The sequence below is a fragment of the Buteo buteo genome, chromosome 23, assembly GCF_964188355.1.
Source record: "Buteo buteo chromosome 23, bButBut1.hap1.1, whole genome shotgun sequence".
NCBI classification, from domain to species: Eukaryota; Metazoa; Chordata; class Aves; order Accipitriformes; family Accipitridae; genus Buteo; species Buteo buteo.
In genome coordinates, this window is record NC_134193.1 from 6,419,237 (window position 1) to 6,529,559 (window position 110,323).

Below are 110,323 nucleotides of genomic sequence, written 5' to 3' on the forward strand. Positions count from 1 at the left end.
GCAGAGGATGCATCTGTCTGGCTGCTTTTCTAATTGAAGTGTCAGACCAACAAGCCAAATAATCCTCTTGAAGAGGAGACTGGACTAGCATTTGATAAATAAACAGCTTGTCAGTTCTGCACACAAGTATCTGCTTTCATTAGACGTGTGGTGAACTCAAAGTAAAAAACAAAGGATGCTGTACAAACAGGCAGGAAAAGGAGACAGTTGAACTGGTTTTCCCCAAAGACTGCATCAAAATTGATGTTTGTGTGAACTTTATGTGTCTGGTTTGCAATTTAGAGGAAGCTGAGTTACATTTCTGTCACGATCCAGACTGGACAGACCAGGGAGTCGTGTTTAATTAAAAATCCCCTTGGGCTAAATTAAGGTGAAACGACACCAAATGATCAGTTAAAGATTTTATTCATGACAGAAGCAAACTGAACTGGGTGGGGCATGGTAGTAGTTGGCAGGGTTTCTCACAACAGGAATTGGCATAACTACTTCTGTAAACCGTGTAACCCAGGGTAACCATATACATCAATTCAGGGAATAAGGAGATGCCTCCCGTTGAGTCACGAGGTTCAGAGCAGACCCCCTTGCTTTCTAGACTCCTCCTCAGAGAAGGGCCTAGGGGCAGCTGGATCCACTCTTAGTCTCAGACTCGGTCAATGGTTTATGGCTCGAAATGGATGAGGTGTAGGGATTGTGGAAAAGGAAAAGGAAAGAGAGAAGAAGACAGAGAGAGAAAAAGGAAGAGAGAAAGATTTCACTGGTCCTGGGTCCAGCGTTGGTTCAGTCAGCCAAGGGGTCCAGTTCCGGTGGGCTTGCCCGCCCAGGGCTTCAGTTTGTGACCTTTTATCATCCTTGCCCCTCTTGCAGGCAGGCACCCGAACTCATCAGGCTAATGACCGGTTTGTGAGCCTTTGGGCTTGGGGGTTGTTGGTGGAGTAACTTCTTCCCTGCAGATGCGGCCATTGTTTGATCTTTGTATCAGAACAGCTTATCAGAACAGGGAGCTGCACGGCCCTGTCCAGCATGCCCTCCCCCTCCTGTTGCTGATGTCTGAGCTGATGGGCTTTTTATCTTGGTTCCTTGCTGTGCAGGGTTTGTCTTTAAGCAGAACTTGCCCCACCACAATGTTTGAGACATTAACTCTTCCAGTCTCTCACAATCTCACTCAACATATTTGAATTTAACACGAGGAAAAAGTTATGACTATGAAAAAACATTAGAGAAATTTTTAGTCTAGCTTATAAATGAAAAAGGCAAAGATCTACCTTGCCATTAACAGAGGCCAATTCAAAGGGAGCTTGAAAGGCTTGACAAGAATTGCCCAAATCTGAAGGAACCCAAATTTCCCAGAAGCCCAGCTGGCATTCTCTTGCAATAAAAACTGTACAGTAAATATTGCTTGGAAATGGTGATCCTGCTGTGGCAAGAATTGTACCGCAGAGAAAACAAGTGACTTGGATCTGCTCCCATCCAATTGAACAAAGTATCTGCAGGGCACTGAGGCTACTGGATTGATTGGTAAATTTTAAATCACTTTTCAGAGACTAGCTTCATTTGCTTTTAAAAAATGGAGTTAGTCCTAACACTGTGTCTTTGATATATTCTAGATTAGAAGCCAGTTTCTGTCTAAATGTGTGATTTCAATGTACTGCCCAGAACATCACCAGTCTGCTGTGAAATAGTAAAAACTTATACACAGAGATTTTACCTGGCTGGCCTGGCACAGATAATGTCTAGAACGTCAGATGCAATATTTCCAATTCAGTCAGGTGCCAAACCTCATTCATTAGGATATCCAGGTGGGAAGGGAGGGAAAGGAGGAGAAAAAGCTTTTGACCGGATGGAGTGGTGACTTCTGGTGAACCCATTGGTGATTAGACATTCGCCAAACTCTTGTATGGGGACATACAGGCATGTAAGAATCACTGCAAGTAGCTTCAGGTGAAGTTCTGCTATTTGTATGGCATGGCAGGACAGGAAGAGCCATGAGCTTTGCCCCTTCTTTGGGTCAGAATACATCCATCCCATTAAATATATTCAGATGTGGGGATATTTCCACTTCAGCTTGAATAGATGATGTAAGTTTGGGATCAATTTGGGTTACTTTCATTAGGGTAGAAAATCAACTTTATGGGTTAGCTGAATTTGCAGGACAGCACTTGTATTAATTCTAAATTAATACAGAATTGTGCACCGATTGTTTCTCTAAACACACCAAGTTCCTCTTCAAATTTTACAAGCTGGCCGCTGGAAAGATCTGTGTCCAAGACAACTTCTTTCTTTTCACTTTTTTTTTTTTTTTTTTTTTTTCCTGGCTTCCAGCCTCCAGTGAATAGCATTGCTGATGAATTTGGAACTAGAAAATTTATTCTGTCTAGGTCATCTTCTTTGGTCTCCTGAAGTGATAGTTATTTCAGTGTCTTGTAGCATTCACTACATATCAAGGTGCCACGCTTAGATCACTGGTCGGCCCGGACCAGGGAAAGAGACAGATAACACACACAGTGTGAGCGCCAACTTCCGGCTTTTATTGCGCAGTTAATTCCTTTTATACTAACAAGGGGAGGTGGGGTTACAGGTACATCACAAGGCTGCGACTAACCCTCTAACTTTCCGTGACAACGCGAGATCTTCCGAACGCCGACCCCTACAGTGTCTCTGAGCAGTGAATGATCTACATCATCAGTATTGTAAAAAGCAAATCCCCCAATAGCATAAAGTTATTTCTTGCTTTTATTTCAATTATACAATACCTTATACAATTGTAACAATCATAGTTTATAATCTCAGATCATCCTCAGAAGACAGGAAGACTCAAAATTAACTTTTGAAGTGAAAAATCAGCTGTATGGCTTCTGGAGCTTTAAAGAAAATGAACTCAGTAAAGATTATAGGTCTTGTAGAAAAATTGAAAGAGATTCACAAGCACCAGCTGTGGTATAAGCAAATCCCGTTCATGGTCAAGAAGTATACATGCGAGATGATACAGGCTCCCTTCTGGGCTGAAATGACAAGGTCTTTCTGCAGACAATCTCCTGAAGCAGTTCAGGGGTTAGATCGGTGCAGGTCCTTCTCAGAGAGGTGATATGGATAGACTGTGACTGGTCATGGTGCCTCTGCCTGGCTTCACCTGCCAGAGCTATTCCAGAAAGTCTCTATCCTCAAGTGTCCCCATACCACATCTCTCCATGTAAGCACATCACTGCTTTCATGTATACAATCATGGCAGGTTGCAAAGTCAGTCTTATGTTATAAAGAAATAATAATTTTTAAAGATTATAATTTCTCAGGTGTATCAGGAATCATACAGATCAGAAGATGGTCTAAACCTCTGTGGCAATGTGCCTTGAGCTATACCAGGCAAGAGGGAGGGAAGAGAGGAGTGTTTATTCATAATTTAAAAAAAAATATTACCACAAAGGTTACTTCTTTCATTTTCCAACCCCTCGGCAGGTTGCTTGTATTGCTTTGGGAGTCAGTAAGTCAGAGAAGGGAACTTTCCATTCTGATGCTGCTCATGGTCATTCTAACAAAATAATAGAATAGTTTAAGTTGAACACCTAACCCTTCCTCAAAGCACAGCCAACATCAAAGGCAGGCCAGGTTGTTCAGAGCTTTAGTAAGTTAAGTCTGGAATATTTCCTAGGAAAGAGATCCCATGATGTTTCTGGGCCCCCATACCTGTGCTTAGCCACCTATGTAGTAAAATATTTTTCTTCTATTCAGCCAGAATTTCCTTTGCTACAACTTGTGCCTCCTGCCCTTTCACTGCACCTCCAAGAAGAGTCTGGCTCTGTCTTCCCTACTGACCCTCAGTTAGGTGGCTGAAGACAGCCCTTAGGTCCCCCTTACCTTCTCTCCTCAAGGCTAAGCAAACCCAGGTTTCTCAGTCTCCCCTCATACATCATGTGCTCCAGCCCTGAACAATCTTTGTGGCTCTCCACTGGACTCTTGCCAGTTGGTTGATGTCTTTTTTTGTACAGGAGGGTGGGGAAGACATGCAAAAGTGGATGCAGTGCTCCAGATGAGCCCTCACAAATGTGATTGTAGTGGGTTGACCATGGCTGGCTGCCAGATGCCCACTGAGCTGCTCTCTCACTCCCCCCTCCTCAACAGCACAGGGAGAGAAAAGAAGATGAAAAAGCTCATTCGTTGAGCTAAAGACAGGGAGATCACTTACTAATTAATATCATGGGCAAAACACTTGACTTCAGGAAAATTAATTTAGTTTATTGCAAATTAAAATAGATTTGGATGGTGAGAAACAAATACAAGAATTAAAACACCATCTTCCCTTCACCCACCCTTTTTTCCCAGGCTTAACTTCACTTCTTCATCCCCAGGTCCTCTACCTACCCTCTGCTCTGAGCAGCGCAGAGGTGATGGGGAATGGTGGGTTGTGGTCAGTCTGTAACAGCTCCTCTCTGCCATTCCTTCCTCCTCACGCTTCTCTCCTGCTCCAGTGTGGGTCCTCCACAAGCTGTGGTTTCTTCAGGAAGCATCCACCTGCTCCCACGTCCTCCACCCCTGCAGCCCTCCTGCTACCACAATCTGGATGCCTACAGTAGTGCCAGGGGAAATTTTGCCTTCTGATTCACAAATCCAGACAGTTTTGACTCATTCTATTGCTCAGGGTGGAGGGAAGTAATGGCAGATTATGGTCACAGAGCAAGAGGACAGAATACAAGAGGGTCTTTCAGTCCATTCCCAAAGAATTTCAAAATCAGTAACAAGAACCTCTAAAGTAGTTTTTTAACATCTTCACTGATAATACGACATCAAGTACCATGTTTGGCAATGCTAGTGATTGTTAGCTTTTTGTCTGGGAGCCGGTGAAGCAGCTGAAGCATTGGGAAGATGGGATTTGGGCTGACATGAAACAGGTTGTATTTCATGCCACTGAGAGCTTTAGTCGGTACCTGAGAGTTTTCTTAAAATCTGACTAAACGCAAAAGCCTAGCTCTGAGGTCCTAAATTAGAGGTCAGCCTCCATCTCACCCAAGGTTTCTGCTGACCATTAACTCTAATGACCATTAAGATTAACTGTGACTGAGTTAATCTTGAAATGGGTGTCTAAAATAGATCAGAGCAACAAAACTTGAAAACAGTCCATTTTTCTAGACTGGCTATACAGGACAATTAGCAAATATGGACACCTACACTGCAGGTATCTGGAGAGGGATCAGATGAGTCACTCCTGTTTTTTTTCATACTAGCCATACAAGCTAAGTCCTCATCAAAGAGAGAATGAGGCTGTCAACATAGATGAAAGAAAATAGCTTTAGCAAGCTGTTCCTCCATACATGGAGAGGAGTCCAACATGTGCTTAAAGTTTCATGTCCCTTTGACAATTTATGGTTGTTAAATCAAAATTTTAACAGATTATTTTGAAAGTTTTCCCCTCCATGAAATACAAAGACTGACACTGCAAATCTTGGAGTCTGTATGAACTGATTTATAAGGACTTCTAGTCCTTCTAGTCGAAGGTGTCCCTGCCCATGGCAGGGGGGGTGGAACTAGACGATCTTTAAGGTCCCTTCCACCCCAAGCCATTCTATGATTCTATGATTCTATGACTTGTCATATAAAGTAATTTATGTGGCAGGATACTTCTAGGGAATTGAAGGGGAGATAGATGATAGACAAGAAAGGATGAGAGAGAAAAGTAAGTGCTGTGGGTAAGGAGAGGTGGAAAGGGGTGAAGGGATTGGTGGGTGGATGAAGGACTGAGAGCTAACCCAGTGTGGAAGTTTATTTGGATGAGATAATTAGATAAGCCAGGGTCTCATGTTGGAGAAAATGAAGCAGAAGTGAAAAGGCAGACAACATCTAGGAAGGCTGTGAGTGTAGGGGATGGATGTCAGTGAAAGTGTGAAGACTCACTAGCAGAAGGAGGCTAGAAAATTGCCGTAAGTAGAGGTCAGTGAGGTAGCAGGCTGAAGAAGTCAGTTGAAGGGTTGCAGAGAAAGTATAGGTAGAGAAAGGTGACTGATGTCTTGTGGACTTTGGGATCATGGTAAAGAGGGATGAACTAGGGGGAGAAAGGAAGACTCTGGGTGTGATGGGGTGATTTCACAGGGAAAGAGAGAAGAGGGGGCACTGAGATCCAATGAAAACTGGAAAGTCACATTTGCCATGAGTGTGTATAATTCCTCCTTTGTAATGCTCTCCCAGATTTTAATGATTTGCATGTCAGGGATTTCCTGAGGCTGTTGTAGTTTGTTTGTTCAGGGATGCCTAATAGAGGTCTTGCCCAAATGCTTGTCTAGTCTCCCCTCAAACTATTTCTGGAGGGGGTGACATGTGGAGCTTATTCAATGGCAGAGGCAATAACTGAGGATGTCTGTTAATGGGATGGCTTGGAAGAAGCAGGTTCAGTATGAGTTAGAAGCCATTAGTTCAAGGCAATTAAAGAATATCAGAGCTAGCAGCAAGGAGATGTAAGCACAGAGGAACAAGCAGAGTTGCTTCCAGAGTGGTAACTGGGAATAAGAGATCCATGCAAAGCAAAGCGATTCCCAGTGAGAAAAGAGCACCATCTGTCAACTGGGTGGAGACGACAGATGGAGCATGTGAGAAGGCTGAGGGAAGGTGGGCCATTAGAGCCACAGAGTCCTATGCACAGTGCCACCCGTGGCAGGATGCATAAATGGCACGGAATTAGTACCGCTTTGAAAGCTTTGCTGCCACCATCGTGTCTGAAGAGGCAAGATGAGCTGCACGAGAAAGCCTAACTGGATGCTGTCCTGGGGGCAGCTACTTTGATGATCTTCCTGTGCCAAAGAAATTGGGGGGAAAAACACACTGGAGCCTGGACAACTCAGTTCTGCCTTCATGTGACTGTTCGCTCAACTCCTGCTCAGATTTTGGCTAACACAGCTCGTGCTAAGGCCTGATGTATGCTGGGAGCAGTGCCATTAGGTCAAAGCGAGAGTGCCGTGTAGGCAGGCCAGGTGGCCAGAAAGAGCTAAAGGGCCATTATGCAGCCATTATCACCTGCGGATTGCTGTCTCCTGCAGCCATCATATTTTGTCTGGCAGTTTCCTCAGAATCTGCTCACTCATGGAAGCAGTAAGGACCAAACCTCCAAGCTGGAATATCAGCTTGCCCCAAAAGGTTTTGAAGTGGATCCAACACTAGCTGGACTGCTGAGGCTTTCATGCTTCCCAGTTTGATACAGGGGATGTCTACGCTGTGATGGAGGAGGAAGGATGAGTGCTCTCACTGTTGGCTATGTAACTGATTACTTTTTTTCGGCCCTTTAAGTGCATGAATTAAGAGTTACGGGTTATGAAGTATGAAATCTTATGACTCGAGTGGTGAATAAGTGAATTCACAACATACAGTAGTCTGGGCAAAGGGGACTGAGCCCTCTTTGTTGTGTTTGTTTGTTGTATTTCTTAATAATACATGAAATAAATGTTTAAATCACAGAGTACGTTGTCCTGTAAATTTGAGAGACCCCAAAGGACTGTGACACTTCAGAAAATGTGTTGGAGCCCAGCTCAATATGGAGGGTGAGACAGTAAGAGCATTTGTGCCCACAGCATGAGAGCTTATGTTCAGTTCTGTTCAGCATCTTCATTCATGATCTGGATGATGGGGCAGAGTGTACCTCAGCAAGTTTGCAGATGATGGAAAACTGCGACGGGTGGCTGATACACCAGAGGGTTGTGCCGGGATCCAGAGGGACCTCAATAGGCTGGAGAAATAGGCTGATGGAGACCTCATAAAGTTCAACAAGGAAAAGAGCAAAGTCCTGCAGCTGGGGACCACCCCCCTTGCACCAGTATGTACTGGGGGCCACCCACCTGGAAAGCAGCCTGGCAAAAAAGGACTTGAGGGTCCTAGTGAGCACCAGGTTGACCATGAGCCAGCAACGTGCCCTTGCTGCACAGAAGGCGAGTGGTATCCTGGGCTGCATTAGGTAAAGTATTACCATCAGGTTGAAGGAGGTGATCCTTTCCCTCAGCTCAGCACTGGTGAGGCCATACCTGGAGTGCTGGGTCCAGTTCTGGGCTCTACGCTACAAGAGAGAAACACCGGAGAAAGTTGAATGAAGAGCAATGAAGATGATGAAGGAACTGGAGCAGCTCTTATATGAGGAAAGACTGAGAGAGCTGAGGCTGTTTAGCCTGGAGAACAGAAAGCTCAGGGGAATCTTATTAATGTACATAAATACCTGAAGGGAGCGTGCAATAAGGACAGTGCCAGGCTCTTGTCAGCGGTGTCCAGTGCCAGGACAAGAGGCAGCGGGCACAGACTGAAACACAGGAAGTTCCCTCTGAACACAAGGGAACACTTCTTCACTGTGAAAGTGATAGAGCACTGGCACAGGTTGCCCAGGGAGGTTGTGGAGTCTCCGTCCTTAGAGTTATTAAAATAAAGTCTGGACATGGTCCTGGGAAACAGGCTCTAGGTGGCCCTGCTTGAGCAGGGGGGTTGGACCTGATGACCTCCAGAGGTCCCTTCCCACCTCAGCCATTCCGCAATTCTGTGTTTGTGCAACTTGACAGCAGAAAATGGCAATGGTCTCACTCGCTGGCTTTGGTCAGAAGAGTCGTGCTGGGAGCAACAGCGATCTGGACAGTGCGCATGTGCATTGGAGGGCTCCGAAGAAGGGGACATGGGTTGAAGACGGGTCCCAGGAGGTGATATCCAGTGCCGGCTACCGGGGCTGAAAAGCGCCTTGGCCAAATGTGCGAGGATGGGTGTGGTGCCTGGGGTGTCTGTGGGGACGAGGAGGGGATCTCTGTGGGGAAGGGCCCAGAGCAGTGTCGCCTCTTGTCCAGGCTGGGCCCCAGCGCTGGGGCCGTCCCTGACCTGGCCTGGCGGCTCAGCCCCACCCATTGCCGGGGCCCAACAGGGTGACGGTGGGGGGAGGCCAGGCCCGGGGCTGCCCCCTCCCCCCATCGGGGCCACCGCTGGCGACGAAACCGGCCATTTCCAGCCTCGAAACCGGCCATTTCCAGCTCAAACCCGGCCGAGCAGGAAGCAGTCCCTCACTGCCTCCAGTTACTTCCGGCACCCGCCGGAAGCTTCGCCGCCACTCACTCGCTGCGCCATTTGCGGCCGCCCGGCGGCGCCGCGCTCCACTTCCTCCCTCTCCCGGAAGTAGCCGGGACGGAAGTGGCCGCCGATTGGTGGCGGAGGGCTACGGGCGGCGGGGCCGCGCGGAGGAGAGGCTGGGTGGGGAGGTGGGGCCAGCGGAAGTGACACGCCGCCCGCGCCCCGCCCTGCCCCCCCCCAAGCCCGCCGCCGCCGTTGTCCGCCGCCGGTCGGTGCCGCGCTCGCGCCCCCCGCGGCGGGGGCGGCCCAGTCCCTCTCCTCTCTCCCGCCGCCGCGCCATGTCCAGCCGCCCGCTGGGGGTCCCGCGGAGCCGAGAGGAGCGGCCGGGCAGCGCCACGCAGTTGTGAGTACCGGGCCCCGGGCGGAGCGGAGCGGCGCGGGCCGGCGCTCGCCCCCTCCCGGCGTCGGGCTGAGGTAGGCGGGCAGCGCCTCGGCGGACGGGGCCGCCGCCCCGGCGCCGCTGTTCTCCCGGACAGCTCGGGAGCGCCCGGCACGGCCGAGCAGGGAGAGACCCGCCAGGTACGGTCCCGCCGTCCTCGCTCCCGCCCTCGGCGGGGCCCCGCCGGTGCGCCTCGGGGCCCAGCGGGGTGCGAAGCGGCGGCGTTGGAGGGGCCCGGCTCCGGCATCCGCCCGCTTCCCGCAGCGGGGAGGCGGCGAGGCGTCGCGGGTGTTGGGGCGTTGGCCGGGGGGAGCGTCGCCTTTCCCGGCGGCGAAGGGCGAGAGGCCGAAGAGGAGGACGGGGGCGTTGGGGCGGCTGGGCGGGGGAAGCGGGCGGAGGGTGTTCCTCCTGCTGCCGCGCCGGCGTCCCTCCCAGCTCTTCACGCCTCCGCCCCGGCACGCGGTGCGCTCGCCCGGCTCTCTTGGCACGACGTCACTCGCTCCTTCGTTGTCAGGGCTTTGCGTTTGCGTGAGGCTGGTGAAGTCCCGGCGCGATTAGGCTTGTGCCGGAGGCAGCCCGGAAATTGGGAAGAGGAAGCGGGATGTGAGATGCAGGGATTTTAACTTTTTGCAGTAGTAGAACGGCTTTAAACCAATCTCTTAATTCAACTGCAACATAAACACGCAACCGTAGACCTGATGTGAGCTGGATGATGCTGATTCTAATCATGCCGAGGAAATTTTCTAGGCTGCCCAAGACTCCGTGTTTACATTCCTGCTTTAAACTGGCAGGAGCTCAGCAGGGGCCGACTGCTTGAGTCGTGGTTTGGCTCCCAATGCGTTTTGTTTGTCTCTTTGGAATTGTGCAATCGCTGCATCTGTTCGGTGAAGAGTTTTGGGTTAGCTCGTTAGAGCCACGGGGTTGCTGTGGCCGTGGGAAGTAGCTTTGGCGCTGTTGATGTTCTCTGCAATTCTGCCAAAGGTTTTATGGCTGAAGGAGGACCTGGTCATTGTTTGGTAGAGCTGTGGTTTATAATAAAGCACAGGGGCTGTTTCCCGGCAGTTAGCGCATCCTAGAATAATTATCCGTACTCCAAGGAGTATTCCCCAGTGGGCAAAGGAGTTTCTGTACAAATTCATTGTCAAACAGAAAACGTTTCTTCTGCCATTGTTGAAACCTTCTGGGTTACAATAAAACTCCAAGCTGTTAGGAATGACTTGGACCTAAATTCTGGACAGGGTTTCTAGCTTCGTCTGCAGACTCAACATAAATTTCCAGATTTCCTTCAGGTAATAATAATAAAATATATAACAAAATAATCACAAAACATATTTTATTACAATATTCAGCAATATCTGGATGGGATAAAGCTGTATAAAATAAATATAGACTACAGTCAATTAATTTTGATTAGTCCCTAGGTGTATGCTTCCAATTTATAATAAATGTTATGTTGCTGCTTCCTGGATTCAGCTTAACCCATTAAAATAAATTAAGTTGGTTCTCTGAAGTTTGTAGCGGCTTGTAGTCCCTGTTTGATTTATTCATATTCATAGAAGATGAAAGTTGTCTCTGAAGTAATAGCTGGGAGTAAAGGCAGACTAAAAAGTAGCTTGCTTCTAGCGAAAGGGAATGTTTCTTCTGACAACTTTGAAGTGTTAAGTGAAGTTTAAGCCAGTCCTTCTGTCTTTTTTATCTCCACTGATATATTTTGTAGATGGCATGATCATGATTTCTGTTGCAGTAATGTGTTGGGATGCCCTGATGGTTGGAATGGATTTGGCGAATGGTTTTATTTACTGAAAATATTCTGAGGGTATTTTTGTTAATGCAAAAATTAGAGACGGAAGATGAATTTTTAAATACTCAGTATTTTGTTCTTTGAGCCTGCTGCTTTGTAAGAGTGATAAGCAGTATGGGATGACAACTTTAGACAATAAGATTGGTGTGCGTGATCATATAAGTGAAGAAAACAGGAATTCTGTTTCAACTGAGGGAAATGTAGGCTATTCTTTTTATTTTTCTAGCTTGTTAGAAATAAATTCTGTTTCTTTCTGTTATCTCTGCTTTCATAGCTTGCTTAGTGCCATTTCCATTGTTAACTAGGAAGCTTTCAATATTGCCATGCAGACTGTTTACCTAAAGAAATAACGACCTCTTTCTGTCAAGAAAAATGTCATCTAGTTCCCTCTGTGAATGTCACAGTTTTGTTGTGTTTTTTTTTGTTTTGTTTGTTTTTTTAAAGAAAGCTGGCTACCTGAATTTGAATGTTTCTGTGGTGTCATTAGGTAAGATTTTTATCAGTCTACCACTTTTTTTTTTTTTCTTCTTCCATGAGTTTTTTTTGCTCAAGTTCTGTTCAGGGATCTGTCTTATATTCAGGCCTTGGGCCATGCTAAAAGCATCATAACAATAGAAGTATTTCTAAGTGTTAATATATGAGATTTGAGGAGGTTTATATTTGTGGGGGAGGGAAGTGAAGGAGGATGAAGAGCAGAAAGAAAACTCTACTTCAGTAGTTATGGGAAAAATCCCCAAGTACAAATTGGCATGATTTACAGAATTTCTTTTACTATTTTTTAGGAAAAGAAGTTAGCCTGTTCTTAAACTAAATTAATCTGACAGTCTTAATGGTGGATACTGAAGGAAAGATTTTTCACTCTACTTAAGGAATTCTTAAAACATATTGTTCAAAGAAACAGTGGCCTTGCAGAGTGAAATAAAATAGCTTCTAGCTCTCCTCTTCATCACTCAATAATGTATTAAAAAGCTGAAAATGCTTTATTTTATTTCAGTAACATGAAATGTCAGTCCTTGTTATTTCTTTGTATCACCTGGAAAAGTCTTTGTTGATGTGAGATATATATGGTGAGGCATTTTCAACTTACAATGTGAAGTGAAATAGCAAAAGCATCTAAAAATTTTGACAATGGCATCTCTACTTGGAGTACTGTGTCCAGCTCTGGAGCCCTCAGCATAAGAAAGACATGGTTCTGTTGGAGTGGGTCCAGAGGAGAGCCACAAAAATGATCAGAGGACTGGAACACCTCTCCTATGAGGAAAAGCTGAGAGAGTTGGGGTTGTTCAGCCTGGAGAAGAGAATACTCCGGGGACACCTTACCGCAGCCTTTCAGTACTTGAAGGGGGCTTATAAGAAAGATGGGGACAGACTTTTTTAGCAGGGCCTGTAGTGATAGGACAAGGGGTAATGGTTTTAAACTAAGAGAGGGTAGATTCAAACTAGATATAAGGGAAGAATTTTTTTACAATGTGGGTGTTGAAACACTGAAACAGGTTGCCCAGAGCAGTGGTCGATGCCCCATCCCTGGAAATATTCAAGGTCAGGTTGGACGGGGCTCTGAGCAGCCTGATCTAGTTGAATATGTCCTTGCTTATGGCGGGGGGGTTGGACTAGATGAGCTTTAAAGGTTCCTTCCAACCCAAAGTAGTCTATGATTCTGTGATCTTTCCTTCTTCTTTCATAGGTTTTTGAGTACATATGTGTGAATACAACTTCTCAATATCATCTGAACACTTCCTTTCCTTTTTTCTTGTCTATCTATTTAGCTTTTTGTAATTCTGCAATCCTGTAAGTACCTGCTATTTGTTTCAAGTAAAAGAATGTTATTTTCCAGGAAACTGTAATCTTGCGGTTTCTTGCTCTTTTTGCATAAAGTGCGAAGATAAAAAGCTGCGGTTGTCTTCTGTAATCATGAAAAGCAGAATGATCTGGAGTTCAGACAAACTGGATTTTTTAAAGGAGATTTCTTCCTCAGCCTTCTTAAAAGATCCTGTTTGTAGCACAGTGTCAAAACATTTTTTTTTAAGTCCATTGAAAGGGATGTCAACAGTGACTCAAGGTAGAAACAAGAAAAATGGAGGTGAGCACTGGAAACCGGCATTACTGCTGAAGGAAATATGCAAATGCATCCTCTATCTCATCTCATCTCTCTCTTTCTCTCCCTGTTTTTCTTGCTTACTCTCTCTCTGATCTGCTCCCCCTCATCTTGCCCAAAAGTTAGAGGTATCCCCTTGCTTTGACAGGTGGAGGACCGTGCCTCTTTGGAGGTTTCTTCTGCCCTTTGATGCCTTTTTGCAGTGCTAGTTAGTTTGAGTGGAGGTAAGTGCCTGTTTGCTCTGTAAAAGCTGTAGTGGTTCAGCAGTTCCATGTCTGTGGAACTTGCTGAAAATTTTCTTCTGTATTTGCCTTCGAAGCATGTAACAGATACAGATGTAAAAAGCTGTCCAGGAGCTCAGTGCTGGTCTTCCTAATTCTGCATTATCAGTAGAGCTAGGAGATTTAAAGTGGCTCCAAAAGTGAGTCTTTTCTGCTTTAATTAAGTTTAAACATACAAATATTTCTAGTTGCTCTTTGTTTAAGCAAAAATATTTCTGTAAGATCATTACCCTTCAGTGCTAGTCCTTCTCAACTACCATTTCTAATTCCAAAACATCCATCTCCACTTTACGACTAAAACCTTTGATGGGAGCTTCCACTAGGAACTATGTGGCATATTGCCCATGTTTTCATTTTCAGTATGTTATTTTTAAAACAAAAATGTTGCAAACCTTCTTGCCCACTGCACTGATAAATGACGTAAATGTCTGCTTTTTCACACAGTATGCCATAGAAATGAGGCATTGTACCAAAATATTGGATGTAGGAGTTAATTCTAAGGTTGCAGCAAGGAAAGCTCTGCGTGTCTAAAGCCTTTATGTTTTAGACAGACAATAGCATGGTTATTTATGTCGACTACCAAGGGGAATGTGACCCCTCAGACTAGCAGGAACTCTCCAACTCTGTGAGTGAAGAGCATTCTTGTGACTTCTCACTTGATGGGAAAAGGCAATGTCTTGACTGACTTCTTGAGCAGATACAACGGTGGGACGCATGAATGATATCTCTAGTCACTGTTCCAAGCTCAGTTGGAAGCCCAAACTGTAACGCTTCACTGCCAGAAAAAATGCCAGTGTTTCAAAACTACTTGACAGTAAACAGAACACAATACTGATGTCATCTGGACTGGGACTGGGAAATAATCTCACGTCCATGTTCTCAATGCATTTATTGATGTAGAAAGTCAATGGGACAAAGCTAGAACGCTCTTGGTGACGGAGTTGGCAGCTTTGGCTTTTAATCATTCTGGATCTGATGTCAAGACCATGAAACCTACTTCCAGTTCATTTGGTCTCTTCTTTACTAGTGAGGGAAGCTCTGTTTTGATCATGTATGTCTCAACATGCCATGTTGCTTCTGCAGTGCTTTGGGCATTAGATTATTATTCTGAAAGTCCAAGAGTTCTTTGGGGAAGATGCCTGCATTCGGGCAAACTCACTTGAAGTGGGAAAGATTCTCTGTCTTGCAATGGACTTGAAAAATCTTGGCATTTGAAGGAGTCACAACTAACTTTTGGTTTGACAAGGTTCTGTCTGTTTGCTGTTTTGAGTTCCTATCTTCACCTGCAAAAAATTTATATTTACTCTGCGGTTTTCACTGGTGCTGTTTCTGTGTATTCCTCCTTGTTTTTGAAGCCTTTTCCTTCGTAGGCTTAGACTTCTGTTCTCATAAATGTATGTACCTTGATAGCATTTGAGTTTGGGTTTTTTTCATCTCTTTGAAGATGACCACCTTTGTAGTCTATATCTGCCTAAAGAATGAGCGGGCAGGTGAGATGCAAGCATAGGAGTTGGTCACCCTACATCCTATTCCACAAAGTAAATGTGTTCTGCATCTTAATTTCTTTTTTGTATGTATGTGTCTGAAGTAAGTTCTGCTTCCATCTTGCCATGCAACTAATCTGCCTGTATTTTCCTGAAGCTTTCCTGAAATTCATGCTTCATAGCACTAAGGAGGGATATTAATAGTAACAGGGAGATGGGAAAGCAAAAAATATGGCTTCTTTGTGAAATTTGGAGAAAATGTTTTTCTTTTTTAGAATGAAAGGCCCTGTAAGTAGAAGAGGAGGATAATGTAAGGTGTTTTCTTGGGTCTTTTAACTTATTTTTATCTGAAAAGGATGCCATTTCTTGCTACTCTGTAATGTAAAAGTTGGACATTATTTTCAGATAGTCTGTGGTATTCTGAAATGCTAACCCCAAATGTACACTGAGTAGATCAGTATGATTTTTGCCAGTGAAGCTCCTGAAGATTAGATCTGGCATTTTTCAGTAGTTAATCTGCTTCTAAGGTGTAGCAGTGCTGGGTATACAATTCACTGATGCACATTAATTAAAATATCTATGCTGTGTTCACTTATGCTATCTTTCGTTTTTCTTTTTCTTTTATCTTTTCTTTGTTAAGCATTGCAGGCTGTATGTACCGAGTAGTTCAGACGACGGGACCAGATGGAAAAAACCTTCTGAAATTACTTCCAATTTCTAAATCTTCTGGAAGCTTTGTGCCAATAGTTCAGTCTTCAGCCATGCCAAATAAGTCTAAAGCGAATATTTCTAGTCCAGTCCATCTTACTTTTAAGACACAGCTTGCCAATACTACTGCACCTTCATCTGTTAAGATACCTGTTTTTCAGTCTCCTAATCCTGGAAAGATTATTCTTACAAGGACATTAGACAATCAGGAAAGTGTTAGGGCAGGTTCTGAAAGAGAAAGCTTAATTCCAAAATCAGCTGCTAACATCCAGAGCAGTTGTGTTTCAGTTGATAGACTGTCTTTGCAGAACATTGCTGTAACAAGTTCATCTAACCAGAGTAACACTGCATACATGTTGGTAAACACAAAAAGTCTTCCAGTTACTGTGAAGTCTCCAGTACTGCCCTCTGGCCACCACCTCCAGATACCAGCTGATGCAGAAGTGAAATCTGTCCCAGCTTCTTTTTTACCACCTGCAATACAGCAAAAAATACTTGCAGCTGCAGCAACAAATGTGTCTGGAGGAGCTGACAGTACAAAAATCCCAACTGTTATATATGTGTCACCAGTGAACACAGTGAAAACAGTACTTCCCAAGCGTTTGCAAGCCATTTGCCCAAAACCTGCCACAGAAGTTTCAAAAACATTAATAATGACAGCTACACAAAAGGGAAATAGTTCTCCTGAGACAGTAACATCTGATGGTCAGCAGTGTCAGCAAACGCCAATGAAATGGATTGTGCAAGAAAGTCCACAGTCATCAGCGCCTTGCCTTATTCCTGTAAAGTCATCTAATAATATGGCTTCCAAGATCTTGAAAACTTTGTCAGACATGAAGAATGTAGAAGCTAACTCTGCAAATATTTTACCACTCTGTTCTAGTGGTCCTGGTGGAAGCCAAACAAAAATCACACCTATTAAAGATAATGCTCTGGTCATGTACAATGGGAAAGTCTATTTGTTGACCAAAAGAGGCTCTGATGTTCTGTCAGCCCAAGCTGACAAACAAGCATCTTCTTCTTCTGATGCTTCACTTAAAAAGCAGACATCCAAGCTAATTGATTCTACTGCAGTCACTAAAATAACCAATAAAGTAGTGAATCTTGTATTGTCAAAAAGCAAAGGAATGGTGCTGTCTCAGAAAGATCCAAAACCATGTACAAACTCAAAAATTTCTTCACCAGCTGGCTTAAGAAATGATTTAAAATCTGCACCTGCAGCTCTGGTGACACCAAGTGCTAATCAGCAGGATTCCACTGTAAACCAGAGAAAGAGTTTGCCCTTCACCGAGAGCATTTCAAGTGGAGTGACCCCTATTACAGCAGTAGGGACACAGGAAAATGTATGCCAAAATGGCAAAGAAAAGATTGATTCCCCCAAAGCAGCAAGTGCTGTTTTACCTCAGTCTAAGCAAGAGTGTGCTTTCAGTGAAGACTGGCAAAAGGTAACTCTCTCCAATAAACATGCCCATCTCCATCTCTGCTAAACTGTTATATGGTCCTGGTTCTATTTGACTAAAATGGCTATTAATAAGTTCACAGATTTTTTGTAACTAGGTATCCTGTCACTGGAAATGCTGGTCTAAAGTGTGGTTCTAATCAATAAATGATCTTTTTTTTTTTTCCAATAAAATTGCACTATGCAAGTGAGAAAATGCATAAAGAAAGGAAAGGGCCAGGCAGAAGATGACTTTTTATTTCCTCACAAGATAAATTGATGGTAACAACTGAAACTATAGGAAAGTTGTTCATTGAGCTCTGGCAGCTATCTGCTTTCTAATGTTATTGATGCCACATTCTCACAGCACAGCCATTGACTGTGTTGTAGGTGTGATGTAAGGTAGAAACATTTGCAGCTACACAAGAGGAAAACAAGGTAGAAGAGCAGGGTTTGTCATCCAGAGACAAACTGGTGTTGCACTAAGTCAGCTTCAGTATCCACTAGCTCAGACAGCCAAAGGCAGGAGCTGTGTTTCCTTCCTTTCATGCCATGGTGGGGAGGGATCCACCTCCTTTGACTCATGGTTTCATGTCAGGCAGAAGAAACTCTTGAGACCTTTAATGGCATTCCCTCTTCAGGCTGGACCTACATATTCTTTTAAGATCATAACGTCAAAAATATGTAAAAAAGTCTTCAGCCTCAAATCCTATGAACTCTACCCATGAAGGTTTGTAGGTCAAGTTTTCAGTTGCTCAAGAGGCCAGAATGAATTTGCCTCCAGATAAAAAAAAAATCATTCTGAAGCTAGTTTATGCTTGCTTGTGTTGATGAGGCAGATGAGAAATGTCAGCTAAGCATGTTTGTGCAAATTTTAGACATTTAATCATTGCAACAGACTGTAGGCTCTCTTTTTTGATTGTTTCTCACCTGAAAAAATGGTTAAAATAGACTTTTTTTTCTTCAGTTCTCTGTGATGCTGAGTGTTAGCATTCTTATTTGCTTTAACCTCTGTGAAAAATAGCATTATCAAATGTTTGCTGCTTTTAGTCTGTAAATTTGCAAGCCCATGGATTGCCAGACATACTGATGTGAGATTCAACTTGAAGAATCAGAAACAGTTCAGGTTCCAATGCAGTTGGATACAAGAGATGGCTAATAGTTCTTTATTAGTATTATCAGCCACAATGCAAATATGAAATGCATTCGGCAGTCTGAAAGTGACACTGTAAAGACACTGTCTGATCTTCTGTCATCTTCCTTTGTTACTTTAAAGTTTTAGAATAGGTGATTCCCTTGTTTCTTTTACTTCTGTGGTTTACTAGTTGGACTGTGCATTTTCTGGATGTTCCACAAGGTTCTTGGGTTTTAAATAGCCAATAAGAAAGTTAGATCTATCATAATATGTATATAATTTCTCAAAATTGGCTTACCTGTGTTAAATGTAACTCTCGGAGAATGGCAGACAAAACAAATGTTCACCTGTCTTTCTAGTAACTAGATTTTAGTTTATATGTATGGAGAGAGAAAGAGAGAGAGAGTGAGAGAGTGTGATTGATGGCTCTCTCACTGTTTCTATATTTCAGATCCAGTGTGAAAAGATGGATTCACCAGGAAAGGTTATTAAAATCAAACACCAAGAGAAGCCACGTTGGAAACAATACTTGGAATTAAGGAAAAAATTTGGTCTCTCTAAGGAGGAGAGAGTGTACCTTAAAAGAATACCATTAAGGACCCCCTATGAGAAACCAGAAGAAAGGTTTTTTTCCAGTAACGGCTTGAAAAGGAAAAATGACTCCTGCAGTTCTTCATCGTTAGATGTGGAAATAACAAGTCAACGTCAGGAATGTGTTAAAGAAGAAAAGGTATCTTGAAATTTTTCAGTGCTAAAACATGTACTGCAACACATTCAGAAAGCAGCATATGTATAGTCAATACAGAGCTGCGTGTTTATTTGGACCCTCCCACCTCTGGATTCACCAGAGCAAGTCAGTAATTGTTATGGTCCCTGTGAGAATTGTTCCTACAACTTGTTTGTGTACCACAACAGAGTTGTGTGATTTCAGTACGACTTGAGTACCATCTAAGAGTTTTTGTCCTCTTTTCTGGGTTCCACTGGAGGAAATTTGAAGAACAAATGCTTTGAAGAAGACTGGACCCTCTAGTGGTGGCTGAACAGTCAAAGGGATAGTCTTCATTGGAATAAAAACCATACCTCTGTATCCTGATTTATATTTAGCCTTATGCAACAATTATGTTTATCCAGTAGTGCAATGGATGTAAGCAGAATAATAGAAGAATAATTTTTTGTGAGGCTTTACCCTTGAGTTTGAAATCAGTCAAGTGCCATTATTTCAAGGCACTTCAATCACTCACATGACTAGGTGTGGCTGACTTCCAAAGAAGGGTACCCACTTAGTCATGTGTGGTTTTATTAAAATAAATTTACCTGTGTACCTGTCTAATCTTTAGAGTTAGAGATGTCTTTATAAACTTAGTCCTTTGTCATTGGCTAGGAACTTGTTTGGGTGCTTCTGGAAATGTTCCCTCGACATAAGGATTTCCATCTTAATGCATTAAAATCATTTTATCCATCCAAAGTAGTTCTGTGCAGCCATAGTGTTCTAAGTTTTCTTTTGTATGATTCTACTCTACCCAGTCAAAGGCTTTCTCAGGTTTTAGTAATTCTGTGTTAAGAGCCCTGCTTTGAGCAGATCTGCTGGGTGCTCTTAGTAAAGTACATTAACATTTAAATAACAAAACAGCTGACAGGAATGCACTCTTGTAATGGACATTATTGCTAATGTTTAAGCTTTTTGGAAATGTAAGCATGAATTCTTCTTCTATGTTTTGAATTTTCCCATCAAGCTAGATAGAAAGTTTTTGTCTTACATTACAGTTAAAGAACTCAAGCAACCACAGGAGGTGATAGGTATGCAGAGGAAAGGCAGAAGTGCACTGTTGACTAAAAAAGGAATTTAGTGGTCTGGAATTGTTAATTGGGAATCTTTGTTAGAAAAATATTGAATATGGAAGTATGTTTGCTCAAATTGCTAAAAGAAACATCTTCCATATAGTAATTCTAAGAAGCTTGCAACAAATAACTTGTAATTTGCGCTTAGTGAACTATGATGTTATAATGTAGAATGATGCTCAATTTAACAGAAGTATATTTTGTATGTTTCTTGACTGTACAGATAATTGTGGATTTGGAAGAGGATTTGACTAAGAAAAGAAAAATAAAATCCTCACCACTGTCAGACAGTGGAAAGAGAAGGAAAACTTCAGTCAAATCAACCACAAGTCCAAGTTCAGAAAATACCAGCTCAAGTGTCAGTGTACTTAACAGAAGTGTTTCACCCCCACCAGTCTTACCGCAGCAAAGTATTTCCACAGACTTTGTTACATCGTCTCTAGGGAGGGACTCTGAGCAAGACCCATACTCTCAATATACTGACATTACAGACTTTAGTATTCCAGTTTTAGTGTCTTGTGAAGGTGATACTTCAGTTCTTGAAGGTTCTTTCCGAGATGATGCTTTCCCTTTGACTCCCCCAGACTTGGATGAAACAATACGGGATGAAAAAATAAAACGACTTAAACAGCTCTTAAGAGAACGGGAAGCGGCACTTGAAGAGATGCGTAGAAAAATGCAGCAAAGCTGAAATACTGAAGCTGGTGATCTGGACCATATTCATCTTCATTTCAGTGACTTCAAGAAGAAATTCCTTGTTTAAACAAATGTGAATATTTCTGGTAGATGGAAGATCTTAATGAGGTTTACAGTATGTGTGTATTTAGAAGAGTATAGGTTTCTTGTTAAATACCGGAAATAAAAGACTTGGACCATCAAACTCTGCTTCTGGGACATTATATGTATCAAAGAATGCAGATAGGCATTTTTATTAGTCTGTTCTTTATATTTTGAATTGAGGGGTTTCTGTATTAGTCCTAGCAAATAAACTTTCCCACTTTGGAATTCCATGGCCTAGCTCTTAGAAACTGAATGTAAATTGCAAACCCAAATTGTAGATATTTTTTTGTTTTCCTAATGTGCATGACAACTTTTGTGAATTCCTGAGAACTGTCAATTGTCATAAAAGGTCAATGGTCAGTGTTTAATAAATGCTATTTAAGTGATCTTGGAGTTAGACTTTAGGCAGTAATAATGCAGATATTTATACAAAACCTCTTACAGATGTGAAGACGGAAGCAGTAGAAACCCCTGCTGACAGTTATCTAGTTATGTGTCTCTTACTGTTATTATTGTAAGCCTTTATAAGGCCTTTTGCCAGCTGTGCAATGAAGTTCGGTTGTGAGGTTATTTTTTGTGGGGGGAGGTGCATTTTTTTTTTAAACAGAATTATGTTGAATAATAACTTGTTGAAGCAAAAAAGGCATATTTCTTTATCCGGGAGTGGTATCTTCAATAATTCTTGATGAGTATCTTTTACATTAATTTGTTCAGTCTTTATTTGAACGTGTCTCTTGCTACCTTAATTTGATGGTACCTTAGTTCTGCATTGTAGGAGAGAATGTGCACTCAAACTGTCTTTACCATCATAATTTTTATAGATCTTTGTAGTATATTTTCCCAGCATATTCTGTCATGTGTTGTATGGGTGCCTTTCACTACCCTCTGTTGTCCATGTCATTGAATCTTGTAAGGCCCTTCTGCAGTTCTTCAGTCCTTATTGTTACAGCCATGAATAACTTTTGCGAACAGAATTTGTCATTGTTCTTTTTCTTGTCCATTTATGGTTATATTCAACATCACTGATCCCTGTAGAACTCCATTGCTGATTTCTGTTCATGAGAGACTGTTTGCAACTATTCTTATTTTCTGTATTTTAATCAAATTATCATCAGTAAGGTTTTTCTCTATTATCACATGGATGCCTAGTGTATGTATAGAGTTTTGGTGAAGGATGTTGCTTTGGAGATAGATCTTTGGAGAGCCTAGTAGACTGTATCAGCCCTATGTTCATAATTAATACGCAATTTGATAGCGTGAAAATCTCAAGTGGATTAGAGATACAGGCTTTTTCTTCCAAGGGAAGAAAAAGATGGTCCCTGCTCTGAATAGCTTGAGATAGACCAAATGTAGGAGAAGATGATACACCAAAAACGCAATGGTGGGCGAAGAAGAAAGTTTATAATGGACCTAAACTCTTTAATGGTTGAGATTGCTGTATAAGAGGCAAGTGCCCATGATAGAGCAGGCAAGTAAGGATGATATTATCATGGGCATCCATGGGTTCGCTGTGTGTGGAGTGAGTGTTTTGGGGCAGAAATCCCATAGTTTAGCATAGGACAACAGACACCTAATGAAGGGCTGATGCACAGTGGAGAGAATGATGTGCATGAATTGGGCCTCATGACCTACGTTATCATGCAGCCCAAGTATCGCAGAGCTAGGAGCATATGCAAGACAGCTGGGTGCCTGAGAAAAGGACTGTTGGTTGGACCAGTGACCTGCATCCTGTAGCCTGACAGGCCAAGTTGCTTATGGAGCAGGTGTGCACAGATGTTGTGTGTTCTTTATTGGTAAATGTGCAAAGCAAAGAGGCTAATTTATGGGAGATGATTTTTTTGAGCAGCCGATGATGTCAGTGAACAGGATGTCTGCAGTCTTATCTGTGCTTGTTCCAGAAAGCATGGAAGAAGTGTAAATTTAGCCAAGCCTGCCTGTCAAATATAAGCAGTAGTGAGGAGGCAATCATTTTGTGTGAAAAGTGGGAATATTCCACACATGTATGTGGGTGTGACGGTTTGACCTTGGCCATCTATCAAACACCTACCCAGATGCTCACTCCTTCCCCTCTCCTGCAGGATGGGGAGAAAATAGAAGACAAGCAAGACTTGTGGATTGAGATAAAGACAGTTAAGCAAAAGCTGCATGCAGGCAAAGCAAAATAAGGAATCTAATCACCATGTCCTATCAGCAGGCAGATGTTTAGCCATTTCCTGGGTCTCAGTGTGTATAGTGTTTACTTGAGAAGACAAATGCTGCAACCATAAATGTCCCTGCATCCTTCTCCTTTTGTTAAGCTTTTATTTGCTGAGAATGACATCATATGGTATGGAATTCACCTTGATCAGTTTGGGGCAACTGTCCTGGCTATGTCCATTCCCAACTTGTCCATCCCCAGCCTGCTTGCTGGGAGGGATGCAGAGAGAAAAAGAGAAAGCCTTGATGTTGTGCAAGCACTGTTCAGCAATAGCCAAAACACTGGTGTGTTATCAACATTGTCTCCCTCACAAATCCAAAACAGCATCACATGGGCTGCTATGAAGAAAATTAGCGCCATTCCATGCTGTCCCAATATGACGGGACAGCAAACAGAAAGGGGATAAAAGCAGCCTTGTGTTTTGTATCTAGTGCTGCAGTCGCCTGTTGTGATACTTTTCCAACAGATGTCACTCACCTATCCTGTCTTCTGACGGAAGTCTTTCCTCTGTTTTCCAACAATCTCCAAAGAAATTAATGAAGCTGAGTTCACTTACCCTCTCCTTTTGCTGGGAGGATTCCAGATTTGACATTCTGAGACACACCACCTTCTTTCTTCCAGAACCTCTTTTACCCTAGCAAAGTGGTCCATTAGCCTGAGTTTTCTCTAGAGGCAATGATGAGATACTGAACATTCGGAGAAGAATCCTCACTGCAAGGTTTTGAAGAAATGTGATGAGTAGGATTTGGTGGAAAAAAGGGAATGGACTATTTCCTTGCGATCTAGTAATGGAAGACACTTGGTGCAATTCAGAAAGACAAAGCCAAGCCATCTATGGAAGGAAAAGAAATGCCTTTCTTGGAACAACATCAACGCAAAGTTGAAAGGATCACAGAGCCAAGAGAGGCCCCTTGGTGTGCTGATGTGGGAAGGCTGCGCCAACAGCAGGAGCAAAGGGACTTCCAACAGCCAAGGACCTTGTGGGTTGTTGGAACTGCTCCTCATCCAGACACATCATCTGTAGCACAGATTCTGTTTTTCTGCACTGTTCATCCTTGAACTCCTATGATCTGTTAAGAGTTTGTCTGTGACAGAAAAACTAGAGTCCTGGGAATGCTGGCTGTGGCCCCAGGAGTGGAAGTTACTGGCAGCCATCCCTATGTGCAGCCTGGGCTGGCAGAAGGCATTGCAGTTACGCACCATGCTTGCTGTGTTAAGTACATAGCAATATGAAAACCATGGATTTAGGCTATGAGTTAAAACATATTACTTTCAAGCAGATATTCAGGAAGAATCAGCGTCAGGCCTTTTAGGAACTTCTGGATCCAAAGAGGAAAAGTGGCAGTGAGTGCTGGACAAAACAGTCTGGGAAGCAAAGTGATACTGGGCCAGTTGCTAACATCAGCCTAACCTGGTGACTGGGAGTATCTGGCCAGAACTATCCATGTGCAAAGATGTTACTTTTCAGCTAGAGGACAACCCACCACAGCACCAGCATTTCTGTATGCGAACATGAATCTTCACAGAGGTCTGTCCCAGCCATTTATAGAATTGTAGAATCATTTAGATTGGAAAAAACCCTTAAGATCATTGAGTTCAACCGTAAAGTTAACAGTGCTGAGTCCACCACTAAACCATGTCCCTAAGCACCATGTCTACATGTCTTTTAAATACCTCCAGGGATGGTGTCTCAACCATATGTAGCCTGAGAGGCCACCTGGAAGCTAGGTACCCTAGAGCCCATCAGGTCATTTCTTCCTGGCAAGCCAGCAGTCAGCTGCTGGGGTGGAGGTGTGCAGAAATACTAGAAAATTAGTTAAAGTGCAGATACTTGTTACCAGGGATGTGCAGGTTCAGCTGTGAAACTGTTTTGGACAGTGTGGAACCGACCCTGGACTTGCTACAGTGTGTGATCTGAGTGAATAAATTGTGACAGATTTCTAGTGGCACACTTTGCAGTGGGAGCATATACCAAGGCTGAATTTGGCAGAGCCCTAGCTGTCCTCCTCTTGTGGATCTGGGAGGCACAGAGCAGTGCAGTCCGAAGACGGCTTCTGGCAAATGGAGAGGGAGATGGCACTGCTTTCAAAAGCAGGACATAAAAGCATAAGTAGTCAGTGCTGGATTAGTCTGAAGATCCATCCAGCTCATCATTGTCTCTCCAGCAGAGATCAACATGGGGAAAGAAATCAGACTGGAGACCAATAGTGGATGCCTAGAAAAGAGTACAAAGACATAATGATCACAAAAATGACCACAAAAATGATCAGAGGGCTGGAACACCTCTCCTATGAGGAAAAGCTGAGAGAGTTGGGGTTGTTCAGCCTGGAGAAGAGAATACTCCGGGGACACCTTACCGCAGCCTTTCAATACTTGAAGGGGGCTTATAAGAAAGATGGGGACAGACTTTTTTAGCAGGGCCTGTAGTGATAGGACAAGGGGTAATGGTTTTAAACTAAGAGAGGGTAGATTCAAACTAGATATAAGGGAAGAATTTTTTTACAATGTGGGTGTCGAAACACTGAAACAGGTTGCCCAGAGCAGTGGTCGATGCCTCATCCCTGGAAATATTCAAGGTCAGGTTGGACAGGGCTCTGAGCAACCTGATCTAGTTGAATATGTCCTTGCTTATGGCGGGGGGGTTGGACTAGATGAGCTTTAAAGGTTCCTTCCAACCCAAACTAGTCTATGATACTGTGATTCTATGATGCTATGATTCTATGATCATATGCAACACTTCACTGGTACTTCTCATTTTCCAGCTCTTAAACAGATGTGGTATCTTTATGTTTAATACCCCTTGATTTTTTTTTCTTTGCGTGTTATATTTTTCTGTTAACTTTTTGAAGTCAGTTTAACCAGGCCTCAAGTCACTACGTCCAAGTAAAAAATGATTTTGTAGACTTTTTTAATCTGCAGTCTTTCTTTTCCTAGACTGGGAAATTCTGTGTAGGTGTCCTCTGAAGAGAAACTATCTCAAACGTTTGACCATTTTTGTTACCCTTCTCCATAGCTTTCTGGATCCACCATAATCTTTTTCAGATGGATGGAACATCATCATCATCCAATGATGAAAATGTCATTGCATCATGGAGTTACAGTGTCTTTTGTTTTTGTTTTGCTCTCTATACCTCCCTGATAATTTCTTATATTCCAGGGCTCTTTACTATTGAGCTGGTATTTTGTGGACTGATCTACTAAATTTGCTGTTCTCTTTGAACATAACAGCTCATTCAGAGCTCATTATTGCGTATGGAAACACAAGGGTTTTCATTCATGTACACTGAATTTCATAATTTGTTTTATTGCTCAGTTATTTGGTGTAATGAGAACCTTCTGAAGCATTTTTCAATGTTCTTGAGAGCTGTGCCACTGGCAGACTTTGACATCTTGCTTTTCACCCACTTTTCTAAATAAGTTGTGAATATTGAAGAGTACAAGCTCCAACAGGAGTATCTGGGACTTCTTCCTTTCATTGAGAAACTGACTGTTGAGTCAGCCTTTGTTTCTTCTCTTTAAACCAGCTTTTCATACAGCTGAGGACAGTCCCTCTTTTGCGATAGCGGCCTAGTTTCTGGAGAACTATGGTGAAGGAGGTCCAGGTAGATGATTGAGCATTGATCCCTGTTTGCAGGGACACCAATTCCTTTCGTAAGCGCTACTGGATTTGTGAGGTAGGTCTTGTCTTAACTGAACCTGCAGAGACTTTTCTTTGGTTGTAGAGAATTGTAATAGGACAGAGAAGACCAGTCTGGAGAGAATTGTAATAGGACAGAGAAGACCAGTCTGGAGAGAGGATGAACAGCCATGGGAGCAGCAGAAGAAACAAGGGGCAGGAGAAATGTCAGAATGGCAGCATTTGATGGCACCGGGATTAGCAGGTCATCAAAATCCCAGCACATCTATTTGTAGCTACTGAGGACCTCCAGCTCAGGAAACTAATGTCAGTCTAAAAAAAGGCAACAGATTAAAATGAAAACTCAGGCCTTTAAGAGATGATGGTGGGAAGACAAAGTAGGATTCACAAGACACCTAGATAAGAAGGGGAAGGATAGTAAGTAAATCCAGATGGTTCATGCAAGTGAGGAAGGATGGACAGCCAAAAGATCAATCTGTCAGCTCCTAAAGGGCATGAAAAGGTACTTTCAAAGCCAATAAGTAGTTGCCAAAACCAGAACCACCCAGGAGATGTGAGGAAAATGTGGAAGCTGGTGTCATCCTCCATGTCACAGCAAGCAACACTGTCCAGACCACATGGACACCTACCTTGGTACCTGCCTGTGGTTATGAGAGGGAGAGAGGGTTTTAATTTAAAACAGTAAGATCTCCCATTGAAATTCACTACATTGTTGTTGCAATGGCACAACATTTTCCTACACAGTCTAGCATTGCTATTCCATCATTCCATTTTTATTATTTCTACTTATTTTATTGGTATGGACAAGAAAGTGCTGCTCTTACGGCTCCATAGACATCCCTGGGAACACTTTAAAAAGTTGGTGTTGTATTTGCCACTCTCCTGTCCTCTAGTGCTAAAGCAGTTCTCAGTGAGAACTTATTTCAGCTGTTTCATCTTTTATTCCTTCAGGGTTCTTGTTTGAACATGAGAGTATAATCCCGTTCATTCATAAACTCATTACTGTTCATCAGTTTGTTTTGAAACGTCTCACCAACATCTCAGTTTCAGACAGATCTGTCAGTTCCCTGTGATGAAAAGATGCAAACCTTTCTGGGCTCTTCTGTGGTGGCCATGGATACCAATATCTTAATTTTTTTCTGATAGACTTTTCTTTGAGGACTCATTCTATAACTTGATCTCAAAAACCTGGCAGACTTTCTCCTGATGTTTGAAAACATATTTGTTGTCCCTTAAGTTACCTGCTTATTTGGATGCAAGTTCAATTTATGCAAGGCTTTTTTTTCCTACATCTAACAGCTGCCTTAACCCAGTTCAGCCATGCTGGCTGTCCCCCTCCTTCCCCAAGTCTAGCTGGCATGCATTTGCTCTCTAACAGTCTCCAGTGACTTGCATACATTTTGCCCTTTGGGCTAATCCCTTTAATTCTCTCTCTTTTTTTTTTTTTTTTTTTTAATTGATGATGGCCTGACTTGCTAATAATTTTTCTGTAAATAATAATAAAAAACCCCCAAACCATAACGACCATGTTTCAGTGCATAAAGGATGAGTCAGCTGGAACAGTTTCCTTCTGTAACACTACAAGCACCTATCTAGTTCCTGCCCCATCTTCTTGGAAGATGACGCTTAGTCCTTGCCGTGTTCTCTGTTGGCTTTTTTCTTTGCAGCTTTACTGCATCTTTCTTTCACATTCTTCTCTACCACCAAAGTTGCCGCCCACCCCAAGTTGGCAGCCTCCCATTTTGCTTTGGGTGGAAATATATGATATTTTTGTACTCCACCTCTCCCACCTGATGAGTGGTGTTTAAGCTTAACGCAATCTGACAACCCTGAGCTGTCCAGGTGGTAGGGCGAGGATTCCCAGCTGGTATTGGCTCTGTTGGACACAGGGGAAGCTTCCAGCAGCTTCTTACAGAAGCCACCCCTGTAGCCCCCCCTGCTACCAAAACCTTGCTACACAAAGCCAATACATTTCACTCCTCGCCTCTGTGCATCACATTTTTAAGAACTATCATTAAAATCTACATTCATCACACAAAATCTTCACTCACATTAACAAAAAAGAATTCCCTGCTTGTCATGCAGCTCTTAACTCTAGCTGTGTTCAGTCCATGTTTTGCCGGTTACCTCTCTCAGTTACTATCCTTATCTCAAACTCCTCACATTTCCTGCATTCCCCACCAAAAAGAGTGTGGTGGGTTGACCCTGGCTGGATGCCGGGTGCCCACCAAAGCCGTTCTATCACTCCCCCTCCTCAGCTGGACAGGGGAGAGAAAATATAACAAAGAGCTTATGGGTTGAGATAAGGACAGGAGAGATCACTCACCAATTACCGTCATGGGCAAAACAGACTCAGCTTGGGGAAAATTAACTCAATTTGTTACAAATCAACAAGAGTAGGGTAATGAGAAATAAACCCAAATCTCAGAACACCTTCCCTCCACCCCTCCCTTCTTCCCGAGCACAGCTTCACTCCTGGATTCTCTACCAACCCCCCCAGCGGCGCAGGGGGACGGGGAATGGGGTTTACGGTCAGTTCATCACACATTATTTTCTGCCGCTTCATCATCCTCAGGGGCAGGACTCATCACACTCTTCCCCTGCTCCAGCGTGGGGTCCCTCCCACGGGTGACAGTCCTCCACGAACTTCTCCAACATGGGTCCTTCGCACGGGCTGCAGTTCTTCACGAACTGCTCCAGCATGGGTCCTTTCTATGGCGTGCAGTCCTTCAGGAGCACACTGCTGCAGGGTGGGTCCCCCATGGGGTCACAAGTCCTGCCAGAAAACCTGCTCCACAGGCTCCTCTCTCCACAGATCTGTAGGTCCTGCCAGGAGCCTGCTCCAGCACGGGGATCCCACGGGGTCACAGCCTCCTTTGGGAACCCACCTGCTCCAGCGTGGGGTCCTCCACGGGCTGCAGGTGGAGATCTGCTCCACCGTGGACCTCCCTGGACTGCAGGGGAACACCCTGCCTCACCAGGGTCTTCCCCATGGGCTGCAGGGGAATCTCTGCTCCGGTGCCTGGAGCACCTCCTCCCCCTCCTTCTTCACTGACTTTGGTGTCTGCAGGGTTGTTTCTCTTACATGTTCTCACTCCTCTCTCCAGCTGCCATTTCTCTGTCCCAGCAACTTTTTCCTTCTTAAAAATGTTATCACAGAGGCATTACCACTATCGCTGATTGGCTTGGCCTTGGCTGGCGGCGGGTCTGTTTTAGAGCTGGCTGGTATTGGCTCTGTCGGACACAGGGGAAGCTTCCAGCAGCTTCTTACAGAAGCCACCCCCGCTTCTGCACCGTGTAACCCCCCCGCTACCAAAACCTTGCCACACAAAGCCAATACACAGCTTTACCACATCTTTCTTCCACATTCTTCTCTACCACCAAAGTTGCCGCCTGCCCCAAGTTGGCAGCCTCCCATTTCACTTTGGGTGGAAATATATGATATTTTTGTACTCCACCTCTCCCACCTGATGAGTGGTGTTTAAGCTTAATGCAATCTGACAACCCTGAGCTGTCCAGGTGGTAGGGCGAGGATTCACCAAGAATTTGAGTGGCCGCTGGATGTTGCCATTCTAACAGGCTTTTCTCCTTTTTTAATAGATGTCTTATATTAGCATTCCTGTCAGTCTTAGCAAGAGGGCTGCGACTCCTTGGCATGCCTCATCTCCAGTGCTGCTGACAGATGCCTCCATCCTTGCTGTCCTTGCAGCACTCTGTGGGTCTCATTTCAGGAGTAATGCTATAAAGCCACCTTGCACAACCAAGCAGGTGAGAAAGTCAGCCCTCTTTTCAGTTACGGTCTCACAAGAAGACACTGGTGTCATTTAGGTCACAGTTTGTCTAGACCAAGCCTGTAGGTTTACTGCAGTCAGCCAGGAGTAGAGGAAGAACAAGTTTACAGGAACTGGCAAGGACAACAAGTATGAATGCAGCCACTCCTTAATGAGGAAATGGTGGTGAACTCAATGGGAATTGACTGGAACATCTCACCTTGTCAGGGAGCAGCAGGAGTGGGGTTACTCCTCAAGGAAGGTGAGTTCGGGGTCACTTGGGCACAGGCAGTGCCTTCACCAACCAGGGAGCTGGGCCAGGTAGGCAGAGCAGGGTGGTGATAAGAGGGTCCATGGACAGCCCCAGGCAAGCTGAGATGATGAACAAGGTTCTGGGTCTGTCCAAGGTGTTCAGTCAGAAGCAGCAGGAGATGGGACTAGAGACCGGACTGAGTGCACATTTGAGGTCCATGGAGGAGAGGAGGTTGGAGGAAAGTTACCTACTATCTAGGTCTGAGGTCTGTCCACAAAATAAAGCCAGGAGCAGAACTGAAGGCATGTCTACCTACAACATAGCTCAGGCCAGGAGTGGGTGCTCAAGCCTGGGCCATGGGCAAAGAGTGTGTGAGGAGGTCCCAGGTGAGGCTGGTCAGGACAATTAAAGTACTTCATGCCCTCAGGGGCCTGTAAGTCCTGTAGCAGTGAGGGAAGCAAGTCTTTGGGTTGGCTACTTGAGTCTTCAGACTTTCCTCAGCCAGTGCAGTCTGACAGTGCCCAACTTCCTGCAGGGGGACTGGCTGTCAGAAGTCTTCAGTAGGAGAGGTGGGACCCAGCCCAGCCCTCAGGAACACTCTTCTGTGTTGGTGGGACTGCAGGGGAGGGGGAGAAAGAGTCAGAGATGCAGTAGGGGCATGTAACTCTGGAGCAGTCTGTCAGGAGTATGGAGCGGTTCCTGGGTGCTGCTCATCCCTGTCTCTTTAGAAAAGAGTGAGAGAGGAGGAAGGAAGTTATCCTAGCATTGAGGAGGTTGTTAAACTGCAAAGAGTTTGGTGCTCTTAGGCTGAACTTCTGTGGATCTGCAAATCGGCAAGAAGCTCAACAAGTGGTGCTGAGCGGGTGGTGGAGCATTAGGGTGGTTTGGGGGGGCTGTGGGTTTTTAACTGCAAACTCGGATGTGCTGTTTTAGGTAGAGCTCAGACTCCTGGTAGCCCACCTGTTGGTCTGTCTTGGCTGGCTTGCTACAGTGCTGTTATCAGAAATTTGGGGCTTTCTGGAGTAGGGATTGCTCCCAGGGGCAGCCTGTCTAATGCTCATTGTCAGGAACAACCTGTCTGTGCTTGATAGTGATCCATGGGAGAGAGAGATGAAGGGAAGGTGGTGCCAGGCACCAGGGGAAGGAGAGAAAAGCCTTGTGAGCAGGCAGGGTCCTACTAGAGCCTTCCTGAGAAGCTGCATGAATGACTGAATGACTGAATGAGATTTTTGTTTCCCCCCCTTTTGTACCAGGAAGAGGGCGCTGTCAGCAGAGATCAGGGCTCTGCAAACCCAAGGCACTATGTCACCGTCATGGCAATCTCCTGGTTAAGCCTTTTGCCTAATGAGGCTTAAATGAGGCATAGAAAAGGGGTTTCTGCTAGCTGAAACATCATGTTTTCTAGGTTGTAGCAGTTAACCAGAAACTGGGGTTTGCGTATTGCCTCATTGGAGAGTGTGTAGCCAAGTGTGTGACTCTCTAGGGAGGCCCTGAACTTTAGGGATTTATCAGCAGCTAAAATATAATACTTGGGGAAATCTTCCCCAAGCTGTAGAGCCCTTGGGGTCTCTGTGACTCCATGTTAATCATATCTACTTGTCCTTGTACTCCACTGGCTTCAGTAATTTGGCAGTTTGTTGGTTCCAAAGCTTGTTTTCACCATGTGGATGGTCTGAACTCTGGGCTGAACCAGGCTGCAAACAAAGCACAACTGCGATGGAGACATTCTATTTTAATCTGGGAGAAAGAAGTTTCCCAGGGTAGCTGCTGGGATTTCCAGGAGGCCTCCAGCTTAAATTCCTCTCCTGGTCCTTTACCTGCCCCTCCAGAGAAGGGAAGATGCCAGCATAAGCCCTTTTGGTGTGGGAGGAAACACATGCTAGAGCTGATGTAGCTGTAGACTTGAGCAATAATTTAGGAAGGAAGCTGAGCTATTCCTGCTAAATAGGGCCCAAAGGCAGCTGTTGGTAATGTATTCTGTAGATCTGTGTGTATCAAATATCCCTTTACTTTGGTTGAACTAGAGTAAATGCATATTTTTAAGGCTTCTGGCTTGGTCTGGACGTGACTCCTGTGTGGGGGAGGTTGTACCTATGAAAACACTCAGTATGAACACCCTGGCACACATCTGGGGTGTCTAGCACTGAAAGCCTTGTGGAGCTCAACCTCTGGAGCATCCTGACAAGCTGCAAGGTCAGGTTAAGGGCTGGCCACACCATATGACTGCTTTTGGAAGCAGCAAGAGGAATGAGCAGCTGGCGCTTGGGTTGGAGACTGTCTCAGGGGACAACGAGGGACATCAAGGCTACAAGGACATGTGTCATGCTCTATGCTTGTTTAAGAGTCAGTGCTTCCCCCTTGAGCGAGCAGGACATGGGCTGTAGAGTCTGACTCTTCCTAGGCTTGTGCAGTAGGGACACTCTGCACATGGACTCTTGGATGAACCTGTCCATCAGCTCAAGCAACTGCTGGAGGTGGGAAAGGAAGGAAGGAAGAAATTTAGAGCATTTTCCTTGCAGGTTGCTCAAAGGATGAAGTGGCTTTGGGGTCCTTCCACTCTAGCATAGTGTGCAGGCCACGGGTCAGCCCCAGCTGCCCTGACGAGGGAGCTGCAGGTGCGGAAGGACGAGGCTGGGGCCTGGCTCGAGGCTGGGGGCTCCTTGCATCCAAAAAGACTTGGCCTGAGGAACACTGGAGAGGGCAAGGGAATGAGGGAAGTAAAACTGGGTGTGGTGGAAGAGATGAGGAGACACAACTCTTTAATAACCTTCATTTAATTCTTTCATGACATTGGCATATGAAGAAATGTTACAGGCTTGTTTACAATACTGATAACATTTGCATTGCTCTGTGGGTTAACAGCAAAGCCCTTTGTGTCAAGTACAATATGATTACTTCATACCTTTTTTATATAAAATAAATGCTTAGAAATATCAACCATTATTGCTATTAAATTCCTGAGTTATGCTGAGAACATGTTCTCTTCACCTTCATTAGATGCTCCCCGCTATCAGCAGTGCCTGCTCATCAGTCACAAAGCTCTGCGGTGTGTTATAAAGGGTTTGTCCCTGCAAACTGACAACTGCACGCAGGGAAATTTTCTATGTAGGAAAAAGGAAAGAAAATTTAAGTTAGCAGGCTTGTCACTTGCTCAGCATGGGCAATTTCAGTAGTCAGATGAAACACCAAAATGCAGATTGGCTTCACAACTATAAGCCTGACTCCCAAGCTGTTCTCCTGCATTGACTCTGTTGTTTGCCTTGCAATCCTAGGGCAAACATCCCCTGTGATTGTGACAGATCTCGCAAGCGAAGCTGGTTAAAGCTAGTCTCATGCTGGAGTCTGTGTGTTAACACAGTAGGCATAGACCCTACTGAAGAAGAGAGGATTGCTTAGGGTTGTTCATGCTACAGGTCTTCCAGCCTTGATGACTGATAATACAAGGCAGCCCATCTTGCATCCTGTAGGGCTATTTAGAGCTTGGAGAAGCAGAGCACTTAATTGTAACTTCATTTTACCTGAAAGTCACGGATATAGGTGAGGAAAAAGCTGAGAAAGGAGAATGCTAACGACCACTCTGAGACGGTACTGATGATGTGAGCTGTGTAGCCCTGTGTAATAGCGAGAGGGGGGGGGGGAAAAATCAGTGTGAGAAGCTCTTCTTGAACCTGCAATGGCACAAAGATGGCTTGTGTGTATGACATCCCACATCCAAAACTATTCCCTTTGGAGAGCAAAATTTCTTAGCCTGTCTGGAGTCTGTAAGAATGAAGTGCTGAACTCAGCAGAAGAGTGAGAATGACCAGGAAAGCACCTGCTCCACACAACTGGGATGACCCCCGCTGGGAATGTAATATCAACCTGCAAAACCTGAAGGCTTAATGGACAGCTTGGCATGACTAACAGCAAAACCCCTTTACAAAAGTAAGGTTCAAGGCCCTCCTTTGGATGTAAGCAGACTTCTGAGAAGCGCCTTATGCTTTATTTAAAGGGAGGGGTGGGAAAAGCCCTCAAAACCAGCCTGCATAATATTGCCTCCAATAAGTGCCACACCTCCAGCAGTGCCTGGAGAGGATGAGGATGGCCAGGGAGACAGGCAGAGCTATTAAGAACTACATGCCCTTTCTCTGTCCTGCTTGGGATCCTTCACTGCCCAGCACTTAGCACTTCGATGGCAGCTCTATCACTTGTATCCTTGGGCCTTTTTCTCCTCCTGACACCCACCTGGCAGCAGTCAGGAACTCTGCTTTGCTGCAACCAGCTGGCATGTGAGGTTCATTATTTACAGTTACTGTGTAACAGTGACCAGGAGTTGCTGATTGGCACAGACCAGACAGGCTGGTAGCTTGACATCTCATTGAGGCATTTCAATTACTGCCCACCAGTGAGATTAATTTAAAATAACGCTTGAAGCTGCAACTGTTTTGCTCAGAACAGTACTTTAGCAAGTAGCTGCATACTGGCTCAACTGGTAAAGCTCACTTGTCCTCTCCCATCCCAAGTATGTGCACATAACCACGGTAAGTGCCCAGATGCATTTGTCACTGCAAATAATGTAGCTGTTTTTTGTTCTCTGCTTATTTTCTTCACTCAATCACTTACTTTTTCCTGTGGGTCCCAGTGCAACTTCTGCACTAGATTTGTTCCATACAGGCCACTGTATAAAACAACTGAGGAAATGAACACTGCAAAGAAATATGTTAAGGAAGATTCAAGACCAAGAACAAGCAACTTCAAAATTTCAGATTCGGCTCTGCATTGTGTCAGGCTGAGGCTGTAAGGAGATCTCTGTGTGTTTTCCCCAAGGTCTCCTCAGCATAATGAACGGTAATGGTGACATGGACTGCTTCACATCATTCCCTTCAACTTGTAGGTTGTTCCAACTGTCTAATTACTGTCACATGAAAAGGCTAATTCTAATCTAAATCGATTATCTTTGTTCTCTGTATGCTGCATGTTGTCATACCTCCTTGATCAAATACAGGGTCCTTATGAAAGCATTTATACTATGATCAAATGTGAATACTTACTTTCCATTTTGAATTTCTTTTTCGTGGCATCTTCCAGGCTAGTAGTGTCTAGACCTCTTTCTCCGATTGCTTTTCAACTACACAACCACCTTGAATTCTTGATATGTGGGTTACAGATTGGAATACTATACCACTTGCAGCAGAGATGGTTGGTAGCTTTTCTGTTTCCCTCTTAGTTCACTCAAGGTTTGATAACTGCTTTGGTACAGTGGCCAAGGAAAAACCCACATGACAATGATCAAATGAGGGATCAGAGACCTGGGCTCTTTCTAGAGTGATTGAGATGTCACTTTTTCAACATCTTACAGAGGGAAGGTATGCTACATCAGTGCTACTGCCTTTATAAATGAAACTTGGAGCATTAAGTTACAGAGGATCTGATTTTCATAGGATTAAGATATTAACTTCTTCAATCATTAATGAGATTAAACATCAAGAGCCTCCTGATGTGGAAGATTAGTTTTGGTGGTGAACAAGGCTGAACTTACTGGCACAAATATGTCTTTGAAAATCCAGACTTCCAAAGCTCATTAAAAAATTGATGTGAGCGGTCCAGGGAGCTCTGGTTACTGATCTGAATGCAAGATACCCAGTTCTCTGCTAATTAAAATGTACAGCTTTAGTAGCTGTTAGTTACCTGCCTGAGTTATTACTGCATTGGAAAGAACTTAATCATCGTGATACCAAAATAACTGGCTTCCATCCTCCCTTTGTTACAAAGCAGGTAATTAACTGTGTTGGCAATTCTGCTGTTTCACTCCAGCAGAGGATCAGGAGTATTTTGATAGAATCATAGAATAATTTAGGTTGGAAAAGACCCTTAAGATCATCGAGTCCAACCGTAAACCCAGCACTGCCAAGTCCACCACTAAACCATGTCCCTAAGCACCACATCTACGTGTCTTTTAAATACCTCCAGGGATGGTGACTCAACCCCTTCCCTGGGCAGCCTGTTCCAATGCTCGACAACCCTTTTGGTGAAGGAATTTTAACTAATATCCAATCTAAACCTCCCCTGGCACAACTTGAGCCTGTTTCCTCTCGTCCTATCGCTTGTTACTTGGGAGAAAAGGCTGACACTTACCTCATTACAATGAGAGCGATAAGGTCTCCCCTCAGCCTCCTTTTCTCCAGGCTAAACAAACTGAGTTCCTTCAGCTGCTCCTCATAAGACTCGTTCTCTAGACCCTTCACCAGCTTTGTTGCCCTTCTCTGGACACGCTCCAGCACCTCAATGTCTTTCCTGTAGTGAGGGGCCCAAAACTGAACACAGTATTCAAAGTGCGGCCTCACCAGTGCCAAGTACAGGGGGATGATCACTTCCCTAGTCCTGCTGGCCACACTATTTCTGATAAAAAAGGCATGTTTCCTTTTGCCTTCCAGTACTAGTTACAACCATTTCACCTATGGCCACAGACTTCTCCCTGTTACCATCTTTCCCTTATTACATTATGAGCTGTTAATTTAGAAAATACTCTTGACAATTTCCCTTTTCTTCCCCTTCCATACATATGTGTGTATGTATCATTGTTTCTACAGCTTTCTACAGCTTTCTACAGCTTTACTTCCCTCTAATTTTGGTTAGACCATGCTGGTTCAATAAGCCTCTACAGATTTGGGGTTTGTGGGTTTTTAGTGTTCCATTTTAGTCTTCCCCAATTGTATTTGGCTCCTAACTGTTCAAAGCTGAAAATCTTGTTCTTTGCTAGCACCAAAAATTTCTGCTAGGGACAGCAATTGTCTAAATCTCACAGATTACTTCCTTGCTCTTTGTCAAGCCTCCTCAGCAGGTAAGGGTCCTTCTCGCTTCTTTATAAATAACCAGCCTGTGCCCCAACTATTGCTTCTTGTCTGACTAGTACAGATTGTATAATCTTGCAGTAGCAGGAATGGGAGCTCTGCGAGATGCTCCGTCACTGGGGAATGGGGCGTATGGTTTAGTATTGGTTTTGGCTGCCAGCCTGGAAATAAGTGGAATTGGTGGGGATTAAATTGGTGGCCTTGATTCAGCTGCAAAAGAGACAGCATTTAAGCAATTATTTTTGCACAATTATCTTGTTTTTTGAACTGTAGGATGGGCAGGGGAGGAGATCAAAGGTCAGATCTCTCTTCTGACTCAATCCTGGCAATGTGCTCCAGAATTGTCTCTCTGACAAATGCCAGCACTTTAAACCTGCTCTGGGAGCCAGCTGGCACAGTGCAGGACTGCTGTACATCGTTAGGTTAGTATTTTCTCTTGTGCTACATTCTGTACTTCTCTTTTAGTTGTATCCAACTATAAAACTTGCTGCAGCATTCCTTTCACCAGGGAACAGACGCTTTTATTTCTTACCTGGCTTTTTTCCCCTGTTAAAACCAGCCATCTCTTAAGTACACTTCCCTTTCTCCCCATCTTTCATAATACACAGTCAGACCTCTTTGTGATAAACTCTTATTTTGCCATTTTCAGTCTCTGGTGTGTAGAAGGAAAGAAGAGAAAGGGTGGTAACCATCCTTCTTACCTTTTTTTATCACCCAGTGACTCACTTGTGGGCTTAACCTGGTAGTTCCCTTTTTCCTAAAGTTCCCAGGTTGCAACACAGACTATGGATAGCATGAAACAAACTTTACGTGTAAAGATGACAGGCCTTCTGTGGCACAGCCTTTCACATTGGTAGGTTAAATTAATGTAGATGCAAATACTGTCATTTGTGAAGGCTGCTCTGTTTTACGGTGACACTGCATTGCAAAAGGATACTGCTCATGATGCTTGAACAACACCAGAGTAACACGGTCAGACGGATCCAAAAGATATCTTTGCTGTGAACTTCTGGCTGCATCAGGTAGGACAGGACGGTTTGAACCAGCATATAAATGGCCCCTACTCCGAATGTCAGGCAGGCTCCAACCACGTGTATGTAGTACAGAATACATTTCTAGGGAAATAAAGCACTGCTTGTACAGAACTTGGTTTCATTTTAAACTCTGAGAACAATTTTCTTCTGTAAACCTTTGGCACTCTACCCACTCAGTTACCTTCTCGTATCCCAAGCTAAGCAGTCCTGGAACATGCCAGTACTTCAGAGATTTTTCTTGGAAACCCCATACAGATTTAGCTGGAAGCCAGCACCTGCCAACCCTCTGTATTGCTGCTTTTGTGAAGCTCTTGTGGCTAAGTTACAGGTCACAGCTATATCTTAACTACAGGAATTTGCAAAAGCTGTTCTCGTTAGCCATAATGGACAGTAATACAGAAACTGGATGAAGGAATCCCTGCAGTTGGGCAGGTAATGAGAGTGACAACAGGCTACCTACTAAGCATTTCTAGCCCAGGAATCTAAACATCTGTGAAAGATAATGCAATACGGGATAAACATGACACTGTCCTAGTACCCAAAATGGGATTAAAAATAATGAGGTTTAGCGCTTCCTTGAATTACTCTAGTTTGAATAAGCCTTGTCTGTCAAATTAGTATCTTTGAATACTCAGAGGGAACAAGTTTGAATCAAGCAGTAATAATTCTTGCCTTAAAAAACACTATAGGAGAATCAACTGTCAAATAGTAAAAATCATTAAAACTAGAAGTTATTCCAAGAAAAACAACCCAACTTAAAATTTATGCCCTGAAGAATCACATTGTGTTCAGTCCTTTGCTCTGTGTTATCTTGCCAATTGCACAATGCAGGGCCTGGCAGCCTCCCTGCACTCTGATCATGCAGGTGATCTTTTATGCCCTAAAGCATGAGACTGCGTATTTTACTGAGTAACTATTAAGATCAGGAATTGGAGTCGCCCTTTCCTCATAATCTCCATGTGTACCTTACGTTCACAAATGAATTTGAAGTGCTGCATCCACAGTAGGTGGGAATCTATATTTAAATAGTGAATAACCAAGTTGCAATGGCTTGTGGTCCAAAATCATGTGCTGTTCAGTGATGAGGTGTCATCAGACAGAAATCTTTCCCCTATATGAGAGGAAATCAATAGCCACAGCTAGAATAAAGCAATAGTACTGGCTGAACAGCATAAATTAAATCTCCCATGAGGATGAGCCCCATGCTGTTGCTTTGACTCCTAGCAGTGAGAGCTGTCTGGAGCTCTCTGCACAATGGCTGTTCCCATACCCCTTTTGTTCACCTTTGTGTATTTTCACACTTCAGTTGTCCTCAGTAACTAGTGGATTCCAGGGGGCTTTGGCTCCTTTTGCCTCTGGGGTGGCCCTCAACCAGTCCTCAGCATCACTTGGATATGCAGGTACATCACTTCCAATTTTTCTCTTGCTCAAGATTAAATGTTACACAAACTAGTTAACAAATTAACATGCACCTTCTATATTTTGATTATCTTGAAATCTACAGAAAGTAGACATACCCTCTCCTGACCAGTGGCAGAGGGAAATGATGGAGCTGAATGCGGCCTGGAGGCTTTTGCTTGGTGGATGTGGTAGGGGAGGCTGTGACCTCTGGGTATAGCTAGGGCTCTAGAAAAAAGTAAATAGATTGAGGCCTCTAAAAAAAAAAACCCTACCCAAAATGAATGTGCTGAGGTTTCTAAGACAGGGGCTGCTGAAGCACTTGCAGAGCTGTGCTAGGGTAAAAGGAGAAGGGGCAAAAGGTAGGGCTTTCCAGGAGCTTTTCCTCTTTGCTTTTCCCCAGCCCTAATCCAGCAGGACACCGAGGTGACACTGCAGCCTCTAGTGGCTAAAGGCACCACTACAGATCTCCAGAAAACCCAGCAGGTAATTAATATGATGAGGCTGGCAATTGTACAACTGTCTTTCATGTAGCAGCCAATGATGTAGAATGTGGCCCTGCTGATGGTGTGATATGTGAGAATACCAGATATTTTTTTTTTGGAGGGGGTGGGAATTGTTGGGGAGGAAAAAAAATAGAGACACTGGGATGGAGAAATTCAAAAGCTGATTAACACTGCAGTATTTTCAAGAACTGGTGCCTAAGAGGGCAGATTTTTCAGAGCTGGACTTCTTGTGGGGTTGGGTGTTTTTGTTGGCTTTACTTCCAGTTGTAACAATTTTTGAATATTAGATACCTGATTCTCCTGAGTCAAAATACAATATAGTTCTGGTCTTTGAAAGGCCTAGCTCCGGATTAAAATCTTCTATAAGGAGATCCAAGATGAGTTTGCATTCTGCAAAACTTGTGGGGTTTTTAATGTTTTGAAATTTCATGAATGGCTGCTCACAAGTCCCAGTGGATAAAGCAAATAAGAAATGATCAAGCAATTCTACATCAAAACTTATTTTTTTAATGGTTTTCTGTAGAGAATTTGACAAAAACCAAGTTTGCCCTAAAAAGTTTTGCTTTCAGCAAAAACCCCATGTTATCAGATAGCTCAGTAAACAAACACACACACACAACTCTGGACAATTTCAGGACATTGCAAGCAAAGCACAAACCTGGAAATTCGCAATAATGCAAAGTCCAAAACAGCTCATCAATCCTAGTGTAAGGCCAATCTTATTAAGCTTGATGATCTTGGATTTTTCTGGATTCAAAGCGTAAACTTGTTTATAACGGACGTACATGGTAGCCATACCTGTTAATGAAGAACCCAAATGCAGTAAGATTCTCAGCTGATGAGTAGACTGTCCTTTTTTAACTGGGAAGATGCCGAGTGACAGAGGCAACTATTTAAAATACAAAAGCTGTCTTATGGTACACTGAAACAGGAAAGCTGAGAATCTGAAAGTCAAAACAAATAATGTAATGGTAAACTAAACAAGTCAACTTACTAGATTTTTCTGATCTCTTTCATTTGAAAGACATACTAGGTTGTTTTTCCCCCTCTCCATAATTGCAGCACAAGTAAGGTGACTGCCCTGAATTTGCGGTTCTATTTCTCTTACTAGCCTGCTGGGTTTTTTTAAACACATTTTTAGCCTTCTGGAATCTGCAGTTGTCATGCTGGCTTTGTGGATAACATCACTGCCATGCACTTTCCTCTGAATTGCTTAAGATAATTAAGATGGATTGCTTAGAATTTAGTTTTTTACTGAGAATTATGGGCTGTCTAATGATCTGAATAAGGACATTAAATTGTTTAAAGCTGTGTGCGTTCCAGAACGGCCTGCAGTTTGCCAAGGACAGCTTTCTATACTCACCCAAGAAAGCCGAAATATTTAACATGATCCCAAATAAGCATCTTTCAGGAGGTATTGTCCCTGTATCACTGGAAGAGATAAATGGGGTGATACGTATCTATCTATACTAAAAATACTTGCAACACAACTTCACTTATTTCAGTCTTCAAAGGAACCATAAGAAACAGATTTGTAAAAACCCTCCCAGATATTTTCACTGAATTTCTCATGACTGAAACCATACTGTGCTAGTTTGAGCTGTAGAAATAAGCATGATAAAGACACGCTATCCTTAGAACAAGGAATGAACATGCTTGGTATAACTATTCCTTTTATACTGATCTTGATTCCACAAAAGGTGAATAAAGAGTATTAAAACTGGAAAAATTAAGAACTTGGAAAACCGAAAGACCAAAACCAAGGCGTACAGCTTTGATGCAATGCCGTTGGAAATATATAGTACAGATTTACTGGTGCAACCAAACCTGGTGACAGCAAGACACTTTACTCCAAACAGAGGGTTGGAGATGCACCCCCAATTTTCCTGTTCATCATCATTTTAAGGATACATTCACACAGCCACAGCTTAAAGCTTAGAGTTTTGCACAAAAATAGACAGCATTTAATAGTGTTACACACAAATAACTAGAAACAGCTAGTAACTTTAGAACTGGAGCTGTTAGATAAGAACTGCTGTTTAAAGTTTGGAGTTGAGGAAGAATTCATGGGAGTGAGAGGCCAATTCAATACTGTGGTACAGTATGAATATTACTGACCTGATGTAGGGCACCAAAGGGTCGACGTGGTGTAGGACAATTGCAGTAATGTATGAAAACACAAAAGATGCAGCTGACCAAACAACCAAAGCCACAGGCAAGAAAGAGAGGCCTTGCTGAAACCACCACATTTCAGTGCTGACTTCTAACTCTGAACACTGTGAGGAATCAAATACAAAGGTTTATTATTCATAAAGGTTTTGCTTTTCTTGAAGCAAGCTGCTTCAAGTACAGCAATTTGATATTGCTCGCAGTCCTGTCCTGCAAACGCAAAGTGAACATTTGACTTCATGGCACACTAGCAATCATAAATAAGCAGAAATAACATCTGGAAATGTTAATTCTGAAATTCTTAGAAGCTCATGACAAAAGAAACCAGTAGTGTCACTTTACTACATGTCTCGGCATTTGTTGCTGCCAAAATTAAGGTCAAGTGGGTCATTGTGAATAACTGACTCTATTTCTTCTTACCCTTGTGTCATAACACCATGCTAGAATTAGTGAGGCTGACAGAGAACGTGTCCCAGTAGTGACAGTTTAACTGATAGGGGCTGTTGTGGAGCCTCTAACTTCCAGTAATAATCAACTGGGTAGACGTGGAGGAAATGACCTAAAATTACTTTAATATCTGCACTCATTTACTACCTGTCATGCTGTGTGACTCAACATCTGTTATAAGTATAACTTAAATAAGCTTACAGATATCTATGAGCAAGAGCTGACTGCTGCCAGCCACAGGCTTCAAACGCAAGGGCTACTTGTTCCTGGTGGCAGTAGAGCAGCTACTGTGTTTTTACAGATGGGAGGAAAAGGTCCATTTACAGTGGAGTGAAATGGCTAACTCTGTTTTGTGCTATACAGTTCCATTAAGCCCCAGCCTGACAGCAAATCTGTGTCTCTGCCTCCAGTTCTCTAAGAGCAATAACGTGCAGCTGTGTCACCCTGGTGAGCTCACGCAGAAAGAACTGTGACTCCTCTCTACTCTTGCTACTAGAGGGAAGTAATTTTCTATCAGCTTCAAATACAAAGTTAAACACAGCTGATTTCAGAATCCCAAAATGGCTGCAGTGGGATGGGACCTCTGGAGGTCATCTTGTCTCACCCCTCTGCTCAAGCAGGGCCAGCCAGAGCCAGTTGTGCAGGATAGCTTTTGAATATCTCCCAAGGATGGAGATACTACAACCTCTCTGGGTAACTTGTGTTGGTGCCCAGTCATCCTCACAGTGAAAAAGTGTTTCCTGATATTCAGACAGAGCCTCTCGTGTTTCAGTTTGTGCCCACTGCCTCTGGTCCTGTCACTGGGTGCCACTGAAGAAAGCCTGGCTCCGTCCTCTTTGCACCCTCCCTGCAGGTAGGGAGATGAGATCCCACCTGAGCCTTCTCTTCTCTAGGCTATACTTGCCCCTGCGTTTTATGCCATTTTACTGATGGCATTCCCTTATGTGTACACTGGTAAGAAGAGTACATAAAGTGTTTAAGCACAGTTGAAACTGGAGACTGTAAATGGAATATGAAACAGGATAAAGGTGAAGAGCAGATAACAAAGAGTACAGATCCAAGGGCTTCCAGGCAAAGGTCAAAAAGTATGTGAGAAAAGCAAAATAATGTTGAGACAACATAGGAAGGACTGCAGCACTGAGAGGTTTTAGGAGGTGGGCATTGCCTAGAGTTTGAGAGACTGAAAGGAGAAAGGGAAAAGGAAGAAAGAGATAGGAAGCACCAAGACTGGAAAGTCTCATGAGAGGAAAAAAGAAGTTGAAACAAAAGTGGGTGAATCTTGCAACAGATCAGTGCTAATCAACTCCTTTGCATCTCACTTAGGAGACCTCAGCACTCTTCTGATGTGGATTTACTGCACACAGCAGGTATTTGGTCACTGGCAGACCTTTGTCATATCTCTTTGCTAACCTTTACCAGCCCACATGTCTGGGAGAGCTTGTGGAAAGCCAGGCTGTTAGATTCATCACATAATGCATAACAATGCATAAGAATTGCTCATTTACCAGAAACTGGTGTCTTGTGTTTGTGCTGCTTTTAAGCCTAGAATATCAGTGGTTCAAACAAGAACACATGAGCTCTGGCATGCTCCTGGGATGTAACAAAAGCCAATTCTAACTGATAACCCTTGAAAAGAATGTACAATTACATCCTTGTAAAATTGAAGGTTCAGCTGCTTGTAAGGAAGGTGTTAGGTAGCAGATGAAGGTGTCTAACAGGAGATGTAGTGAATAAGAATAGAGTGATAGGATTAAAAGTGCTTGCTTTCTTACCCTTAAGCTTTCATTTTTAAGCTAAGTATAACATTTGCCCTCTAATGTTGACTTTCATTTTAAGACTAATGCAGTAAAAATAGTAATTAATATAACTTCACAATCACATCTCTTGTATAAGTAAATTGGGAATTTGAAAGAGAAATGCATATTTTGCATGGCATTCTCTTGTTACAGATGTTACATGCCTGGGCATGTGATTCAAAACTTCAAGCAGTCAGTCTGATGCTTAGATTTTACTTTTTCTTTAGCATTTAAATGTTAATAGTGCCTTAGCTTTATTTCTGAGCTAATAGATTTTTGCCTGAAAACAAACAAACAAACAAAACAATATGCCACATACCTGAGAACAAGGTCATCAAAAGAAATGTCACCTCAAGGGGAATCCAAAGTCATCTTTCTGGTGAAGTTCCACATTTGCTTCATTCTTTTTCTAAATCTTTGAGATATAAAGGAAAATAATCAAGATGCGAGGTACTTCTATACCTCTTACTCTATAGTATTTATTCTCCTTCTTAGCATCTTCTATTAGTCATTGCTGCTGACTGGACATTAGATTAGATGGACTGTTGGCCTGACACAGTATGTTTTTCCTATGTTTCAAGTGGTTTAAGGTGTGAAGCTTGTGTATGGTGGGATGGTAGAAATGCAGAAAAGCAGGTGTTTAAGACTTTTTGATTTATAGAACTTGTCTACACAAAGATTTCACTTGAAGTGAGAAGCTTTTAAGAAAAAAAATATGAATGCAACCGTTTTAATGCAATTGAAACCAGTGCCTGTGATCACTGCTTTCACATAAGGAAGAGGACAGAACATGGAGTTGTCCTGTTTCATTGTGGATGGGCATCCCAATGTGATGCTGGTGCTACGCTAAATATGTGGCAGGATAGGTGTTGAAGCAACCTGAATTTAATCAGACATCCCACAACTCCTGTCTTCTCTTCACATGAGAGAAGCTGTCAGAGAGGAGATACTGTGCGGCGTTCCTGCTAGCTCGTGATATTCGTAAGCTTGCACAGATGTCTGCAACGTTCAGGTGCTGGTCAGATGCTACTTTGGGATACTGCTGCCAGGTGGATACAGTGGGACTGAAGCTATGTGGGGGTAAGGCTCACGGGCAAAACAGATTCTCCACCTGTTGGGAGTATCTGCCTGCCTATGCAGATTGATTTACCTGGACTAAGGCAAGGTTAGTAAAGCAGAACAGCTATTCCCAACTTCCCCCCTGGATATTGCTCTTATTACATAATAAATGTGTCCATGCAGGTAGGGCTCCAGAGCAAGCCGTGCTGCAGAGAAGCCCTCAGTCAGACAAGACTGGGCATCTCTGCAACCTATGCTGTCACTCTGCCAGAGCTAAGGCCTGGACACAAATTATCCTCATTTTCATGTGGTCAGGCATAAAGAGCAGCGTGGTAGCTTCAGTTGCAAGGAGAGAGCTCAGGTGAGGCACGACTTTTCACTGTGAATATAGCTGCAGGCTGGTACATCCCAACGGCGCAGGAATTGGAACTGGTTTGGGCTCTGTAAGAAAACTGCAGCTCTGGTCCTCTTACTTTCCCAGACATAAATCCCTGACAAACTCTCCTTTACACTTAAAAAACTTCTGTAAATTTTTTCCCCACTAAATTCTCTTTCTTAGCTCTGTCAATATCTTCCCTGAATTCTTATCATCTCCCTTCATCTTCCTGTTTAAATTTTTTCAGTGAAATCAAGTCTCTTCTTCACACTGTTATGTGGGCAGACTGTATATACCATACACAGGCTTTGTTCTGTGCAAAGCACTGTGTACATTTATGGCACCATCTGCTCCAGGCCGTAAAAACTTCACACTGCTGTAGATACACCGTGTCACTGCCAACTCACAGGGCTCTGAACATGGAGCGTCTGGGCAAGCACAGGCGCGTAACAAGGCACCTCAAATCACTGGGAGGCAGGATGGAATTGCCTTGCAGTTTGCCAGCTGGAAGATCCTGAAATAAATTATTATTAACACCTCATCCTGTCCTATTGTTTTCATCAGTGAGAAAGAAAACACTCAACCTCCTTGTTTTTTCACAAGGTCCTTTGCCAACTGATTATACAATGGCAATGGCTAGCCTCTCTTTTCAATATAACTAGGATTTTCTTAAACATTATCCTGATCTGTAGGCACTTTTGTGTCCTAAGGGGGTTTTTAAGCCCCAGATTGAGTATCACAGATCTTTTCTGCAGTCGACATTATCACAACATCATCAAAACAAGTCAAGGAAGTGTTTCAAAAGCAAAAGAGATTTTAACCATCTCTGAGGTTTTTCTTTAAATGCAGGAAGTGTGCAGCAGCACCCTGCACATGCTTGAGTATGCGGAATAGAAACTACAAATGAAGATGAAAGGTGGCCAAGACCACTAACGGCAGAAAGTTAATGTTACCTAGAATGATAATGCTGAAAAGATGGTCAAAGTATGTGGGGAAAAGGGAAATTTCTAAATCAATGCTGATACCCTGATTGTCAACCTGCCTCTTCCCTGCTCTCTCAGCAAGACAGGCAGAGATAAAGCCAGCCGTACTAAGGGATACTCCTTCTCTCCAGCAAAATACTCCAACAGACACAGTGTTGAAGGAAGAAAGAGAAAGCAATTTGCCGTGTGCATTCCTAAGTAAACACAAAGGTTGAACGGCAATGAGTCAGAAAGGGACTGAACATGTTCATTTGAGCAACTTACTGTCAGGGTCAAACTGATAACAACAGTTAAAGGTTGCTAATCCTCCATGGATGAGAAGTAAGAAAGTAGGAAACATGTCACCTTTGTTGTTCCCACTGCAGGGTAATCACAGGTGACTCATTTTGAGTGTCTTCTTGGTATAGACACCAAAAAAGCTGCTATTAAATCTTCTGGGTATGGGGGTCAGCTTCCAGAGAGTTGAGGTGAGGATCTTTATGCCCTCGCTAAGCCCCTGCTACCCAGCTGGGGAAGCAGCAGAATGGCATGGCGCCAAACCAAACAGAGCCAGGCACAAGATACCATGACATAAGGATGTACCAATGCCTGTTTTAGAAACCTGGCATACCATGACACCAGCCTGTCGCTACAGCTGACTGAAGAGCTCAGTGTCCAGGATGAATGCACGCTACCTGTCAGTCCAACCTAACCAGAGAAAAGCAGCTAAAAATATGTGAGTACTCAAAGCAGAGCACAGGAGACAGTTTCCCACATTACACCTGGGGAATTGAAGCTACTGCAAGGTCACAGAGAGGGACTGGAGGTGCCCAGTGCATGGAGGACAGCTCTGGGCGGTAAGAGAGAGGGAAAAGGGACCAGTATGGAGGAAAGGTTTAGGACAGCAGCTGGGCAGGAAGGAAGGGAGGATGGAGGGGAGAAAGGGGCGACCTGAGGGCAGAGAGGTGAAAGGACAGAGGGGCTCGATGGGGGGCCACGGGGGCAGCAGGGAGAGCGATGGAGGCGGCCACTATGGCTGAGAGGGGGACACGAGGGGCGGTGGTGGGGAGGTTGTTAGGGGAGGGAGGGGGGACGCCTGAGGTAACCGGGGTTCTCTAGGGGCGCTGGGGGCTCCCAGGGCGGCCGGCGGGTCGTTACGCGCGGCAGGGGGAAGGCGGCCAGGGCTGACAGGGGGTGAGGAAGGAGGAGGCCGGGGCTGACACCGAGGGATACCGGAGCGTCGCTGAGGGGAGAACCGGGGAGGCCACAGGAGGGGCGAGACCGGGGGGTGGGGAGGGGAGCCCGCGCGCGGTGAGCTTCCCCCCACCCCCCTTTACCTCAGCCGCTCCCGCGCCGTCCCCGCCGCGGCCTCCCGCCGTCCCCACCCCTCTCCGCCCCGCCCCGCCCCCGGCGCGCGCCCGTGCCACCGCCCACCTCCTTTCCGGCCGTCGCAAAAGGGGCGTAAAAGCATCGCCCGGTGTGGGGAGATTGAGGTAAATGCCGGGTTTCCCTCGGTGGCGGGTGGGGTGTGAGGGGATGGGGTTTTTTTTTCTGGCTCTGCGCGCTCTTGCCTGGTGGGGCGGAGTCCTTGGGGCAGAGGGGCGCCGTGCGGGTGAGGGGGGAGGTCTTTGAGGTCGGGCCTGGGCCTGTGCTGCGGGTTGGGCCGGGTACCCCCGCTCGGCCTGGGTGCGGGTGGGTCCTGGCTGCCTCCTTCGGGCTGGGGGGCGAAGCGGTTGTTTGGGCCGAGAGCTGCCCTTGTCCTGCCTACCGTCCCCTGGGTGTTTGCCGGCGAGCGGCCAGGCCCGGGTGAAAGTCCTGCGGAAGCTGGGCAGTGTGGGGTCTGTTCTGGAGGACGAGGTGGTCTTTGGTTGAGTAACCCGTCAGGAAGAGAGGAAAAGCGTGTAGTTTTCTGCACGGGAGCTAATTTTTTTGGTCATCCAGGACAACACCCACAGGGACCTCCTAGGTGACTAAGTCTGCTTTCCTGATAAACGAAGGGGTGCAGGTCTGCCTGCTCCCAGACTTATCAAGTTCCTGCATAAGCAAGGCCCTGTTTGCTTGCTTTCTCTCCTCCCGCTGCCAGGACTTTCTGAGGCTGGCTTTTCACTGTTGGAAATTCCCTTAATTAAGCTGTGGAGAGTAGAAATAGAGCACTTGTTCTTATGCCAGTGTTGACCTTTGATTTACATAGCTTATTTTCCATACCTGGTATGTGTGTTGCTGATGGCTTTAGAGAGAGCTGTCATCTTCCCCTCTCTGGCTTCATTCTGCTAGACTTCACAACTAGGTTTTTGCTTTTTTAATTTTTTTTTCTGTTTGGCTTTTGTAGATAAATAGCAAACTTTTCTTTTTAGTCTCCTTTCTTTACTGCTTCTCCTCTAGTTTGTGTGGAGAGTTATGTCTTTCTGGTCACCTGCCTTCAAGGGAGATGGAACATTGTGAAGGTCCTTGTTTGTGCTAGAAATGCTGTTACTGACCCTGTGTTTTCTCTTCACAGCTGCCCCATGCTGGTGTCTGTAGGCTGTCTTTGACTAGCTAAAGCTCTCTAGCTCCTGCATGTTTCTTGCATATCTTAAAAGTTAAACAGACAGTGATCTTTCACCTGAATTGGGTTAAATTTGGAGAAGAAAAAAGTCACAGCAAAACTGCAATAAGGAACAGCGATCTGAAAAAAAATGCTTGTAACTGCCTTTAGGTGGTCGTTCAGCTTCACCAAAGAGGCAAAGCTTCTTCAAACCAGTTAAACCGAAAACACTAGAAATACAGAGAAATCTTTAGTGCCATCAATTGATAAGCTAGTGGGGTACATCTGTTACGTACAGCTCGCTCTCCTCTGAGAGGGATGTGCGGGGACTGACTGTGCCTTAGTCTGTAATGTAAGTCAGTGATGTGGTATAAGTTTCTACTGCTGATGAAATTAAGGCTGGTGGCTGCAGGATATTTGCTTCAGTAAGCAGCAAGGAAAGTAAATAGTGCAACTCACCATCTTATAACTGCATTGCGAACCCTCATTTTCTGTCTATCCCTCAGCAATTCTCCAAATATCTTTCCTTTCTAATGGAGAACTCTTATAGAATCTTCTTGGTTTGCTGATGGCAAATGAAATGCTCCTTAGAGCAGTGCCTAGAAACTTTTGATATCTTAAAATCTCATTTGTGCTCTTGATCTTCAGTATGTTTCAACCCTTTATGTTGCAGGATCTTATGATTCTCCGTAACAGCTGCTACCTGCCAAATAAAAATTCTGAGGCTGCCCAATCCATGAGTGGGCATCGAAACATAAAGAGGCGATGTGGGGAGTCGCACCTGGAATCCCCTGCGGGCTGTGGTCACAGTCCCGCTGCTGGATGCGTCTTAAGCAAACTAGTTCAGTTGCCTACACCTCCCTTGTCAAAGCACCAGCTGAAACGGTTAGAAGAACACAAATATCAGAGTGCCGGACGATCCCTGCTTGAACCCCTAATGCAAGGTTACTGGGAATGGTTAGTTGGAAGAGTTCCAGCCTGGATTGCCCCAAATCTGATCACCGTCATTGGACTGTTAATAAATATATTTACAACTCTGCTATTAGTATATTACTGCCCAACAGCTACAGAACAGGTAAGTTATGGACCTCTGACAATCTTTGATTGTAGTTACTGTCATCTAGTAGCAGCTGGCACCATTTTCTGGTGGGTTCTCATCTTTGCGGAGAACTGTTTCGCATTGACCAGTCCGCAGTTTTCATACATTCAAGCTATTCTCTATAAATGTTTGTAATGTGTGTGCCTCTATGTGAGTGCTTGCATGCAAAAAGAGCGTATGCGGATTTTGGGGTTAGCATGCTGCTTGATGAGTGAAACAGTGGTTTCTCTGGCCAACATGCACTGTATGAAATGGGGTCTAGTACCAAAATAGCTGTTCCAATTGCAGGTGTGAAGGACCTGCTGCATGAAAGCTGCAGCCCCACAAGGTTTGAGTGCACGTGCAGACAATTAAGAAACGGATTTGTGGCTGCCTTGCTTGCATGGCATGTGGAGTTTTTGCCTGTTTACTTTCTCTGCTTGTGACTGGGTTAGTCACCTTCAGCTTTCTGATCTAGAGTTACCACGCAACAGGAAGTGCAAGGTGACTCGATTGGCAGTGAGCTGAGTCTGCCTGTGAGCCCAGCTAGAGTTGCAACACAGCGAGGAACTTGAGCTCAGACAAGGGACTGAGCTCCAAAGTGGTGTAGCTTGAGAGATCAAGGCTGGCTGTTTCCTCTGTGACTGGTGACTAAACCCAACTTACTAAAATAATAGAACACCTTTCTTCAACCCGTGTGGGCCCTGGCAATTCATACTACCAGGCAGCTCAGATCAGGACCTTAGGCACAGTGTGTGATGAACTGTGGGAACACAAAGTTGTCTTCTTGAGCAGCATGCTGTGTGAGTAGTCCGTGCTGTGAGAAGGCTGGATAAAAGTCAGCAGTTTTATTCTTTGTTCTGAAAGCACTAAAATCTCGTGACCTGTCCTCAGGAGAACTGTCTTAACTTCCTGTAATTCCTGGTTTCAGGGGGTACAAAAGTCTTTGCAACACGTTTCAAGTTACTAGTTTCAAAGACTTTTATCTCTCACTAAAGTTACCTGGTAAGGCACTTGAAGACTCGCATTTTTGTGCACTGGAAATGTTTTGTCACGTGAATGTTGAATCTTAAAAGCTGCTCCTATCTGCACTGAAAAAAAGAATTATTTGGTACAGCAAATGTATTGCATATCAAATAGCTGGAGAATGTCTCATGAGTTCTAGCTTTTACAGTATCTAAATTCCTCCGTAACTAAGTCTCCCAACTGAGGTTGGGAAAACGCTTTGTAGTCAAATGGCATACAGTTTGTTTCCAGCCAGACTCTGAAAAAACCCACGTAGGTTGGCACATTCAACACTCTGCATCCCTGTTCCACATGACATAGTAAAGAGATGTTTGCCTCTTGTAGAAATCTGTTGAAATAGTTAGTTTTGCAATAACTTGTGGAATTTGGCAGGTGTAAGATAAAAAGTGAATATTAAGTTTGAGCAGTGAATACTTAGAGGAGCTCCTTTCTTTTTTAGACTATGGCATGGCTTAGTTTTAACTTGCTGCTTACTACCATAGCAGTATTATATGGGGGCTGAGACTCTGAAATCCAGTTTGATAGAGAGACTTCAACCTGTATCTGTTTCAGCAACTTGACAGCTAGTATAGGCCACTGAACCAAAGCATAATTTAAGATTTAGAGTATAGTTGTATTTTGGTTGGTAATTAAACTTCTGAAGCACGCACTAAGTTACAGTCGGTGTCAGAAAGTCATAGTGTTAGCTGTAGTCTGCTGTATTAAAACACTATTTCGTGTTTAACAGTTTGAGAGTTACTTTGTGCTAAGTGAATGAGATTGACTTCTCGCTTTAGCTGAAAAATAACTTTCTGCTGAGGTAGCTTTCAGCCTGATCTGATTTGCCATATGGCACTGCAGCCCTGCATGCTGGCACGACAGGGAGGATGCCATCTCAGTGGTGGAGCTGTGAGCTTGTGCTTTTTAAGTGTCAAGTAGCTGTCTGGGGAAGAAAATGGGGCTTTGAAATTCCAGAAACAGAATTTTTTTTCTGAAAGCACTTTTGCTTTCAGATGTAAATTCTCTTCCTTGTAGCTCAGTTTTAGTTCCGCTTTTTTCAAAAGTGACTTGTCTCTTCCTGTTGATGAAAGGTGTAGCCAAGGGAATATAGCTATCACTTACAGCTTCAACGGTAGGCAAAAAGAAAATGAGCTACAAATAGTTCTACTGCCTGCTTGGTTGGGGGGACCCCAGCTAGCAAAGTGCTGAGCAGTGGAATGGTACCTGAATTTTTGGTGTTGGTTTTTTTTTTTTTTTTAAAGTTTATAGAGAGAAATTGCATGACCCTGAAGGTAACTTAAACATTGCATATAAAATTCATACATGAGAAAGAGAAATGGTATCATGGGATGGAATTCTGTGGCATCAAAATCTTGTCCAAATGCGGTCATCTGCTTTTGGGTGACACATTTTCCCCCTTACCTCTTTTCTTGTGCTGGTTTGTGTAGATACGCTGCTAAAAACCAAGCATGGTGCCAGCTTTTGAGGCAGAATGAACTGTTTTAGTAAAATGCAGTAGCAGGAACAGTGCAAGCTGTAGAAAGAAATATATTTAAGTTGATGTGCTACAAATGAGTCATGGCTGTGTAGACCAAAAGAAGCTGGACTCCAGAACTTTGAGAGGCAAGTCAGCTTGATTAAGCTACTTAGCTGTATTTGGACTTTACTGGTGTGGTCTGTAAAACAGAGCTGCTCATAAATGCTTACTTTATAAAGTGAGTCAAGTGTGAAGATTGCAAAATATCCAATAATATCTGTTTTATGGACGTGTAAATTGAGACAGACTAATAGCAACCCTCTGGCTTTTGTAGTCATAATGGTTTATGCTTCAACTACTGAAAAAAGCTTGAATTGTAGTCTTTGGTCTAGCAGGGATTTGGTATTGTTTGTGTTTCTGTAGAAATAAAAATTCCTATACAGGATGTGAATATTAAGGGTTATTAACATAGATTTGACAAAGCTGCTGTTACCTAATAATAGAAAAAACAATTGGTGGTGGAGGTGCTGTACTGCAGAGCACTGAAGCTTTACAGATCTTGGGAAATATAATAGCTAAACTTGAACTCTAAAAGTTTGATCAATTTGAAATGACATAGTTCTCAAATGCCACTGCAGCCTGGTAATACCCTGTACTTGGCAGTGTTTCAGTACATGACACCTCATTGAGGTCTTGTGAAGATGAGCTCAGTGTTTATGACACAGCTGCACGTTTTGAGGGCTAAGAAAGTTTTTTGAGTTTCTAAATCACTTGGACAATTTGCACATACTCTGACTGGAAATAGAAGCAAGACAAGAACTTAACTTGCAAATGTAGTGCTATAATTTTTTTCAGATGTACAGTGCAGCTTCCTGCTTTAGAAAATGTGCAGTACCTATTAATCTAAGCTAGTAATTCTTATCACTTTTACTTACATTTCACATGTCATAACCCTCTCTGCTCGTCTTTGCAAGGACCAGCTACTGAAATGTCCATGCATGTGATGAGGAAGTGTGTGTAAATGAAAAATTACTGTATGAGAGTGTAAAATAGGTCAACTTGAGGCTTTTTTGGTTTTTAAGGTTTAAAAAATCTTTTACTCTCATTGACTTTCTTTCTTAGGCACCTCCCTGGGCATACATTGCTTGTGCATGTGGCCTTTTCATCTACCAGTCTCTGGATGCTATAGATGGAAAACAAGCAAGAAGGACAAATAGCAGTACTCCATTAGGAGAACTTTTTGATCATGGCTGTGATTCACTTTCCACAGGTATTGTCATTTTTAATTGAGGTATGAGGATTAAATGACTCTATTTCTGGTGTCAAATCTGGAATACAGAAAAATGCTTCTTTACTGAAGAAGAGGATAGCTGATATTGCTGAATGTTTAGCTTTTCAGTCAACCTTATTTCCATAGACAGTATTCTTAATCAACTGAATGTCTTCTCTTGTATTACACTGAAAAAAAAATTAAGCATGTGACTAATTCAGTCTGAGCCAGCAGTATTCTGTGTATGCTTTATCAGAGTCTTGGTTCTAAAAAATTTTCTGTAAGAAGTTGTCAAAATGCTCTTCTATATTATTTTAGATTGAATCTATATAGAGCGATTGCAAGACAGGTACGAAGCCTAAACAATGGGAAGGTAGAAGTCTGAGTTCAAGGTTAGAATCAGCGATACTGGTTCCTACGTAGGTAGAGTTCATTGAGCCAGCCTGAAGTTTAACCCCATTTCAAGAGAATGATCAGATGCTTTCGGTTACTTAAATTCTAAAGCTCTTCTGCTTTAAATTTTTACGAATACTTTATCGAAGTCATGTATTTGAAAGGTGGAGGGGAAAGCATAGATACCTTATGAATCTTAAGTGATAGACCTTAGATTTTCCTAATGGCTTAATAAAAATTCAGAAAATGGGGAAAAATATGTCCAGCAAATCTTGGATACATGAGAAAACCCCAAAACTCTGGCCGCAGGCTGCAATTGCATATATCACTCAAGTCTCTTGATTTCTAATCCCATTAAGTTCAATGTAGGAGACTAAGAAACCCTCAATATTCAGGACTTCTGATACTGATATGAATTTAAATATACATTTTACAGTCTGTACTTTTTTTAAATGGAAGTGTTAATCTCTTATGTCTGTGAAATAAAACAAATCAGGATACCTTCACACTGTCTCTCCTTCTCTGGGTCCTTTTGTTAGATTTGTTTCTGGTAAGGATCTTTACACACATACACACTTTATATTTTTACTATGTGACTGATTTTCTTCTGCAGTCTTTGTGGTTTTGGGAACTTGTATTGCTGTGCAGCTGGGAACGAACCCTGACTGGATGTTCTTTTGTTGTTTTGCTGGAACATTCATGTTTTACTGCGCACATTGGCAGACATACGTCTCTGGAACATTGCGCTTTGGCATGTAAGTACCTTGGCTGAAAATAAAACTGAAAGTTAGGCTGCTTTCCTGTCTAGTTGCGCTTTATGTAATTGTAGTTCAGATCCTTAGAGCAGTAGTAAATGGTTTATATTCATATATACACACTTAGAGCTTGTAGCAGTTATTACCTTTTGGATCTGCAATTATTACTGAAAGTTACTTAGCTTGTGTTAGGAGTGGTAAAATATCCTTTTGTCATACTAGTTAATTAGGAACTTCTGATGTCATTTAAACCTAAATAAATAAGGGAAAGTACCTGGTGTTTCATCCCCAAGACTAGAATGCTTTTGTCAGATGGTGGCAGTCTGGCTTTAGTATTCGGTTAACTACTTAATGCTTGATCTTGATTGACTTGTGATGGCGTATAGTAAATCTTTACTATTAACCATAACTCTTAAAATATAGTGTTTTAATTGACATTGTGCCTACAATTTAAAGTTCTGAATCCTTTTTAGTTAGTGTAGGCCATGGTTCTGTCAATAACGGGACCAAAACTGCAATGCCAAGAAAGTCAACAGCTGAAATCCTGTTTACTGGTGGGTGAGCGTAGATGGGGAAACACAAGGGAAACTAGCCTTAATGTGGAAATGTATGTTTATTCTGTGTTTGCATTCATAGATCTAACAAATATATTTTAAATAAATACACTACAGAATGATTTTGCATCTGGAAACCTCTGAAATTTGCCCTTCGTTTGTATGGGATTTTGAAACAATGCTACAACGTGCACTATTTATTTACAGTCTATTGTTATTGATCTATAGGTACCCAGATACTGCTAAACCAGTACAAATATGGACCTCTTGTCTAAAACAGCTATTATTGGCAGGGTACTAATGCACATTCTCATGAGAAACTTCCGTGTTTCTGCTCAAAAATTTAAGACATCAGAGCAGTTTTCAAAGTCTATTGGAGGAAGAAAAGAAAAAATCTAGACCTCCATTCTAATTCTGACTACACCAAAGCAGATAGTTTCAGTCAATTCTGATACTTAAATCTTTAAAGTAAGACATCTGGCTTAAATCTTTTACTGTTTTAGGCTTCTCACTTTCAAGCTGTACTGAAGGTCTCAATACTGAATGCTTTTAGCTCCCTTTGAATTTTACGGGGCCCTGATAATTAAAGTTTTCCTGTTATCGATCAAAGAACACACAAAACCCCAACCTTGGCATGTGCTTGACTTTACAGATGCAACCACCGAATTTGCTTTTTGCTCCAGACAAATGTGTACATTACTGCTGATATTCACTGTAACTTTTGCTTTTTGATTTTGTGTGTGTTTTGGTGGCAGCATTTTATAGCAGATACTATAGTTCTGCATGGCCTTATCTTATGAAAATTTGATGATCCATCAATATGTAGCTAATTTTGAGAAGGCAATGAGCACACAAATGTATGTGTATCATTATTTTGGGTAATGGACAGCACTGTGTAGTAAACACATTTGTTTCTTCATTTGCCCCATGTCATAAGGTTAATAGGCTGCCATAAGCTGACGTTCATTTCTATGGCAAAAAATCTGAGATTATTTATCTAGTTAACTGATTTTCACTGATACTAGGTTTTTTTTGTGAAGCTTTCATGTCACCAATCGTAAAACTGAAAAAACAGTCTATATTTTATATATTTTATCTACCCTTTCAGATTCACTGGAGTGCACAGGCTTAGGTATTCTTACTCCTGAATAAGTGGAATCGGAGACAGCTGTTGAAAGGAGGTGAAAAGGTCTTAGTGCACAGTGGCTTTTCCCTGTCTGTGTATCCTAAGTAGTAACTCTATGTCAAAAATACACTGAGGGGGCTGTGAACAGTAGTGATGTTTTAGGAAACATGACAGCATTTCTAACTTGCCTTCCATTCCAAAGAAGCAGGAAAGAGCACACAGCTGGTTATCACTTACTGTATTTCTGTGATGAGATTATGTCCAAGAAACTGTATTTCATTAAAGATCAACTCAATAGGCAAATTAGAAACGGCTCAGAGAAGAGCAGCAGACCACTAAAGGGAAATATTAATACTTTACGTCTTACAGACAGCTCAAACTTGAACAGTTAAATGTATAATCAACTTTGCTTGCCGCAAAAGTCCATTGTCTTAAAGAAAGAAAAAAGACAAATTTTATGTGTCAAGTTAAGTGTATGCTTGCGGAACAGAATATCTGATTCATATATGCTGTCACTGTACCAGCCTTGACAAGTCACTGAAGCTGTGCAGAGTGCACTTTGTGTCAGACTCTATCTGCAGAGCAGGAGCGTTCACCCTGAGGGCGGAGGAAGTGGGATAGCTTCTGCTAAATTCCTATGGACTGTTGCAGGTGGAGTAGGAAAGCTATTAGTTTGTGCCCAATTACTGAATACATCAACTGTGCTGGTTCTTTTTCGTCGCACTGACAGCTGCAGGGAGCTGCCCTGTACTACATCAAGATTGTAGAATAATCAGTTGAGACGGTAAGGTCCCACTGATATGTCTCCATCTTTACATGATCATATAATTTTATTAGATCTTGGCAGCTGATGCAGACTTTTCAAAAAGCAACCCGAGTTGGTTAAATAGCTCACAAAAGTAGCTAGAGGTCAGTATTGCTTAAAAATACCCTGTGAGGGAGTAGGACGTGTCTGAAAGCAAGTTGGGTTGACTGCAGTAAAAGTCACTACAGTAACATCAACAGTGCAAAGGCAGCAGGGAACAGCATAGATAGTTTTGTTTAAGAATGAACACCCAACCTGGGAATGAGCTCATGAAAGAGCAGGAATATACTGCACATTTGAAGAAACAAAAAGATGATTCTGAATTGCAGGAAAACATTCAATATTAAAGCAGTGCAAATACTTTGTTCTGTTCTGTTTTTCAGCACAGTAACTGGTTTATCTGGATTGTGGACTTGCTGTGCTGCAGTACAGAATGAGCTTTGTTTCAGGCTTAATCTTGTATGGGTGCAGCTGTGCCATAATGGGGGCATCTCTGGTTTGGAAAAAGTGCATTTTTCTTCTGCATATCGCAAAAATCAAACTGGCAAGCCCCAATGGACTTCCACATATCCCTGTGGAAGCAGATTTAGTATTTCAGGAATGCAGAAACCAGAAGCATTAGGGAATATGGTGCACAAACCCTGAAAGAAATTTGCTTGCCGTTAGCTGGAGTCCAGTTGTGATTACTACCTCTGGTTCTTCCAGACCCTAATTTACTCCACTTGGATTCAGTACTGCACCTGCTCACTGTTCTGGCTTCAGGAACTATATTGGGAGATGTCTCTGTTTATGCAGGTTCAGTGCTGTATCCAACCTTACAAGGGCAGTGTGCAGACAGTCTGACTCTGCAGGACCTGTCTCAAATCCAGGATAGTTAGAAGTGAAGCTAGAGCTATTAGCCTCTGTCAGATCTGAGATGGGTTCTGCATTGCAACTGGAGTGTTGTCTTAAGAAACAGGAGACACAGCACTGCACAGGTAAAGACCTTGTATGTTTGTCCATGCTGGACTGGCAGGAAGTGCTAAATCATATTTTAAAAATCCAGTGACATGAGGATGTTGCTGCACCATGGTCTCCAGTGTTTCTCCTATGAGTTATTGCATTACTGGTTTATCCCAACCTTTTTTAATTGAAACAGGGAGGAGAGTTGGTGATAGTAGAAACTAGGCATGTATGTGTTTTTATATATATATATGTAACTATATACACAGGCAATGAGGTGGAAATTAGTTCCTAAGGATGCTTCATAAAGGCCTATCAGTAAACACTGAGAGGAAGGATCAGTTCTTACCAGCTTTCATATAACTGAAAAGCTAAAAATGTTACTTCACTGTTTGAATAATAATCCCTAGAGAAAGCAGAAGAATTCAGGAGGCTGTTTAACAAAACAGCTGTTATTGAGGAATGTTGGAGAATTTGGGGGAACATTATTGTTCAGTGACACTGTGGCAGTTGTATGAGCAAGAGCCCACTTGATAATGAGGTGGTTTAGGAAGGGAAGAAAGTTAATTTGGTTAATCTTCTGAGACCTCTTGCCAGTACTATCACTGAGGTATGAAGGAGAGATTAGCAAATGAGTACATATTTTAGAAAGCTGCTAAAATGAAGGCTTCCTCTTTAGCAGTTAGGAGAAAAGGAGTTTGTATTGTCTTGGATAGACAATCACACCAAATATCAAAATACAGAGATGGAAGCCTTCCAAGTCAAAGTTTAGCACATTGAGTTCTTGCTCTTGGGAACAGCTTCAGGATCTCAGGATTATGGTAGGAGATAAGGCAGTAATCTCCACGATTATTGGGCTTAAAACTTTCAATTTTACGAGTTTTTTCGAACACTACTTGAACTTTAACACCTTGGTTATTTGCAGAGGAAAGTTTGAAGCTCAGAGTTTCTCCTGATGTCAGGGGGGAATTGGTTTCTCTATGCTTGCAAGAAGTATGTGTTGAACTATTGTTGTGGTAGGTGTTAAGTTTGCTGCTTGCAACCTGCCACCTTCTGCGTACTTCAGTTGTTCATTGCCACTTGCTGGCATTTCTATAGTGCTTGGTGTGCATCATATAAATACGTGTAAGTGCCTTGCTACAACATTAATACATACAGCTGAAATTGCTGAGGGCTGACATAAATGTTGAGGGGGGTTTTCCACATCATGATCCTCCCCCCTTCTTCCTTTCCCTCTCACAAGTCCCTTAACAGTGTTTTAAGCCAGGAGCAAAACAGTCATGTGCAGAGGTGCTGCTGCTGATTTTTCTGCCGTTATCATTGAAAGATATTCCTACTGCTCTGTGAAATAGTGAGCTTCAACATGATGAGGTGAAGCACGTGGCTATCATCTGACCTGTACAACTTTTAATCTATGTTAGTGAGCAGCAAAAGGAAAAAATTACATATCATCGTAAGTGCATTACAACAAGGAAAGTAGAAAAGCTTATGACTCATTTTTAATATTATTTTTACCTCATTATGAATTTCCAGTAGCTGGAAATAGTTTTAATTCATGTACTCATTTCTTTCTTCTGTACAGTTTGCTTTATTAATGCTATTTGTGTTTCATTACGTCCAAGTGAAAATGCTGGATTGGAATGAGTTAAGATTAAACTCTGTAATAACCTTTAAAACTAAGCATTTGGACTTCTAGCATGTGACTTCTAGCCTTTTTTCTCTCGTGTTGTGATGATGAACATTCTTGTTTTGCTGCAGTGGTTCCCTTAAGAAAACAATCCTTTGTCTCATGCTCAGATTCGTAGTTCATTGCCCAGCCTGAGTAATCCCACTTGCATGCTTAGTAGATACGCATAAAACAGATGGAAGAATCATCATTTCTCAGACCAGAGTGCTGCTATGCAGAGTATTAAATAGTAGACGTACCCCCTTGAGTTTTCCATCCTCATAACTTCTGTTTTCTGATGAGGCAAGAGTGTTTTTCTTGTCCGCTGTGTTTTGCTATACTGGACTGTTGCAAGGAATTCTGTATGTTGGGGAGGAGGAGGAGGGTAGCACATAAATGCCCCCCTTAGTTTCACACAATAATAAAAAGAAGCTGTATTAGATCAGCTGTATTGGTAGTGATTGACTTGATTTCAGAGCAATCTCCAGTGTAAGTATCTGTTTCCTGTTGTTCTTGGTTCACTTTCTCAGGACATCTCTCAGCTTCGAATTAAATTCTTTCAGTTCACCATTCTGGACAAGGAAAGAATTGACTGCAGCTGTCTCTAAACTCTGAAATTTGATTCAGTGGTTGCCCTTGTAAAGTCTAATGGCGTGTTTAATCAAACAGGACCTTTTAAGAATTGCTTATGGAATATGCTCAATAAATGAACACTGATGAGTATATTCTGGATGCATGACTACTCAATTGTGTGTTAATTGGCTCAAGGCTCTCACCAGCTTGACAAGAGAACCCAGCAGAGCAGACAGCATACCAAATAAGACTTGTCACTGCCAACATCTAAGTAGAGTTAAGCATATGCTGAGGTTGATGGCCCCCTCTTAATCTTTCCCAGATAATGTTTAAAAAATGAATCCATGTCTGAATTACAAATATCACTTAAAGTAACAAGGGAAGAAAAGGAAAAGAAACTGCAGCTGTCTGAAAGTACCAGTTAGCTGTTGTTTGTATATGTGACTTTCTCTTCCTATATTCCCTAAAATACCAAATGTTATGTTTTCTAACTGTATACTGTATTTTGTGCTGTGATAATTAAACTGAAAATGCTTATCAGACTAAAATTGTGTACCCTCTCAGCAGGCATGGGACTGCACATCATTATTGTACTTCTTAAGCTCTGTCAGTGTGGTCACAATGAACTTTGTTTCTTTGATGTACCTTTTTAATCAATTGGCATGTTACTGGATAGCAGTCTGCATGCTTCTGTTCCAAGTATACTTTGATAAGCACTGCAATAAATGGGATCTCTGTTGTGGCTGAATCTCATTGCTGACTTTTTTTTTTAAGCTAGATGGTTTGATGTAATTTTAATTTGATCACACTTTAAAATATTTTAGTTATAAAATGCTATAAATCTGCATTTTACCATAAGGAGTATGTCCTGTAGTTGTGGCTCTGTTGGCTACAGCGTATCTTTTCATCCCTTTCTGTCAGGGGTGAAAAATCCATGTGTACAGAACAGAGTTCAGTTACCACTGAGTAGGGGTCCAGAGCTCACTTGACTTTTTTTCACATTATTTGCCAAGAAGCCAAAGAGTTGCGTGAGCAGGGAGGTGTAGCTTCTTGCTTTCCCTTAGAGGTGGCAAACTCAAGATGCAGTCTGTGCTTCTGCTCTACAAAAAAAATATGCAGTAGCCTCTTTAGATGAAGAATTCATATCTTCAGTGTCATTTGGAGATATGAGCATGAGGTAGGAAGATGAGAGGTCCTGGATTGTGTTTGATTATGAGTTTTATTTGCTGTGACTTAGAGCAAGGAATTTCATTTTGTTTCCTCATGCATACACTGATGACTGTGTTTGCCCTTGTGTTGGAGTTGTACTGTAAATTGCAGGAACTCTGAATGGGGTTTTAAATCTGTAAAATACTATGTGGGTTACGATATTTTTATTAATTCATTAATACTCTCATTTTTTGTGGTCATTAATTCCCTTCCTCTGACCTACCCTTTAAATTATCTCAATGCTGCACAGTAGTTGTCTGGATTTTGTTCTTTATGCCATGACTGAAGATCTGTTCTAATGGCTCCACTTAACTGAAGCGCTCGGGAAAATGTTTTGAAATGTTTTTTTCCCTCACACATAGATTTGATGTTACGGAGTCTATGCTCTGTACAGTAGCAATCCAGCTTCTCACAGGAACTCTGGGGCCCTGGTTCTGGAACTATACGGTAAAGTGAACGTTAAAGCTACCTGGCAAGCAATAGCATGGACTAAGCAGAGACAGCACCTTTGTCATGCACGTAGTAACTGGTATATGAAAAACATCTTTCTAAGGGTATTTCACAAGTGCTTTAATATGAGGTGAAAAAAAACATTTGCAAAGTATGAATGAGCAGTATAAATCTTATCTAACCAGAAATAAATTTTTTGAAAGCATCATGTTTTACTTGAAAACAAAGCAAAAACCTGCCTGTTAAACAGAAAAGTTTGCTTTAAACATTTCTTTTTATTTTGTCACAGTTCTGACTTCACCTAAAAGATAACCAGGGTTGTGGAAGCAGCTCTGTAAGTGTGAATGTAGAATAATTTTGTTGGAACTACTTTTTAAAGTTGTAGAAACTTTTTTGTTGTTGCAGTTTAAATACCTTTCCACCAGAAAAGAGAATTGCTTAGCTAGTTCAGGGAACTGTATGCAGTGCAATAGCTTAAAAAGTCACCAGTTACTGGTTAAAAATGCCTGGTTTGAACTATGCTACTTCATCCGTGTAGTCTAGTTGCTTAACTGTGCTTGTAGCTTCATTGTTAAGTAACTTTACTTCCGGGTTGTCTTTATTTTCAAAATGCTTTTCCTTATGTCTGTGCTAAATATATCCTTCTCCATTCTGGTTTACTACTCTTTAGAAAGGAATTTCTCTTCTTCATTTCACCTTTTTTAATACAGTACACAGGCGGGGTTCCAATAAAAGGGTATCATTAAAAGTGAGTAGGTTGGGTTCCTTGAAATTTCTCATAGTTGCTGGATTGTTAGCCAGGAGTTTCCCTTGAAATATTTGAGGATATAAGAATAGCTTTTTGATAGCCGCCTTAGAACTGCATGAGATTTTAAGTAAAACTGAGATTTTGGGGGAGGGGGGGGTACATACCCTTTGTTAAACTTGCATTGATGCAAATTATGCTGTTCTTTTGGGTTTTTTTTTTCATTTAATGGTTCAGCACAATCTCTGCTTTCATGAGGCTATTAGAGTCTAATTATCAGCTCTACTTTAGATCCAACAATATCAGCATTCTCATAAATCATGGTGTATGTCATCCACTGGCTGCATCTGACAATTTAAGCCAAGTGCCAGTTAGGCATGCTCTGAAGGTAGTCTGATGACATAATTTTTAAATACTTTGTTGACAGTTTATGAAAGGTTAGAAATACTTAGTGTCAGGAAATGGTAATGTAGCAAGCAATAACTTGAAGGAAGGAAGAGCTTAATCAAGATTTTAGCCTGTTGTGATAACAGCATTATGACTCTGCCTGAGAAGTCATTTAGGGGAGGGAAAAAAAAATAATCCTTAGTACCAAAACATTCAGAGACTTCCAAAGTTCCCACTGGTATGATAATTACATGAGAGGAAGCAACTCAAATTCTGTCATGAAAGTGAATTGTTTAAAATGGATGAGGACAAATTGCCATCTAATAAGGGAGCAGGAGGAGTTCTGATTCTCTGCACAGGTGACCTGGAGCTGATGGAGATGTCAGTCTGTAGACCCCACCTATGGTCTCCACCCTTGGAAAGGATGCCTTTGCCATTCAAGAAGAAATCTGTTTTACAAATAATGAATGCAGTGGTTGGTAGGAGTGGTGTGTGTAGTGGATGAGCCAAGCAGACCATTTTGTCACTTTTGCTTCAGTAACAGAATGCCAAGTGTTTGCTTGTGACAAGTCCCCTCATGCATGCTAATTTTAACCAGTTTTTAGGCATACTGAATTACAGAATAGTCTTAATTATCTTCTTAAATTCTTGCATGTGTAGTTTCACATCCCTTCTGGCATCTTTATTTTTAGTCTTAACTAATAAGTAAAGATGCTGCTGCTTCTAAGTCATTCACCCAGAACACACGAAGTATCACGCTTATTTTACACAGTTTGAGGTCAGGTGGTATAGATTTTTATTTCAATAATGCACCATCCCTGAGATAGTTAAGCTACAGGAAATGTGTATTTATGCTATTCTTTTTCATCTGATAGCTGTTTCATGTGACAAACATTTGTACTGAGAAAGTATAATACTATAGCCCTGTCTTGAAAATACTACATGATCTGGCAAAATATGAAGTGAATAGCTTAGAATTCTTGCAACACAGATAAACCTTGTACTTACATGTGCTGGGCAGTAAGGCTTTTTTATTCATCAAGGAGGGGGAAACATTCTTAAATTGTTAATGAAGTTTGCTTATGCCTTTAGCCTATGGAGAAATTATTTAAAAGAACATGAAGGCTTTAAACAATAGAAAACAAAAAGATTTTGGGAATCAACTTAAAACAGGTTTACTCTGACCTGAAGTGTAGACATGCAGAATTAAAAAGAGCTTTAGCCCTGCCTCCCTCTTCCTGCAGCTCTGCAATGTCACCCTTCAGTACTTGTACTGCTGGCATGTGACTTTTGCTTGCAATGTTTTACCTCAAGTTTTGGTGCTTTTTCAAAGACTAGAATTGGGCAGTTTTAATACAATTTAGCACAACCATATAGAGAAATTTAAAATTAAGGTGTTTAAAATGATTGAATCTGGAAATTATTCAAGACTTTCATAGGAAATAAAAAGTTAATAGAAGATTATTAGGAACAGTATTATTTTATGTCAGGAAACTAATGTTTGAAAACTAGTGAGTAATCTGCATTCAAGTTTGTCATGACAAGGAAGGACAGATTAAGAGTAAAAACATGTTGCAGTGTGTGCAGTAAAATCCATTGCAGTCTCCCTGCAAGAACTGGAGAATGCCTGTTGAAGCTCTATAGGCATTCTGCTGTCTTGTGAATTTAGGCAGACAGGGAGTGAGGGATGAAATGCGCATTTAAAAACTCACAGCTTTTATGCTTCCCTGACTTTATCTGAATTAACACACTTAAATATTGTTTACAGCTTTGTTATGATTTAAGCCCAGCTGGCAACAAAGCACCACGACCCAAAACAAGCCTTTAGTTCACAAAGGTACCTGGTGCAGTGTTGACATTGTTTGACCTAGTCCCTCCTTGCTATCTTCAGTTCTGCAGAGCTGCTCTTTGTTAATTCTTTCCTAACATCAGTTTGCTGCAGAATCAGTATTTTTCAGGGTCATTTTCAATGTTTTTCCCAGCCTTGCAATTAGATGTTCTGTCTTGGCATTTTTAGTTTGTTAAACTATTGAGTCTAGGTTCTTTGTTGCTTTGTCTTCGGTGTCCAAACTTTGTTCCTTGGTTCTTTGCCTGCATGTTCCTGGTGATCTTAAAAACTCAGTTCAGGGTCTTCGTTTGTTTTCTAGAAGATGAAAAAATCCCTGGTTTATTTGAAGAAGAGATCTTTGGAACTAGACTGCTTTGTGTCTGTTGAGGAACTGTTACAATAACTTTACGTCCATCTATTGTGGTGTGGGCATGTCTTGGGGGAAATGGTTTGTTTCATTTTCTTCATTTCATAGGTACTAGGGATCTGCCACATATTGTGTGCTATGTCTCTGCATCATCCTAGCAACATAAACTGTTTGGGCAATGCTGACATGACTCAATTTGTCAGGAAACATCAGGCAGAAAAACTGTCAGGTTAAGGGAAGTGTGGCTCAAGTGATTGCTGAAAATATCCCAGTTAAGAGGCTTTAAGAAACCCCCTTACTTGAGCTGCAGAATTCATGCTGCTAGCTCTTGCCATTTGTTTTTTCTTAGGATGTCCACTGTATCATTTAGATGAGTAAATAAATACAAACACAAGTACAAAATAGAATTAGACTTTGAACTGGCCAATTCCCTTCTGGCTTTGAAATATTTTTGCTTTCCTACAGGTCTGCTTATGGTACTGAGCTACTGGTTGTGTGCAGTAATTAAATGGGGGGTGGGGGTCTGCTGCACCAAAGGCCTCTTCCCATTTTTTGGTTTCCCAGTGCTATGGATTTGTTTTCCTCGTGGTACCCATCTTTTTGCATTGAAGCAAAATAATTTTCTACTATTAGTTGATAAATGAGCCCCTACTCCAGTCTGTGTTTTCTGTAGTCCTTATCATAGGAAGAGGCACTCCAATGTGCAATGGAACTTTGTGGAAAAAAATATAGTACTATTTATGTAATATTTAAGCAGGAATGTTATCACCCTGCTTTGCAAATAATTTCCCTAGCCACTAAAGCAAGCTATATATATTTTTCCTCAAAAGGCCAGTGTGGGGAGTACAGAAAGGCTTTAGTCAGTCTACATCCAAACTGAGCAGGCCACTTTCCCTGCAGGTCTGCTTTTGTCTTGTCATTTTGTTAGGTACCTTCCCAGTTCTACCAGTGTTTAAAAACAATACGGTGACTGAGGCGATTTATGGATCTTTTTATTACTAGCACATTTTATCTTGAAGCAGTTAATGAATACAAGTTAATCATTAAAGTGTAGGAACAAATGTCCTCTACATTGCCTGACATGTTAACATTTTCCAGGTAGTGCTGTGTATTACCTCTGCTCAGTATCTTTCTTGACAAAACCATTGTTACTTTGTTTGCTAATTGCATTCTTTCACTTTTTTTACTCTGTTACATTTTAAGGGCTGCTTAGGACTTTCATGAATGGTAGCAGTCCACTTGTGTTGCATTCAGAAGCCTTAACTTGTTCCCATTTATTCCTCCTTTTGCTCCCTTGTCTAAGTCTGTAACTGCACAGTCACTTTGACTCAGCACAGTTTATTTTTTCAGCTGCCAAAAGAGGCAGAGTAGACCTTCCACTGCCCTCTCCTTTGTGCTTGCATCATTCATGAGGCCACGCAAAATGGATGAGGAAAGCTGATATGCTAGAAATTGGGACAGGAAACTTTCTTTTTTTTTTTTTTTCTTTTTCGCTTGGGTTGTTTTAGCTAAGCCCCTTCCCTGATCTAGTTGATGGCCTGAGACTATAGTGCTGGCACAAGGGAGAGAGAGGGACTGAGCAGGTAGTTTTGGGGTGAGAAAGTGGTAGGTCTTTAGAAAAGGTGGGATCGCTGCTCCTTTTAGCAGCTCCATGGATTTAGTCCAGTTTATGCTGTAGTTGCACAGTCATTTTAAATAAAAGTTAAAGGAATAGAGGAACAGTGTGCCTCTTCTCCCTTTCATCCAGCTTCTGTTTCCAAATGTTGTTCTCTTTTGTGGTCTAGCTTCGAGGAGCTGCCTGTCTGGATTCCTGTATTCTTAGATTTCTAAGCAGTGGCCGTTTGACATCCTGCAATAAAAATTCACTGGATAATTCTAGCACCAGGCATGTATTCTACTGGTGTTAAGCGTGTATTTTTGTCATCCAACAGTGGTTTTAATGAGCATAGGATGTTCTCGGTCCTCTTTCATCCTTGGTATTAAGAACTTATGCTTTATTTAGGTGATAGGTCAGGTGTTTAGTTTCTCCTCAGTTGGTCTTATGTCTTTGTCTTCTGTCTTAAGGAGCCCTGCGGTGTTAAAAAATCTTCTCTTTACGTAGAATTGAAGACTCATATTTGTTCTGCAATATGAGATTCTTATAATAAGTCAGGGAGGAGTTTTTAACCAAATATACTTGCAATTAATTGTTAAACCCTTTCCAGCTGCCTGATGCCATTTTTAAGTTCGGGAGTGCAGAACTACAGACAATGGAGCAAAGGTTGTACCATGACTCTGTAAAGAAGATTATGCTGTCTCCTTAACCTGAATCCAGGCACTGCTTCCACCGATTTGGTTGGGCTCTCAGTTTTATATGAGTTTGTTTTCCAGAATACCTTGTCTTTTATGATCTGAAAATTTTTTTGAAGTATATGATCTTACTTTATTTTGCATTAAGATTACTGCTGCCAAAAGAAACCTGTTTTACCGTCCAAGGAAAGCTATAAACTTGAGTTACCTACATTAGTTATTAGTCACTGTTTCCGTGAGCTTTCTCAGTTGCTTTATATCCTTTTAGGTCATTGACATAAGTAGTGGAGTAGGCTAAAATGCATTCATGTTTAACCTATGTGGGTTCATGGAGCTGCTTCAGCCCTGCCTCAGTTGGACACACTGAAAACACGTTTCCATGCTGAGCCCAAAAGATAGGGGGAAGCAATTTCATTTAATCAGATGTTTTGTGTATCTCTCTTCTTGCATGGCTGAGCATTTTTGTTTTTTCTTGTAAGGTAGCTCAATGGCTTAATTTGTTTGTATGAGGACTCAAAATGTGGATTTTTAGAACATTCTTTCCTCTTTGTGGAAGTTAATTTTTTCCCCAAGCTAGCTCTGATTGCCTTACAGGATTGTTATTGAATATATCAGAATATAGGAGGACCCCTGAGGTTATTTCCTGTGGAGCTCATATCTCCATGCTTGGTGTAGTGAAAAGAAAACTTACAAAGCAGAGACATCTAAAGGAAATGGTCTTTTAATTGGAATCTTTAGGTTTCCTCTGACAGCTTTGGCTAAACTTTCCCAATATATGCTAAGAGTCTGGCGAGTTCCTGGGTATTGCTGCTCTCCCACCTTCTTTATACTTTATGCTCCCCTCTGCTGCTTCACTGCTTATTTACTTTATGACTTTGGGAGGGAGCAGTGGTAATTTGCAACAGCAATAGTCAGGGGTTGGGTGCCTCATACCTTGTTTGCCTACTGTCAACAGTGCTGCCATGTGCTGATTCTGCTTGCTTGTTCCATAGGTGTGTGTCCTGCTCTTAGGGAGTTGTTCAGAAAGTCTCTTGGCTGATGGAAAGGTGAAGTTGCACAGTGGGAGGTGGATGCAGTGTTTTTACAGGCTGCTGAAAGCAGCAGCCAGTGTTTAGAGAATCCATAGTAAGATAAGAGATGGCATAGAATGCCACATACCATTGCCCTTCTGCTTTCTTATGCTTTGGGGGATGTTCTACGTGGGAATTGGATGCAGCTTCATAATTATCCCATGTGCATATTGATCTGCTGCTGAAACAAAATTATATTTTGGTCAGACTGCAGATTCTCAAGTGAGAGGATCCACTCCAAAAGTGCAACAAAGGCTGTAGAGAAAACTTGAGGTAGCATGCTAATCTGATATTAAACTTAATTATATGGTCTTGTAGCTCATTTAATGCAGACAGGCAAAAAAACTATCCCTGAACCATCACTCCCTTATGCCTATACAGTTGATATCAACAGTACTTTTGTAACAGCAAAGCATGTATTTGCAAGAAGCTATTTTGAGTCTTTTAGGTAGAATTGTATAATTAGAGGTAAGGAATATGCCATAAATATTTCAAACTGACTCAAAGGATTATTTTTGATACAGTACTCCAGTATAAGATAGTACTATATGGCTTCATATAGTACACCAGCAAGTCCATCCTCTTTGTTTCACTTGTATGTTTCTTTACTTCTATTTCTGGAATTGATTTGTATAGCCATTTTTCCCTCTTGCTAGCTCCAAGACTTTGGCATGCTCTTTAAAACAAAGTCTTAAATTCAGTCTTTTCTATAAGCCTTTCCTTCTTGCCCTTCTACAAAACATACTAGCTATGCTAGAAACAGAAGTGGTTTCTCTTCTTGCTGCATGCTAGGGACTGAACTGTGTAATCTTTAGCAGTGCACCTGACTACCGTTTACATTTGCATAAACTCTTCAGGGATTTGTGTTTCTTTTTAAAGTTTGATGCTATGCAGAGAGAATATTCATATTAAAAATAATGTAGGGAATATAATAGGGATTAAAAATATATTTCCTGAATTTTATAATCTGAAATAAATTCTCTTTTTTTGGTGGGCAAGGTTAAAACTGAATATTTATTTCTGCAACTGGCATTGGTCAGTTAAAAGAAGAGTTCCGACTGTTCCTTTTGACAAAATGGATTTTTATTGCACTGTGAAATAAAACAAAAAGTATAGCACAGCATGGCTCTTAATTTTAACAATAAAACTAAAATATATTTTTGCTTTCTAAATTATTTATAAATTTTGCCTCTTGTTTTCCTCAGTATTTTGGAGTTTTTATACTGTGCATGATAGAGGAGAGCTGCTGAGCTTGCAAATAACTGACTTGAAATTGCTTTGAATAATTTTGCTTTTTTTGGCTTTTTGTACCTAATCAGAATTGATGTGACTGAAGTACAAATCTTCATAATAATCATGCATTTACTGGCAGTGATTGGAGGACCACCTTTTTGGCAATCTCTGGTAATTTTGTTCATGTTTTTATTTTATCCTTTCTAATAATCTCTTAGACACCCAGCATATAGTAGCACAGTTTAATTTGTGAGGTGAAGGTCTCGCTTTTCCTCATAAATGGAAATATATATTCTTGAGTATAGGTCACATGGAAATAACTGTGCATTCTGGTTTTACCAGAGTTATTAAAACAAGCTATTGTTTCGTATCTTGTGTTTGCAGGTAGAAAGTTATCAAATGCTGCACAAACTTAAATGTACCTTCAGTGAAGTCCAGCTTCCTTTTGAGAATGCTGGCCAAAACTTGAATTAATTTCATGCAATGAGCTAGATCAGCAATGGAGGAGTACTAAATTGGACTGAGGGTATGGGGGAATCTTCTGGAGAGCAGTTGGTAACCACCAGTCGATAATTTGGCCTGAATGTGGCTGAAAACTCTTATCTGTATGGAGGGGAGAAAAAAATTATCACTCTTTTTTAAATGAAGATCATCCTAATTAAGCAAGCTGACTGTCATAGGCTGGCTGCATATAGATCCTGCAGATGTTATATAGGCTCACCAGGCCATGTCAGCTGGCAGTTTATGGGCTGTCATAAGCTGAATTTATATTTGTATTAGTGAAGTCACATTGGGCTATCAAAATGGCATTGTCCGGAGAAAAGCATGTACATGCATACATAAATAATAATAATAAAAAAAAAATTCTGGAAATAACATATAAAGCATTGATTTCCTGGAAGGTTTTCCTTCCTGAGTATTGATCTTGTTTGTGTACTTGATAAATGCAATTCTTAAGGTGGATAAAGAAATCTTGATTTGCAATAAAACCAAGAGATGGTCAAAAATTACTGAAACATGTCACCCCAAATTGATGAATTTCTAATGTGCTTCATATAACTAGAGAAATGAACCCTCTAACATTGTAGAGAATATCTAGAAAAGGAGCTAACCTTGGCTACTCCTATTTTGCTACATGTGCTTTCAGGCTTAAAATTCCCACCCCCCCACCCCCAATTAATTATAAAAACTGCAAAGTAAATACCATCTAAAGAGAATGAGTGTGGATAGAACTAATTCTAAAAAAAAATGAGGTTACAAGTCCGCTTATTGGTGCCAAACTTTTCCAGAGAGATTAGTGTGGCCAACTTCTCTACACAGCTATTATTCCGCATTACAAATAACGATTTCCAATTCATGTTCTTGGTTTGTTTTCTTTTTTTAAAAAAGGGGGGCAAATGCTGTCACAGCGACCTCTGGCACGATTCAGGGCAAGGTGATGTTTATGTGAGCTTAGAAATTGTTCTCTTGTGTTATTTAATAACTTAAATAACCCTTTTAAATAACCTGTGAAGTAACCCTTTTCAGCAAAACCTTAAAATCTATTAGAAGTTCTGGGTTGCAGCAGTGTTTGGCTAAGTCAGCTCCCAAAAGATGAAACTATTTTGAATTCCAGTGTTGGATTAATGAAGGCATTTCTCCAGAGAGCAAACTTCATCAGGTTTCCTGTGACAATTAGGAATATTCCTTTTTCATTCAACTTGTGAGATTTTTTGTGTTTATTTAGAGATAAATGTTATTTACTACTTACAGAGCAAGATATATCATACAACCTCTCCTTACCCCCCCCCCCCCCCCCCCCCCCCCCCAATCCTTTAACATTTTATGTGACAGCAAAATTGGTGGTTTGGTATTTTTGATTTGTTTCTATCTGGGGCAAAAAATAACGGGATAAAATGTGGTTGAATACTCAAACATTCCACTTTCTTATGCTAACGTGAAAAGCAAAACAATCCGAGTAGGCTAAATGTAGAATTGTGTATTTTGTCAATTGTTGCTTTCATTAGCTTTCTTTTTTCCATGAAACGGTGCATACTTGTACTGGCTTCCTTCTTTCTGTCAGTGTAGATGCTCTTTAAAGTGTGTTAAAATGCTGTTCTGCAAGGCTCCTGGAGCTTGGTAATTTCTGGTGGATGGTAAGTATGACTGCAGCTGTGATCCTCATTTGGAAAATGTGAGTAAAGTGAGCAAGCTTAGGTGCAACTTGTTTGATGCATTGATTATATAGAGGGTTTTTTTCTGTTTGAAGTGAGAAAAGTGCTGCAATTGCTTGAGTTTTATTCCACAATGTAATCTTTAAAAGCATAAATATAAAGCAAGCTTAGTTTTGGCCTGCTATGAGTTATTCCTCTTGCAGATGTGACTGAAGTGTACATACATACAGCTCTCAACTGCAGCTGGGATCCAGCCTTGTGAGAAGGACTCCCACAATAATACCAGTTGCCCAGCTGGTTGTGGTATTTCTGACTAGGAGCAAGCCAAGAAGAGTTTCTGGAGGGAGTGCCCCTGTCCGCTTATGGACGTGTAGTCTCTTACACGCTTCACTGCTGCTTCCCTGAGCCCTTAGCTGTGCTTTTCTCCTGACTGTGTCCTAATCATGTATATTTTTTTTTAAAATCCCAATTCATGCTGCACAAAAGTCTGATGGCACCTAGTCTGGAGGCCTGACATAAATTTTCTGGCAAATGATTCTGGACTTGCTTTAACACAGGCTCTGGCAGGCACTCATTAGTCCATTCTTTGCCTGCTGCCGCTTGTTTTTATTAACATGCATGGGGGGTTTTTTTCCAGAACTGTGCATGGGTTTTTTTCCCCCGACAAAATTTGGAATGCTCCCTTTGCCAGAATGTATCTGCATTCAGAAGCTTTCTGTGCAGTGTAGCCTTTCTCCTGTAATCAACTTCAAAGGGTTTAACAGAGAACATGATTTACCTGCAAAAGATTTGGCTTGTGATACTTATCTGTGTTATTGACAGAGTCTTGTGAAGTTCTGCATGCATCTGACTTCTGGTGAAACCTGTGCAATTACCAGGAAGGTCAGAATAATTGCGTAGACTGTAGTTATATATGGAATACCAGGCAAGGAAGTCTTGTGGCTTGCCTTGTAGTGCCCTCTTATTTAAAAAGTCAGGGGCTGCAATGCCATTTTGTAGGAAGATTTCTGAGTACAACTCCCTCTCTCCCTTTACTCAGATTTTTTTTTTCTTTTTTCTCCATGCCATTTGCTTGCCTTTGCTGCTTCCAACTTTTGGCCTTGCTGCTCCATTTTGTATGCAAAACAATTTAGCAGGTGCTGCCTTTTTATCTCTCTCCTTTGACTTCCCTCTGCCAAATTTCTGTATGTGACTTTGTTTCCCATTAATTATTTCTTAATTATATCCATGCCAGATAAGTGCAGTCTAATACCTATCACTGATGCAGCTACCAGTGGCAGCAAAAAGGTGTGTGTTAATAAAGTACAACTAGCCAAACTGGATGTTACAACAGTGTGGTCTCATCCTTCTGGGTTGAGAAGGATGCTCAGGAATTGTTCTCGGATGTATTGGTAGTAGTTTGGAGTTCATGGGGTGTTTTCCCAGCAAACTCCCCTTGTCTTTGGGAAATGTCAAGCTTAATGTGTTTTGACTCCTGTATGAAGCTTGCCATTGTTTTCCTCTTCCTGTAGAAGAGCAAATTCACCCCATTCTTTAAATACCAAAGTATGGTTACTGAAGCAGAGGGCAGCACAAGTACCTTCCTTTATAAGGCTGAGGAGAGACTTTCAGAAGTCCTGTGCCTAGTAATATTAATGAATTATTACAGTTAGCACTCCAGTCTGTGGCAATGTATGCCTTTTATTTATCATTATTCTTTGTTTACTATTTTCAGAAAATGTTTTCTGACTTGACAGTGCAGCCTGAGCAAGGGAGAGATATGTTTGAGTGTCATGAAACTATGCCAGCTGGCCAGAAGCCTGTGGGGCAGTGATTTGGAGAGGTGGTCTGGGTGCTCATCTGTAGGCTGCCTAAGAGCAAGGCATGGAGAGTTGAAGCTGGCTCTGACTCTTAATTGTGTCCTGAAAAGATCAAGAGATTAAGTTATTGAATGTAATAGAAGACTAATGATCTTTACCTGCTGAAAGCTACACTGAGAGTATAATTGAAGAAAAATAGAAACAACTTGACCTCATTTGGCCTTCTGTATGTAGTTGGACTTCTTGCTGTTGGGGGGCCAAGTGTGTTTTTTCAGTTGAGTGTTATGACTTCAGTTCCCGAATTAAGAGCCTGTGAGGATTTTTAGTAGTTGTATAGATAAATTGGGAAGTTTTGAGTAGTTCATCTAAACACTTGCTTCCATACCATATCTCCTGTGGTTTATTTTGAACTTTCTTCACTTCTAGTTTCTCTTGTTATGCTTGAAACACTACTGTTAAAAAATGCCTTTTTCAAAGCTGCTTGCACTCATTTTTCACTTCTTTAGCAACCTCATTGCTTGCTCTCCTAGGCTTATTGACTCCAAGATGACTTGTCTGATCTCTTGTCTTGCCCATAAGATAGGATCCAGTTTCTTAAGGGGCTTTTGCCAATGGCTCTTGCTTTGCCCAGTTTGATATTGGGCTGCATCTGTGAGTTTTACAGCCAGCTTCAGAAAAGATGACTGATGCATTTCTCTTCCATGTGATAGCTGGGTGATTTAGCTTGCAAGTTCTTGGTTTCTGTCTACTTCTCTGCTTTTGATGGCTCTTTTCAGGTAACTGAAGATAAGTCCAGCTTTATGGGAAGCTTGATGGAAGAATTATTGGAAAAATACATATTTCTCTGTGCCTTGTAGAAATTTGAATCTCTGTATAGCAGAGAAAGAAAAGCAAACATGGTGTTGGAAAGTGGAGTGTTTGAGTGCACCAGAAGTATTAATCCCAATTTCAGATTGCTTGTGCATATTTTAACTTCTTGTCTCTCTTCCGTTAAGATTCCAATACTGAATATTCAGGTGAAAATATTCCCGGCTCTCTGTACTGTCGCAGGAACCATATTCTCCTGTACAAACTATTTTGGTGTGATCTTCACAGGTGGAGTTGGCAAAAATGGATCCACTATAGCAGTAAGTACTTTGTTCTGCTAGTTACTCTTCAGCACTGAGTGGCTTTTCAGCCATGCCTTTAGTTTTTATTTAACATAATACCTCCTACATGTGAAATGTTTTCCTTTCAGTTCTTTGCTGGTTTGGGAAAAACAAGTTAATATTGTCTGCATAAGAATAGTAACTTTAGGAGTCAAGATTTTTAAAATTTTTGAGTGATTAAAAGTGCTTATGGTACTTTGATGCTTGTTTTTTAATTAATCATATAGAACAGATTATACAAATACACAACCTGTGAAAGAGTTCATAGAAAAGTCCAGTGCAAAAATCTATTCAGAAGGAAACTTGTCAAGAAGATTGGCAATGGTTTGGATCCTTCTAGATGATCTGTATTATTTATATTACCAGTGAAAAAGTGCAGGTGGAGGTATCTGCACAAGTTCTTTCTGTTTCAGTGAAGATGATGATTGATTCTGGAGCCCTGGGAGTTTTCCAAAAAGCAATTCTATGCTGGCCTAATGATTATTTGCTACCTAGAAGGCTGTTTTAGTTGCTTTGTAGCTGACTCAGAAAAAGCAATAGAAATATTGTCTCCTTTCACTTGCTAACAGTGTTAGCTACTGCCTGTGTGACAAGTTAAGAAATGCGCACTTCTTGCTGCCTAAAACCTCATTTTCTCCCCCAGCACAAGAAAGGTTCAACCACATTCTCAGCTGATGTTCACTCAAGTTTTACCATACTTTGTTCCTGTTAGTACCAGTGTTCAGAAAGACATGTTTTTAATGTGATTTTAGTTAGAAACCACCCATTGCATATTGTGTGAGTGTTTGGCTTATTGAGGTTTCTTTGTACTATGTATGTTTTGTTAACCCAATGCTTTAACTTTATCTTGCTGTAGGGAACAAGTGTCCTTTCACCTTTTCTTCATATTGGGTCAGTGATTGCGTTAGCTGCGATGATCTACAAGAAATCTGCTGTGCAGCTCTTTGAAAGGCATCCCTGCTTATATATACTTACTTTTGGTTTTGTATCTGCTAAGATAACAAATAAATTAGTGGTAAGTGCACCAGACCCTTGGAGTTTCTTATTATTGCAGTAAGAAAAACTTCTTGTAGATTTTAAAGTTTTCTGGTTATTCCATTGACTATCTTGCACCTGTTTGTGTACTGAAGTGATACTTGTGCTTTACTTATTTTCAGTTGCTTGGAGGTACAGTGGAGCCGTTCTTCTGTTTGAAAGAGGAGTGGTGAACCTCAAGCTAATGCCATGGTTACAGAGTCAGTGCCAGTACAGCTTACAGTTGCTTGAGTTCTGTTTCTCCCCCTTTCCCAGCTGTTTATTCACACTTTTGCAGTGTGTTTATGCACATGTGTGATGAGCTGGGCTGGAACAGAGGTGGCTGAAACCCCCCTCAGATGCAGGTGCAGAGGGGAGGAAATTTTGGGAGAAGCAGAGAATGTGACAGAGCTGCTGAGGTTTGGAACTGTTGCTCAGGGTTTAACTTAAACAATTGGAGAGAAGTAGTGGTTAAAATTATTAACAGGCTTGTACTGGGGAACAGATGGCAATGCTATCAGGAGAGGAGCCCCTGTTGAACAGAGTGAATGAGGGATTAAACAACTGCTGCCCCCCACCATCTCAGTTCTGCAGGCGTATGTTGTGTTGTCACATGAACTGGATCAGTGTTGGACATAACTTGCAGTGGAAGAAAAGTTTATTTCTTACCAAGACCAGTTTACTACACAGTCATATCAACAGTTGTGCTGATAAAAGTAAGGATGTGGTGTAGTACAGCCACTGTGCATGTGGGGGAGGGTGGGAAGGTCACGCTTGGGCATGAAAAGACATGATCATCAAATTGTAACCAGAGAGAGGTGGTGATCCTTATGGGACAAGAACAAATAGGTGGAGTGAGAGGAACACCAAATGTCTCTGATTTTTGAAGATCTAGCAGCTGTGAGTTTTTGTTTCCAGGCACAACTAAACCTTAAAATTTACCAGTCTACTTCCATTTTACTGTTTTGTTTCTGGCAGGAGGAAGAGTTTGTGGGCTGGAAAATGTGTTAGGTTTTTTTCCCTGTAGCTACATTCTTTGTTCTAATGAAAGATACTTCTCTGCAAACCTTAATCTCATATAACTGTAGTCTTTCATGGTTAAAACAGTATAGCTGCTGCTACTTAAGTACTTGATGTATCTTGCAGTGATGTGGGTTGAACTGCACTTTTTTGGCTTTGTGTATTCTGAAATCACTCTACGTTGACTAGCGTAGGTTTATTTCTTAAACTTCCTGTTTTTTAATATAGGTTGCACACATGACCAAAAGCGAAATGCACCTGCACGACACAGCATTCATAGGCCCAGCACTATTGTTTCTGGACCAGTATTTTAACAGCTTTATTGATGAATATATTGTACTCTGGATTGCCCTGGTAAGTATGAGCTCGCTTTGCTTGTCAGTAATCATTGCAAGCGTTTGTGTGCTCTTTCACAAATATTGTTTGTGTTGGTTGAGGCTAGCTGACTCACCTAAAGGGTAATGGGACTGGGAACGTACTTTACTGAGTTGATTTTCAACAGAGCTCATGCAAACAGAGGTTAACATGGTTTGCTTGATGCATGATTTAAATAGTTTTAAAGCAATGTCACAAACATTCAAAGCTTAGAATAGAATATTATGAAGATTTGTGTTGATGTCTTGTTAGCAAGAGAATACATTACGCACAGTGCAAGTGTAGTACGGCTGTGCCTTAAGCTCTTGGAATTATGTCATGTCTGTCATTACTAGCAGCACCCATTAGGAAAAAATATTCTAAGTTAAACTCGTCTGTGCTTATCAAGCACTCAAGTGTTATCTACCAAAATGCAGTGTTAACCTTTTAATAAAATTGGTATTTTATGTATCGTTATCACCATTCAGAGTTAATGGGGAATTTCACAGTATCTGTATAGCTACTGTAACTGGTTTTCCCCTCTCTCACTCTAGAATTAAGAGTCTGTATTCTTACAAAGCTGGAGAAAAGCCCAGCATGCCTAGAAGCTCTTTCTTCACTGAGTGATTATTCCTACAGAGTTGGAGATTTAGTCAGTGGAAAGAAGACCCCAGTGCTTTTATTCTGAAGTATGCAGGTGGCGTTATACTCTATGAAAACATAGATCTAAATGTGTGTATTTTTTTTCCTGTGGCAGATCTTTTCTCTCTTTGATTTGCTTCGATACTGTGTCAGTGTGTGCAATCAGATTGCTGCCCATCTGCACATCTACGTATTCCGAATCAAGTCATCTTCCACGCATTCTAATCACCATTAGTAAATGGGAAGTCACCATAAGGAGAAATAAGAAAGAGTTGGTTTTCTACATGAACAGATGTGAAGATACATAGGAGACTAAGGCAAAAAGCAGATAAGAACAACATAATTTATAATAATCAATGTTGTATAACTTTTATTCTTTGTTATCAGTAACACTCCTTAACTAGTCTCCTGCCTGAGAGAGTGAATTCCAAGTACACCCTAGTCAACTCTACATGTAGTCAACTCTGTTGGTTCAAAGCCTGGGAAAGCATGCAGGGAGTAATGCTCTGTCTTTGTAATTACCTTGATTACAAAATAATCTATATATGGTGAATGGATCCCCAACAACTGAAGTTTCTAATGTAGTATAATTACAGCTGCAATACGACTTGCTTTTAATTTTAATATTTCATCATCTCTTAGTGAAATACTTGTTTAGTGTCCACTTGAAATTTATTTACTAAAGACCTGAGCTGGTAAAAACAGAGATATCGCACTAGCTTGTGTAGCTGAAGCAGCTGTCAAGGTTTTAGTCCAGACTGATGTGGTTCTTTTGCTTATGCATTGCTGATAAAGCAGTTTCTTGCTAAAGAATAATGCATTGAACAGGGTTCTGCAAGCAGAAGGGATGACCGGCATGCAAAATAGTGTGGTATCTTTGTCAATTAATTAATTTTATTTTTTTAAATAAACATTATCTAAAAAGACAACTTATTTCTCAATTTTCTTCAGTGGAAAGACTATAAAAAGAAAATTTTACTGTTTACTTTTTTATGTATAAAACTTAAGCAAAATTTCCTTTCTGCTCTTAATAAATAAGAATTCTGAGAGCAACAGTTGTCTTCAGATGTGTGTGTTGCTCTGTCCTACTTAGGCTACAATCCTGCCTGCTATTTAGAAACCAGTTTTCTATGCTTTTATGTGTATAGTGTTGTCATTCCAGGATCTCCAAGAGCTTTCGCTGCTACATAGTGCAGTACGTTTGGGGTGGGGTTTGGTTTTTTTGTTGCTGTTGTTTTAATACCATTTTAAATGTGGTGAACTGCATCAGGGAGGCTAAGTTAGATTTAATGGAGTGTTTAATCACACAGTAGTGAAGTGCTGCAATGCGTGCCACAGGCCCTGGCATTGAGGGGAACTTCAGACCCTGAAAAAAGTGCCTAGGCTTGCTGTACAGAGCAAAGGGAGTGTCTCCAGAGCAGGATCTGCCATGGCTATCAGGGAGCTGCTTGGGAGATGGTGGGGAATGCCAGGAACTTCGTGGCTGAAATTCTAGCCCTCTGACCTTGAAGCATCTCACTCAAGATGGTAAGAAAATGCCTCTGTCTACTGGGAACCCAGAGCTGCAGCAGTACCTGAAGACAACTGCATGTGTCTCTTCTTTGAAGGAATTAAGCACAGCTCACTTAAACAAAAAAATCCCAACAACAATAAATGAAAACCCCACTTGGCCACAGGAAGTGGTGACATGTATTTCCTGTGATACTCTAGCGATTGGAAAATGTGCTCAGAAGTGGAGAGAAAATCCAGTTCCTTCAGTGACTGGAGTGCTTTTAAACCCCTTCCTCCACCTGCCTGGAACAGTACCCAGTGTCAGGCTATCATGGACAGAGAGGTCAGCCTTCCTTTGTTGTGTCCTTGCAGAGACACAGGACTGCTTGGGCTAGAGGGAGAACACAGGAGGAGCATGGCTCCAGTTTAGTTGTTGAAGTGTTTGTCTCTGCGAGGAAAGAACAGGGCCTGGCCTCTGTTTGAGATGTTGCAGGAAGTGGAACTGAGATGCTCATTTCTCTAGCCGAACATTTACAACGTGGACGTGCTCTGTCTTGTGTCTTCTCTGGTTGGAAGAGTTTTGGTTCCTTCCTGTGGGGTGATACCATTTCAACAAGTGAGTTAGAGGTCATGCCTTAGGATTGGGGCACTGGGGAAAGGAGGAACGTCTTGGGAACGAGGAGAAATTTATGTAGGCTTCCCCACTTCACCCTTGAAGTTCCAGGCATTTGCATGCTTGTGAGCAGCTATTTTATGGCAAGTGCAGCTGAGGGCTCTTTGGGGGACTTTGCCCTAGGGGTTCCCAAAGGGTCCCTGCCAGGCTGAAGTCTGAGGGAGAGTGGTTCCCACATCCTGACCATGTACATGGGGCACAGTTCAGTGTCCTGGAAATGTTATGGTCCCAGTGTCTTGATACTGGGAGCATCTTCAGTGTGTAAGGTGGCAGCTGTCTCTTCAGTATCACAGTTTTAGATACATCTGGAATTTAGATAACTAGTTTATTTAGTTTTATCTGTATTCAGCTGGGTGAAGGTTTGATCTAGGTAGTCTAGCCTCTGCTGCTGCCTTTCAAGTGGTGAGCAAGACAAAGTCTGCAAGGCAAAAGACTGGAAGGATTTTAAGGTGCTGAGGGCCTGTCTCCCCTTTCACAAACCATGTGTTTCTTTTCATCAGCATGAAGTGGGTGCAAAACTTAGTTGCTTGGAAAGTCCCTCCCTGCAGTGTGAGTGGTTTTCTAGAGATGCAGACGAGGAGAATCATGCTCTCAGTTTTCAGGGGTTTAAGATTTAAGCTGCTCCATATAATTTGTCACTGATAGTTGAGACTAGTGAAGAACTGGAGTCTTTAAAGGATTGTCTAGGACCAAACATCCATTTAAGAAACATGTCTAAGCTAAAGCCTGTTGATGTTCAGGAAATGCAATAGGGCATCTTTTCCTCAGCTTTTCACTACCTGGAAGTTTGAATGCCCTCCACGTTTAGCCAGCCAGGAAAAAATTCCCATTTCTATCCTGATAAAGTTTCAGTGTTACCAGGGAATAGTTACTGCTTGTAATCCAAGCCATATAAAGTGTTGCTATGGATGCAGGTATTGTATAAATGCCTGTAATAAATAATGGAATACATGAACTTTACCATGGCACCTGTACGTTACAGCACTTGTGTCTTGTGATAGTAGGTTATCTTAGATATGCTTGTAGAGCTAAGGCTGCTCAAGGACTTGAGAAGGGGAACAGAATTTTTGTAGGCTCAGCCCGATCTTGTGACATGCTTTTTCACTTTCTGTTACATTCAGAAGACACTTTGAAGGAAGAGCTCTTGCAACAGCAGCCTGTTGAGCTTCCTTGAACACCTGCGTCTGAGTATACTCCCTTCAAAACAAATACAACCTGTTCTCTGTTAAGCAAGTTTTCCCCTAAAACTGTAAAGGCAAACTGAAAATTCCCACATGGTGTTGGAGTGTTGCTGCCTCTTCTACGAACTGATAAAGGAGTTCCCTTGCTTTGGCAAGGATTTTAACATAGGAAAGAGACAGGCCAAGATACCTCAGGGCCTGTTTCTCTTTCATTTGAGTGTCAGTTTTGTTTCATACTAGTATTTTCTCTTCTTTCCTTCCTACCCTGCATGCACCAGGTATATTCAGTGCTTCTATGCCCCATCTTTGAGTTTGGAGTGGAGTTGCTTAGAAGTTTAATCATTTCCCGAAAGCAGGAGGTGAAGACTGCAGCATTTTTCAGAGGTTAGAGCCAGGTGGGAAGTGATCTGAAGTAGGAACTCTGTCTGTTATTGTACTGGAGCAATCTGAAAGTACTTAGCAATAATGACTGTATTGACTCTGGCAGGTTAAATATGCCCAGGACTGTTTGCTGGCACTGAGGCCAGCTGGCAGAGGGTGACACATGCCATAACATAAAATTTATCTTCCAAGCAGGGCAGCTGCATAGCAGGAATTGAACCACAAGTCAGGAGTGATTCCTGAGCTGACTACTGAACCATGCCTGGGAGTTGTTTGTATGAGTGTGAGTTGGCTAATACTATGCTGGGAACTACATTAATAATTTAGCAGAATAAATGAGCACTTTCCAGTTCAGGGAAACATTTCTTTGCACTGTTATTTACTGTTGTAGACTTAGCTCAAGTGTTAGACAGATCTTGAGCAGGAAGAAGGATTTGGAAATATGCTGTGAGTTTTACTGATATGCTGCAATGTGACCTGAGCCCAGCTGGATTTGTCCATGCTCCTAGCAAACAGCAGCTGAGTTACTCCAGTGTCTCTAGCAGCAAACACAGTGTGTCTACCTACAAGCAGGTGGTTTAAGAGAGGCAGACTGAGTTCAAAGGAATAAATAGGGTATTTTATTCAGCATCTGCCCTTTCAGTACGGTGTCTTCTTTCTTCATTGATCTTGATTGATCATAGGGACATGCACACTTGCAATATGCAGTCTGTCCACCTTCAGGGCATTAAAGCTCTTGCTAGATTGTACCAGTCAGGTGATTAAGCAAGCATGATAATATCAAGCTGCTTTTCAATGTTCAGGCCAACCCAACTCAAGAAACCCTTAAAACTTGCTATCAGGAATGACATCAGTCACACAGGCTTAGGAAACGAGGACAGAGCTGTTGGGAAGAGTAACAGCATACTGAAAGGGAAAAGATGTGAGAGAAGGGTGGGGGGAGATTCGGGAGTCCTGGGGTAAATGATGCCCCTGGGCTTGTTTTCTTTCTTTCCAGCATCTTCAGCCGCCACCTGTAGCTCTGAAGCTGCTGCTGGATCGTGGGGAGAGAAGTTAGTGCTAGAAAAGCGCCTGGTTGTTCCTGTTACTCTGTCTTTTTGTCTTCCTGTAGCCAGCTGAGAAGCTGAGCTAAGAACTGATGTGCTTCCCAAAGGATGCTTGTCTGGGAATGGATCTAGGTCCCTTTTTCCATAACAATACTAAAAGGGAAAGTGCTTTAAGTAACTTAACATTGTATTTCAACCTATTCTCTGTTCTGCAGTCAGGCAAGGTAGCACCAACCCTTCTAACGCGCTGTAGTTAACCCTTGCTGACATCTACAGCACGGGCTACATTTGAACAACTTTTTAAATTTAAGGATCATTTTTGGTGTATCTGTTTTCAGCAGCTAAGGAATAACCTTCTATTACATTTTTCTCTGGCCGGAATTAAGCAGCCGCACAGTCCAGTCCCTTATGTGATTTCTAATTCTTCCTTTCTAAAGAGCTACTGCCAAAGCAAGGACCAAAAAGGTCAGCATCTTCTCAAAATGGTAATGAACAAGCAGGAGAAGGGGGAGAAAAGTGGCCTTTTCAAAAGGGACAATTCTTGATAGGTGCTCTTGATTTTCCACACACACAATTTTCTGCTGGCAGGTGAACTTTTAAAATGAAAAAAAACACAGAAAAAGACCACTAACCTTTAATTTCCTGTAGTTAAACCTGTAACTCTCTCTCTACCCATGAGGGGGAACTTGTGGAGCCAGAGGATACCCACAGTGCCACAAATCTCCTTTTTCTCTAACAAATAATTCTTGTCCCCCCCTCCAAACACACATGGGGGCTGAACAAAAATCAACAATTTTATTTCAGTGAGGCTAGAGAGTTTCATTGCTCTTCAGTTTGTACCCTCTGTCCGACTGTGTTTCTGTCACTTACATTTGTGCATGACTGTACAAGTAGTTATTTCTAAAATAAATGCCTTTTACATCTGTCTTGTTTTTGTTAGATGTTCAACAGCTCCAAAAGCAAAAGCTGTCTGGCAGTCAGCCTGCTTATTTTTTAGTGTTAATGTAAAATCTCTCACCATGGCATTCAATACCACTGCAAAAGTTGTATTAAACTGTATTTTTGATAACATCTACATGTGTGCACTTGTCTAGTGGGTACTGAGTGATACGGCAGCTTGGCTGTAACATCCCAGAGGGGAGGATAAAGTTCTGCCTTCGACCCCAGCCCTTGCTGGGCGAAGTATCTGGCCCTGGTTTGTCTGGGAAGGAACCAGGCAGATCTGCAGCCAGAACCAGCTTCCCCTGCTGCAATATTTATTCCCTGGATGAGTGCATTAGGAAAGGGGGAGAATGATAATTTACCTTTAAATCTGCTGCAGACATCACATTTCAGAGACAGTGCTTCAATGAACTGCAAGGTTTTTAAAGAAGTTGGCATCAAAACCAGAAACAAGGACGATGTCGACATGTTTTACTACTGGATTTAACACATACTTCCTCCCTACCCAAAGCTGTTGATCAGCTGTTTCCCTCCACTACAAAATACAGCCCTGTGGCCTTCACAGTTTGCTTACAGCACAAATAAATAACCTGTTGGAAAATAATATTTTTGTTTCTTTAAAGAGCTAAACTGGGCTCTAAGTGGTACCAACGAAGCAGGCAGCTGCTATAGAGGAAACCGCTAAAATCCACTGCAACTGTTCCTGCCGGTATTTAACAATGAGCATATCTTAACAGAAAATAAAGTGAAACAGTTATTAATAATAGAAACCTCTGAAACTTATTCAATAGGATGTTAGTTATTTGCAAAACCTAGGTTTGTTTTAATTAGAAATAACACTATTTCCTACTTGTCCTTTTTTTTTCTCTAACAATTACTCTACCACCTTTGTTGTCCTGCAGCCAGCTCCCTGACTTCCCTCCCTCACTGCATGAGGTCCTGATGGGGCCAAAGACTCTGCGCAGAGCCAGACACTGTGAGCCACAGTTTGTCCCTGTTGCTAGCAAGATGGGAAAAGAAATCACAGCCTGCTTGCTAGCTCTGTGCAAAAGAGTTTTCCAGTGCAATGATGCCCTGAGGGAAAAAGAAAGGGTAGAAACTGGTGTTTGGTGCTGCCCATGCATCTCATGAGTCACAGATGGGTAGGAACTGGCGGACAGATCCAGAAGAGTCCAGCATGCTCTGCCCTTGGACGGGGCACGCATTGAGTCTGTGCAGTGTGGTGGTGCTGGCGGGGACCTGCTCCGTCTCAGCCCTGCTCCTGTGTTCCCAGGCTGGACTTCAGGAGTCCCTTCGGTGCTTCTTCTGTTCGTGGTACTCTGTTATTTTCTGCTGGAAATATGCTGTGGATGAGAAAAGAATAGTGAAATGCAAGCGTACAGGCTGGGGAGGATACAGAGCTGCACAGCCCGAGTCCTGGGGAGTGCATATGCACCCTGGGAGCCAAACCATGCCGGGTTGTGGACAACTGCATCCAGGTGAGGACCCAGGTGAAACTGAGGTTGTTGCAATTCCACCCATCCCTCTCACCTACCCGAAATGGGCTTTATTATGCTGGGCTAGTGTAAGTTTTTAACCCACACTCTCACTCCTGTTCAGTTTTTGTGTTTCCTTTCCAACCAGCAAGGAAGAGAGAAAGCGGGAGACCCTAGGAATGTGAATAGCCAAAAAGGTGACATAGACTGGGAATATAATGAGAAAGCTGGGATTGTGCCATCCCTCTCTGCCAATCCCAGGCAGACCCAGGTCCCATGTCTGCCCTATAAAGTCTGACCTAAAAGGGCAGAAAAAGCAGCAACCGAGGCAGAGCCAGGCCCCGAGTCCCCCAGGCAGGCTGCAGACCAGCCGGAGAGGGACCCACCACGGGCACCATGTGCTGCTGGCTGCCATGTGGTGCATCCGAGGGGATGTCTGCTTTGCTCCAATGCGGCAGTCGCTGATAGAGTGCAAGGACTGCACCCTCTTGCACTCTCTCCAAGGGCAGCAAGACCTTGGGGGGGGAGCATGCCCTAGGCCAGGATGTCTCTGGCCACCGATAGATGTTTTGGGTGGTCTCCTCAACCTTCATCACGCCTGTTTGTCCTCATCATGGGCTGGGAGGAGGCTCAGCTCTGCCCGGTGCCCTGTAAATCCCCTGGAAGGGGAAAGGACCAACCCAGCCACCACGGGTCTGTGCCGGGGCGGGTGGCAGAGATGAGTCAGGGCTCACAGGCAGCGCAGCCAGGCTCCCAGCTGCTGCCTGCATCCAAGCCAAATATTTGCGCAGCTACTGGCATGTTTGCCTAAAAACACTGTGCTCTCAGTAAGCCTGCCCCATCCCCAGTCAAGCGACAAGATCTGAAATGAGTCCAGGGATTTTTTTTTGATTGTTTGACAGGGACAGAGAAATGCAGCTGTTGAGAGCAAATGGGTGCTACTCGCTGCCCTGAGCATCCTCAGCCTAGAGCTGCATTCCTCTCCGGGCATGGGGCATCTCTTTCCCTTAACCAAATATCCCAGGACTTTGCAAAGCTCACGTGACCAGAGAGGGAAGGAGACACAGGGCTGTTTACCTTCCTGTGGGATCCTGCTCTTTTCTGCCTCCTCAATAAAGAGGGAAAACATGTTCGTCTTCACAAACTTCTTCACAAACTTGCGGTTGGTCTTGGAGGTGATGGCTTTGCAGAATGCTCGCTCCTGGAAGATGCCCGAGCCGTTTTTACTCCACTTGATATGTGAGGCGTAGTGGCCAACCATTCGGACGAAGAATTGCACGAAGGCTTCGGAGACGAGTGTGTTCACCTGCTCGGATGCTGGAAGAGGACACAGAGCATGAGAGGTGGGGTTTGGACCTCTGAACATGGAAAGGATGGTCTTATTTTAACCTGGCCCGTTCACAGTCTGTGTTTGCATTCCAAGAAATTATTTCTTAAAACCTCCCTCTGACAGTAAACAAAGATCAGACTAATTTTGCTGAGGGAGCACTGGCTGTTTTGGCTTTCCAGGGTGGTGGCGTCTTTGTGGGCCAAATATTGGCAAAAGCTGATTTTTTTCAGCAGAAGTAGTTGCTCCTGCTCTCATGTTTCGCAGGAGAGGGGAAAGGCCAAGGGATTTCCCTCCCATGGCTGCATTTTGTTGCAAATTGGAGCAGAAACATCTCAGGCCAGGTCCCTTTAGGAAAATAATTTTGCTAAGGACTCTGGCCATCTGCGGAGGGCAGCTTGTGTGTGTTTTACCATATATAAAGAGACATCCTTACTATGTATGTTGTTGTTGTTGTTGTGCCTGTTCAGAGATGTCAGCATCTCATTCTGCAGCTTGATGGGCAAGATCTCCTCCTCATCACCGACCTGGAAGGCAAAGGGGCCATGAAGCACCTGGCACCAGTGGGAATCTGGCTCAGATGGCAGCAGGCAGCACTTAGTGCATCCCATCAGTTGGGATTTCTGCAGAGCTCATTAATTAATTATCATTGCAGAGTGCTGCAGTGACGCTGGGAATGGGATGCCGAACACACAGCCACTGCTGCTCTGGCTCACCACAAGACGGATGCAGTGGCTGCAGACATCCTTTCATGGGACATTCCCCCTGGATGGGTGACACTGAGATATCTCTGCCCCCAAAATGTGAAAGCTGCCCGTTATGTGGCACTGAGGGAGAAAGGTGCCCTTCCTGGGGCTACCCAGGCCAGGCGAGCCCACCCCCAGCCCCATGTTCTGCGCGGGGGGACCTACCGCCCGGAGGATCTTCCCTTCACAGAGATCCACTATCAGAGCCTGAAAGAGAGCAGATAGCACCCAGGTTTAGCCCTACTAAGGCATGTGGGCTTCCTCCCACCCATTTTGGGATCAGGCCAGTGTGTCTGCAGCCCACGAGGGTGGTGGGAGAGGGATCAGTCCCTGTGGGCTGGGGGGACCTGGGCAGGGGGACCAGGGCATCCCCCCAGGGACCATGTTTGCTGCAGGCTGAGTGGCTTGTCCCCATACAGCTTTTCTCCACTTCTGCAAGGTTGGGATGATGCCAACAGCCAGCCTGGCCAACCGCAGCTCCCTGAGCCCCCAGGGTCAGGGGTGCAGGTCCTGGGGTGGCCAGAAGCACCCAGGAGCACGTGGAGCTGTTGCCCCAGGTGCCAACAGGAGGGCACACGCAAGAAGCCCCAATCTCCAGCCTCCCTGGATGGGAAAAGGGCACAACCAGAGCCTCCAGTCCCAGAGCCAGCCCAAACCCACGGTCACAGACTAACCAAAGGCTCCGTCCAGATGTTTTCCCCCACCCACATAAAATACCTCCTCCATCGGCTGGTCCAGGACCCGCTCCAGGTGCCGCATCTGGATGCCGACCATGAAGGGTGTGGGGCAGCAGACGGTGTCGAGCAGGCACTCGGGCACCACGGGGATGTAGGTGTGAGCCCAGGTGAAGGGGTAGAGGAGAGCAGCCACCGCATGGATGCACTGCGACAGGACGCTGCAGGACAAGGAGCCATCATGGTGGCATTGCATGAGGAAAGGGAACTTCACTGCTCAGAGAGAGCATCCCACCCTGAGCTCAGCTGCATCCTGCACTCCTTCAAGAGGTTTTTATGTGTTTTTTGGTTTGTTTTTTTAAATAAACAGATCAGGACTCACCTCAGCTCCTCTGCCAGGAAAATGAGCCGTCGCTCCAACACGGCAGAGGCAAAGATGTGCAGGATGAGGTGGGGGCTGAGCCGCTGGAGCAGAGCCTGAAACTCCACGTGCTCCAGGTGGGCGTCCACAGGCCGCGTGAGCTCAATGAGCTGCCAAGGGAGAGCCACCAAAGCCTGGCTTAGGAGGTGCAATGCTTCTCCCCACCACCACCCTGGCCCCCCAAGAGGGTGATTTGGGAGCAATTAACAACGCAGAGTTTGCAGCATCTGCATCACGTCCCTCTGTAAGGGACAAACTTCATCTTGTCCTGCCTGGAGATGTGGGCTGTGCAGTGCTGAGGATGCAGGGGAAGCCAGTGGTGATTTGTGCACTGTGGGGTTTATTTACTGGGGCACTGAATTTTTAACCAAAATGCCTCTTTTCTCTAGCACTCACAAGGAAAGGCTTTCCTGTTGCCCAGGAAAGGGAGGAGGGATGAGGGTGTGACTTTTGCTATAAAAACCACAAAAACTTCCTCAAAAGCCTCTCTGGGAGGGCCAGCTCACCTCATCCTAGCTAGGATGGCCCAAAAGTGAATTATCTAATGGATATTTGCAGGGGGTCTGTCTATTCTGCTGGCTTTGCCCCAGACAAGAGTCTCCCAAACCTGGTCGATACCTCTGCCCTGCTGCAGGCAGCCCTGAGATGGTGACTGCTGAAGGGTTAACAGGACCGTGCAGCTCAAGACACAGTCCTGGCCCCTCTCCCCAGCTTTACGGGGCAGGGGGAAATCCCCCTCCTCCATGTGCCAAGCTGCCTTTCCAGCAAAGCAGCATCTTCTCAGCCAGCAGCATAGGGCTTGGCTGGGCTCCACAGCCCCTTTCCAGCACAAATCCTGCACGATCCCCAGCTCCCAACCCATACAGTACTCAGAATTTATTTTCACGCCTTTCCCTGTTTTCTCACTGATCTCCTCAACTTGCTCCAGCCCCTGCCTGGAGCCCCAAAGCGCAGCTCTTTCGAAGAATGTCCTTGTATATCCTCCTTCCCCAGTCACCCCCAGCCGTGCTCCCTGCAGCCTGGCCTACAGCCAGAGCATTGAGCAACCTGCAAAGCCAAGGCACAAGCCTTCCTGGATGAAGAAATCTCTTGCAATTTGATAGCCAGCTGTTTAGTTGCACTAGAGAGGAGGGATCTTGTCCTCAGACCCACGCTGGCAGAGTGCATCCCTGGGATGCTCAGCTCTCTGGTTATTTTGCCAGGTGCCAGGGCACATCCTCCCCCTTTTACCACCCCAGCTTTGCCACAAGAGAAAGAAAAATCAAAAGAAAAGGCTCTGCCTGTGCAAGCCTGGGCCGTACGTGGGCGAGATGAGACCTGTGGGCACCGTGCCAGTATCAGATCTCCTTTCCACAGGTAAAGGCCAAATTTGCTGCATGCCCGCGCCGCAGCAGCTTCCTGCCTGTGATGCTAAACTGGGACGGGTGTCAAGGCTGAGAGCCGAGCACTGTGGTGCGGAGGGGAAGCTGCAGCCTGTGACACCCTGTGACAGCCCCGGCACCACCACACACCCCAACAGCCCTGCGTGCTGCACCTGGAGGTGTGAACACCAGCTCACAAGTGGGGTGCAGCCAGCCCCGCTCCATGGCCCCCTGCATGACACACCGCTCTGACGTAAAGGCTGTGCAAGCACCAACATGTTAAGAAATGGCGTCCGGGAAGGTTTTGTGCTGCAGGTCCAGCATGAGGCTGATGGAGTTGCAAAGATGCTGCTTTACAGGGATGCAAAGATGGGGCGGCATTGCCTGTGGATTAGCTCCATCCTCATCCTCACTGCTTGCTGCTCTCCTCCTGCACCAGGAGGGAGATGGCACCCATTTCCTCAGGGCACGAGGCCCCTGGCAGCCCGACCCACCACCCACTGCTCCAGCAAGCACCCATGGGTGCTGCAGGTGTGGAGGGTGCTGCAGGTGTGGAGGATGCTCCCAGAGGTGGCCTGGGCTCTCCATGCTGGAGCAGTCCAGGAGGTGCCGCTGAGCCCTCGAGACCCCCACCAACCTCTGTGCCTGACTCAGGGATGAAGCTTTTAATGGTGACGGTTTTCCCTGGAGCTGGGAAGGGCGATTCCCGAAGGCCCTGCATGAAGGGGTAAATCACCGCCATGGAGATCTGGCGTCTCTTTTCCACCTCGTCCAAGATCTGGGGGACAAAAAAGTGAGCTGTGAAACCCTGGCAGGCAATGGAGCGGCTGCCTGGGCCACCACCGTGCCAGACGGAGCCACCACATCCCTACCTTGGAGAAGAGCCCAAAGCAGCCCAGGCAGCTGATGATGCAGAAGACCTCAGGGAGGCGGACACCACGGCCAGATGGCTGGAAGAGGATGGGAAAAGGCTTTGAGCATCTCCCAGCCCCGCTGCACCAGCTTCACACCCTCCTCAGAGATCCTCCCTGGCCCCACTCACCCCCCCACCCCAAGATGCCAAATCACCCACTGGATTTTCAGAGCTGGGGCTCAGGCCCAGTTGATGCTGTAAAAGCAGAGGGTGCCCAGGACCAGGAGAAGGCAATTCAGATGCCAAAGTTGTTTATTGTTTTGGTGCAAAACCTTTTGGCATATTCCCAAACTTTCCTTGCCTCAGACATGTGTCCTCTGAGACCTCCTGTCCCAACACCCTTGGGGCTAATTCTGCCTCCTACTGAAACAGGGACCAGTGGGATGAGCATCCAGGCTGTTTTTCCCTTTCCAACTGGATTATCCTGGGTCTGTTTGCTCTCTGCACTTTCAGCCCTCCAGACATGCAGTTCAAACAGCCAGAGCTCAGCCCTGGATGCAGAAGTGGGCAGGTTTGCCAGGGAATGAAATGGTGGTGGCATCCAGCAAGTCACCAAGCCTTGGCGTATGGCTCCATGGCTTTATGTCCCCATTTACGCAGGCTGTGCGTAAATCAGCAGCCAAGGAAGATCTCCATTGCTCCTCGCAGCCCCCAAGCTGGCCAAATCCATGAGCTGAGAAAGGCAGCCACTGCTCAGAAGCAATTTTTGGGGACGGGGCTGAGGGCACCTGGCTCCTTGGCACCTGGATGGGTGCACGCGCATCACCATCCTGATCCCAAGTGGGATTTGCAGCCGTCCTGACCTCTGCGACCAAGGGAAAAGAGATCGGTAGGGAGGCAGCGACCACTGATACAGGGAACGGCACCTCCCAACCCTTGCATCTCCTGGTTGCATTTCAGGCCAGCCCTGGTCTACAGCAAACACTGCTTGCCTCCATTCAGCATCCAACTGATGCCCCAGCAGAAGAAAGCTCTAAAGAAAGCCCTTTGGGCACGCCCTTGCTGCTTTTCATCTTGCCAAGACAAATGGCTTTCTAAGGCACGTCCCCAAGAGCTGTACTTTGGGCATGGCAGAAGGCATCGTGTCCCACCATGGGGATGGGGTGACATGGCCACCACCAACCCAGCGACGGGTGTACAGGCAGTGGGATGCTCACCAGCAGGCGCCTGCAGTAGCCGATCTTCCTGCTGCCGTCCACATTGGTCAGGACGAAAGAAAAGGTTTCGCTGCAAGGAGAGACAACACATGGGAACAGGACGGCTCTTCCAGCCCACAGCCCTCAGGGGTGTGATGGCATGGGGTGGGAAACCATGGCTGAGACTCCGCAGCGGGGCAGGTACCTGGTGAACTCAGTGACAGGGGCCCAGTTGTTGCCATCTGGGAAGCAGAAGAGGGGGATGGCTTGCAAGAGACGTTCTTCCTCCTCCTTCTGGCCCTTCAGCAAGTTCTCACGCTGGAACAAAGCAACGACAAGAGTCAGGGTGATGGAGGGTGACCATAGCCCCAGGGGGTGGGGTGGGGTAGGTCACAAAGCAACCCCCAGCTCAGACCGAAGCAGAGGGTGCCCACACATCCCTGGACAAGCATCTCCTAAAAATCCCATTTTTGACTCTTTTACTCCAGGGATAGCGGGGCAAAGGAGAGGTACCCAAGAGTGCCTCTGCAAACAGGGGCTCTCCTCCTGTGCCATTTCCCCAAGGTGTGATTTCACTGCCATGGTCTCCCCTTTTGGGACAGGAAACCAGGGAGCACCCCTGGGGTTTGTGGCCCTGGGCTCGGACTGCAGGGAGGGACAGACGGTCCCAGCAACCCCAACCCATGAAGGCAAAGCCCTGGGGTTTGAGTCTGTGACTCAAGGGCATGGGGTATTTTTCTGTTCTCCTCCCCTGGCTCCAGTGACAGGGAAGGAGCAGCATCCCCTTTTCCTCTAAATTTGGAAAACTCAACTTCCAGGAAACAGGGGACTAAATACCTTTGGGAACTGGTAGGTTATCTTGGGTTCATAATGTCCATCTGACATCTTCTTCAGTGACACCACCACCAGGTACTCAAAGAAAAACTGTCCAGCAGAATAGAGGACAGAGCTCCGCTCTCCCGGCTTCCCCTGCGGCATCCGTGAGGGGTTGTTTTCTGCAGCAGAGGCCTCCTCTTTTCCTTCTGTAGCAAAAAAAACCCAGACAACCCCAAAACCAGAGTAGAGTGAAATGAAAAGCCAGGAGGTATCCTGATGACAGGAGAGGAGATGCAGAGCTACCCATGAACCAGTCAAAGTGGCTGGAAGGAATTGGGACCTGGTGCAAAGGGTGGTTTGGTCCCTGACAGTGAACAGCTGGGGACATGCAGGCACAGGACACAGAAAGGAAAGAGAAATGGCTTTTATGAGGCTTTTGGAGAAAATCAAAGTGCTGTCAGACACCCAAACCCTGCTTTGCCCCATCCCAGGGTGGGCAGAGGGACACCCCAGGTGAAGCCAGCACGTGGGATGGCAGAGACCACACGGTCTCTGCAGAAAGCATCAGCAGGAAGGTGTGGGAATGCTTTTATAGCAGTCAATTTTATTCCCTTAGGGAAAAAAAACCAGCAAACAAACAGCACAGATCTTGTTAGAGCACCTCCAAAGGCTCCAACAAGATGAATCCCAACCTCTCCCTGCCAGATGTCCTCAGTCCTGGGAACTGCTGATTGCAAATGAGATACTCGAGGGTTTTCCCTAAACCACAGCTCCCAAACCAAAGCAATTCCTTGAGATTACATCCCATTTCTTGTTCAGCCGGTTGGGGAGGACAGCTGGGGAGTGTCAGCTGTCACAACCCGAAAAACTAGAATTAAGAGTGAAAAAAGCCCAAGTCGACATCTCCAAGGGCCCTTGGATGATCATGGTGAGGCAGTGAGATCTGAGGGCTGGGAAAGAGAGGAGTTAAGTGCCAGCGGGAGGCTGCAGCCAGGCCATGCCATAGCATTTCCCTCTCCCAGCAGCCGCTTGCGAGTCTCTAAATCCCTGGTTCCTGGCACTGAAACTGTCCCGGGCTTGGTCTTGGCTCTGATTACAGCAGGGAGCTAGAACAGAAATGCTTGAGCTGTTCCTAGGAATAACAGGCAGGGAGACAAATGTGTTGGCTGGATGAACTAACTGACTCTTGCAATTTGTCCCTGCATCCCAGAGTTTGGCCCTGGGCTCTTTTGGTTGTGCTGCACCTTCGCAGGGCAAGGCATGGCAGTGGCTGGCTGCTCCCATTGTCCCTCTCCCCTGTGCATGACATCCTCCTCCGAAAGCAATGCTGGTGGACACTCCACCACATGTATCCCTCTGGCTCTGTAGCTGCCTCCTTTAGTCTGGAAACACCTTTGCAGCCTTCGCTCCAGGTCATTGGGAGCCAATAGCTCATCTGAGGAGGAGACACTCACAGTCCCATCATGGGATGTCCCTTCCCAGGGACAAAACCACCTTTCCCAGCTCAGGGTGGGGAGATGTGTGAAGACACCCCCGTGTGCACCCTGAGGCTGCTCCACCTCCGCATGCAAAGTCCTTCCTCTTGGTACGGTGAAATTCAACCCAAAGAGCTCCCTTCGCAGCAAGGGGAGGCCCAGGAGCATCCTGAGGATGAGACCTGCCTGCAGACACCTCTGGTTTATCCTCAGTGGGGATCACCCATGTGACAGCCCAACAAGGTGCTCTGGGCCAGGGAAAAAAGGTCAACAAGATGTGCTTTGCTTCTCCTGCTCCTCCTTGGGATGCTCCAGCAATGGCTTCAGTGGTCCAATCTCACCTATGGGGCTGGGGTAGGATGTTGTTGCTGGGGGGACCCCAGGGAACCAGGTTGTGCAGTGGGGAGGGCTGCTGGCATCCCCCATCCTCGCTGGATGCCGGTGTTGGTTGTTTTCCCATCGCAGATTGCCAGGGTAAGGTGAAAGTCGGGTTAAATCCTGCCTATCCAGTCCCATCCTGCATTTCAGAGAATACAAGATGCACTCTCAAGCAAGGGCTGGAATTGCATCATGACCATGGCGTTTTCAGACAGCCAAGTAAAACCCACCGCTCTGGGGAGGCTGGTCATGCTGGGCTGCGGGTCTGCCTCTTGCAGACGGACCCACGTGCCTGCCCAAAGAGAGACCCAGCGCAGCGAGCCCCGCCAAAAGCGCAGTGTCACCCGGCAGTGCTCCCCTGCACCGTCTGGTTGCAAAGCCCTTGCTGGCAGTCTAAATCCCTCTGGGACCATAATACCCCATCCCTGAGCTGGAAGACGAGCTCCGGGTGCATATGGGGCCTTGCACCGTCGTGCAGATTTGGGCAGGTTTAATGTGGCATCAGAGGTCCCAGTGCTCCCCAAAACCAGCAGCGTATGCAGTTCCTCATGTGTCCTGAGGATGTAAGCCACTGTCACAAGAGCTTTGGCCAATGACTCTTCTGTAGCCCAAGCGAGGAAGACTTGGGGACTACCCTGCAGCCCCTCCAGCAGCGGGAGCATCCTCTGCGAGGAGGGGCATGAGCCAGGCGGCTGGGGCAAGGGGGCTCCTGCAGCTCCTGGATGGAAAGCGGCTGCCAGTGCTGTGGATTTTCACCCCTCCCTCCACTGGGCACAGAGAGGGCAAAGGCTGCTACGGTGCACGGAAATGGCACCGGGGCTGCTGGCATTAAAAGAAAAAGACATTTTGCTGCACGACCAGCTTCCCCAACCAGAGCGGGGTTTTCTTATCAGACGAGGGCTGTGCTCAGACCCATGTTGAGATGTGGCACGACCTGTTTCTTTCCTCCCAGAAAACTCCCGGGCTGCAGTGTGTCGAAATCTCCTGGCCTGGCACAACAGTTTGTGGTGGAGCTCTGCTTCCTGTGCCATGCAGCCACCCACCTGCCCCAGCAAAGAGGAAACGGCTTTTGCTTTATCAAACCTTTTCTGCTGAGCTTGGAAAAACATATATCGCACCCAGAGCAAGAGCCAGCCACCACAAAACAGACCTGAAGGGGAGGGGGGGCTTGCAGTGAGCCCCCCAAATCCACAGGTTGCCCCAACCTACTCTATTGCGGCTTGAGATATGGCAGGCCAGAAAACTCCGACAATCCATCCTCTATCTCAGAAAAGCTCACAAATCCCAAAGGACCGATTTCAGCACCGTCCTCTAAAGGCTCCGCAACACTGACCTGCCTCAGGGCCACTGTGCCCCCACGGATGCCGTCGATGCCACACTCCGGCATGGCTGTGCTCGGTGAGCAAATGGCTGGGAAAGCTTTGGGGGACATGGTAATGGGGAGCCTGGGGGTGGGGTAAACCCCCAGGGGATGGGGTAGACTCCTTCGGGACGGAGTTGGCTCCCAGGGGTTGGGGTGCAGCTCCCGGCATGGGCTGAACCCCCAGGGGCTGGGGTGTGCTCCCGGGAGATGGAGTGCACTCCCGGGGGCTGGGCTGAGCCCCTGAGGATGGAGCGAGCCCCCGGAGATGCGGTAAGACCCGGGGGGGGAACGGCCCGGGCTGGGCTCCGCAGGGTGAGCGCGTACGGGCAGGGCTGGAGGGGACGGAGCCGGTGCCGGTGCCCGGTACCGTCGGTCCCACCCGGCGTGGCCGCGCTGCGCTGCCCGGGAAGGTCCCCGCTCCGCCGGCAGTCGTCGGCTCCCGCAGCCGCGGCCCCGGGGCACCGGTCCCAGTCCCAGCACCGACACCGACACCGGCACCGGCACCTCCCGGAACCCGGCGCGGGGCTGTGCTCCCCGGCGTCCCCTCCCGACTCTCACCTCTGCGGCCGGAGCGCCGCAGGCTCCGTCGGAAGAAGTTGCCGATGGAGGCCATGGTGGCTCCCGGCGCGGAGCGGCCCCGGTGAGGCCCCGGTGCGGCCCCGGTGCGGTGCGGCGCGGCCCGGCGGGGAGAGCTCGGCTTCCGCCCGCTGCGCTTTCGCTTTCCCGGGGGAGGAGGGACGGGACGGGGCGGAGAGGAGAGGAGAGGAGAGAAGAGGAGAGAGAGGAGGAGCGGGGGGGGGGGCCGGGCACCTGGCACCGGTCGGGACACGGGGAGCCCGCCCCGGGAGCGGGGGCACCTGGGCACGGGGGGCGGGCCGGGAGCGCCGGGCACGGGGAACCGGGAGAAGCGGGCATGGGAGTCCCGGGAGCATGGGGGTCCCGGGGGAGGCGGGGGCACCTGGTTGCAGAAGAGCCGGGAGCACCGAGCACGGGGACACCGGGAGCGCCGGGCACCGACAGCACCCGGGCACGGCGGTCCCGGGGACACCGGGAATGGGGGAGCCGGGAGCACCCCTGGGTACGAGGATGCCGGGAGGAGCTGGACGCGGGCGATCCGGGAGCACTGGGCACGGAGGTCCCGGGAGGGACCTGGATATGGCGGTCGTGGGAGCACCGGGCACGGGGGGGAGCTGAGCACCCCCGCACACGGCGCTGGGCACCCCGGTGGGGAGCTGGGCACAGCCTGGGTAGGGGCATGCGGCACGACTGGGCACGGGGTGGGAAATGGGTCAGGGACCTCGGGGATAAGGGGTGGCCTTGCCCTACCCCACGGGGGACGAAGCACCCAGCCCCAAACTTCCAGTACCCCTGCCTGAGCCCCGCTCTGGCCTCCCTGCCTCCTCCAAGCCCTTTTCTCCCCAGGAGCCCACTGGTGCCAGGGACGGTGCCCAGCGCAGCCGCTTCGGGGCTGGGGGTGATGCTGACCTGTCCCCTCCAGAGGACAGAGGTTTTGGGGTCTCCCGCATTGCAATGTGATGGGGAGTCAGCCCAGCCGCCCTGACGATGCCACCGTGCTTTCATTTCCATGGCCGTCGGCTGCGAGCTTGTCCTGACTCCACTTGAGAACGCTGGCTGGGTTGTGCTTTCCCTTGGGCTGGCGTTTCTCCATCGGGCAGAGATTTATTCCCCCTCTCAGGGCCGCCTCGGCCAGCTCTTGGGCTCCAGGCTGGTTGCCATCTGTCTTTGTTACATGAAGGGAGAGCAGTTCGGTAGCGCTGTGATACAACAGCCGCCCCATTCCGGGCATGCAGCCGGGACGCCTGCAGAGTTGCTCGGTTTTGCTGGGTGGTTTTACTGCTCCAGACCCACCAACAAGGAAAGTCTCTTTAAAACCAGTGATATCTTAAAAAAAAAAATCCCCCTTTTCCATCCCTAACCTGTCCACACCCCTAATATTTCCTCTGTGATTTTTAGGCAGTAATTAAACATGCCGAAAGGGCTTTGGGCACAGCTATCATTTGTGAGGACTTTAGGTGTGATGAGCTGTGCACAGTTCTCAGCCCTAATGCTGGAGAGTGGCTGTTTGCAGATGTAGACAGGATTTCCTACACCAACTATCCTCCTTTCGTATTTTGCAACACCTCCCATTCCCTTCCCTTTCCCGAGCGTGGGCTGGACTTTGAGGGTGGATTTGCAGTTGGGGAAAATGGCCTTTGCCAGCTTGCAGAGGTGGCGGATGCTTTCAAAACACGTCCCCAATGGGGTGTGTGCCTCTGACCCAGCCAGGATGCTGCTGCCTTGTTGGCGTTATCAGGGAATTGCTGGTCGGGGGGATGGTTTCTGGCTGATCTTGAGTGGGTGGAAGAGCACTTGTGCTTCCTGGAGGAGAGGGCAATGTGTTTGTTTGAGCACAGGGCTCATTCCCAGGAGAAATTTCCTCTTGGCAAGAAGGGAAAATAAAAAGTTAGGGGGTTTCCCCCTTGAGTTTGGAGGAAAATCCCTGCTTTCCTGGAAACCAGAGCCACCTTGGGAAAACAACTGCTGCCTTCAGCCAAAAGAAATCCCCAAATTCTTTGAGTTTTTTCCCGTATACACAAATCTTTTCTGCTTTCTCCCTTTAAGGCAAGTCTCTGACTACGATCCTGCCTGGATAACGCCTTGCCTCTGCTCAGATGGATTCTGTGTGGGGAAGAAAAGAGCCGTGTCCCTAGTCACAAAACCTCCCCGCTCCTGAGGAAACACTGTCCCTTTGTGCCCGGCACACAATCCAGCAAACCTTGCACTGCTGAAAGAGGTTGAACTTCTGAATATTCCCACTGAAAGCTCCTTTCTGCGGGAAGCCAGCCGCCCACCGGGACAACAAATGGGCACATTGTGGGATCCTCGCGGCTGCTGGCCACTACGGATGCAACACTTGCCATTGCGCTGCTCTGTCGCCGCTGCCAAAGTCATTTTGCTTCCCTGAACCAAGCCCGGGGAGTTTTGTGTTTGTTGGTTTTTTTTTTCCCCTCCTTGCAGTCCCCGTGCTGATGAATACATGCTGGAATTCAGCTTTCTGCAGGGATGCTGTGTTCAGACTGCAAATATCCTGTGGCTGGGGGACACCGTTGAGAGCATCCCGTGGGACTGCATCACACTGGGACTGGGGTGTCCTCACCACTGGGACCCTGCTTCCACCACAGCTCCTCAGCCTCCTCCTCCTCTTGAGGAAGGCTCAGCTTGCTGCCCCTTGCCTCATCCCTGTGCATCTTCACCCCTTCCCTGTCCCCTTGCTGGCTGCTACATTTCAGGAGGGTGTTAGGTACCAGAGCAGCTCAAGCATGTGGTGTGTGAGTGGTTATTATTTTGCCCATTGCAGTCAGGCTGGGGTCAGGGCTTGGAGTCGGAGGCTTGGGTTTGGCTGCAGCATCCCTGGCAGGGATGTCCCCGAGGCTGGTGGTAGTGGGTGCCCCCCCTGCCCCGGGGCTAGGGAGCCCAAGGCCCTCATTTCCAGCCTTTCCCATGCCAGGGAGTTTCTCCCACTGGATGGCAGCACCAGAGCAAAGAAACCTCTTTGGGAGACCTTGCAGGAGAGGGGACCTTCCTCAGGAGAGAGTTTTCTCTCTGGGTTATCTGGCTCTCCGGAGGTTTGCGCTTGGGCCGAGGACGTGCGGGTTCAGTTCACTTGTGTTTGCACCGTTCCTGCCACTGATGCTTCACTCGCTGCCCTGTTCGGTGCTTGGTGATCACTCCCAGCTCCCCAAAACAGGGTGCCGCATAACATCCTCTGCCTGCTACTCTTTCCCCTGATGCTTGTGGGTGCAGGGGGACCTGCAGGAACAGGGTGGCTAAGAACCAGCCAGGACACTCTGGGCCACGACCAGGAGCAAAGCAGTGCCAGACTGGGCAAGGAGAGATATCAACCTTCATGGGACACCAAAATCATAGCTTCTTAGCAAGGTGCAACCCCTATCCCCTAGAGTCCTCCCTGCTCCAATTGCTGGGGTGCAGAGAGCCCCATGTCAAAGTCACAGACCCCAAAGGTTGCACATTTTTGCATGAAAAAAGCTTTAGGGACCATTTCTTGCATGGTGGTTGCAGAGGGGGCTGCAAAGCTCCCAGGAATTAGAAAACAAAGCTAATAGGGCCACTTTTCCCTGTACCTGATAGTTTTAATCCAAATCCAATCCACCTTTAGGATTTCTTGGAGGTAGTGTTCGGCAGAGGGGCTTGGACAGCACTGGTTGGGCAGAGAGGATTGGTGCTGGGCTGCAGCCCCCTTGCAAATATAGTGCGGGGAAACTGTTCCTTTCCGGGGCCATTTAATGGTCAGGAGGTTCAAAGACGTCTCAGTTTACAGGCTGCTGGCTGGGCTGGCATGGCTGTTTGCAAGCAGGCATCCATAGATGGAAAGGGTTGAGCGCAAGCCCAGCCTCAGGTGTAGCATGGGATCTTCTCCAGTCCCTCCCGTACTGAGCCAGTGACTCATCCTGGGTTAAAATGCCAGCTCTGGCCCGTTTTGGCCTTGGGAGAGTGTTTCAGGGCTTAATCTCCTGCAGTGTGCAAAGCTTATGGCTGATTTTCCATCAGGATGCACCTGGTTTTGGCTCCCAGGTACTTGCTGCCCCTTTTTCTGCTCAATTCAAAGGGTTTCTCCCTCCTCTTTGTCCCACAAGCAGGGCCCTGGTGCAGATTTAGATCTCAGCTGAGCCTGGAAAACTCGTGGCACATCTGGACGCAGGTGGTGGCACCAGGATCCAACCTGCTGGGTGGCTTTTGCAAAGTCCTGGGCATCCCTACCCTGAAGCATTGTGGTTCAGTGAACTGCCAGTGCTGGGGGTGCTGGGGACACCGGGGACCGGGCTGATAGTGCTGGGGGTCATGGTGTCTTGCCCCAGGGAGCACAAGATGATGCTGGAGAGGGCCGGGGCAGCCGGTGGGAGCTGGTTTTGCTACTTGATTAAAAAAGGGAGGAAATTGGGAATTTGTCAAGCTGGGCTGAACAGCCTGGGAAGGAGATGGCAGGGGAATCAGAGGGTCAGTCCTGCCTTTTGGGAGCACGGGGTGGGCACCCATGTGAGTGTGGGGGTCCTGCAACCCCATGGCCAGTGATGACCCCAGAACTTAGCTCATCTCCTCCAAAGAACAAGAAGCATTTGCAGCTCGGTGCAATCCTTGGGAGCTGGGGGGTACTGGGGTGGCAAGAGCCCCCCAGTTACTCTGGCAAATTGCGACCCCAAACCGAGCTCTGTAAGATTTGCTAATCTCAAAATATTGTTGGCATTCAGAACAGTGATTTACTGCATGTTTTGCCACAGCAAGTACTTTCCAAAAGGCCATGCTAAGTTTACATCGGAGCTGCCGGGATCAGATAACCAGTTGCTGGCTGCTCCCTCCATCCTCCCCCCATCCCTCCTGGTTGCCATGCTGGGGTGCAAAAGGACATCAGCTTCTCCTGCGCCCCGCAAGGAAGAGATGACCATGGTCATGAGCAGCAGAAAAAAGGGATGACCAAGGGCATCTTTCCTCGCCCAGGCAGTGGGGTGGGATGTGTGTCGTGGCCTGGCTTGTAGGAAGATGTGAACTCATGGAGAGCCCTGACACTTTGCTTTGCAAGTCACACTGCCAGGGACAGAAAATAACCAGCCCTGGTGCCCAGCCTGGCCATGTCAACCTCCCCAAGGGCTTTGCAGGTTGTAAAATTAAATCAGCTTCTCACCTTCAGTGGCACCCAGGGCTGGGTGAGAGCCCTGCACGTCACTTTGCATTCCTGCAGCTTTTTACCACCCCACAAGATCCCTGAGGGCTTTACAGGTGCCGAGCAGGAATGAAGCCTCTGGCCGCTGTTGCCCAGTGGGATCCCCTGGGCATTTCCAGCCCGCAGAAAGGGTGGGCCCTCTGCATGTCGGCTGTGTCACGGAGCAGGCAGTGGGTCCCTCCATCCAGCTCACTGTTTGCTGGGGAAGTCCTCCTCCTTCCTAAGGTCTCCCTGCCTAAGAGGCACAGGACCCCCCATCTCTCTCTTGGGATCACTGCCACCTCCTAACCCTCAAGAGATGGGAATGAGCCCGTCACATGCACTCATGGCAAAAGCCACCAGCAGCCTCAGCCCTGGCCCTCACTGGCCCTTGGTCACAGTGGGCTGGAGGTGGTGGCCTTCCCCTGCAAAAATACAAGAGTGTCCCTCCTGCATTGGCATGCACATGGACAAGGAGGAGGATGGAGCATCCTCTTCCACAGCTGTTTCCTTGCACGTTATGGGGTCAACAGATCAAACCCCATTTGTTCTCTGAAGCCCATGTCCTGGCCCAGCTGCTCTGGAGGTATCTTGGGGTGATGCTTCCTCCAGGGAAGGCACAGGGCTGTCACACAGTGCTGAATGGGGACAGCAGAGATGGGGCAGGGAGCAACACATGCATCCAAAGCAGGGCTGGGCCACACCTGGCTGTGGAGACACCAGGGACACCAAGGACCAGGCATAAAGGGAACAGCATCTTCCCAAAGCTCGGCACAATTTCTGGAGGATTTCAGCTGGACCCAGGGTGAGGACAGCCTGACTGAATGTCCCCATGATGCTCCCTGGTGGCAGCAGAGAAAGGGTGCAGCTGGGCCACGGTTGGACATCCCCAGACCGGTTTGTCTTCCCAGTTTACTGGGACCTGGAGGGAGTCACTGGGATTTGGGGGTGGTCCAACTCCTCTCATAGCCCCTCCGATGCAGCAAACTCTCTAGGGAAGGGGACACAGTAGGGAGGTTCCCAAACAAAGGTGCTTGGGTTAAAGAGAGATGTGGGATGGCTCCGGGACGTGCTGTACCATTAAGAGAGCAGATCCCATTTGCTTCAGAGCATCCTGGGAAGGGACAGCCCCCCCTCAGACATGGCAGGGTGCAGACAGCCCTTGTGGTGCCAGCCACCACCATGCTGGCCTTGGGGATCTCCTTGGGGTATTGGCTGCACCATCTGAAACGCAGCTGGTCCCAGTGCCGCCAGGGCTGGGACGGGTCTGGCTGCAGGACATCATGCTCATCCCCGTCTGCTTTGATGCTTTCAGCCAAACAGGCAGTTGGCTGCTCTGGCTGCAGTGGGGTTGAGCATGGCAGTGTCCTGGAGGGACTCTGCGTGAGGTGGGGAAGAGGTTGGAGGGTGCAGATAGGAGGGGGAGATGGGGACAGCAGAGGGAAAGGAGGCAGGTGAGGGTGCAGGTGAAAGCATTTAAGGCAAGGCAAGGAGGGGTGTGGATGTGAGAATATAAGGGAGGAGCTGGGAGAGGAAGTGGAGACACCAGTATCGGTTCTACAGGAGGGACTGGAGAGGAGCAATGGCCCTGAAGACACCTAAGGTGGCCTTATGTCCTTGATAGAATTATAGAATTGTTTAGGTTGGAAAAGACCTTTAAGATCATCAAGTCCAACCGTAAACCCAGCACTGCCAAGTCCACCACTAAACCACGTCCCTAAGCACCACATCTACATGTCTTTTAAATACCTCCAGGGATGGTGACTCAATCCCTTCCCTGGGCAGCCTGTTTCAATGCTCGACAACCCTTTTGGTGAAGGTATTTTAACTAATATCCAATCTAAACCTGCCCTGGTGCAACTTGAGGCCATTTCCTCTCCTCTTATTGCTTGTTACTTGGGAGAAGAGACCGACCCCCCACCTTGTTACAACCTCCTTTCAAGCAGTAATGTGATGGAGATAAGGGGACCTGAGGGGATGCTGAAAGTCAAGTGAGACCAGGAGTGTTTGCCTGGGGTGTAACTGGCCAACAGCATGGTGCACCCTGGCAGGAGTTTCAGTGCCTTGAAGTTCTTACATCAGGGCTAGACACCGTCCTGGGAACCAGCAGGTACTGGCACTGCCTGGGACTGTGGACATGGAGATGAGCAAAGTGGGGCTCTGAGTAGTGGTGCTTGCCCTTGTGCAGTGAAGAGCAAACACCTGAGCTCTCTGCTGAGACTAAATAATAAAGAAATATGCCCTCGGTGCTGGTGGAGCCTAGGGCTGAGCTGTTTCCTCCCCCTTCTCCTGCAGAGCTCCCCAGCTCCCCACTTGCTGGCCCGAGGGTTGCCCCAGCTCAGGGACAGAAGCAGTGTGTGGCTGCATCCCCTAGGTGCAACTGCTGTGTGTAAATGTCCTGAATAAAATAGCAAATGTGTCTTGCAACATTTCAGGGCTTTCTGACCACCTGCCTTTTAATGCAGAAGGGAAAACCCAAGCTGCAGTTTGCAGCCTTTCACTGCTGCAGAGTGGGACCAGGCAGGGCAGGTGGTGACAGAGCCTTATTGGCATCCCCAGCTGCTGTCCCCAACCCTTGGTAGAGGTGACCCCCGGCAGGCTGAGGACAGTGGGGATGGCATGGGCTCAGCCCCTGGAGACTCTCCGCCTGCCTGCCTAGGTAAGCTCCTGCTGGCAGCCCCAGAGGTAGGGCAAGATTGGAAAAAAAAAACCCACCAAAGGCAAAGAAATGCCCCAGGTTTGGCATTGCTTCTGGGTGCTGGAGACACGGGAGGTGACTGATGCAGTGCCAAGGTGCATGAGGGCTTCTGCCAGCCCATCACATCCTGTCCCGGCCAGTCCTGGGTGCAGCTGCTGGAGGTCACTGCTCCTGCCCTGCACAGTTGCCAATTCGGAGGGTGCTGTCCACTTTGCGCTGTGGCTGCAATGTGCGATGGCCCTGTGCATAGCGCTGTGGGGACCGCTTTGGCTGGGGGCAGCAGGTGATGCCACTCCATGATGGTTTTCCCCCTGCAGTGCTGTCCCTGGGCTGGAGAGGACATGGAGCTGGCACTGAGCTCCCTGGCTCAGCTCCCAGCTAGACACCAGGCAAAATTGGGGCATGCCTGCATGGGTTTTTCTATTTCTCTCCTGCTTGCAGCTCAGAGGAGAATTATCCCATCACAGCCCCAAAATAACACCCCAAAGAGGCCGTGGGTTCTGGGTGTTTGCATCCATGAGTCCTTCCTGCAGCCGGCAGCTCCTGATCCCAGCAGGCAGGTTGCAGGTGTAGGCACCCCCTGTGCTGCTCCATGAGCTGATGCTGGGGGACCTGGTGGTGGATGAACTCATTGCATGCCCTGACTCATCATAGAATCATTTAGGTTGGGAAAGACTCTTAAGATCATTGAGTTCAACCACTAACCTAACACTACCGAGTCCACCACCAAACCATGTCCCTAAGCATCACATCTACATGTCTTTTAAATACCTCCAGGGATGGTGACTCAACCACTTCCCAGGGCAGCCTGTTCCAATGCTCGACAACCCTCTTGGCAAAGAAAGGATTATTGATGATTTTATGAATCAAACTGTGGTGATGCTGAGTGCTGGTGGTGTGAGCTGATGTCCAACCATGCAACAGGAGTAACTCCAGAGCGTGTGGCGTGTGGCTGGGCTGCATGAACACTGCTTCTGTGCCTGGCAAGGGATGCCCAACAGGGCCTCAGAGACACTGCTGATGATGTCTCTTTATTGCCTGGTTGTGTTTTCTAGACCAGACAAGGGCATTTAAAAGCAATACTTGCTTAAAACTCCTGCCCCAGGGCAGCACTGCAACAGGCACTACTGGGGGGGGGGGTTTGGGAAAGGCCTCAAGCCCACGTCCCAGCTCAGCCCCAGCCTGCAGTCATTGCTTCAGGGTGAAGTAAGCGGACGCTTGCGTGCGACACACAAAATGGAAAGCTTGCCTATGTCCCAGCCCACCTGCCGCCTGCCCCGGCTGCTTGACTCAGCGCGCTGCGAATATCGTGGTGACACGGAGGCTGGAAATGCTGCTGGGAGCTGGGGAGCTGTGACGGGGCAGGCAGGGTGCTGAGCTGCCCTGAGCCTCAGCCCTGCTGGCATTTGCAGTGGGCCACTGTGTGTTCTTCATATGACCTCCTTGGTTTTCTGGAGGTCTGACTTAACCCCCCCTGGAGAGGGGACAGGCAAGGGCAGGAGGGGGGGAGCAGCCGAAAGGAGGGGACAGCCACTCACAGGAACCATTTCTAGCTGCATCAGTAACTGGCAGCAATATCCTCCCCCAAAGGAGTTTGGGCACCTCCTTTCTGCTAAAATCCAGGGGGTTTGGGCATTTTTCTGGCCATTTGTGGTGTCTCCCATGGACTCACAGTCCACACTATGTATGCAGGGCTGGACGTGGCCATAGGGAGGTGGGGATGGTTCTTGCTCTCTCCTGTTGGGTGGCTTTGAATATATCCTGCTGGGGATGGCAATGGGGACAGCATGCTGTCAGTCCCGGGTGTCCCCTTCCCCACCCTGATACAGGCTGTGGGTCACTGCTCCTTGTTGACACCCATGATACCATCCCTTCAGCCTGGCTCTGTCCTCTGCCCTGGTGAAGCACATCACTGGTGCCAAGGACCTCATGACGCCATACTCAGAACCAGTGGTGGGCCAGGTAACCACATGTGACATCCACCCTGCTGCTTTCACAGTCCTCCTGGAGTGCAAAGAACCCACCGGGCTTTCCAGAGATGTTCATGGGGACAGGAGCAAGAGGGGACGAGTGCAGAGGATGTTACATCTTCAAGAAGCCCTTCCCACCCTGATGACACTGGCCCTTTGTTTATTCTGGGCCTTTGGCATCTCTGCTTTGCTTTACGATGTGCAGGTGGGAAGGTCTCACCACCTCCTGTCTAATCCTGGAGCCCTGTTCAGGGCATGGGCCTAATCTCTGAAAGCCTCCAGGGTTTGCCCCAGCTGTCGGAGGCATCTTCTGTCTTCCCACACCAACACACCAGCTGTCATGATGGGCAAAGGTGTTGCTGAGGTTTTGCCCCGTCCCACCTAGCAGATCTCTGATGCTGCAATTTCCTAAACTGGCAAATCTGGGTGAATGGGTAGACCTGATGCTTTTGGGATACAGCCAGATTTATCTCTTTGCAATGCAGTCCTGTCAATAAACTCAGCTGAAAGATGATCATGATGCATCTTTTGGGGGGTTTGAATAACAGTGGTATGAGGAGGATCTCATCCTTTAATGAAGAAACGAGGCTCTTGTTATTTAGACCTATATTTTACCTGGAAGATAAGTAAGGTAACATAACAATGGTGCAGTGGGCTGGAAATGTGGGTCAAAACCAATTTATAAAAAGTATCTGCCTCCTGTAGAGAAGAGGTCTTTTCTCACTGGAAAACACAAATACCCAGTATTTCAGCTAATTCCTGAAATATTTGGAGTTGCAGGCAAAAAAATGTGTTGATGTTTAAATTGTCACTAACATTTTAATGTTCAACCCTCCCAGTTGCCTGCTGAGGTGGAGGAATCACATCAGTGGGCATTTAGTTTTGTTTTCAGTGCCAGACTCATTTTAGTTCCCTCACCCCAAAGTTAGGAGGCTCAGACACCCTGCTCCCATCTTTGTTGGTGTAATGACTCCATGGGAGCAGTTTCTTCCTCCTCGTCGTGCATGCACAAGTGAAGCCATCAGGATGGGTAATGAAACCTTTGGCTCCCGGGTCTGGTCCCTAAAGGAAACCCTTTGACTTTGGCAACCTGCCATCATGCCTTTGTCATCTACAGCAGGCAGTGTAGTGTTTCCATGCTTGAGTTTGCTCAATGTACAGTGCTCTTGCCAGCAATGTGTGAATAAACAAGATGCCAATATACTACAGTAACATGGCCCAGATAAGTTTGGATGATAAACCATGTTGATTCACTTGGTCTTAACCTATGAGTCATCCTGTGAGTCAACAGCAAAAACAGCATCTAAACATCATCGAGCAGGTTGAAAAACTCAAGTTTTGTTCAAATCAAGAACTTCAAGTGAAAAAATTGCATTGGTGTTCTTTTCCCGGGGTAAGTGTTTAATTTTCAAGTGCACGCAGTTGAATTGAAATAGGAGAGAAATTTGAGTGCTCATTTCCTTATGAACTAGAGTTTTGGTATTGATTTTTTTTTTTCCCAGCTCTCTTTAAATTGCTTTTTCTTAACACATAATCAAAAGAAACCTGCTTTTTGCAAAGCATTTTGGTTTAGATTAGGCATCATGATTGCCTTTGGGAAATACACACAGAAGACTTCTGAGCAGGGTTGATGGTTGTGGGAGTCTGGATGTGGCCACCTGTGAGCTGATGGAAAAAGACATCAAGGCATGGGCCATGTGAATGCTGAGGGGTCAAGGAGGTGTGAAGACCATCCAAGACAGGATGAAATCTCTGTGGATCAAGGTATGGAGAAACCAGAGCTTCTCCAATCCTTCCCTCTGGGTGCCAGACCTACCAGGGAGCCAAAGGCAGCTGGAGAAGGACAGACAGACAGTCTCCCTTAGCCCTACATAGCTGTGCTGGAGACCAGGGCTGTGTTCTCTTTTGCCGGAGCTGCTGCAGAAAAATCTTCTGGTTCGTGACCCACTTGGCAAGTTTGAGCCACTCCAAGCTGCTCCAGGGAGCAGGAGGGACTGCGAGTACCCGTCCATGGCCTGCCATTAGCAGAAATGGCCAGGAACCCCATCTCACCCTCTCCTACCTAAGGGAGCTCATCCCTCAGGCATCCCAAAGGTATTTTGGGGAAGGAGGAGCCTTTATTAGTCATATTCCTCCTCACTGCTGAAAGTAATCAAGGAACATCTGGATTATCACATAGTTTTGGAGGAAACATGCCCTCTCTAAGATACTGATACCATCTCTTGGTGTCCTGGCTTCATCCTGCTGCCAAACACTGTTTCTGAAATAACCAGGAGAGAAAAAATATCCCTCCCTGGAGCAGGAGGGTCATGCTGCCAGGCTGCAGCCTCCAGGCAGGATCAGAGCCCATGGGGGACCAGGTTTGCACTCACGTTACCTGATCCCCATGTGACTTGCAAGGCTGGTGGCTGTGATGAGCTTTCTTCTCAGCTTACAGGAGGAGCAGGGCTAGCAGAAAGTGCGGGGTCTCCTTTGTGCTCTTTCTGGAGATCGGCAGTTGCACGTCTTGCTGTCTGTCTGTGTAGAGCACCATGGGCAGGGGTCCTCGGGATGATGCCTCCATGCAACCATCAGTGCTTGCCTGTTGCTGTCTTGCAGCAAGGAGCTGAGCTTGGTGTCTGGTCAAGCCCAGCACCCCTGTGAGACCCTGATGGACCAAAGACCCAGCATTGCTGCCCCGGCCTCCTCTCCCCATTCCCTCTTCCCACCCAGTCCATGGCTCCTGCTACAGCTGGGATACATCCCTCAAAGCCCTGTAGCTCTTTTTTTGGATGTCACCATCCCTTTAAAGACCAGCCTGGCCAACGAGGTTTTGCTCTTTCTT

The 110,323-nt window shown here is 45.1% G+C and overlaps 4 protein-coding genes across 17 annotated transcripts; 2 read left to right on the forward strand and 2 right to left on the reverse strand.

The window, feature by feature from the left end:
- The first annotated feature begins 9,206 nt into the window (after positions 1-9,206).
- On the forward strand, positions 9,207-21,392 carry LRIF1 (ligand dependent nuclear receptor interacting factor 1). Of its 8 annotated transcripts, none has more exons than XM_075055655.1 (5): positions 9,207-9,409; positions 11,695-11,733; positions 15,747-17,259; positions 18,839-19,117; positions 20,450-21,392. In XM_075055655.1, the coding sequence occupies exons 1-5, from the start codon at positions 9,345-9,347 to the stop codon at positions 20,915-20,917; spliced, it is 2,364 nt and encodes a 787-aa protein (XP_074911756.1). In that variant the 5' UTR covers positions 9,207-9,344; the 3' UTR covers positions 20,918-21,392. The 8 variants fall into 8 exon arrangements, with proteins under 8 accessions (XP_074911756.1, XP_074911758.1, XP_074911764.1 ...); XM_075055661.1 differs by lacking the exon at positions 11,695-11,733 and adding an exon at positions 13,490-13,565 and having other exon boundaries at positions 9,391-9,409; XM_075055660.1 differs by lacking the exon at positions 9,207-9,409 and adding an exon at positions 13,490-13,565 and having other exon boundaries at positions 10,751-11,733.
- A 12,227-nt stretch (positions 21,393-33,619) lies between these two features.
- DRAM2 (DNA damage regulated autophagy modulator 2) lies at positions 33,620-48,845 on the reverse strand. 4 transcript variants are annotated; one of them, XM_075055670.1, is made up of 9 exons: positions 48,778-48,841; positions 45,363-45,458; positions 42,750-42,907; positions 41,995-42,062; positions 41,290-41,429; positions 38,631-38,808; positions 35,466-35,548; positions 34,382-34,474; positions 33,620-33,964 (listed from the first exon to the last, which is right to left on the reverse strand). In XM_075055670.1, exons 3-9 carry the CDS (start codon positions 42,878-42,880, stop codon positions 33,857-33,859), a joined length of 801 nt encoding a protein of 266 aa, XP_074911771.1. In that variant the 5' UTR covers positions 42,881-42,907; positions 45,363-45,458; positions 48,778-48,841; the 3' UTR covers positions 33,620-33,856. The 4 variants fall into 4 exon arrangements, with proteins under 4 accessions (XP_074911771.1, XP_074911772.1, XP_074911773.1 ...); XM_075055671.1 differs by lacking the exon at positions 34,382-34,474 and having other exon boundaries at positions 48,778-48,845; XM_075055672.1 differs by lacking the exons at positions 41,995-42,062; positions 42,750-42,907 and having other exon boundaries at positions 48,778-48,833.
- On the forward strand, positions 48,031-80,369 carry CEPT1 (choline/ethanolamine phosphotransferase 1). Of its 4 annotated transcripts, none has more exons than XM_075055669.1 (9): positions 48,031-48,176; positions 50,638-51,039; positions 54,647-54,794; positions 55,801-55,942; positions 63,180-63,264; positions 76,134-76,265; positions 77,143-77,301; positions 78,549-78,674; positions 79,432-80,369. In XM_075055669.1, exons 2-9 carry the CDS (start codon positions 50,644-50,646, stop codon positions 79,549-79,551), a joined length of 1,308 nt encoding a protein of 435 aa, XP_074911770.1. In that variant the 5' UTR covers positions 48,031-48,176; positions 50,638-50,643; the 3' UTR covers positions 79,552-80,369. The 4 variants fall into 4 exon arrangements, with proteins under 4 accessions (XP_074911770.1, XP_074911766.1, XP_074911769.1 ...); XM_075055665.1 differs by lacking the exon at positions 63,180-63,264 and adding an exon at positions 71,273-71,357; XM_075055668.1 differs by lacking the exons at positions 48,031-48,176; positions 63,180-63,264 and adding exons at positions 48,179-48,297; positions 71,273-71,357.
- A 4,500-nt stretch (positions 80,370-84,869) lies between these two features.
- DENND2D (DENN domain containing 2D) lies at positions 84,870-97,835 on the reverse strand. Its single transcript, XM_075055664.1, has 12 exons — positions 97,674-97,835; positions 93,921-94,105; positions 93,289-93,401; positions 93,105-93,174; positions 91,907-91,984; positions 91,672-91,812; positions 89,635-89,783; positions 89,296-89,473; positions 88,744-88,785; positions 88,269-88,359; positions 87,583-87,822; positions 84,870-86,373 (listed from the first exon to the last, which is right to left on the reverse strand). The coding sequence occupies exons 1-12, from the start codon at positions 97,726-97,728 to the stop codon at positions 86,312-86,314; spliced, it is 1,404 nt and encodes a 467-aa protein (XP_074911765.1). The 5' UTR covers positions 97,729-97,835; the 3' UTR covers positions 84,870-86,311.
- Positions 97,836-110,323: the final 12,488 nt, after the last annotated feature.

What these genes read in the sequence shown, in the direction of transcription:
- DENND2D (XM_075055664.1), bottom strand. Translation starts at nt 97,728, where the DNA reads ATGGCCTCCATCGGCAACTTCTTCCGACGGAGCCTGCGGCGCTCCGGC. An exon ending in TTCCTGGCAGAGGAGCTGAG is followed by an intron (nt 89,474 to 89,634) that starts GTGAGTCCTGAT and finishes CTTGTCCTGCAG; the next exon opens with CGTCCTGTCGCAGTGCATCC. An exon ending in TGGACCAGCCGATGGAGGAG is followed by an intron (nt 88,786 to 89,295) that starts GTATTTTATGTG and finishes GCTCTCTTTCAG; the next exon opens with GCTCTGATAGTGGATCTCTG.
- DRAM2 (XM_075055670.1), bottom strand. Translation starts at nt 42,880, where the DNA reads ATGTGGTGGTTTCAGCAAGGCCTCTCTTTCTTGCCTGTGGCTTTGGTT. An exon ending in CCTTTGGTGCCCTACATCAG is followed by an intron (nt 42,063 to 42,749) that starts GTCAGTAATATT and finishes TATCTCTTCCAG; the next exon opens with TGATACAGGGACAATACCTC. An exon ending in GCATTATTGCGAATTTCCAG is followed by an intron (nt 38,809 to 41,289) that starts GTTTGTGCTTTG and finishes TTATTTCCCTAG; the next exon opens with AAATGTATTCTGTACTACAT.
- LRIF1 (XM_075055655.1), top strand. Translation starts at nt 9,345, where the DNA reads ATGTCCAGCCGCCCGCTGGGGGTCCCGCGGAGCCGAGAGGAGCGGCCG. An exon ending in TGTTTCTGTGGTGTCATTAG is followed by an intron (nt 11,734 to 15,746) that starts GTAAGATTTTTA and finishes TTCTTTGTTAAG; the next exon opens with CATTGCAGGCTGTATGTACC. An exon ending in AATGTGTTAAAGAAGAAAAG is followed by an intron (nt 19,118 to 20,449) that starts GTATCTTGAAAT and finishes TTGACTGTACAG; the next exon opens with ATAATTGTGGATTTGGAAGA.
- CEPT1 (XM_075055669.1), top strand. Translation starts at nt 50,644, where the DNA reads ATGATTCTCCGTAACAGCTGCTACCTGCCAAATAAAAATTCTGAGGCT. An exon ending in GCCCAACAGCTACAGAACAG is followed by an intron (nt 51,040 to 54,646) that starts GTAAGTTATGGA and finishes TTTCTTTCTTAG; the next exon opens with GCACCTCCCTGGGCATACAT. An exon ending in AGATAACAAATAAATTAGTG is followed by an intron (nt 77,302 to 78,548) that starts GTAAGTGCACCA and finishes TTTTTAATATAG; the next exon opens with GTTGCACACATGACCAAAAG.